Source organism: Heterodontus francisci, chromosome 38 (assembly GCF_036365525.1).
Source record: "Heterodontus francisci isolate sHetFra1 chromosome 38, sHetFra1.hap1, whole genome shotgun sequence".
Classification (NCBI taxonomy): Eukaryota; Metazoa; Chordata; class Chondrichthyes; order Heterodontiformes; family Heterodontidae; genus Heterodontus; species Heterodontus francisci.
In genome coordinates, this window is record NC_090408.1 from 40,050,200 (window position 1) to 40,194,378 (window position 144,179).

At 43.4% G+C, this 144,179-nt stretch overlaps 1 protein-coding gene across 5 annotated transcripts; it reads left to right on the top strand.

The window, feature by feature from the left end:
- Window positions 1-64,708: 64,708 nt before the first annotated feature.
- On the top strand, window positions 64,709-104,492 carry kif23 (kinesin family member 23). Of its 5 annotated transcripts, XM_068018173.1 has the most exons (24): window positions 64,709-64,801; window positions 72,136-72,202; window positions 72,621-72,749; window positions 72,843-72,948; window positions 73,412-73,548; window positions 74,577-74,692; window positions 75,980-76,150; window positions 79,368-79,409; window positions 82,414-82,526; window positions 84,142-84,263; window positions 85,264-85,366; window positions 88,184-88,263; window positions 88,487-88,606; window positions 88,971-89,130; window positions 90,505-90,666; window positions 91,451-91,617; window positions 92,704-92,877; window positions 93,678-93,863; window positions 95,938-96,249; window positions 101,088-101,321; window positions 101,633-101,721; window positions 102,903-102,981; window positions 103,119-103,189; window positions 103,681-104,491. In XM_068018173.1, the coding sequence occupies exons 1-24, from the start codon at window positions 64,788-64,790 to the stop codon at window positions 103,694-103,696; spliced, it is 2,970 nt and encodes a 989-aa protein (XP_067874274.1). In that variant the 5' UTR covers window positions 64,709-64,787; the 3' UTR covers window positions 103,697-104,491. The 5 variants fall into 5 exon arrangements, with proteins under 5 accessions (XP_067874274.1, XP_067874277.1, XP_067874275.1 ...); XM_068018176.1 differs by lacking the exon at window positions 95,938-96,249 and having other exon boundaries at window positions 103,681-104,492; XM_068018174.1 differs by lacking the exon at window positions 79,368-79,409.
- The last annotated feature ends 39,687 nt before the right edge of the window (window positions 104,493-144,179 follow it).

The following is a 144,179-nucleotide window of genomic DNA, read 5'->3' on the forward strand; positions in this document are numbered from 1 at the left end:
TTTGTTTCCACTACTCTTTCAGGCAGAGTATTCCAGATCATTATATTCATCTAAGGGCCTTGGAATCATTAAACCCCAGCTGATTAAGGGGAAGTAGCAAGACTGGTACCCTAATGAGCCTGAACCCACCCACTGCAACTGAAAATAAAAATGGCAACACTAGCAAATGTTTTGATAAGTAGGGGCCTGTTATCTTAATTGAGATTTCCAGCCTGAGATTGATAGTTTTTTGTTGGCCAAGGGTATCAAAGGATATGGAGCAAAGGCAGCTAAATGGAGTTGAGGTTCAGATCAGACATGATCTAACTGAATGGTGGAACAACCTCAATGGGCTTCTCTTGTTCCTATGCACGGTGTTAGGCTGAGCTGTACAATCCAGGAAGGTTCCAGCTTCACTACTTCGACTGTGCTGAGTTTGCTGATCTCAACAGGAATAGTTTTGGGCCATTACTGCCCATCCCTGCATGCCCAAGGCAATAGCTTTTACAACTGAGTGGCATGACATGCCAATGTGTGGGAGATTGCAAGTCAACCACATAGTGTGAGATTGGAGACATGTATTGACCAGACCAGGAAGAGCACTAGTGAACCAGTTATGTTTTTATAACAATCTGGCAGCTTTTGTGGTGAATGCTTTTAGCTTAAGTAGGGTGGAAAGTCTTCCCGCCCTCAATCACTCTCCAATGGCCTCCATTGGAAAATATGTGTGCATTGGGTGAGAATGGAACTCGGGTGGGCCGGACTGTGATGTCACTCACAGAGCCTGCCAACACTCCCTGTCTATGCTCACACTTATAGGATGGTCACTCGGGCGGGACATCTGAGGATGGCCAGTGTCTGCGGAACCATAGCAGTGAAAACAGGGGAGAAAATTAGAGGGAGGGAGAATAAAAGCACAGAACCAAACATTGTGGATCAGCACATCAGAGTCCTCGACATAAACCCCTGTGGCATGCGTTCCAATCCCACCATGGCAGGTTTTTAAATCCAACACATCTGGTAAATTTGTGGCTGGCACCAGAATAAAATAAACATCAAGAGAACTGCCAGGTTATTATAAAGATCCGACTGGTTCACTAATCCGCTTCCTGGCATGGCCTACACGTGACTCCAATCTTGCACTACAAGGTTGACTATTAGTGTCCCTCGCAGTGGCCGAGCATTCCAATTAGTTGTAAATACAGTTGCTCAGGGCAACCAAGGATGGGCAGTAATAAACTGGGTTTTACCAGAGTCACCTGCATTCTGAGAGTGAATAAATTAAAAAAGCACCTGAAGGTCAGTTTTGGAAACAAACGTTTTCAACTTTCTCTGTATTCTAGGAGTTCATTCTTCAACAGGACTTTACCCCATTGTTGACCAGATATATTTGGACATTAACTACGTGGATAAAATAGTGTTAAACTATTGAAATACGGTTTTTATTGAGCCAAAGAATTTCTCAGTGCCACCAGCACCAAAATGCTTTGACTCCACTTAGTGTCGAGTTTGAGAAATCACAGCTGTTTTCTATTTTCCTGTCCTGTGGCTCTGGATCAAATGTATGCCATACATTGTGCTCCAGCCTGTTTGTTTACTGGTAACAGAAACCCTTCTAAATCCTCGGTGTACTGCACTTACTTTATCGCTTATATCATATGAAGAGATTTTCCATTACAGATTTTCTACTTAATTCATATCCTGTGAAAATTCAGCATCACAAAAAAGGAATTAACCCCCGAGGTCCTGACTTTTCCACAGAGGTGTTGTCACAGGTTGTATTGTTGGGTTAGAAGGTAAGTAATAGGAGCAGGAATAGACCATACCAACCTTCCCGCCTGCTCTAACATGCAATAAAATCATGGCTGATCTTCTACTTCAACTCCACACTCCCACCCTATCTCCATATCCCTGATTCCCCTAGTGTCCAAAAACCTTGAATATACTCAACAGCTGAGTATGCACAACACTCTTGAGTGAAGAAATTTCTCCTCGACTCAGTCCTCAATGGCAACCCCTTACCCTGAGACTATGACCTCTAGGTCTATAAACTCCAGCCAGGGGTAAACAGCCTCTCAGCATCTACATGTCAAACCCTCTAGGGATTCTATCCGTTTGAATAAGATCACTCTAGAAGAATGAGCGTCACGTCAAATCTTGCCTAGACTGATGGGATTAAAGACTTTTCTCTCTAATGGGTAACAGGTGATATAGTGATGGACACACTGTCCAATGAGTGATGGATAATGTAAACTGTTTCTCCCTATCTGCTGTATTAAACCCTTCATAACTTTGAACAGTTCTATCAAATCCCCCCTTAATCTTCTCTGCTCTAATGAGAACAATTTCAGTTTATCTAGTCTCTCACATAATTGAAGTCCTTCATCACTGCAACCATTCGAGTAAACCTCTTCTGTACCATCTCTAAGGCTGTGACACAAGATCATAAAAAAAGGAGCAGGAGTAGGTCATTCAGCCCCTCGAGCCTGCTCCGCCATTCAATAACAACATGGCTGATTTGATTGTGGCCTTAACTCCACTTTCCTGTTTGCCCCCATAATGCTTGATTCCTTTGTAGATCAAAAATCTGCCTAATTTAACCTTGAATATATTCAATGACCCAGCCTCCACTGCTCTCTGGGGAAGAGAATTCCAAAGATTAATGACCATCTGAGAGAAGAAATTCCTCCTCATCTCCATCTTAAATGGGAGAGTCCTTTTTTGAAACTGTGTCCCCTAGTTATAGATTTCCCCATGAGGTGAAACAGCCTCTCAAAACCTACCCTCTCAAGATCCCCCAGAATCTTATATGTTTCAATAAGATTACCTCTCATTTATCTAAACTCCAAAGAGTACAGGCCCAACCTGCTCAACATTTCCTCATAAGACAACCCCTTCATCCCAGGAATCAGCCTAGTGAACCTTCTCTGAACTGTTTCCAATGCAAGAATATCCCTCCTTAAGTAAGGAGACCAAAAATGTACACAGTACTCTAGGTGCAATCTCAGCAATGCCCTGTACAGTTGTTGCAAAACTCCCCTACTTTTTATATTCCATTCCCTTTGCAATTAATGGCAACATTCCTTTTGCCTTCCTAGTCTATATCTATATCTAGGATCTATATCCCTTTGCAGACACTTTGTGTCCTCCTCACAACTTGCTTTCCTATCTTTGTAATATCCACAAATTTGGCTACAATACACTTGGTCCCTTCATCCAAGCCGTTAATATAGATGGTGAACAGTTGAGGCCCCAGAACTGATCCTTGTGGCACTCCACTAGTTACAGTTTGCCAACCTGGAAATGCCCCATTTATCCAGACTCTCCATTTCCTGTTAGTTAACCAATCCTCTATGCATGTGAATATATTACCCCCAACACCATGAGCTCTTATCTTGACGTCCATCCTAAAGTGTGGTGTCTAGAATTGAAAGCAATCCTCCAGTTGAGGCCTAACCAGTGATTTATAAACATTCAGCAAAGCTTCCTTGCTTTTAACACCTTTATCAACTAGTCCTGCTACCTTCAAAGATTAGTTTTTGTGAATCCCCAGGTCCTTGTTCCTACACTCCCTTTAAAATTCCGACTATTTTGTTTATATTGCCTCTCCTCACTCTTCCTATCAAAATATATAAATGCACCTTTCTCTGCATTAAATTTCAGCTGTGTGTCTGCCCGTTTCACCATTCTGTCAATGTCCTCCTGATGTCTGCTGTTATCCTCCTTACTGTGAACTTTTTGTTATCTGCTAACTTGGAAACTTGCTCCCTATACCCACGACAGGTCGTCAATATATATCAAAAAGAGGAACGGTCTTAATTCCGATTCCTGGGGTACACCACTGCACACTTCCCTCAAGTCTGAAAAGCAACCAGTCACCACTACTCCCTGCTTTCTGTCTCATTTTTGTGTCCATGTTCCATTACCCCCTTAATCTTAAGGGTTGACAAGTCTATGATGTGGCACTATTCCATTCGGTTCTAAAGGCCTTATTCTGTTTGTAAAAATCCTCTTGCTCTTCTATTTGAATATTTTTCCACAATTGTGATTAAAAAACACTCCCAGCACCACATGCAGAGGATAAAAGTGATAACATGTTAACTTAAGGATGGGTAATAATTGCCAGCCTTGCCAGTGATGCCCAGATCATGAGAATCAATACTTTGTTTAAAACTGATCTCTAAGTGACTTGATGTCAATAACTATAACTGGCATTTGTATAATATCTTTAAAGTAATAAAACATACCAACGTGCTTCACAGAGGACAGAGGTGGATCAAACAGTAGGGCCTGCTGCAGTTTCCTGGATTGATGCAAAGAGGCATTTAAGCAGTGTCCTTAAAGTGACAGGCAAGGTTAGCAACTTCAGACTACTTATGAGCAATGCTGGGGATAGCTATCTGTTGTTCGAATAATTAATGCCTTTGGTAAAATATTGGGCAGAAGAATTTTGCATGAACAAGTTAATATGCACATTCACATTTTACCCCATGGAGTGCTAAACATCTCTGCTTACCGAAACATTAGCCAAACAACTACCTGATTAGGTGATATTGAAACAAGAGGCATAATAGATCTTTACTAAACTGTGCCAGTCTACAAATATTTTGGGTAGATATGGAATACTGTGGAACACCATGTTCCAAAGTTGTTTCCAGTACTGAAATTACATCTCTGCTCACCATATGTGGAAGGGCAATGGAATGATATCATTGGTGGCTGTTTATTTTCATATTGGGAAACTCAGGATGAAAGAAGTGGACTGAAAGAAGCTTCTGGATCTGGATCTTTGTGACGTCTGTGGAGTAGGTGAGAGTCCATTATTATCATTGATAATAAAATTAAACTGATAATTAGAGAACGGGAGAGTTCCCCCTGGTGACCTGGTTAACGTTTATCCCTCAACCAACTCTTAAAAAAACAGCTTGTCTGGTCATTATCACATTGCTGTTTGTGGGAGCTTGCTGTGCACAAATTGGCTGCCACGTTTCCCACATTACAACAATTTAATAAAAAATGTAATTGGATGTAAAGCACTTTGTGACATCCTGATGTCACAAAAGGCACTATATAAATGCATGTTCCTTCTTTATTGGGTCAACAATTCAATGGGGCAGTGCCTTGTTTTCTGGTCCCTCTCAATTAATTTGCTAATAGAAGCAAAGATTGCCTTCAATTCGCCTTAAGAATATGGCATTCAAACAGGTGATGGTAAAATATATTATCTTATCATTTAAATATTTCATTTTTAATTAAGAACATTTGTGAAATGAACTAGGGTCTTAGGATGAATTGCCAGGACAAATTAATTTAATATAAGGAGCACTTTTCTTTCTTTGTATAAGATCTTGTCGGGCCAAATCTAGAACATTCTATCCAGTGCTGGTTCCCTCATATGAGGGGGGACATAGCAGCCCTTGGAAAAGTTCGGAGGAGAGCTACGAGTTTTTGGAGCCTTCAGGAACTCAGCCTTAGGAAACAGAGCCTTTGAGGAGATAGGATTGTGATCTTCAAAATAATGAAAGGATTAGACTCAGTTCAAGTGGGTGATTTGAGCTGAATATGTTAGGGAAAACCAGGAGAAAACCAGGGAAATTGTAAATTATGAAAACATAGAACTCGCATAGATGCCAGAAGTTTCTTCTTTTGGAAGAAAATTATTGGCCACTGGAGTAAGTTGCTACCATTACAGTGAGTGCAGAATTGTGAAAAGTATTTAAAAAGGAGCTGGGTGAGTTCCTGAAAGTGACAAACATATACAATGTGATTGGGGATTCCCAGAGTTCTCCCGATTGCCTTTTGGGATCAGACAGGAATTGCAGAAAGTTTTTTCCTAAATTGTCTTTTCTCTGGTTTTTGCCTCTTTGGGCAGATTGTGTGACTGCATGGAGGAAACAGTGGTGATTGTCCATGGAATGGTCCAATTCATCAGGACGGAGCAGACTCAATTGAACAGCTATTCGTTTCCACACATTCACGTGTTTTGATGTTGCAGCGTGTTGTAACACTGGCATACGATAGATGAGTGAACTTATTAAAAAAGGAAAATGAATAGGTTATTTGGCCACAATTGGAAATTGAAGAACAGGTGTAGATATATGCGATAACTGAAGTCTATGAAAAAACAACTTGTATTTTTATAGCACTTTTCACAATCTCAGGACATCCCAAAATGCTTTCCATCCAATGAAGTACTCTTGAAGTGTAGCCACTGTTGTAATGTAGGAATCGCATCAGCCAATTTGCATAGCAAGATCCCACAAACACCAATGTGACAATGACCAGATCATCTGCTTTAGCGATGTTGACTGAAGGATAAGTATTGGCCAGGACTCTGAGGAAAACACCCTTGTTCTTCAAAATAGTGCCATGGGATCTTTTACATCCAGTTTTGATGGCAGGTGGGATCTCAGTTCAGCATCTCATCCAAAAGTCAGACCTCACATGGTGCAGCCTGGGGTTTGTGCTTAAGTCAAGTATAGAACTTGAACCCACAACATCTGACTCAGAGGCTAATGTACTATCCAGTCAGCAAGTACCAATGTGAAAAACAGTAGAGAAATCATGAATAAACAAGTCACAAAATCGTGGGTAGGTGACCTTAAATATGATTTTTAAAAGCATGTGGTGGCTGGAATGGTAGATCATAGGAGTGGTCCACAGCTTTAAGGAGCTGAGGAAAGAATACGTGACTTGGATCAGTCCTGAACACGTCTATTGCAGCCAACTTAGTGCAGTGTTAACAGGGGTCTGGGAGGAGGCCATGGGGCTTGTTAGCAGCAGGCAGTTAGTTCATAGCCTGGGACAATTAGGCAGTAAATCAAAGGGTTTTACATTCTCAAAGCAAAAATAAATTTAAAAGAAAGAATTGAAGACCGCACCGCAAAGATCACAATGATAAATGAGGGAAGCCATTCAGCCCATCTAGCTCATCCTTCCACCAGAATCTGTGAACCTCCCCCAGCAGCATCCTACTGCCTTATGAGTGATCCCTGAGATTTTGCCTCCACCATTCTACCCAAAGAACGTTCCAGGTTTGGATCTGCCTTTGTGTCGAGCATTCTTCCTGACATCAATCCTGAACATGGCTTTTACCAGTGTTCACCTCAGTCCCCAGACCTAGCGTTATAGTTTAATTTGGAAATAATAATACCTCTTTGTAAATCTACAATGAAGGGCTCAGTTAAATACATTTTCTGCAGCTTCTAGCCTGTAGAATATAAACTGAGGATTTATCATTTTTAGGTTTTCCAATGCTTGTCCTGGTGACAAACCTCACATCTTATAAGATGCATTTATATGACACTTTATCACGTGGAATACCTCAAAGCGTTTCACACAATTGATTGCTTTGAAGTTCAATGACAACAACAACAACTTGCATTTATATGACGCCTTTAACATAGTAAAACGACCCAAGGTGCTTCACAAGAGTGTTATCAAACACAATTTGACACTGAGTTACATAAGATAACATTAGGGACAGGTGACCAAAAGCTTGGTAGGTTTTAAGGAGCATCTTAAAGGAGGAAAGTGAGGTGGAGAGGTGGAGAAGCTTACCGAGGGAATTCCTTGGCAGCCTAATGCACATCTGCCTGTAGTAAAAAAAAAAGACTTGCATTTAAATAGCGCTTTTCATGACCACTGGATGTCTCAAAGTGCTTTACATCCAATGAAGTATTTTGGAAGTGTGGTCACTGCTGTAATATAGTAAACACGGCAGCCAATTTGCACACAGCAAGCTCCCACAAACGGCAATGTGATAATGACCAGATAGTTTGTTTTTGTGATGTTGTTTGAGGGATAAACATCGGCCAGGACACCAGGGATACTCCCCCACTCTCTGAAATAGTGCTATTGGATCTTTTACATACACTTGAGAGGGTAGAGGGGCCTCATTTTAATGACAACACCTCCAAGAGTCCAGCACTTCCTTACCACTGCAGTGGAGTGTCAAGCTAGATTTTTGCACTCAAGTCCTGGAGTTGAACCCAGAAACTTGCAAGTCAGTGGGGAGACTGCTATCACTGAGCCACAGCTGACACCAATAAATGGAGCAATTAAAATTGGGGGTGTGAAAGAGACCAGAATTGGAGAAGCACAGAGATCTCAGTGGATTGTAGGGCTGGAGGCGGTTACAGAGATAAAGAGGGGTGAGGCCATGGAGGGAATTTTAAAACTGAGGTTATATCAGACTGGAAGCCAATGTAGGTCAGCAAACAGAGGGGCAATGGGACTCGTGTGAGACAGGATACGGACGGCACAGTTTATGTAGGGTGGAAGCTGGGAGTCTGACCAGGAGAGCATCGGAATAGTCAAGTTCAGAGGTAACAAAGGCATGGATGAAAATTTCAGCGGCAGATGAGCAGAGGCAGAGGCAGAGGCAGAGATGGGGGGTATGTTACAGAGGTATGTGGAAATTAGGCAGTCGTGGTGATGGAGCCGATATGTGGTCGGAAGCTCATCAGGCCTTTGCGTGTAGTGATCACTTGAAAAACCAAATGCAGCTCAATTCTATTAAATTGCCACTGTTATGTAGGAAATTATAGCAATGATTGTGTGCTTGCTTATATCCCACAAACAGCACTGCGGTGATGACTAATCTGTGTTTTTTTTAAAATGCTATTTGCCAGGACAAGAGAAATCCATTCCCCACTTCCAATAATGTCAACAGATTTTTAAAAATCTCTCAAATAGGCAGATAGAAGCTTGTTTAATGGGGTACAGTGCTCCCTCAGAACTCAATGCAACACTGGTTTTAAGGTACTTGCAGGACCAGGATTCTGCATGTGCTGATCAATAGCTTAAAATGCCAACTGCAGCCTGAATCTATTAAACGCAGCTGCAGTGAGACACTTTTCCTAACTACCAGCTTCCATGCCTTGCTCATTAAAAACAACAACTGTTGTCAAGTGGTGTTTGTTTTTATAAAGAGGTTCCATTTAAGCAATCGGCTCCAGAAAGCACAAATTAAAGAGTTTATTGCAATTCAATCCAGGTGATGACATTCCTTGCTCCCTGAACAGTTAATAAAGTACACTTCTAGCTTTTAAAGATTGCAATGGGATAGCAGTCTACTTTTCAAGTGTGGTTAACCCTTGTCCCTATCCCACCCAGAAGCTTTTGTATTATTTGTTTTCTCTGACAGGAATTAATGTCAGTCATTAATTAATAAGTATAATATTAAGTTGAAGAATTGGTTTCCAACTGTTCATTAAAATTAATGACAGCCGGGGAACAGAATCTGATTTACAGCAGAATGGAAAAACCAGAAGATACAGAAAGCCCTTCAGTAGTTTGGCAAAGGGTGGAGCCAGCAGTGATCAACTTCTCAGTTTTATCCTTATGCTTCCTAAGCTCAGATGTGTTTCATAAAAAGTTTCAAATATTAAACGGCCGTGTCTAGATCTCTATGTTGGTGGTCTTCATAATCTGTCTCAAAAGTATTCTGATTCAGATTTAAATATGGCACTGATTCCTTGAAATGTCTTCCTCTCCAATCCCCCACTCCCCGTTGCTGGAGCTTACTTGATGTGCACAAGTATCTCGCTGGACACAGAGGTCAAACCTTGCCCACTTCATCCTAAATCTTTCCATCAGCTGTTTTTCTACCTCTGTGCTATGTTTTTTTTTTACACTCATTCATTCTCCCAATATAAGCTTGCTGCTTTGTGAAGATGTGCTCAGGAGAACTTTGGCCTGCTCCAATATAGAGAAAGGAGACTGACAGAGCCGTGTGATTCATGGACTGAAGGGACTAGCTGGAGTGGAAGCTCGTGGGATCCCTGTACTGATATCACGTTGTCAAACACAGGAGCATGAAACTTCAAGTTAGGAAAACACTTTCCTTGGAAATCAGAGTTAGACAGAAAGGGTCTTTTTTTCTCTCAGGCGATGGTTCTTTTATATGGAAAAAAACAATGGCTGAAAGTTGGGAGAGTGAACAAGGAACTGGACAAGTTACAAGTTCAAGAGGAAATTTAGGAATGTAGTAAAAGCCGGGATCTCAGTCAGTAATGAAGAATTGGAGATTTTAATTTCTAATTGCAAACATGGGACATGTTAGCAGAGTGCGCTCAATCCATCACCACCCAGATGGGCTAATGATTGGCAGCAAGGCACATATGGTGCCAAAGATAGGAAAAGAAGTGTTGTCAATTGGTGGTATGGTATTCCCATATCCCTATCCTGAGGGTATTGCTGTATCATTTGTGAATGCCCAAAATTTGGGAACTCACAGTCATCAATGATTCACCATAAACTCCATTAGAGCAGTTCCATTGTAGGTGCGGCACTGATCTAGGGATTGTACCAAGGCTGGGTGGTTGGGTACGTTTTATTTATTCGCATGCTAATTTCCTCATGACTAGACACGTTAGGGATGACTGCACCATCCAGAGATTCCACAGTGTTGATCGCACATGCAGGAAGCACATTTCAAGTAAGCCCAGGTATGGACGGAAGATTATGCAGCGAGATTACCTTGGTGTCACTCCACACTGGGATTGTACAGTCTCCACTATCATTCCTTCACCAGTTACAGGTTGGGCCAGCAACCGCTACCTCTTCTGATGTCTGCAAGATGACATGCTCATCTCTTTTTCAGCCAACGTGTGATGCAACTATAACCAGTCAGTTTTTCTGAAGGGAAGTTGTTGCACTGCAGATGTTGGGTTCTTGTTGGGGTATATTTTCATGGGTGCCAGCAGCTCTCCTGAAGCTCTGGAATTGGCCATTCTTCACATCATTGAGTGGCGATAGGCTATTTGACAACAAGTGGCTTCACAACAAAGCCCGATCTCCACACGGCAGGATGATGCTTAGCAGGAGGTATCAGATGTTATCCACTCTTCCATTGTCCAGGAAAATGCAGCTATTTGTACTTCTCCAAATGCAGCTGTAGATGGGATCAGTTCACCCAACATGGACCTGGGAGTGAACTTTTTCTGCTCTATGTGGCTTTTATAAAGGGCATCTGATAGTGGGACTTCTGCTTTAAGGGAGTCAAAGGTTGTGAGACTCTCACCTTGAAAGAAGTCCCTCTTTAAATGAAGTTCTATAACTGGATAAGCCAAGTGTTATTAAGGGTAACTGATAGGCTGATAGAGAGAAAGTATTTTGCTGGTTGGGGATTCTAGGAGTAGGAGACAAGTTAGAGTCAGGCCTTTCAGGAGTGAAAGCTAGGAAACACTTCTACATGGAATGGGTGCTGGAATTTTGGAATTCTTCACAGGTGGCAGTTGATGCTGGATCAATTGTTAATTTTAAATCTGAGATTGATAGTTTTTTGTTAACCAAAGTTATTAAGTGATATAGGGCAAAGTATGCAATTAGGTCATAGATCAGCCGTGATCTCACTGAATGGTGGAACAGGCTCAAGGGGCTGAATGGCCTCCTCCTGTTCCTGTGTTCCTGTGTTAGATACTGGCCACTCACAACTGGGATCCTCATTCAAATCCAACCCAGTCAGATGGGGTGAAAATATTCTCGGGGTACTCAGAACATATGAACGGGAGTTGGTGCTGTCTTTCGGATTGAGATGTTAAACTGAGATGTTAAACTCAGGTGGACATAAAAGATCCCATGGCACTATTTTGAAAAGGGAAGGAGATTTCTCCCCAGTGTCCTGGGTCAATATTTATCTCTCAATCAAGATCATTAAAAAAAGATCATTATCATATTGCTGTTTGTGGGAGCTTGCTGTGTGCAAATTGGCTGCTGCGTTTCCTACATTACAACAGTGACTGCACTTCAAAAGTACTTCATTGGCTGTAAAGCACTTAGGGACATCCTGAGGTTGTGAAAGGCGCTATATAAATGCAAGTATTTGTTTTCAGTAATACTGCAATTGGTGCAAAGAGAATGTTGCAATCTTTAAAACCAAGGTTAAAAGACACTCAGGGCTTGGTTTAGCCATTGTTTTTTTTTGGCAAATCTGTCTAGTAGTCAATCTGAGGGCTTGTGCACTGGCCAAATGGCAGAGAGAGTTACTGAGAGCTTTGAAATTGAAAATTAAAGTGGGCCCCAACTAGCAAGTAATGACCGTTTTCTGTTTTCTGTTCTGTCTATTCATTCACAATACGTGGGTGTCACTGGCAAGATGAGCATTTATCACCCATCCCTAATTGCTCTTGAGAAGGTAGTTGGGAGCCACCTTCTTGAATATATCTGAATGGCTTGGTAGGCCATTTCAGAGGGCAGTTAAGAGTCAGCCACATTGCTGTGGGTCTGGAGTTACATTGTAGGCCAGACCAGGTAAGGACGGCAGATTTCCTTCTCTAAAGGGCAGGAGTGAACCAGATGGGTTTCACTACAGTGTGTTTCACGCAGTGTGGACCTGAATCTTCCACTCTCGGCTGCGCACATTAGTTTATTAGTTTAGTTTAGTGATACAGCACTGAAACAGGCCCTTCGGCCCACCGAGTCTGTGCCGACCATCAATCACCCATTTATACTCATCCTACACTAATCCCATATTTCTACCACATCCCCACCTGTCCCTATATTTCCCTACCACCTACCTATACTAGGGGCAATTTATCATGGCCAATTTACCTACCAACCTGCAAGTCTTTTGGCTTGTGGGAGGAAATCAGAGTACCCGGAGAAAACCCACGCAGACACAGGGAGAACTTGCAAACTCCACACAGACAGTACCCAGAATTGAACCCGGGTCGCTGGAGCTGTGAGGCTGCGGTGCTAACCACTGCGCCGCGGTGCTAACCACTGCGCCACTGTGCCGCCCATTAGGGTCACAGTGATGTAATAATACAACAAAATGACAGCATTATTGATGGCTTGGTTGGTGCAGAACCACACACACCAGAAGGTCCCAGGTTTGCCTCCTGGCTATGCTGAGTTAGTTGAATCCAGTCAGAGTGGCAGTAGGGTATTTAGAGCCCCTCAGCTAAGGAAGGGGGGGAGGGGGTGGAGAAAAATCCAAGATGCTGAATCACAATCATTCTATGGTGACCTCTGTAAACCTGAGGTCATCTAAAACTCTGTTGCCCAAATCTTAACTTGCAGCAAGTCCCATTCACCCATCACCCCTGTGCTCATTGACCTACATTGGCTCCTAGTCAAGCAACACGTGAATTTTAAGATTTTCATCTCTGTGTTCAGATCCCTGAACCCAATTAGAGAAAAACAAACTCTTCGTTTCTTGACTATCAGTTAAGTGGTAAATTTCTCCCATCTCTAATTTTTATTTTGATGGCCCAATGATTTTACTCGTAGCAGTCTGATCAAACTAATTCCTGTCAACTCCAACACAATCTGGGAGGGTTTCCAAACCCTCATGTGCAGTACATAGGGCAGGCTGCAACATGAGGAGCTAGTCCCTCAGCACACAAGCTTCACACACACACACACACGCCAGTGTAACCGCAACCGATGTGAAGCAAAGATTAAAGAATTTGCAGATGATCAACCATCCACTTTTTAAACTTCACTTTTAATCTTTATCAGAAAGACAATTGTCCTGCAGGCATGTATCAACATTGATACTTAATTTTTTTCATGGTTCTGTAAGCTCCACTTTCTCTGGCTGGATTTGAACTTCAGGGCCGGATGTATAACTATGCATGCACATTTTATTTTGACTGTTTATGTGCAGCTTATGGTCACATTTCCCATGTGTCTGCTCCCTTTAAGCAACAGTCTCCACAGGGAGTATTGTGAGGTTCTTGGGAAGAAACAGTAAGATTCAGCCAGTGTCAGTAAGAAACAGAACTATGGCTGTTGAAACATGGATTCCTTTATTCTCTTCCAGACTCCCTCTGCTGGTATATGTGTGTATGGTAGCCTTAAGTGGACAAATTGCACAATGTAATTCTCAATACACTACATCCTTCCCCTTCTTAGTAAAGGAGAGACATAGCATGGTTCAGTGGTTTGTTTCCAAAAGTGTAAACAATAAATTTAAGCATAACTTGAACATTCAACTTCAGCAGGAACACTATTACACATTCTAACTTTTGTATTAATTTGACAATGCACTCAGTTACAAACACCGAGATGAAAGATTTCTTCACCAACTGACAATAGTTCACTTTGAAACGTAATCATTTAAGTGGACAAAATGCACAATGCAATTCTCAATACACTACCAGAAAATACACTCCCTTCTATCTATCTTGAGATCATAAACAGGATCCTTGGATTAAATTGATGGAATAAGTTCAGGGAACTATGCTGATGTTTATGCCTCCTCCCACCCTTATTCATCTCACCCTATCAGCATACCCTTCTATTCCTTTCTCCCTCATGTGTTTATCTAGCTTCCCATTAACTGTATATGTACTATTCGCCTCAACTATTCCATGTGGTAGCAAGTTCTACATTCTCACCACTCTCTGGGTGAAGAAATTTCTCTTGAGTTTCTTATATTTATGACCCCTAGTTTTGGACTTCCCCACAAGTGGAAGCATCTTCTCTGAATTTATCCTATCAAACCCTTTAATTATTTTGAAGACCTCTATTAGATCACCCCTCTGTCTTCTCTTTTCGAGAGAAAAGAGCTCCAGTCTTTATAAATGCAGATTCTTTCAGTTCCTTTCAATTAAAAAAAATGACCAAAGACATATTGGATCCTGGTTCCAAATGGATTCAGTTTCTCAGAAAACCCTGCCTTGAGGGATGACAGAACCTTCTCAAACAAGCTGAGCACATTCTTCAGCTTAACACATGGCATAAGTTGGGCACTCGCCAGCAAGATGTTGTCAACAAATCCATCAACATTTTCCCATTGAAAACACGGAGATTGGGAAAGGTCAGCCCATTTCCAAACTGCCTCGCGTTTATAGCTCTCTTGCATCCCCAATGTTTTCGGTTGCAGACAACCTCCAAGTGGAATGGTAGTGCTGCCAGCTCTTGTCATGGAGAAAAACAGGCTTTACCCTCAAGTAGTCCAAACCAAACTTTAACAATATGCCCCTGGCCAATTCCTGAACATCAAAGTGAATTTTAAAAAATGTCAATGGTGCTTGTTATAAGCAAATGCTGGAATCTCAGTTTGATAATAGAGAAGCTCAAGGAGGCCATGAAGGACCTTGTATACAGACGCCGATAAGATAATGAATGGTATGAGAAGGCAGTTTTAGAATTACTTGAAACTGCGCTGAGAGCAGGAAAGAGGGCACAGATTTAAACTAGTCAATGGCAGATTTAGGAATAATCTTAGAAAGAACAAACTGTTAATCTGTGCATCAGGCACATATATATTATATATATTTATATTTATATGCATGGGTAGCTATATATGTAATTGTTTAAGATTCAATCACTTTTTCTTTCCCATGAATATTTCTGCTTATTAAACCCCACAAACCGTTTTACTCCAAAACTGTGGGAATTCCATGAGTACAGTAATATTATCAGCAACCGGCCTTGAAGAGAATAAACCTCACCGATAGTCATGTCCCAGAAAGTTTAATTTTGAGGAAAATTACAAATAGAGAAGAAGCTAGAATGCAGCTTCTATTTGTTCTGTGCACGTTCTGGAGAGGCACACCCATAACTGGGACTCTCAAAAACCAGTGACTCATTTCAGAATGTTCTGCCTGACATTAGCGCACAACATTCACTGGGAGAAAGTGACATCTGATTGGTTCCAGGCTCACCCTTTCTGCTTCTGACAGGCTCCAGGCCCACCCTTTTAAGTGATCTGATTGGTTGATACTGGCAAGCCCCGAGGCCAGTGGAAAAATCTGTTAAAATGCTGACATGTGGATTGAAAGTTGCCTGTCCATTTCAAAAGCAGACAGCAGCTGGCAAGATATATGAATGTTCACTCACCACATTTCTAAAATTTGAACTCTGTTCTCGTCCATGCATAAGGTGAAAACCAAAGTGAACCATTGTTGATTGAATTAAGAACATGCATTGTACCAGGGCCTTACTGTTGGTATTACATTTGTGAGATGTGAGCGTTGCTGGCAAGGCCAGCATTTATTACCCATCCCTAATTGTCCTTGAGAAGGTGGTGGTGAGCCGCCTTATTGAACCGCGGAAATCTTTGTGGTATAGGTATACCCACAGTGCAGTTCGGGAGGGAGTTCCAGGATTTTGACAAAGTGACAGTGAACACAAGAAACAGGAGCAGAAGTAGACCATATGGCCCATCGAGCCTGCTCCACCATTCAATATGATCATGGCTGATCTTGGGCTTCAATTCAACTTTCTTGCCCATTCCCCATATCCCTTGATTCCTTTTCGAGACCAAACATCTATCTAACCCTGCCTTAAATGTATTCAATGATGGAGCATCCACAACCCTCTGGGGTAGGGAATTCCAAAGATTCACAACCCTTTGAGTGTAGTAATTTCTCCTCATTTCAGCCCTGAATGATCGGCCCCTTACCCTGAGACTGTGCCCCTACATTCTAGATTTCCTGACCAGCGGAAACATTCTCTCAGCTTTTACCCTATCAAGCCCTTTCAAGAATCTTGTATGTCTCAATCAGATCGCCTCTCATTCTTCTAAATTCCAGAGAATATTGGCCCAATTTACTCAGCCTCTCATCATAGGACAACCCTCTCATCCCAGGGACCAATTTAGTAAATTTTCGCTAAATCAGTGCAAGTATATCCTTTCTTAAATGTGGAGATCAAAACTGCACACAGTATTCCATGTGCGGTCTCACCAAAGCCCTGTACAATTTTATTAAGACTTCTTTATTCCTGTACTCCAATCCCCTTGCAATAAAGGCCAACATGCCATTAGCCTTCCTAGTAGCCTGCTGCACCTGCATGTTAACTTTGTGCGTTCCTTGTACGAGTACCCCCAAGTCTCTCTGAACATCGACACTTATCAGTTTCACACCTTTTAAAAAATATTTTGTTTTTTTATTTTTATGACCAAAGTGAACAACTTCACACTTCCCTACATTATACTCCATTTGCCATCTTGTTGCCCACTCACTTAACCTGTCTATATCTCTCTCTGTGTCCTCCCCACAGCTTACCTTTCCACTGAACTTTGTATCATCATCAAACTTAGATACATTACTCTCTGTCTCTTCATCCATGTCATTAATATAGATTGTAAAAAGCTAAGGCCCCAGCACTGATCCTTGCGGCACCGCACTACTGACTGCCTGCCAATTTGAAAATGCCCCATTTCTGCCCACTCTCTGCTTCCTGCCTGTTAACCAATCCTCTATCAATGCAAATATATTACCCCCAACACCATGAGCCCTTATCTTGCCTATTAATCTTTTGTGTGGCACCTTATCAAATGCATTTTGGAAATCCAGGTATACTACATCTACTGGTTCCCCTTTATATACACTACTAGTTACATCCTCAAAAACTCTAATAAATTTGTCAAACATGATTTCCCTTTAATAAAACCATGCTGACTTGTTCTAATCATACTATGCTTTCCCAAGTGCAATGTTAAGACTTCTTTAATAATAGTTTCCAGCATCTTCCCAAAAACTGATGTTAAGCTAAATGGCCTGTAGTTCCTTGTTTTCTCTCTATCTCTACCCTGGCATATAATTTTTACCTTGATGGTTGTTGGAAGCAGAGGAGAATTGTTTGAACTTTGACGTCTATAGAATAGTCATTAGCTCCAGCACACCTCTCCCAGTGTGCTGGCTCCTCAGCTGATATACCCCCTGGGTGAAAAATCCCTCTTCATTCTACTGTTAATAACCCTCAGTCTATTACAAAAATAAAAGCAAAATACTGCAGATGCTGGAAATCTGAAATAAAAGCAGAAAGTGCTGGAAATACTCAGCAAGTCTGGCAGCATCTGTGGAGAGAGAAGCAAAGTTGTATGGCGTACCGACCTCTACCTTGCAGAAGCTCAACGCCAACTCACAGACACCTCTTCCTACCTCCCTCTGGACCATGACCCCACCACCGAACATCAAGCCACCGCCCAAAGGACTGTCACTGACCTCATCTCCTCTGGAGATCTTCCCTCTACAGCTTCCAACCTCATAGTCCCGCAACCCCGGACAGCCCGCTTCTATCTCCTTCCCAAAATCCACAAACGGGACTGTCCCGGCAGACCCATTGTGTCAGCCTGCTCCTGCCCAACTGAACTTATTTCTTCCTATCTAGACTCTATCTTTTCTCCGCTGGTGCAGTCTCTTCCCACCTACATCCGTGACTCTTCTGACGCCCTACGTCATTTTGACAATTTCCAGTTTCCTGGTCCCAACCGCCTCCTCTTCACTATGGATGTCCAATCGCTCTACACCTCCATCCCCCACCAGGATGGTTTGAGGGCTCTCCGCTTCTTCCTGGAACAGAGGCCCAACCAGTCCCCATCCACCACCACCCTCCTCCGCCTGGCTGAACTTGTTCTCACATTGAACAACTTCTCCTTCAACTCCACGCACTTCCTTCAAGTAAAAGGTGTCGCTATGGGTACCCGCATGGGTCCTAGTTATGCCTGTCTTTTTGTGGGATATGTCGAGCATTCTTTGTTCCAGTCCTACTCAGGCCCCCTCCCCCAACTCTTTTTCCGGTACATTGATGACTGTATCGGTGCCGTTTCCTGCTCCCGCCCCGAACTGGAAAACTTTATCAACTTTGCTTCCAATTTCCACCCTTCTCTCACCTTTACATGGTCCATCTCTGACACTTCCCTTCCCTTCCTCGACTTCTCTGTCTCCATCTCTGGGGATAGGTTGTCTACCAATATCCATTATAAGCCCACTGACTCCCACAGCTACCTCGACTACACTTCTTCACACCCTACCTCCTGTAAGGACTCCATTCCATTCTCCCAGTTTCTCCGTCTCCGACGCATCTACTCTGATGATGCTACCTTCCATGACGGTGCTTCTGATATGACCTCCTTTTTCCTCAACCGAGGATTTCCCCCCACTGTGGTTGACAGGGCCCTCAACCGTGTCCTACCCATTCCCCGCACCTCTACCCTCACCCCTTCCCCTCCCTCCCAGAACCGTGACAGGGTTCCCCTTGTCCTCACTTTTCATCCCACCAGCCTCCATATCCAAAGGATCATCCTCCGCCATTTTCGCCACCTCCAGCGTGATGCCACTACCAGTCGCATCTTCCCCTCCCTTCCCCTGTCAACATTCCGAAGGGATCGTTCCCTCCGCGACACCCTGGTCCACTCCTCCATTACCCCCACCACCTCGTCCCCGTCCCAGGGCACCTTCCCTTGCAATCGCAGGAGGTGTAATACCAGCCCATTTACCTCCTCTCTCCTCACTATCCCAGGCCCCAAACACTCCTTTCAGGTGAAGCAGCGATTTACTTGTACTTCTTTCAATGTAGTATACTGTATTCGCTGCTCACAGTGTGGTCTCCTCTACATTGGGGAGACCAAGCGCAGACTGGGTGACCGCTTTGCGGAACATCTCCGCTCAGTCCGCAAGCAGGACCCTGAGCTTCCGGTTGCTTGCCATTTCAACACTCCCCCCTGCTCTCATGCTCACATCTCTGTCCTGGGATTGCTGCAGTGTTCCAGTGAACATCAACGCAAGCTCGAGGAACAGCATCTCATCTACCGATTAGGCACACTACAGCCTGCCGGACTGAACATTGAGTTCAATAATTTCAGAGCATGACAGCCCCCCACTTTACTTTCATTTTTAGTCATTTTTAGTTATTTTTTCTTCCTTTTTTTTTGCATTCCTTTTTACATTTTTTGCATTTATTTCATTTCATCTTAGTTTGTTCAGTTTGCTTACCCACTGTTTTTTTCAGGTTGTTTTTCTTCAGGTTTGCACTTGCTGATGTTCTATATTCAGTATATTCACACCTAATCTGTACTAATGCTTTGTCTTTCAAAACACCATTAACATATTGTTTGCCTTTGCTCTGTGACCTTTTGGTCAGCTATGTGGCCTGGTCCAATCTGCACCTTCTCCTTTGTTATCTCTTGCCCAACCCCCACCTCACTTGTTTATAATCTGTGACTTTTCTAATATTTGTCAGTTCCGAAGAAGGGTCACTGACCCGAAACGTTAACTCTGCTTCTCTTTCCACAGATGCTGCCAGACCTGCTGAGTGAATCCAGCATTTCTTGTTTTTGTAGCAAAGTTAACGTTTCAGGTCTGTGACCTTTCAGTTTCAGACAGCAGCCCACCACTGCATCAAGGAGGTGACCAATGCCCTGTTCAAGAGGGATGGCGACTATGTGCGGTACCAGAACGACCCTGACAGTCAGGCCGAAAGGGCTATCGGATTCGGGGTCATTGCTGAATTCCCCTGGGTGCAAGGTGTAATAGACTGCGTGCATGTGGCCATCAAGGCACCAGTCAACCACCTTCATCCACAGGAAGGGCTTCCTTTCAATCAACGTGCAAATGGTCTACAACCACTGAAAGCATTTCCTGCAGGTGTGTGCCCGCATCCTGGGAAGCGGCCACGAGGCCTGCACACTTCGACAGTACCAAGTGCCACAGCTTTTCAGGCCCCCCGGCCCCGCTTGCCTTCAGAGATGGATTCTCGGGGACAAAGGCTACCCATTGAAGACTTGGCTACTCACGCCTGTGAGGAACCTCTGCAATGCAGCGGAGGAGAGATACAACACTTGACACGGATCGACCCGAGTGTCCATCAAGCAGGTCATTGGGCTGCTGAAGATGAGATTCTGTTGCCTATAACAATGTGGCGGAGCCCTGCCATATGCCCCAGCGAGGGTCTCGTGCATCATTGTGGTCTGCTGTGTCTGCCTTGCATGACGATGACCTGACTGAATGACAGTCCTCCACCATCAAGGAGGACGCAGAGGAGGGAGATGATCAAACAGTACTGGATGTTGAAGCCCTCGCACTGGAGGCCAGGCAAATTGAGTGATGGGCCAAGGAGGTAAAAGACAATCTCATACTTACCTGCTTCCAGCCATCCTGATGGCCACTCAGAGTAAAAACAATAAAGACTCACCTGATTGCATGCGGTCTTTTCTATTTGTGTTCCATGCCTAGCGCCCAGCTGAACCACGCACTATGGTCCATAGGAGATCCTATTCAAATGAGGGCCGTGCCTACACTGGCATTCCACTAAAGAGGAAGGGTGATGTCAGGAGCTCACAATTAATTCATAGAGAATAATCACTTTTACACAATGAAGGTTAATTGTTACAACAAAAGAACTTTGTATGATGCAGCACGTCAAATTTCAAACACCCGTGATCTCCCAAGTGCCTCTATGTTGTTTTCTTTATACGTTTATGACTGCTTCTGCAAGGTGTGAATCTATGGCTAGCAGCTGGGCTGGAGGCAGGCTGCTGATCAAGCTACTCCTTGCCCTGTGATGACTTCAGCAGCCGTCCTCTGGCTGCTTGAGGTCTGGAGGGCCCCGGCTGTCTGAGGGTTTCTTGCACTGGTGCAGGACTCTCCTCAGGCATCATGGCGACTGGAGCTGGGCTCACTGGCAGAGGGGCTGAGCAGCCAGAGTCCACACTCAGAACACCCTGAGGGGAGCCCCCAACTGTGGAGGTCAGCCTCTCCTCTTCCCTTTCAAGGCTCACTTGAACCCCCCCCCCCCACCACCACTGCTGGCCAGAGAAGGGCGAGGAGTTGGAGAAGGCTCCAGGCACCTCGTCCTTCTCTCATCTTGCCACTGCTGCATTGAGCTCATGGCCAACGCGATGGTGTGCAGCTCTGCGCTTACCTCTGGGATCGGGCTTGCCAGGAAGGTCGCTAACCTCTCGATGGAGGAAGCCATGCGCTCACACACCCGAGACATGGCAGCACTCATTGCATGGATGGACTCCTTCATCATCCACTCATGGCTGCGCATTGCCTCTGGCAGCTCTGCCATTTGTTGCCTTATGTCTATCTACAACTCCAGTATGCCCTATGCTGTCGACACCAGAGGCTCATCATCAGCCTGGGGATCAGCATGGGCCTGGCCACGCACAGTCCTCCGACTGTCAGTGGCCTCGGCTATCTCAGCCTCAGCCAGCTGCTCGGGTGAGTGGGCGGTGCTGTCACCAGTTTATGACCCTGATTCTATAGCCGAGCGGAAACCCACCAAGGTGAAAGTGTCATGGGAGTGTTTTTTTTTCTGTTGTTTAAAAATCTAAGCGGGTTTGTGTGCCTTTAAGACTGAAAGAAGTTTTAATATTCTCTGGGACCAGTGTGTGCTACAAGCTTGTTCCTAAGCAACAGCAAGAGAAATACAGTCACATGTCATATTGTATCAGTTTGACTGTGTGTAAAGACTGGCTAGAACAGGTTTGATCTGGCAGACCAGCGAAGCGTACTCTCCTTGAAGGAAGGATTTTTCTCCCACTCAGCAGAAAATCTACATTGCCTACAGGCTGTATTTTGCCTGAAGGGGAAATAACTCCTAGAAAGAAATCTTTGCATTATTGGAGGTAGCAAATTCCTTTTTACTCCCGTGACTAAGTTTCTGCCTCAGGAGTGACTTCTGTTGTCTTTGTGTTTCTGGGAGTTCTGGAAACTAGTAAAGTTTCTACTGATAAATTGCTAATTCAAAATTGAAATAGACCTGTTGTTACACACCTTGCTGAAAAATCTGTGTGATGCCTACTGCAGCCGAAGTACCTTGAATGCCTATACATTACAGACTGTTCATCAACTCGCCTGAAGGCTTCGAGTGGCATCTGACTATTTGACTCTGGGACGCCTCACTGATCCAGGAAAGTAACCAACCAGGACTTACAACTCAGCTATTTTATTATTTCTAAGAAACAGTTCTAATTTAAAAACATCAGCCGGAATTTTACCTGAGGCAGACGGAAGCCGGCCATTGACTGAAAAGTCAGTGGCGAACCCACTTCCGCTTCGACTGAGGATCCAACCCGTATTTTGCCGGTCCCCAGGCTTCAATTGGTGTGAGGCAGGACTTCCACCCGCTTGAGGTAGGAAGACCCGTCTAATAGAGCTGCCAGCCAATCAGCTGGCCAGCAGCTCTTAGTCCCAGTATTGCCACCGGGAGCAGTGGCCACTGCAGCCCAGCATGAAGACAAGATGCCTGGGAGCCGGGAAGGGAGCCGATCATGAGGGTCACCCTGGGACACTGAGAAGCTGCCTGGTTTCATTAGGTGGCTTCTCCCGGCTCCAGGACACCTGTTTGCCATGTGTAAAATCCGTATGGAGGCGGGCGAAGGCCCTTAAGTGGCCGTTAAGTGGCCACTTAAGGGCATTGATTGGCCTGGGGTGGGTGGGCCGTTTTTCACCGCCCTGCGTAAAGTGGTGGCGGAGGCAGGAGCAGGTGGGAAAGGTCTCCCGGTGCCTCCCGCTCCATTTTATGCCATACCCCCCCCCCCCCCCCACCCCCACCACCATCCCGCTCGTCGGGGTGGCATAAAATTCTGGCCATTATTTTAGAACTGGTTAACCATTGGTTTTTGAATGTATGTGTGTGTGCATGAGCGTTAGGAGGATTTAAGAAGTTATAAAGTCTTTTCAGACATAGATTTATCTCAATATTGTTTAAGATTTAGTTTATTAATAAATAGTTGATTTGCTGTTGTTTAAAGATACCTGGTTGTTTAAAGATACCTATTCTGGGGGTTAATAAAGTGTTTAATTTGGCTAATTTCCGGTAGTTGGGAAACTTTACTAATATGTTGTGACCTGTGGAGTAATGGGACTGAATTGACAGTGCATTACTCCCACTTCGGTCATAACCAAAGTATCTGCACTGGTGGAAGTTGCAGGAAAGTCATGGGTCAGTGCATCCTCCGAGTGCTTCTCCTCCTCAGAGGTTGACGCCGTCCACTCTTTGGTTGAGTCTCCTGCAAACACCGACTTGTATGAGAAAACACAAACATATGTGGGTTAGGCTGTGCAGATCTCATCGTGCCAACCATACATGATGTGGGTCTGCAGAAGTGAACTGTCTGTTGATGGAAAACAATCCTCACACTCTTGCATGGAGACTCCAGTCTCTCCATCTGACGTGCAGTGGCCGCCCTGGGTCCCGGCCGATTCTAACCCCTCTTCCTCTGCTGTGAAGAGAGGCTGAAGATCTGGGATGCCTCCTCCAGTCTGGGCTGTCTGCCCCCAGTTATGGGCCCTCTTCTCCTGCAAGTGGAAAAAGGGAGATAGTCATACTTTGCAGAGGGAGCTACATGACGGTTCTGCTGGTGTCAGCCCTTTGTCCCCTACTGGGGTATCGTATATAGCTTATTCTCCCATCCACTCTCGGGAGTTATTACGGGTGAGTTGTGAAAGAAGGTGGCCTGTGACCGAGATGCAACCATGCATCAGACAGGATGAGGTGATACCTAACTCCTTCTGCCATCGCCATTGTAGTGCCTCCCTCGCCATGTCCCGCTTCCTCCTGTGTAGCTACTTGCAACCACTAGAAAGGATAGAGGTGTGGAGCAGTCACCTGCGCAGAATGAAGGAGGTCATTGAACTTCTTGCAGCACTGTACCCATGTCCAGGGGGTGACCCCGCAGCTGCTGACCTCCTCAGCGATCTCCATCCAGGCTTGCTTGGTCGGGCGGGAGGACCTCTTCTTGCCATCGCTGGGGAAGAGAACCTCCCGCCTTTCCCTTGCAGCCTGGAGGAGTATCTGGAGGGAGGCATCGCTAAACTGTGGGACCACCCTGTGTCTTGCCTGTGCCATCCTGAATGGTCTGCCTCAGAGAGGTTGGTGGTGGGGGCGGGGGGGATCCAGATTCACTGCCACATCAGTTTCAGTTTGAAGTGCTAGCAGCAAATGAGTGCAAGGAAGCAATGACAGCAAGGCTGGCAGGCCTTAAATATGGCGCCAGCACCTGCTCCGGAATTTTCCGGCATCTGGTATCTCACCCTCGCTGCGTGATTGGCCGGGCCCCACGCCTCCATTATGCAAAATAGCTGCCTGCCATGTGATCGCAGTGGGCCGGATGCCCATGTGACTAGCGGGAATGGTGCCTATTTCTCGTTCCCCTGCCGGGACCCACGGTAGTCTCACTAAATCCAGCCCCAATACTTGATATGGGTGCTCACTCTCCCTTGGACTAACCAGTGATACAGATGCTGAGCATGAATATCACTGGAGTGATATGCAATGGTGCCATAATTGGCATTATTACAGGGAATTTGCATAGAATTTACAGCACAAAAACAAGCCATTCAGCCCAACTGGTCCCTGCTGGTATTTATGCTCCACAAGAGCCACCTCCCACCTGATTTTGCCTCACCCTCTCAGCATATCTTTCTATTCCTTTCTCCCTCATCTATTCATCTAACTTCCCCTTAAATGCAGCTATATCTTAACAGTAATATTTATAAAGCAACAATGCAAACATGAAGCCCCAAAGGCAAATGGAGTACACAAGGTTTTCTATTGTGTATGTGTCCACCATTACTTCAATGCTCAGCTCTCCCAGTAGTTCACTTTGGTAAAGGCACTGCCCAATGTCGAACTGAGCCGACCAAACCGAGTAAATCAGAGGTTTTCAATCCCCGATCTGTGCTGAGTTAATAACTGAGCTGAGACTTCAGTTGGGAAGCTACAATTCACCTCAGCACCCCTGTGCAAGGGAACAGAAAATCAGCCAGGGCTCCTGTTTTGGATCATTGTCCAGGGGCTGCCACTGGGTAACGGGTGAGATTGGCTTGGTTTTGATGCACACTGTAGTCAAACAGCCCACTTGGACTCACTGTCCAGGTTTATAAATGAATACTGGGCAGTTGGGTACAATATAGGAAGGCAGCCAGCACCAGTGAAGAAATACCCCAACAAGAGCCAGTTACTACCTTGTCAGCCTTGGCTTGGTGGGGAGCACTTTGACCTATCAGAAAATTGTAGGTGCATTTCCATACTCCATAGACATGTGCCCATAATCCAGGCCAACACACCTGGTACCAGTACAGAGGCAGGTCTGCACTGTCAGAGATGCCATCTTTCCAATGAGATATTAAACTGAGGCCCCATCTGCCTTCTCAGGTGAATGTAAATCCTGTGACATAATTTCAAAGAGCAGGGGAGTTCTCTCTATGTTCCTGCCAATATTCATCCTTCAACCAATACGTAAAAAACAGACGACCTAATCATTTATTTCATTGCTGTTTGTGGGAGCTTGCTCTACGCAATTTGGCTGCCGCATTAGCTACATTAGAACAGTGACTACACTGTGAAAGTATCTCATTGGCTGTAAGGATGACCTAAGGTTGTGAAAGGCACTATATAAGTGAGGGGGAAGGGTGAAAATTGGATATTCCTGGAGCCCACCTTAACTTTGGAACGAACTAAAAACAAACATTAAAGGCTGGAGGTTACCATTGAAATTCTACAAATGCTCATATCAAATTCCTCTCTATGCTGTTTTAACAGAGGAATTAACCTGTTTGTTTTAAGTGGGTTAATACCTTCATAAAACACCAGTGAGGAATTTAATAGGAATGTGTTACGCTTTTGTAAGATATCATCACTGATCGTGATTTCATGTCTTAAACTACAACACGTATTAAAACAGAATAATTATGTAGGGCAGATTGTGCTTCTGTTAACAGTCTCTAACAAAAGGTGACTCAAAGTTACAAAGAAGGAAGTTCAAGAAAAATCAATGCACCTTCTATACAATCAGACCAGAGTTTCAAGACAAGTTAAAAAATCATTTTCAACCACACACACGCACACCTACACGGGCTAGAAATGTGCTTTTTTTTCAAAGTGAGTGAGGCAACTGGTATGAGAACAATAATCCAATGATCTCAGCCTCAAAGGTATTTGCTACTGTGCAAGTGCCAGATTGGAAAGCCCGAATGGAAAGGAAGCTTTGTGCCTTGTCCAAAAGTCAGTCATCACTTAACAGATACGTCCAAATACAACCATTCATCTTTTTTATGCAAGTTAGAGGAGTAGGGATCAGTTGCTGCAACTAGGTTGGATTTTTTTTTTTTGCAAACGTTGTGTGGTGAAGAATGTCAGTGCTGGGGAATGGGGGTATCAAGCACTCCCAGCCTGGTAATCATAGAATGATACAGCACAGATGGAGGCCATTCGGCCCACTGTAGCTGTGCTGGCTCTTTGAAAGAGCTATCCAATTAGTCCCTTTCCCACCAGCTCTTTCCCCATAGCCCCTGCAATTTTTTTTCAAGTATTTATCCAATTCCCTTTTGAAAGTTACGATTGAATCTGCTTCCACCGCCCTTTCAGGCAGCACATGCCAGATCATAACAACTCATTGTGTAAATGTTTTTATCTTCCCGTCACCTCTGGTTCTTTTTGCTAATCACCTTAAATCTTTGTCCTTTGGTTACCGACCCTTCTGCCATCGGAGACAGTTTCTCCTTATTTACTCTATCAAGACCCTTCGTGATTTTGAACACCTCTATCAAATCTTCCCGTGACCTTCTCTGCTCTAAGGAGGACAATCAAACAACGCACCCCAAGTTTGGATGCAGAATGAAGCTCACTCCACTGTTCAACGAAAAGCCTGCCTCAGCGAAGACATCTAAAAGGGCAGCGCCATGCCAGGGTAGCATTTTCTACATCAACCCATCTTGTGGCCACTCTGACTGAGAGATTGCTAATTTGTGCCGTCTGCCAAGGATTTAGGCTGCATTAAACTTGTTTGAAATGGAACAGTCACCAAATAGAATGTGTTAAGAATGCAGGAACCATTTGCGCTCCATTATTCCACGGTTGTAATTTCTAAACCTTTGGGACCTACTATAAGGTTTTCACAGGCACAAATATAGAAGCAGGCGACTTGACTGCAGAACTAAAGGACACATACTAATACACGAAAAGCCAAAACTGAGACTAGGGATTAGAAGAATGTTTTCTCCCCCCAAAAGGTAGTAGATCAGTGGAATAGAATCCCAACAACAGAGACAATATTGTGTCGATTACCTCCTTCGAAAAGGCACTGGGTAAATACTTGGAATGAAACTGAAGACTGCAGGACATTTAAGACACGAGGATATGATCTTTTTCCCATGCTTTCGGGATGGCAAAGGGCAGTATCAATTGTGGAGGAATGCATCATGGAGATGAGTAATTGAGACGTGGTGATGGATTGATATTTTGGAATTCTGGTGTATTATTTCTGGGGATCAAAGAATATATTTGTACAGACATTTCCTCAGGAGATTAGAGGAGAGGGGTAGGTTTGGTGAGAAAGTGAATTGCTTATGGACTAGGAAGGGAATGAGATTGATGTGGAAAATAATATTTTCTCATTGTGTGCTTCATGTACTTATTTGAATCATGGTTATAAGACAATTTGACATTGCAGTCTGGGCTGGATTTTGAACCCATGTCCCAAAGGTTGAAAGGTCAGTGTCTAACCCACTGCAAAGCCGAGCAGGTCTTTCTCAAACTGGGGTCCGTGGAGCTCTGGGGGTCCATAGAGAATTTTCAGGAGATCCGTGAGATAGTTGAGCACTACGCAAATGCACTGTGGCTGGAGGAGGTCTTGGTGCAAGCTGGGAGGGGGGAGCAGAGCGTGAGCACCACATTTGCAGCACAGAGTGTGATGACCATCTCACCTCAGAGAGAAATGCACTGAGAGCAGCAGGCAAACCATCAGGTACACCCACGGTTTACCAAGGCTGGTGGTGGATGCCAGCGGAGTTCAACCTCGTTCAAGAGAGGGCAATTAAAAAAAAATATTTAAGTAAACTCAAAGAAAGGGCACCAAACATAAGCTTGCCCAGGTAATATGAGTATTACATAATATGATAATCTCGATTTCTGATCCATTTGAAAAGGGGCCCTTCAACCATAAAAGTTTGAGAACCACTGGCCTAGTTGCATTATGAAATACACACCTCAGTTATTTCACATCCATATTTTTTGTGTTCTGCAATGAATATGGGAATTCTAATTAATATTTGCAATAAAGTATGTGTGTAATGGTGCACTGGACAAATTGGAGGAAATATGATATGCAGTTCTGGGCCTCCCAATCTCAGTTGGTTCAGCAGTGAATCAGGGGCAATGAGTCTTCGGTTCAACTGCTGCAAGAGTCCACCTAGCTTTTCATCCTTGGATAACAAGTCCAGCGCCCTAGGATGTAGAAAGTGCTTGGTTTAGTAGGTGTCCTCATATACTGCTGGCCGTTTGACAATAGAAATGGGGAATAGAAGCACCAGATCCAGAAGTTGTATCTAACCAAGGCTGGTATCTTCACTCTATCTGCACTGTGGTAGTTTCACATTAACATTATGGGTCCTTTGTGAAAAGAAAAACCTTCAGATGCCAACAAAAGTTCCACCGTAATAAATATTATTGGGCTTAAAAAGATTACCAGCAACTTCAAATTCCTTGATTTATCTCAATCTTTCTGTGAATTATTTGGAATATTTTTGTTTCTAGACTGAGGAGGGCCTTCCTAACCCAATTACCAGCTCTTGCAATGTGAGGGGACTCAATTACCATAGACAGGTAGAATCGTTCACCCAAAATACTTTGAGAAATACAGCCAACTGCACAGCTGACCCCACATGTGGGACATGTCCCAAATGGAATAAGTGATGTCTGAAACAAACAGACCAGGAGGATGCCAGGTTTGATCCCAGTCTGTGTGCATGTTGGCTGGATAGTAATAGAAACAGAGCAGTTTGCTTCAGTGTACCACAGGAAGAAAAATCATCCTGGGTTCCTGCTTCTGATTCCTAACCAATAAGATAAGATAGTCACTAATAAATCCAATAGGCAATTGAAGAGGAATGTCTTTATTCAGAGAGTGGTGAGAATGTGAAACTCGCTATCACAGGGAGTGGTTGAGGCAAACAGCATAGATGCATTTAAGAGGAAGCTGGATAAACATATGAGGGAGAAAGGAATAGAGAGATATGCTGATAGGGTGAGATGGAGAGGGGTGGGAGGAGGCTCATGTGGAGCACAAACACTGGCATAGACCAGTTGAGTTGAATGACCTGCTTCTGTACTATACATTCTATGAAATTCTATGTACCTGTTGGTAGATATTGGAAGGTCCACCTATGCAGTCATAAGGTTCAGCAGTGATTCCCAAACCTTTATGGTCAAGAGTCCTGCTAACACTCACTGTCCGATCTCTTAGAGTTAAAAGTGAGCTGCTGGCAGCTGTGGAAATGCTAGTAGGGTTGAGAAAAAAAGACCGTTTTATTTGTAGTGCTCAAGTAGCATTACTGGGAAATGTGAGTTGCGCTTGTTAAATCTTGCCTTTCAGACTTGCTGAGTTATCCCAATTTTGACAAGCGCCTGGGAGATGCTGAAAAATGTCCAGAGGAGAAAATCTAACGTTTCATTCAGGAAATGAAGGTCTTGGCAGTGTACGTTTGTGTACCGGAGCTGCAAAACAGCAAATACCAAAGAGAAACCCTGGAGGCAACACACACACTGGTTACTGGAACATTGTAGCTTCAAAGGGATTAATTGGCGCCTATGGCTAGTGTAGTGGAAATGTCTGAGTGCTTCTTCAAAAATGACCTTTCAAAACAAAAATCCATAACTTTATTTTTCCAACTTTTGCTAAACAGCCAACCCATTAATGGCAAAAGCAGAAGGAACTCCAATTTTGCATGACTGTGATCTCTGACAGGTTATTCCGAAGGATGTATCTCATGCATTTAGCTTTCATGTCCAATAAAACCCAACTGTTTCTTCAGACGTAGTCAGAATATATAAAGCAATGCCAACATGGCTACTGCACCATGGTCATACAATCACAGGATCCAGCAAGCAGTGGCCATGAAGGCCCTGAGCTCAGCTGTGGTCTGGTTCATCATGGCACATGTTATCATAGGAACAGAGCAGCAAGAGTAGGCCATTTGGCCCTTTAAGCCTGTTCTGTCATTCACTTATATCACAGCTGATCTGTACCTCACCTCTGCCTTAGCTCCATGATCCCTTGATACCCTCACCTGATAATCGATCTCTGTCTTGAAAGCTCCACGGTTGTCCCCCAGTATCCCCAGCCTTTGGAGTGTGAAGAGTTCCAGAATTTGCATTTCAGATAGCCTTTGTACCTCACCCTAGTGGCCAGATTTAATGTCTGACTGACGTGTATGGACTGCCTGTGACAGACTACAACTCATCCTATCCTGCTTGACAGACACATACCTGCAGTGTAGACACTGTACACAAGCAAAAGTTTACGACAAGGGTTATTTGTTAGCAAACAAGTGGGGAGCCCTGACAGAATTTGTCATTCTAAGCCAGAGGCTAATTTTAGCGCCCTGACCCTGCTCTGGCCGAGATCAACCAACTCAGCACAGACCAGAGATTGAAGCTGGAACCCAATGTTTAAATTACACACTATTAAAACACAGCAGGGACTGGATCTGAGTTATCTAAATATTAATGAGAAAGCAGCTCTCCTTATCAGCAGTGCCAGAGTGCCTTTACGATCAGAACTTTCCTGAACAAGAATCACACAGACTGATAGGATGCAGAAAAAGTATTGATTCTTCTCGTAGGCTCAGGAGATGGAGCAGGTACCTGGGAGGTTGGGGGGTGGGGGCGGGGAGTGTGGGGGGGTGGAAGCATGGGATGATATAAGCAGGCTTGATATCTGAGCCAAGGCCCAAAACTCAATGTCTAATGATGAGACCCAGCCCACTAGAGTGCCACAGAAGCTGCAGTCATGGTTTGAATTCAGTCAGGGATTCTGGGTGGGGTGGGGGGCAGGGGGGGGGTGGTGGTGGCGGGAAGTGGGGGGAGGTATTCCCAGTTCAAAACTAGATAGGGAACAGAACAGGGACAGAGAGTTGGATGGATCTGGCCTCAATTTCTGATTTGTCCTTTGATGCTAATGAAGATTCTTTGACAATCTTAAGAAGGAAAATATTTTAAATTTACATAGCGCCCTTTCACATCCTCAGACCTTCCCAAAGTGTTTCACAGTCAATAGGTTATGACTGAGGTGCAGTCAGTGTTGTTGTTTGGGAAAACAAGGCTCTTCATTTTACATATGGCAAGGTCCCACACACTGAGAATGAGGTGAATGGCCAATTTGTTGGTGTGGGTTGAGTGACGAATATTGGCCCAGACTCCTGGTAAACTCCCTGGTTTTCTTTGAAAAAGTGCCTTGGGATCTTTTACATCCAACTGGATAGGGAGTAACTTTAATATCTCACGATAAAGATGATATCTGTGAGAAAGCAACACTCTGTACTGGGCTGAAGTGTTAGCCTCCTAGATTATGGGCTCAAATCTTTGGAATGAGGCTGCAATCTACTCCCTTTTGACTTGGGGCTGCTATGCGCTGAACCAAACATTAGAACAGCTAATAGCATTTCCATATCACAAGACACAGGCCTAAATGAAGGAAACTTATTCCTGTTCATCTTTTTAAATTGTTTTCTGATTTGCACTACATAGAAATCTCTGGATAATCTGAAAATCAGACTCTCCAATCTAACATCAACTTGGTGATAATGTTAGGGGTATTGGCCTAGGTTTCTGCAGTGTTCTCATGTGTTGGAGGCATTAATTTTCCTCCTCGTCTAGATGGACATCTCAGATGTCCAATCACTGGCTCGTCTGGAAAGTCTGATCCTTCCTTTGTTAACCCAAATAATATTTACCAAAGCAGAGGTGTTATGAAAATGATGTTAGTTGGTATATTTTTCCCTCCGGCTTCCTCTCTTCTCTGCAATGTTAGAACACCTCTTTACCAGATGTGTTAAAAACAGGTGGAACTAAGAACTCCTGCTCCTAAATCTTATATTCCTTTTTATCAACTGCACCTTCTTTCCCCATTGAAAACCTCACACATCTTCTCACCATACCAACCTAACCTATCTTCCAGCCATAAACATCAACCCCACCCACCCACTTTCCAGAAGAAGTCACCCGAAGGTGGTTAGAAGCGGGAAACCTGCTCGATTTCCTTCTCCCTCGACCAGGAGTTCCAGAACCAATAGCAGCACCTATACTTTGGGTTGCTCAATCTGGTTGGCCATATTCCCGGAGGTTTCATAATATAACTCCTGTCTCCAAATGCTCTGCTCCCCCGCAAACCCCCACTCCAGGCTCCCACCATTGGTCACTTGAGACGCCCATCCTCATGCGCCCCACCTTCCCATGTCAATTGGAAAGCAAACAGACTCTTCATTACCTGATTGGACGATTCTTGACTGCCCGTCAAAACAGCCCTTTTTATCCACCCCCAATATTTATATGACTAATAAACAAAAGCGTTGAAAGAAAATGAAAAGATAAACATTTCTTAAAGCCCCTTTGATTTACCACCAGGGTTTGTCTGTAGCAGTATCTTGGAGATTATTCTTTAATTCCTGGAGACTCCAGGACAATCCTTGAGGGTTGGAAACCCCTACCTATACTGCCCCTACCCACCCCAGCTGGCAGCACCCAGCTGAGCAGAGATGCAACAATTGAACCTGAGAGGATATCGAGTTTGATGTTTGCTGGGAGTTGGGGGAAGGGAGACGGAATCTCGGTCCAAATAAAATCAGATTCACTAGGTAGCCACCCTCTGAAATAATGCGATCACCCTTCAAATATGGTGATTTCCAAAGTATTCAGTGCCACCTGCTGTTTGAAATGATTTAAAACATCTATCCCTTTTATTTCGGAAAAGAAAATGCAGAATGCTTCCCAGCTATTTGTTGCACTCCTGAATACTCCCAAGGACACATGGCAAAAAGAGCAAAGCTTGGAATCCCTGCAAGTACAGAGATCCTCTTAACTGTAACTTAAACCACAGCCGCAGCATTTAAATCGTTTATACAGCAGGGGGAAAAAACTGGAGCGGTTTTGTTTCCCAATTTGGTGCTCAGCAATGTGGGTAATGTCAGTGCTGAGGAAGGGGACATTTTTCGATTCAAGACATCAAAATTTCCCTTCTTTACAAAGTGACCACACTTCAAAAATACGTCATTGGCTCTAAAACACTTTGGGACATGCCTGAGGATGTGAAAGGCACTATACAAATTCAAGGTCTTTCTTTCTTCAGAAGGCTGATTTGCACCCTGCCTGTCCGCCTATTTGTGCCAGATGCTATTTTAACCACGGACTGCTCCGTGACGTCATTCAGAATCCGGCGAGATTTTAACTGCCGGTTACAGCAGCGACGCCCGTAGAAACATCAGAACAGGAAGAGGCCATTTAGCCCCTCGAGCCTGTTCCGCCATTTGATGATATCATGGATGATCTGTGACCTAACTCCAAATACCAGCCTTTGCCACATTCCCCTCAATATGTTTGGCTGACAAAAATCTATCAATCTCAGTTTTAAAATTAACAATTAATCTAGCATCAATTGTTGTTTGCAGAAGAGAGTTCCTTACTTTGACTACCCTTTGCAAGCAAAAGTGTTTACTAATTTCCCTCTTGAAATGTCTGGCTCTAAGGCTTAGTCTATGCCCCCTAGTCCTGATTCCCCAACCAGCCAGAATAGTTTCTCTCTATCTACCCTATCTGTTCCCCTTAATATCTTGAAAACTTTGATCAAATCACCCCTTAACTTGTTAAATTCCAGGGAATACAACCCTAGTTTGTGTAATCTCTCCTCATAATTTAAATCTTGGATTCCAGATATCATTCTGGTAAATCTACACTGCACTCCCTCCAAGGCCAGTACAGTAAAAGCTTTGTTGTCCAGCACTTTACCAACCGGAAAGCTATTATCCAGAATTTCCAAAATCTTCTGAGGCTTGTCTCCCAATTCCTCGTTTTCCCAAGTGTAGCCGATTGTTCTGGGTATTACTGTACTGTAGGTAGTGATGCCACTGATAGTCATCTTAGTGGCGTTTTCGGCAGTTCATCTTGTTGCGTTGCTGTGCTTATGCAATATTGTGATTTATCTCCCCATCACCTTCTACATCTAGTGCTTTAGTGTAATTAATACATTAAGTTTACTCTTCCTCAAGAACTCTATACATCTTTACTGCCTCAAGATTTCTGTATTGTACATAGAAACATAGAAAACATAGAAAATTGGAGCAGAAGTAGGCCATTCGGCCCTTCAGGCCTGCTCCGCCATTCAAAAAAGATCATGGCAGATCGGTCTAATTGAGTATCCTGTTCCCGTTTTCTCCCCATATCCCTTGATCCCTTTGGCGTTAAGAAATATATCTATCTCCTTCTTGAATATATTTAATCACTTGGCCTCCACTGCCTTCTGCGGTAGAGAATTCCACACGTTCACCACCTGTGAAGAAATTTCCCCTCCCCTGGTTCTGGACTCCCCAGCCATCGGGAACAACCTTCCTGCATCTAGCCTGTCTAGTCTTGTTAGAATTTTATAGGTTTCTATGAGATTCCCTCTCATTCTTCTAAACTCTAGTGAATAGAGATTGACCCAATCTCTCCTCATACGTCAATCCTGCCATCCCAGGAATCAGCCTAGTAAATCTTCTTTGCACTCCATGGCAAGAACATCCTTCCTCAGATAAGGAGACCAAAACTGCATATAATACTCCAGATGTGGTCCTACCAAGGCCCTGTAAAACTGCATTAAGACATCCTTGCTCCTGTACTCAAATCCACTTGCAATGAAGGCCAACATACCATTCACCTTCCTAATTGCTTGCTGCACCTGAATGCTTTCAGCTACTGATGTACAAGGACCCAGGTCTCGTTGCACCTCCCCCTTTCCCAATCTATCACCATCCAGATAATAATCTGCCTTTCTGTTTTTACAATCAAAGTGGATAACCTCACATTTATCCATGTTATACTGCATCTGCCATGTATTTGCCCTTTCAGCCAACTTGTCCAGATCACATTGGAGCCTCTTTGCATCCTCCTCACTGCTCACATTGCCCCCCAGCTTTGTGTCGTCTGCAAACTTGGAAATGTTACATTTAGTTCCCTCACCCAAGTCATTAATATATATTGTAAATAGCTGGGGCCCAAGCTCTGATCCCTGTGGTACCCCACTAGTCACTGCCTGCCACCCGGAAAAAGACCCGTTTATTCCTACTCTCTGTTTCCTGTCTGTCAACCAATTCTCAATCCATGCCAGTATATTACCCCCAATCTCATGTGCTTTAATTTTGCACACTAACCTCTTATGTGCGACCTTATCAAAAGCCTTCTGAAAATCCAAATACACCACATCCACTGGTTCTCCCTTATCTATTCTACTAGTTACATCCTTAAAAAACTCCAGTAGATTTATTAAGCATGACTTCCCTTTCGTAAACCCATGCTGACTTTGCCCAATCCCATTTATGCTTTAGAGTCATAGAGTTATACAGCACAGAAACAGGCCCTTCGGCCCATCGTGTCTGCCGGCCATCAAGCACCTAACTATTCTAATCCCATTTTCCAGCACTTGGCCCATAGCTATCACATCCTTTATAATAGACTCTAGCATTTTCCTCACTACTGATGTAAGGCTAACTGGTCTGTAGTTCCCTGTTTTTTCCCTCCCTCCTTTTTTAAATAGTGGGGTTACATCTGCCACCCTCCAATCTGTAGGAACTGCTCCAGAGTCTACAGAATTTTGGAAAATGACCAACAATGCACCCACTATTTCCAGGACATCTTCTTGTTGTTTACATGTAATCATTTCTCTTAAAATTAAAACTATTGCCTTGGAAGTATGACTCTCGGTTAACTGGAATTTTCAATTACCCTTTACTCTCAGGACTGGCACATGCCAGATAACAAAGCTTTTACTGTATCTCCTTCATAAGTTATAGTGCCCAGTGCAGACCCATCAGTGAAAGCTGGCAACAAACAGGATCGGGAGCAGATAGGGAGGAAGTTTAAATTTAAGTTGGAATTAAATTTAATTTTTATTAAGAGTTCATTATTGTTGCAGAGATGCCTCAAGGTGTGTCCACACTGTTCAGCAGGAAAGACGGGAAGATTGGGAGATTTTTAAAAAAAGAGAGCGTATACAACCTAAATCTGTATCATTAGCAGAGTGATCAAAACTGAAATAGGAGCCTTTAATCAGCTACACGACCTGGGAGGGGAAGTTGATCAGTGAGAGATAGGGTAGATTATAAAACATATATATAGCCAAGACCTGGCAGTGAATTTAAGGCATTAAATCAATTTAGAAACAATGGACACTTATAAAGAACTTGAGATTTGACCTTGCAATTTAAGACATTGTTCAGTCTATTCAATTGATTTTTTGATTCTTTACTTATTTCTGGGAACATATTCAATCGAGTATTTATTGTCCATCCCTTGTTACCCTGAAAGCATTAGGGAGTTGGCCACATTCTGTGGAACTGGAGTCACAAGTAAATCAGACTGGGTAGATGTAGCTAGCGCACTAGGGCAATAAATGCTGGCTTTGCCAGTGATGTCCATATACAAGAATAAGCTAAAGAAAAATCTATATAGCACGGGGTTGGGTTTTTATAGCAGCTTTCAAGGTCATTTTCTGTTCTTTCAAATTTATTAAATGTAATTCCCAATTAAAGATCAGCAAAAGAACCAGAGGAAAAATTAGATTTTTTTTTAACGTTGCAAGTTGTTACATCTGGAAGTTACTGCCTAAAAGGGCAGGAGAAGCAGATTCAATAGTAACTTTCAAAACAGGAATTGGATGAATTCCTGAAAAGGAAAAGTTTGCAGCACTATAGGGACGGAGCAGGGAAGTGGGACTTATTAGATAGCTCTGCCAAAAGAGCCAGCACAGGCATGATGGGCTGAATAGCCTCCTTCTGTGCTGTATCATTCAATAATTCTATGAATTTGCTATGCTGGGATTATGAACTCACAACCCCTGGGCAACTAGTGCTGTAGAAAGCAGAAAGAACTTGCATTTATATAGCATCATTCACGACCTCAGGATATCTCAAAGCTCTCTACAGCCAAGGAAGTACTTTTCTGAAGTGTAATCACTATTGTAATGTAGGAAATGTGGCAACTAATTCACGCACAGCAAGCTCCCACAAACAACAATATGATAATGACAAGATCATCTTTTTTTAGGTAATATTGGTTGAGAGATAAATATTGGCCAGGACACCGGGGAGAATTCTCCTGTTCTTCTTCAAAGCCGTGCCATGGGATCTTTTACATCCACCTGAATGGGCAGATGGGCCTCAGTTTAACGTCTCATCCAAAAGACAACATCTCAGCCAGTGCAGCACTCCCTCAGTACTGCACTGGAGTGTCAGCCTAGATTTTATGCTCAAGTCTCCAACACTGTTTTTATCTCCCTGTAGGATCTGGGTTCAAACCCAGACTCACAAGATTAATCTCTTTACTGTCGGTTGTCTATATGGTCCTGGGTGAGATTTGGACCATGACCATCTAGTTTCTTGTTCTTACAGCACAAAAACTGCTACTTGTTTGGCAATCTCAGTCAGGAAGGTAACAAATGATTGGTTTGGCAGGGAAGTGGAACATTAACTCTACCAGGGCTGAGGCTTACTGTGGGAGCAGAATAGAGGGAGCTTTACTCTGTATCTATCTGGGCACACATGAGTGCAGGATTGGACTTTGTTACGATCCCTTGGACAGTCAAATTGCCTGCTGACACTCACTGTCCAGGCTTACGACTAAAGAATAGTCACTTGTTGAAGTATTGGAGGATGACTGCCCCTGTCTACAGACACAAGAGGTTATCACAAAGGTGACATCGGGTATCAGGAATTCAGGCTATGAGGAAATGTTAAGGTAAGTTGGGTTTGCCTTCTTTGGGGAAGAGGAGACTTTGAGGCAAAATGTTCAAATACATTAAGAAGTTAACAGCTACAAGAGAAGTCAGGTGGAACTTTTCAATACCAGGGGTTACAGAGTTCTGGAATAAGTTACCAGAGAAAGACCTTGAGGCAGACGGTGTAGATGGGTTCAAGAAGATAATGAAACTAATGGATACCATCAGTTCAATAGGTTATTTGAAATGAATAAGGGTGGTAGGACCAGAGACCAGACCTATAAAGTCCAGGCAAAGAGTCAGTGTTAGATGGCAGGATGTAATTCTTTTCACAAAGACACATCACCTTCTGCTACAAATTGACATATGGCAAGTATGGGAGTCACTTCAATCGTCATAAGCTCCTGAGAGAAAAGGAGATTTCCATTTATAGAAAATGAGTTGCTCGTCAGCTGTGCTTGAGTTCAGTCCTGGTTAACTGTGATCTCACGGAGAAGTGCTTGACTGCTTTCAGGAGCTGGAGGGGACTTCTCCAAAGATTTTCCTGAGTTGAATATGGGTAGTATAATTTTCTTACTGTGTTTTCCTCTCTGGGGAGATGGTGTGATTAGGAGCTGGGGAATGAGGCACGAGGCTGTATCGTCAGATCATGAAATTGAAGACAAATTATTGACCTGGTTAGGAGGTTGGGCAGGTGCTAGTAGATATAAAGTAGGGATAATGGATAAGCACTCTAATTGGAAGGAAGTGACTAGTGGTGACCCACAAGCATTTGTGTTGGAGCCTCAACTTGTAACTATATTTATTAATGACTTAGATAATACAATAGAGATCCATTTTTCAAAGTTTGTCGATGGCTCAAAGATAGGTGGCATAGTAAGTAATATAGACAGGAACATAAAATTACAAAGAGACATTGATAGATTAAATGAGTGGGCAAAACTGTTTCAAACACTTGGAACCCATTTTGGGCCAGGAAAGGATAGATCCAAGTATTTTTTAAATGGTAAGAAGCTAGGAATAGTCGAGGTACAATGAGATTTAGGGGTCCATGTCCACAGGTCACTAAAATATATTGATCAGGTAGAAGAAATAAACAAAATAACTAATAGAATGTTAACTTTTATATCTAAAGGGCTAGAATAGAAAGGGGAGGAAGGTATTGCTGCCACATCTGGAGTAATGTGTACAGTTCTGGACACCACACTTCAGATAGGATATATTGGCCTTGGAAGGAGTGTAGCACAGATTCACCAGAATGTTCCCAGATCTCCAAGGGTTAAATTACGAGGAGAGATTGTATTCTCTGGAATATAGAAGGTTAAGGGGTGATTTAATTGAGGTTTTTGGAGTTTGAAAGGAATTGATAGGGCAGATAGAGAGAAACTTTTTCCACTTGTGGGGGTGGATGGGGGTGTCTAAGGCAAGGGGGCATAACCTTAAAATCAGAGCCAGGCCATTCAGGAGAGAAGTTAGGAAACACCTCTTCATGCTAAAGGTGGTGCAAGTGCGAAACTCTCTCCCACTAAAAGTAGTAGATGTTAGTTTAATAAATCATTTAAAATTGGGATTGCTAGATTATTAAGAGATATGGAGACAAGTTGGGTAAATGGAGTTAGGATACAGATTGACCATGATCTAAATAAGTGGTAGAGCAGGCTCGAGAAGCTGAATGGAGCTGACTTTATGGGCCTAATGTATTTGCACACCTTTCTTTTCGTATATTCATCGATGTGTTCCTACAGACTGAAGGGATTGGGGATATAGTGAGCGGGTGAGCAGACCTCACACAAAAGGACACGTCTGCTAGGCCAGAATAGCTTCTTAATAGCAAGAGACCAGGAACTGTGGAGGACCAAAGGGATTTGAATGTCCAGGTACACAAAACACTAACAGTTAGTTGACAGGTGCAAAAAGTAATCAAAAAGGTGAATGGAATATTGGCCTTTATCTTGAGAGGGCTTGAATACAGAGGGGAAGATGTTATGCTTTAGTTGTACAAAGCCTCAAAGTCAGAACCCATCGAGTTTGGGCACCATACCTTGGGAAGCACATATAGACCTTGGACAGGATAAAGCACAGCTTCACCAAAATGATACCAGAGCTTAAAGGATTAAATTATGAGGACAGGTTGGATAAATATACCACCATATTAATTAGGAGCAGGAGTAGGCCATTCAGCCCGTCGAGCCTGCTCCACCATTTAACAAGATCATGGCTGATCTGTTTCTATCTCAAATTCCACACTCCCATCTACCCCCGATAACCTTTGATTCCCATGCCTAACAAGAATCTATCTGCCTCCGCCTTAAAAATATTCGAAGAACCCACCTCCACCAGCTTCTGAGGCAGAGAGATCCAAAGTCAAACAACCCTCAGAGGGAAATAATTTCTCCTCGGCTCTATGCTAAAAGGGCGACCCCTAATTTTCAAACAGTGCCCCCCTGTTCTGGACTCACCCACAAGAGGAAACATCCTCTTGTATTCCTTGGATTTTAGGACACTGAGGGGAGATCTAGAGAAACCATTTCCTCTGATGGGGAAATCAAGAAGAAGGGGACAGAACCTTAACATTACAGCTAGGCTATTCAGGAGTGAAATCTGGAAAAACATTTTCACACAAATGATAGTGGAAATTTGAAATTCTCTCCTGCAAAAAACTATGGACGCTGGGTGGTCTAATTTAATGAAAGACTGAAATCAACAGATCTTTGTTAGTTAAAGGTATGGAGTGATATGGAGCAATAACAGGTAAATGGAGTTGGGGTACTGTTCAGCAATGATCTAATTAAATGATGGAACAGTCTTATGGGGCTGAATGGCCTCCTTCTGTGTCTAAAAATTCTTCTGCTGCTGTTTAAGTTACTTACAGGCCGTTACGTGGTCAAACAATGCCGGTAGCTTTGGCAGATGATTCTACTGTGGAAATATAATTATTTTTTCATTCTTGCATCTGCCAGACCACACAGGCCTTGTAATAAAGTAAAACAAAGGAATCTCTAATGCACACACACATCAAAGTCTTATTAATTTTTCTAGCCTAGTTTGCTTTGGTCCAAAAGGACTAACTGAAGAACACTTCCTGTTAATGACTAAGAAAAGTCTCCCTGTGAATTATTACAGCTTTCATTAATGTGCCAGGTCGGCAAAGTAAAATAAAATGCTAGGCAATTTCATAACAAGCGAATGTGGGAGGTAGAAGAAAATTTGCCAACACATCGGAAATGGATAAAGCACGCACACTCTTAATAAAGACACCAAGAGGGGTTTGCGTGTAATGACGGTTTAATAATTAGCAGGTTTAAAGGGACTAAGTATCCCAGCTATATCATAGAATCATACAGAACAGAATGAGACCATTCGGACTATCGAACCTGTTCCACCTCTATTAAACCCACTGCCCTGCTCATTTTTTTTTCCGAGTATATATCCAAGAGCAGGAAGTTATCGAGTTTGACCCCTGGTTCATGTTGAGTCAGCTGATCTCTGCTAAAAGCCCCTATAGCTCTTTTCTGCTTTGCCTCTAGTAGTGATGTGTCTTTATTGTGTCTAAGGACCAGAACCACTCTTGCGCACTGCAACCAATTCTAGTCACCAAGACACAAGGGAGACATTTAATCACTGAAGGCAGTGCCGAGAAGAGCCATGAGGCTGATCCCTACTGAGTTATGAGGAAGGACTGGAGAATCTTGGGTTTGTCAACATTAGCAAGGTGTCGCCGGAGAGGTGATCTTATAGAGGTATTGCAAATAGTTAAGGGCTTGAATATGGTAGATTTGGAATAATACATAAAAATAATTGTCCTGGCCAATATTTATCCCACAATCAACATTACAAAAACAGATTATCTTCATTTTCACATTGCTGTGTGTGGGATCTTGCTGTGCGCAAATTGGCTGTTGAGTTTGCTACATTACAACAGTGACTACACTTCAAAAAGTACCTCATTGGCTGTAAAGTGCTTTGAGACATCCAGTCATCATGAAAGGCGCAATATAAATGCAAGTCTTCATTTCTTTTTTAATTTTGAGAGTAATACAAGGGGTACATGTTCAACTAATAAAAGGCAAATTTAAGACTGTTAGAAAAGTTTTCCTCACACAAAGAGTGATCAGCCCATGGAAAGGACAGTCAGGATGAGTAGTGGAGGCAAACAATAAATTTTTTTGAGACTCAATTGGATGCTGACATGGGGGGTGTTGGGAGCGGGTTGGGAATGAGTATTCTTCTGGACGGATAAGCTAAGATGAGCATTCCTTGTGATTTTTATGATAGGGCCACAACTATTGACTCAGTGGCCCTGGGTTATAAAGGGGAAAACAGCTACGTTTTACAACCCCTGACATTTGACAGGCCAGCACAAACATGGTGGCTTCCTTCTGTGTTGTATCATTGTATGATTCCATGCATTGGCCACTTCTAGATAGTGCACATATGTGAGAAAGTCAGCTAGGCACATATTCATACACGCTTGTAATGAATCCTTCTTTCATGAAGCTAACAGGAAGGTTGAGGAACATAACCTCCTTTCGATTTGGCCCTTTACAGCCTTCCGCACTCAACTTTGAGTTCAACAGTTTCAGATCATAACCACTCCTCCCATTTCTTTTAGACAGAAGGTGTTGGTAATGTTTCTGCTGTTTTCCATTTACACCTTCCCTAGCCCCATCTTTTGTTTCTTTACTTGTCCCATTACCGTCCCCTTTTGCCTTGCAGCATCATCCCTTTTGCCATTTAATCTCTCCTGCCTTCCACCCTGTTGCAGACCCTGTTTGTTCATTCCTCCACTCCCCCCTTTCCCTGCCTCTGTATTTGCTCAAAAGCTGTCACATCTCTAACTTATTCCAGTCTGACGAAAGGCCACTCTGTTTCTCTCTCCACAGACGTTGCCAAATCTGCTGGAAAACATTTGACAGATCCTGAGGATGTGAAAGGTGCTGTATTTCTTTTAACAAGTCTTTCTTTTGGTGCCTGTTCCTCACTCCTCTGAAGTCACACTTCAACAGAATGAGACACAAAGTTTAATTCTGGTTTCATCTGACCTCAGGTCAAGAATTTCCAAGCATTCAAGGGACACACCAGTTTAGCAGCAGAATAATACATTGTGTGTTACACGGTATATGGCTGCTGAGGTTTTTAGGGAGGATGTCACCTGACCTACTCTGTGATCACTGCCATGGTAGATCCACTTGTGATATATAAGAAAAAGGTTCCCCACTCTCACATCTTCCTTAGCTCCGACCAATCTATTCAGGTCAATGGTCTTCTGAAGCAGATCATTTCATTCGAAAGCAAGCTCTGGAACGTTCTATAGAGATCTACTGAGATTTAACAGAATGAGACTGTTACCGCCTCGGAGAAGTTATGCCCCCGAAGAATCTTCCCACCATCCTGACTTGGAATTATATCACCGTTCCTTCACTGTCGCTGGGTCAAAATCCCGGAACTCATGTCCTAACAGCACTCACCACGCGGACTGCAGCGGTTCAAGACAGCAACTCACCACCAACTTCTCAAGGGCAATTAGGGATGGGTAATAAATGCTGGCCTTGCCAGCGACGCTCAAAACCCAAGCATGAATATAAAACAATGTAAATTACTACCACATGCTGTAAATAAGAGGAAGGATTACAGTCCAACAGCCCACTCACAAGGAGAACTATTAAAATCACTGATTTGAGCGGAATTAGCCATCTTCAGAGACAATAAGAGTATGGTGTGCGGGTATCTGCCTTTCTTTCGCACCTTTCTTTGGTAACCACACAGGAAACTAGATAATGCACAGTACACGCAAAAGGGCAACATGGAACTCAGAAATAAAATGCTGGAGATGTCTGGTTGGCCCATTAAAATCAGCACAGTGCCAGTCATGGCTCAGCGAGTGTCAGCCTCACCTCTCGAGTCAGAAGAAGGGTTCAAAGACCACTCGAGAGACTTGAGCACAAAATTGAGGTGGAGACTCCCAATGCAGCACAGAGGGAGGGCTGCACTGCCGCAGGTGCTGCCTTTTGGATGAGATGTTAAGCTGAGGCCTCTTAGGTGAACATGAAAGATCCAATGACACTATGAAAAGAAGAGCAGGGGAGTTCTCCCTTGTGCCCTGGCCAATATTAGATGCCGTGTTCCCTACGTTATGACAGTGACTATTCTTCAAAAAATATTTCATTGGCTGTAAAGTGCTTTTTGATATTCTGAGGTCATGAAAGGTGCTTTAAGAAGTGCAAACCTTTCTTCCTGAAGACAGGTTAGTGCTTTAGTTGTGATCAGACACTACTAAAGCGTTAACCAAAACATTTCTTGTGAATGTTTTTTGTTATTATTTTTGCCAGCTGGTGTTTCCTGATGTGGGTCTGGGAAGAACATTTGTAAAGCCTGTTTTTTTAATGTTAATTCTGAAGATGTGGGCGTCACTGGCTAGGCCAGCATTTATTACCTGTCCGTTAAATGCTTGAGAGCAGGGTGGTGGACTGCCGCCTTCAACCACAGCAATCCGTGTGGTTGTTAGAGGAGAGGTAAATATGTATGATCTTGCTTATAATTTACTCCTCAAATCAATAGTGTTTGCAACATTGAATGTCAGATGTCACAGACTGAGTAATTGTACGATAAAAGAAAGACCTGCATTTATATAGCATCCTTCACATCCTCAGGATGTCCCAAAGCGTCTTGCAGCCAATGAAGCACTTTTGAAATGTAGTCACTGTTGTAAAGTAGGAAATGTTGATCATTAGACATACACTTAACAGCAACACTTATGAGTTTTAGCCGGACAATTCAAAAGTATTGCCATTTCAAACTCTGCCTACTGGTTGATCAGACCTGAATCGCATTCCAAAGTTTGTGTTCCAATGCCTACTTTTTCTAACCCCTTCTACGTGACAATGGATCAAGAAGAAAAAAAATAACTTGCATTTCTATAGCACCTTTCACAATCTCAGACTATCCCAAAGCGCTTTACAGCCAAAGAAGTACTTTTTGAAGTGTAGTCCCTGTTGTAATGTAGCAAATGCAACAGCCAATTTGTGCACAGAAAGCAATGAGGTAAATGATCAGATAATCTGTGTTTGTGATGTTGATTGAGGGATAAATATTGCCCAGGACACCGGGGAGAACTCCCTTGCTCTTCTTCAAAATAGTGCCATGGAATCTTTTACATTTGCCTGAGAGGACAGACAGGGCCTTGGCTTAGCATCTCATCTGTAAGACAGCACCTCTGACAGTGTAGCACTCCCTCAGTCTTGCAGTGGGAATGTCAGCCTGGAGTTTTGTCCTCAATTCTCTTTAAAATATGCTTTTAACCAAGTCGGACCTATACTGTAGCTGGTGCACACTCAAGGTGGGTGGTGGGTCTCACAGTGTTTATTGTTTTGGGGAATTGTATTGGGACCCAAGCTTCAAGTTTTATTCCCAGTTTCATATTGATGGAGGCCCAAAACCCACTTGACATTGACCCTAGATTATGAAAGAGTTGGATAGGGTAGATGTGGAGAAGTTGTTTCCATTTGCAGGCAAGTCAAGACTAGAAGCTTTAAATGTAAGATATTCACTAATCAATCCAATAGGGAATTCAGGAGAAACTTCTTTACCCAGAGAGTGAGAATGTGGAACTTGCTACCACATGGACTAGTTGAGGTCCCCTTAACACATGAAGGAGGAAGGAATTAAAGGTTATGCTGGTAGGGTGAGACGAAGAAGGGTAGGAAGTGGCTCGTGGGAGCATAAGTACTGGCATGGACCTGTTAGGCTGAATGGCCTGTTTCTGAGTTGTAAATATTATTTAAGACTAAGGTGGCAGCTATACTACGGCCTTGGCACTTGTCCTCTTTCAGCTTTGTGAATGGATTTAAGCCTCACCCTGTTGCTGTGTTGCTTTGCTAACCTGCTGCTATCTTCATTAATAAACTGACCACACCTGACTCAACAAGGTCAGGTGAACGTGTAACAATGGCAAGGCCATCATATTGGGAACAATGGTAGACCTATCGCAACAAGACAAAGTGTTAGCAGTTAATAAGCTCAAAGATAGAGAGTAGCTAAGATAACAGTCATATGTTCTGTTTCTTTTCTCATTTCTTTCTTTGGTGAATAATGTAAGGAGCAGCTTGACCCTTCGAAATCTGTCCAAATGAATCAGTCGGGTTATAAAAGTTTATGCAAGCATTGCCTCATCCACAAAACAGCCAAACTCAACAGTGAGCCTCAGTGATCCGCAGCACCTCCTAGATGGAGTACAAGATAATTTGGTTTGTCAGGCTAAAATAGTGATGCTTCATACTCCGTGAATGCTGTTTGTGTAATAATTACCCGGCATTTTGGAAATCAGTGCATTTTGGAACATGCTTTTGATTTGTTTGGAGATATCAGCAGAATTAATTTCCACCAACGTACAAATGCAATTGCTCACAAAAGGACCAAGGAGGATTCCCCGTTACACATCCCAAAAATTGGACTGGCACGCCAAAGGGTTTTGGTTTGAAGGGAACCAGTTTCAACTTTCAAAAGCACATTCATCTTTTCTTTAAGTAAACAGAAAGTACTGGAAGCACACAGCAGGGCTTAAAAAGAAAAAAAAAGAGAGAAAAGTTAATATTCTTGGGTGCAAACCCTTCATCAGAACTGGAGACTGTCATTTAAAGGAGCCTTTTTATGGACTTTGACAAAATGAAAAGGGAGGCAACAACAGGTTATAAAAAAACACATTTTCCCAAGTCCGTGATGCCCAACTTGCTGACCATCAGGGATTAATCAGGGTGCTGCTCATTATATTCTATTAAAATTAATTTCCGCCCCCTTCACTTTAATGGATGGAATGTCAAGGAATGAGTACATGTGATTTCCTGATGTGTTAGGACCGTGTGCCATGTGACTGACCCGCAGCCTGGACCTGTAAAAGGTATCGATCGAGAGTCAACTTAAAAAACCCTCCAACTCAGTGTCCAGAGAGTGATCAACCAGGCCAAGTTTACAGTGCCAGTAGCTTAATCTCAGAAAATGGCTCCAAGAAATGATTGATATACATTTCTGAAAATTACTTTGCAATCTTCATCCCCCTAAAGCTAAAATCATTTTCCTCTGAAAGCCTTCTGTCAATGATTAAACAGTCTAATGAACAGAATGCTGTTGGTTTGCAACCAGAAAGTTAAAGAATAGTTTTCATAATAAGCTCACAGTAAAAATGATCATTGGGAATGACTGGAAAAATTAATAAGAGGGATTAGTGCTGGCTCATAGGGAGGCTTGAAATAAAAACAGAAAGTGCTGGAAGTGCTCAGCAGGTCTGGCAGCATCTGTGGAGAGAGAAGCAAAGTTAACGTTTCAGGTCTGGGAGGCTTGCTTATTTTCTCTCTCACACACAAAATATTGCCCTAATTTCTTTTGCTCTCTGTTTCTTTCTTTTGTTTCTCTATCTGTCTCTCTGCCTCTGTGATTTTTTTTCTACGTGTGTTTCAGTTTGCCTGTTTTCTTGTCTCTTTCCATCTCTGAGCATCTATCGCTTGTGCAGTGCTCTCTCTCTCTCTCACCTTCTCAGTCTTCCATTCTCGACAGGCAACTGTTGTAGGAATGAGTCTTTCTTTCTAAGTGTGAATTGTGTGCAGCGGAGGAGGGACGTTAACACTCGGGAATGGAACCCTTTCCATCTCAGACATGCATCAAGTGCGACGCGGTCAGGCCTGGCTCGGATAGATATGGAGTAGAACTTTCTTATTTTCTGCCCAACAATGTACCTCAGTCCCGATCTCAGAAGAGCGCCCTTTACTGTAGTACCCTTATTTCTCATGTTCTTATCGGGGGCACAGTCTCAGGTTAAGGGATCAGCCGTATGGGACTGAGATGAGGAGGAATTTCTTCATTCAGAGGGTTGTGAATCTTTGGAATTCTCTACCCCAGAGGGCTGCAGCCACTCGTTGAGTATATTTAAGATAGAGGTCGATCGATTTTTGGACACTAAGGGAATAAAGGGATATGAGGATCAGACAGGAAAGTGGAGTTAAAGTAGGAGATTAGCCATGATCGTATTGAATGGCAGAGCAGGATTGAGGGGCTGACTGGCTAACTGCTGCTCCTATTTCCTGTGTTCTTCTGTGGTCACCTTCTCTGGATGAGACAATAGCTAGAGGCCAAAATCTGGGAGGTGGCAGCCCCTCCAACTCCTCTCTCCCCTTCACTCAGTGGTTCAACACAGTGAGAAGGTTGAGATTGGGAACTCACACTTTGGTGAACAATCTGCATCCTACCCTTTCCCTGCATCTTTCACCACCAGAGCACTGCTTCGTTATACCAGTATAAACACTGCAGCATTACATTGTGCATTAGGCATAGCGGGCAGGATTTGTGTTTCCTCATGAAGTGTCATCATCAGCAAACTAACTACTCCCTCCAAACCCTGACTTTCTCCATTTCTATCCTGTGTTGGCCCCCATGCTGCTGTGTGGTTCGATTCCCTTCCACAAGCATTGACCATTCTTAGTATCTGGGCAATGAAGGTCTGCAGGCTAGTCAACCATGAAGGGTAATTAACCCCCGCACACTTTCCAGCAGGGGTCATGAGGACAAGAATTGAGAGCAAGACCCTTGTCTGCTTTTGCCCTTCCAGAGTATGGGATCTAGATCAGGGGCTAGCAACCTAAATAACAAGAAGAGCCTTTTTTTTACATTTAGTCAAAAATGCCATATCTTAATAGCTGCAATACTGCTACTCAAATGCCAATAGTAATGAAAATCAGGACAGAGAAACATTTCAACATTTAAAAGGTTTCTTCAAAAAGAGTTGTGAATTAAATTATACTTTCTCACAAGTACAATGGGCTGACACTTATGCTTTGGTGGTGGGCGAAAACAATTGGAGGGCAGCATGTCGCGGAGCCACCGTGATATTAAGCACAGCGGCTCATTTAAATAGCCGCGGCATACGGCCACGCGCCCCCCCCCCCCAGGAATGACGTGGAGGGGGCGGACTGTCCAATCCCGGCAATGGCGTCAGCTGCCTTTGCACAGGTGCTGACGCCATTTTTAAAGGGCTTCAAACCCTACCATTCAATTTAAATATTTAAAGAAACATGTAATAAAAAAAAATTAAATACATTTGTTCCACCCCTCTCCCAACCCCCATAACAATTAAATTAATTACTTGCCCTCTCCCCTCCACCAAATCACTTACCTTGTCCACCTGACCTTCCCCCCCCCCCCACCCCCACAAAGAATATAAACTTTAAACTATAACCCTGCCCACCATCCCCTACACCAATGATTTAACTTTGACTCTGCTTCCTCACCCCCTCATGCCCCAGCACTGAGAATCTTACCTCCTCCTCCTCCCAACCAGTGTTCCCCAGACGGGGATTTGAAGACGTGGGAGTGCCGGCCAGTGCACAAAGATCGCCCCGGTTCAGACGGCGGGAGCGTAACGGTAACTAATGCATTAATTTTAATTAATTTAAATATTTAAATCGAACTCCCGTCGCAAGTAGCAGGGGTGGGGGGGTTGGGGGGGGGGTGGTGGTTGCTGCCATGAGGTTTTGCAACCGCCGGCAATATCGGACTGGGCCCTCTCCCAGAGGCATTTTCAGGCCCCACCTACCACGACCCCTGATTGGGGGGTGGGGGGGGGGGGGTGGGTGGGGGTAGTGGGTCAGTAAAATTCAGCCCAATGTTAATAAAAATTTAAAGAAACGAAACAAGCCATTTAATTATCATCAAAATGGGTTCAATCAAACATGGGTGGCAGCTGCATGAGTCCTTAGTGAAACACATGTGGTTCCGGAGCTGCAAGTTGCAGACCCCTGATCTAGACCAGTTGCAGCAGTTCAACGGACATCCGTGAACTCAGGGTGGACCGTGGATTGGATTTGGGATCTTCCTGGCCTGTATGGCACTGCAACACCAACTGGTGCTTATGCCAGCTGAGTCATTGAAAGCTGCTGACTACATTAGAGTCGTTTGAAGCCAATGCAATGGGGCCATCTTAAGGAGCATTATTAACTGCGCAGAGTTCTGCTCTCCATGTTTTGCAAATGATATAGAGACATCGGAGAGGGTGCAAAGAAGATTCACAAGGATGACACCAGAACTGAGAGTTTATCAGGAAAGTCCAAACAGGCTGGGCCTTTTTCCTCCATGGAAAGAGAAGACCTGCTAGAGGTCTTTAAAATTATGAAGGGATTCGACAGGGTAGATGTAGAGAAAATATTTCCACTTGTGGGGGAGACCAAAACTAGTGGGAATAAATATAAGATATTTATAAATAAATAATAATAAATTACTAATAAATTGGGAATTCCGGAGAAAGTTCTTTACCTGGAGAGTGGTTAGAATGTGGAACTCAATACCTCATGGAGTAGCTGAGATGAATAGCAAAAATGCATTTAAGGAGAAACCAGATAAACACACGAGGGAGAAAGGAATAGAACAGGGTGATTGGATGAGATGAAGTCAGGTGGAAGGAGGCTTCTTTGGAGGATAAACACTGGTGAATGGCTGTTTCTGTGCTATAAATTCCATGTAGCTCAGCAGCTGCTGTTTCCAACTCAGCTTGAATTTCTACGAGAACCTTTCCTTTTTGTTGAGAAAAGTGACACAGGAAAAGGATCTTTAGGAGATCTGGATTCCTTTAAATTGAGACTGCCGATTGCAATTAGTGAATAATCAAGAGTGTGGCAGCCAAAAAAAAACAACACCTAAAGTGGCGTTGGACACTTGACAGACGAACTAATTAACATCAGCCAGATAAAACTGCATTTCCATTCATTCCAAGTCATTCTCAGTGCCCCCCTCCCACCCACCACCTCGAGGTGCTGATGTTCCACTTGACTCACTGAGGCTTCACTGAGACACTAACCTCCTCAGCAGATTTGGCCCCGGCCGATCTCAGGCCGCATGCTTGGTTATTATCAAGCAAGACATCTTTCTTCAGATAGCAAGTGGGAATTTCGCTCTCCGTGTTATACAAATGATATAGAGACATAGGAGAGGGTGCAAAGAAGATTCACAAGTATGACACCAGAACTGAGAGTTTATCAGGAAAGTCCAAACAGACTGAACTCTCATCAGAATGTGATACCAGTTACTCAATGCAATTCTCAACAGCTGCATGTGGAGAAATGTACAGAAAGACTCCAACTTTTCTAAAGAAAATATATATTTTTAAAGGGATATTGCCATTGTACAATGCTCCTTTGTGTTGTTTTTTTGGTTAATGAGAAAGCTAGTTGAAGGCTAAGGCCCATAGTGCAGGCCCCGCCAGAATAACCCAACCATCAGTGTTTGAAGCCGACAGTCAAATTTTTAATCCATTTTTCTGCATGTTGGTATTCCACAAGAGGAATCAGATTTTCCTCCACACCAAGATGAGTCGCTGTCAGTATAGATTTGTGGCAAGGTGGTACTATAGCCTGTCAAAAAGTGTTTTAAGGCTGTCAGGACCAATTGAGCTGGTTGGTGAAGTGGGACTGAAGAGCAACAAATCAATTAGATGTTACTTTCTCACACCATTAACTGTGCAGGCAGGTGAGGCAGGAAAGAGGCGGTGGCTTCTGAGAGCTATAGTTACAGACGTAAGTACTTTTGAAGTGTAGCTACTGTTGAAAGAAATGCAGTAGCCAATTTGTGCACAGCAAGCTCCCACAAACATCAATGTGATAATGACCAGATAATCTGTTTTTTTTGTGATGTTTATCGAGGGCTAAATATGGGCCAGGACACTGGAATCAAAGATTGGCAGGCAAAACTGTAAAGGAACAAGGGGCTGCCTTTAAAGAGGAGAGAGCTTGGGTACAGTTGAGGTACATTCCCATGAGGGAGAAAAGTAGAACAATCAAAGCCAGAGATCCCTGGATAATGAAAAAGATAGAGAGTAAGATGAAACAGCAGAAGGGTGCAAATTACCGATGTCAGGATGACAATACAAGTGAGAGCCAGGCTGATTATAGAAAGTACAGAGGGAAAATTAAACAAGAAATAGAGCAGCAAAGAGAGAGTTTGAGAAGAGACTGGGAGCTAACGAAAAGGGAATCCAAAAGTATTCTGTAGGCATATAAATAGTAAATGGTGGTAAAAGGAGGGGGGCCATTTAGGAACCAAAAAGGGGATTTACGCAAAGAGGCAGAGGGCATGGCTGAGATACTAAATGAGTACTTTGCATCTGTCTTTACCAAGGAAGAAGATGCTCCCAATGTTGTAGTGAAAGATGAAGCAGTTGAGGGATTGGATGGGCTAAAAATTGATAAGGAGGTATTATTGGACAGGCTGTCCTTACTTAATGTTGATAAGTCACCAGGACCAGATCAGATGCATCAAAGGATACTGGGGGAAGTAAGGGTGGAAATTGCAGAGGCACTGGCCATAATCCTCAAATCCTCCTTAGATACAGGGTGGTGCCAAAGGACTAGAGAATTGCAAATGTTACACCTTTGTTCAAAAAAGGTGTAAGGATAAACCCAGCAACTACAGGCCAGTCAGTTTAACCTCAGTGGTGAGAAAGCTTTTAGAAACGACAATCTGGGACAAAATTAACAGTCACTTAGACAAAGGTGGATTAATTAAGGCAAGTCAGCAGTTGTTAGTCAGATTTGTTAAGGGCAAATCGTGTTTAACTGACTTGATTGAGTTTTTTGATGAGGTAACAGAGAGGCTTGATGACGGTAATGTAGCTGATTTGGTGTGCATGGACTTTCAAAAGGCATTTGATAAAGTGCCACATAACTGGGTTGTCAGCAAAGTTGAAGCCCATGGAATAACAGGGACAGTGATAGCATGGATATGAAGTTGGCTGAGTGACAAGAAACAGAGTAATGATGAACGGTTGTTTTTCAGACTGGAGGAACATATACAGTGGGTTCCCCAGGGGTTGGTGTTAGGACCACTGATTTTCTTGATCTATATTAATGACCTAGACTTGGGTGTGCAGGGCACAATTTCAAAATTTGTGGATGACACAAAGCTTGGAAGTATTGTGATCTGTGAGGAGGATAGTGATTGACTTCAAGAGAACATAGATAGGCTGGTGGAATGGGCAGAAACGTGGCAGATGAAATTTAATGCAGAGAAGTGTAAAGTGATACATGTTGATAGGAAGAACAAGGAGAGGCAATATAAAATAAAGGATACAATTCTAAAGGGGGTGCAGGAGCAGAGGGACCTGGAAATATATGTGCACAAATTGTTGAAGGTAGCAGGGCAGGTTGAGAAAGGATCCTGGGCTTTATAAATAGGGGCATGTAGCACAAAAACAAGGAAATTATGATAAACCTTTATAAAACACTGGTTCAGCCTCAACTGGAGTATTGTGTCCAATTCTGGGCACCATAGTTTAGGAAGGATGTGAAGGCAGTAGAGAGGGTGCAGAAAAGATTGGCAAGAATAGTTCCAGGGATATAGGACTTCAGTTACGTGGATAGATTGGAGAAGCTGGGGCTGTTCTCCTTGGAGAAGAAAAGATTGAGAGAAGATTTGATAGAAGTGTTCAAAATCATGAGGGGCCAAGACAGAGTAGATAGAGAGAAACTGTTCCCGTTCGTGGAAGGATCAAGAACCAGAGGACACTGATGTAATATGATTGGCAAAAGAACCAGAGGAAAATATTTTTACTCAGTGTATGGTTAGGATCTGGAATGCACTGCCTGATTGTGTGGTGGAGACAGAGTCAATTGTGGCTTTCAAAAGGGAATTGGGTTCAGGGAAAAGGCAGGGGAGTGGGACTAACTGAGTTGCTCTTGCAGAGAGGTGGTATGGATATGATGGGCCAAGTGGTCTCCTTCTGTGCTGTAACCATTCTATGATTCAATTTTAATGGGAACATTAACCCTTTAATAAATCGAAGTGTCAACTGTGACTCAGTGAGCAGCAATCTGTCCACCAACTCAGAGAGTATTGAAGCCCCACTCTAGGACTTGAGTGCAAAATGTCAAGGCTGACACTCCAATGGAGTGCTGCAGTGCTGCAGGTGCTGTCTTTTGGATGAGACGATAAACCGAGGCCTATCTGCACTGTCAGGTAGACATAAAATATCCCATGGAATTATTTTGAGGAAGAGCAGGGAGGTTGTCCCCGGTGTCCTGGCCAATATTTATCTCTCAATCAACATCATTAAAACAGATTATCTGGTCATTATCACATTGCTGTTTGCGGGATCTTGCTGTGCACAAATTGACTGCTGCATTTCCTACCTTACAACAGTGACTACACTTCAGGAGCACTCCATTGTCTGCAAAGTGCTTTGGGACGTCCTGTGGTCATGAAAGGCGCTATATAAATGCAAGTCTTCCTTTTAAAACCGGCAATAGCTGGTAATACGCAGCAGGTCAGGCAGCATCTGTGGAGAGAGAAACAGAGTTAACGTTTCAGGTTGATGACCCTCTGTCACTTTAGTGTTGTAAAATTCAGCACAAGTCCAATATTTTCATGTTTAAAATATCGTTGGCTCTTCCAGAATTAAGAATTTTTGGGCTTGAAAGGCAGGTTTGCTAATAAGCTGAAATAAAATGTTGGAAAATGCATTAAATGAAGTTGTAGGGTTGTGTTCGGCGTGATGACCCCCATGAGAAATCGCCTGCTGACATTCTAGGCTCATAAAGGAACCTGGTCAGTAGGCCAAGACAATGGAACTATAACCAACAAGACTCAGCCATTTTAGAAGAGGAGGAAGAAAATTAGGAGAGAAACTACTACAAGGGGAGGGAGACACTTTAACCCTCCTCACCCCAGCTCAGTACCTACATTAAATCCTGTAACATTACTTCCAGTTCAGTAGAGATTCCGTTTCGCACTCCACTCAGCATCTGGAGAGACACTCAGATCTGCAAGAAAGAAAAACTGGCACAGTCCAGTGTTCAGTGGCCAATTTTTCTTTTAAGTTCCTTGCAGGACAGGATGTTGGCCTTGTTCAGATTTGTAATGGGACTTGGACCACCCTTACACTTTCCCTCTCACAGAGTACCTTGGGCATTCTGGCAATTTGTTTAGCTGTTTACTTTTCTGATTTGTATTTCTGCTAAATTGCTTTTCCGAAACCCCATGAGGAAAAAAGAAACTCATGTTCTTCACATGAAAATGTTTTACATCTGTGAAGCTCCAATGAGCGCAGATTTTATTTTGGGTTGGTATTACAGTTTAACCTTTCAAAGAAAAATTGAGCCGGACATGAGAGCGAAGTGATCCCAGGAGATTGTAAATCTTTTGCAGCAAAGGCACAATTTTACTCCCTCCGTTCAACACCCAATGTTCCCAAAGAGCACTCTGCATTCCTTTCTTCATTGAGGTTGAAGGGCCAAGAGTGGGACACTCCCAAAATTGGAAAGAACAGAGGAGAAAATTAGGTTTGTCAAGAAGTAGTGTTGAATGATATCAAGTTTGGATTTTTAAAACTTGTAGATGAGGAGCTCCAGAGTTTGGAGGTTCTGGAACAACAATTATTTTTTATTCCATTTATTCATTCACGGGATGTGGGTGTCGCTGGCTAGGCCAGCATTTATTGCTCAACCCTAATTGCCCTTGAGAAAGTGGTGGTGAGCTGCCTTTTTGAACCGCTGCAGTCCTTGAGGTGTAGGTACACCCACAGTGCTGTTAAGAACTGAGTTCCAAGATTTTGACCCAGTGACAGTGAAGGAACGGTGATATAGTTCCAAGTCAGGATGGTGAGTGGCTTGGAAGGGAACTTGCAGGTGGTGGTGTTCCCATGTATCTGCTGCCCTTGGCTGTCTAGGTGGTAGAGGTCACAGATTTAGAAGGTGCTGTCGAAGGAGCCTTGGTGAGCGGCTACAGTGCATCTTGTAGATGATACACACTACTGCCACTGTGCGTCAGTGGTGGAGGGAGTGAATGTTGAAGGTGGTGGATGAGATTAGAATAAATGATGTGATGAATCTTCATTTCAAAGCAGTCAAGAAACCATAGTGTAAAAGATGTTATAATTGGAGCACAGGAAATGTGAGAGAGAAAACTCAAAGGGAGGCTGGTCTATGGCATTAAGATATAGAGACAAGAAAGAGTATGATAGATACAGAGCGGTTGAATGTTAGAGGTAAGTTAGAGATTGTCTATCAGATGTCAAGCTTCTTCTCACATTCTGCCCAGGAATGTTCCTCAGGGCAATGTCCTAGGCCCAAACATCTTCAGCTGCTTCATCAATGACCTTCCCTTCAACATAAGGTCAGTAGTGGGGATGTTCACTGATGATCGCACAGTGTTCAGTATCATTCGCAATCCCTCAGGTAATGAAGCAATCTGTGCCCATGTGCAGCAAGATCGGGACAACGTTCAGGCTTGGGCTGATAAGTGGCAAGTAATGTTCATGCCACTTTCTCAAGGGTAATTGGGGATGGGCAATAAATGCTAGCCTTGCCAGAGATGTCCACATCCCGTGAATGAATGTTTAAAAAATGACAGCCTCTCTCTTTCTCCCTCTCTCTGCCACAGTTCAGCGCTACTCCTGATCGAATACTTTTATTGCTGTAAGCTTAGTATTTGGCACAGAGATGTCTGAGCACAATTTAAGAGTCCCACCACCCCAGGAAGACTTGAAATTCCCTGCAGAAAGGCTAAGGGTTAACATTACGTTACACAAGCAGTTCCAAACTTGATCCTACATTTGGGTCCATTACCTGTTGTCTGGTTTAAAAACAACACGCGTTCTCTTCCTCATCCAGTATTTTTTAAATTTTGTTGCTTGCAAGAGTGTTCTCTTACCAGTGGGTAACCATCCTACGCATGAATAAGTCTGGCAGCTGGAAAAGTAGCCTCTACCCAAGTGATTAATTATATAGAATAGACAGAACAAATCAACTCTCTCTGTGCCCACACAGTGACGTCTCCGTGGATTGTTCTGTCAGTGTTCAGAAAACAGGCGGAAAATGGTTTGTTTTGTTTTCCTGACCTTGCACAGCTGTTTTGTGGACTTTTATAGGATGTTGAGATGATCCCCAAAATTCATCCATGGGCTGGTGGTCATAGTGTCTGATATTAAACTGTTAGCAGAAGGATTGCTTACTTTACTGGTGAAGATCATCGGAGACAGTGTGCTCAGAGATGACTCAGGCCTCACTGGTCCATTGAAGCTGCCAAAGGGTGGGGTTGTTGAAAGTACAAAAATAAAATCCCATTAACTCACCCCAGTATCTCCATGGGATAAATGCACCATATGGCATGACACGAAAGCCAACTTGGGCCAGGAGAAGCTTTCCAGCTGCTGCATCACCTGGTCGGATTACCAGGGCAGTGTCAGTAACAAATGAGCAGGCTTCCGCAGCCCTGGGCTGTGGTTAGATGTATCTCCTCTAACTGCCCTCCACCAAGCTCTCACCATTGGTCAATGGGTTGCCTGACATGTCCATCTCTGGGGGGGCCCGCCTTCTCACAGCCACTTGGAAAACGAACAGAACTGCCTGGATCGTTCTTCAACTCTCAATTAAACAGCCTTTTCTCCACATCTCCAATATTTTAACAAGTAATAACCAAAAGTGTTCAAAAAAATAAGAAAAAACATGATGCCCCTGTGATATTTCGCCTTGGTTATTTTCAGCAGTGTCCGAGAGGTTAATCTTTAATTTCTGGAGATTCCAGGGCAATTCAACCTTCTGGAAGGTTGAACGACTGTGTTAGGGAGGGGAAGACATGCAGGGTTTCAATTACACTGCTGCAGGTATATTGGATTCCCAGGTGTGTACTGCTCACACCTAATGCCACAACCTATCTCCACTGGATCCCTGGATCAACCTCTGTTGGCTCATGGCTGACTCCTGTCCTCCTTGGCTCTGTGATTCCACTCGACAGACTCTAGCAGGGCAACCACTGGTAGTCTGTCTCTGAAACCAGCCAAATAAAACTCTGGCTACAAGAGAATGTCAGAGTTTGGGAATTCTGCCACAAGTAACTCATCTACTGACTCCCCAAAGCCTGTCCACCATCTGCAAAGCACAAGTCAATAGTATGATGGAATACTCTCCACTTGTCTAGATGAGTGTGGCTCCAGCAACACTCAAGAAGCTCAACACCATCCAGGACAAAGCAGCCTGCTTGATCAGCATAAACATTCACTCCCTCCACCACCGACGCACAGTGGCAGCAGTGTGCACCATCTACAAGATGCCCTGCAGCAACTCACCAACATTCCTTCAACAGCACCGTCCAAACCTACGACCTCTACCACCTAGAAGGAGAAGGGCAGCAGATGCATGGGAACACCACCTGCAAGTTCCCCTCCAAGCCACACACCATCCTGACTTGGAAGTATATTGCCGGTTCCTTCACTGTCACTGGTCAAAATCCTGGAATGCCCTTCCCAATAGCACTGTGGGTGTATTATAACAGGACTAGTAATCCAGAGGCCCAGGCTAATATCCTGTGGGCATGGGTCCAAATCGCACACAGTAGCTGGTGGAAATTAAATTTAATTAATTAATCAATTTCATTAATAAATCTGGAATTGAAAGCTAGGTTCAGTAACTGTGCCATGAAACTGTCATCGATTGTCATAAAAACCCATCTGGTTTATTAATGTCCTTTAGGGAAGGAAATCTACCATCCTTACCTGGTCTGGCCTACATGTGACTCCAGACCCACAGCAATGTGGTTGACTCTTAGTGGCCTAACAAGCCACTCAGTTGTCAAGGGCAATTAGGGATGAACAACTAATGCCGGCCTTACCAGCAATACTGACATCTCATGAATAAAACAAAAAGGTAGCTCCTGAACCCATTCTCTCTTTTCAAATGGTCTCCAAATCTGGATGTGTCAAGTTGCCTCCATGCTGCCTACAGTGGATCGCACTCAAGAGTCAGAATGGCATGGGTTTAAGTGTCAATCCACAGATTTGAGCAAATAATCCAGGTTGACACTTACAGTGCAATACTGAGGGAGTGCTGCACTGTCAGAGGTGCAGTCTTTTGGATGAGAAGGTAAACTGAGGGCCTGTCTTCCCTCTCATGTGAATACTAAAGATCCCATGGCACTATTTCGAAGAAGAGCAGGGGAGTTATCCCTGGTGTCCTGGCCAATATTTTTCCCTCAACTAACATCACCAAGAAAAAAAACATTATCTGCTCATTATCACATTGCTGTTTGTGGAATCTTGCCGTATGGAAAATGGTTGCTGCGTCTCCTACATTACAACAGTAACTGCACTTTAAAAGTACTTAATTGGCTGCAAAGCGCTTTGGGATGTCATGAAATTGTGAAAGGCGCTAGATAAAGACAATTCTTTCTAACTCAAAATTCGGTGAGTCAAACTGCTGTACCATCATTGCCCACATGAGGGCAGTCGTGAGCACAGACCACAAGCAGCTGACAGCAAGGTGAAGATGAATGGAGTGGTCCTTATTTAAATCTAGTTAGGTTAGATTGGAAACTTCATTGCATTGGATTTAGAAGCCACACAAACACTGTGAAAATCTGAGTAATTATGCAAATATAGAAATAAATACAAACATATGTGCCTCAACTCTTACAGACAGTAGGGATGATTAAATCATCAAAGAGGAATACCTAATTGCCCCTTTCCAGACGGGGACAAAACTAATTTCAAATTGTGACAAAACTAGCTTAAATAAAAACATCAAATTATAATGTTGTTCCCTTTATCCACAGTGCATTACAGTCCCTGCAGTGCCCACCAGTTACAGAAGCAAGGGAGTTCTCCCAGTGTCCTGACCAATATTTACCCTTTAACCAACATCATGACAAAACACATTATTACATTGCTGTTTGTGGGATCTTGCAGTGCAAAGCACTTCATTGGCTGTAAAGCACTTTGAGGTGAACTGAGGTCATGAAAGGTGCTATGTAAATGCAGGTCTTTCTTTATTAAACCTCTGGGATCTCCATGCCCCTCAAATTCTGGCCTCTTGTGCATTCCCAATTTTGATTAAAAGCAAAGTACTGCAGATGCTGGAAATACACAGCAGGTCCGGCAGCATCCGTGGAGAGAGAAACAGAGTTAATATTTCAGGTCTTTCAAGGACCTTTCATCAGAACTGGCAAAAGTTAGAAAAGAATTAGGTTTTAAGCAAGTGAGGGGGTTGGGGAACGAGAACAAAGGGGAAGGTGTTTGATAGGGCAGAGGGAGATTAAATAACAAAGCTGTCCTGTGATAAAGGCAAAGCGTGTGTTAATGCTTGTGGTGAAAGACAAAGCAATAGTCCAGAGAGAGTGTTAATAGCAGAATAATCAGCAGCTCTGATTTTAATTGCTCCATTGGCAGCCGGGCCTGCAACTGTCTATGCCACAAGCTCTTGAATTCCCTCCTTAAACTGCTCCACCTTTAAGTCACTCCTTAAAACAACTACTTATTTCTTTTACAAGTTAGAGTGGATAGGAAGTTTCCTCTGGCTGGTGAGTCTAGAACACAGTCTCAGAATAAAGGGCAGGCCATTTAAGACCGAAATGAGGAGGAATTTCTTTACTCATAGGGTGGTGATTCTAGAATTCTCTACCTGACAGGGCTGTGGAAGCTAAATCATTGAGCATATTCAAGACAGAAATCAATAGATTTCTGGATATTAATAACATCAAGGGATATGGGGTTAGTGGGGGAAAATGGCGTAGAGGTAGATGATCAACCATAATCTGTGTGAATGGCAGAACAGGCTCGATGGGCTAAATGGCCTAATTTTTGCTCTTATTTCCTATGTTCTGATAGCAGCTTCATAGGAGTGTTATAAAACAAAATAGGATACCGAGCCACACAAGGAGATATTAGGACAGGTGACCAAAAGCTTGGTCAAAGAGGTTGGTTTTGAGGAACAACTTAGAGGAGGAAACAGATATAGTGTAGAGAGGTGGAGAGGTTTAGGGAGGGAATTTTAGAGCTTAGGGCCCAGGCAGCTGAAGTCACAGCTGCCAATGGTGGAGAGATTAAAACTGGGGAAGCTCAAGATGCCCCTTCTCAAGGGCAGTTAGGAATGTACAATAATGCTGCCTGTGTCAGGGACACCCACATCCCATGAATGAATAATAAAAAAGGACAAAATAGAAAATGCTTGGAGGGTTGTTGGGCTGGAGGAAGATTATAGAGATAGGGAGAGGTGAAGCCATGGAGGGATTTGAAAACAAGAACTTTAAAATGAAGGTGTTGCTCAACCAGGAGCCAATGTAGGTCAGTGAGAACATGGGCGCTAGGGGACTGGGATGGTGTGAGCTGGGGGGGGGGTGGGATGGGATGGTGTGAGCTGGGGGGGGAGGTGGGATGGGATGGTGTGAGCTGGGGGGTGGGATGGGATGGTGTGAGCTGGGGGGGGGGGTGGGGTGGGATGGGATGGTGTGAGCTGGGGGGGGGGTGGGGTGGGATGGGATGGTGTGAGCTGGGGGGGGGGTGGGGTGGGATGGGATGGTGTGAGCTGGGGGGGGGGTGGGATGGTGTGAGTTGGGGGGGGGTGGGATGGTGTGAGTGGGGGGGGTGGGATGGTGTGAGTGGGTGGGAGGGATGGTGTGAGCTGGGGGGGGGGTGGGATGGTGTGAGCTGGGGGGGGGGGTGGGATGGTGTGAGTTGGGGGGGGTGGGATGGTGTGAGTGGGGGGGTGGGATGGTGTGAGTGGGTGGGGGGGATGGTGTGAGTGGGTGGGGGGGGGATGGTGTGAGTGGGTGGGGGGGGGTGGGAGGGATGGTGTGAGCTGGGGGGGGGGTGGGATGGTGTGAGCTGGGAGGGGGGGTTGGGATGGTGTGAGCTGGGGGGGGTTGGGATGGTGTGAGCTGGGGGGGGTGGGATGGTATGGTGTGAGCTGGGGGGGTGGGTGGGATGGGATGGTGTGAGCTGGGGGGGGTGGTGGGATGGTGTGAGCTGGGGGGGGGGGATGGGATGGTGTGAGCTGGGGGGGGGGGGGGTGGGATGGTGTGAGCTGGGGGGGGGGGTGGGATGGTGTGAGCTGGGGGGGGGTGGGGGTGGGATGGTGTGAGCTGGGGGGGGTGGGGTGGGGGTGGGATGGTGTGAGCTGGGGGGGGTGGGGTGGGGGTGGGATGGTGTGAGCTGGGGGGGGTGGGGTGGGGGTGGGATGGTGTGAGCTGGGGGGGGGTGGGGTGGGGGTGGGATGGTGTGAGCTGGGGGGGGTGGGGGTGGGATGGTGTGAGCTGGGGGGGTGGGGGTGGGATGGTGTGAGCTGGGGGGGGTGGTGGGGGTGGGATGGTGTGAGCTGGGGGGGGGGGGTGGGGTTGGATGGTGTGAGCTGGGGGGGGGGTGGGGTTGGATGGTGTGAGCGGGGGGGTGGGATGGTGTGAGCTGGGGGGCGGGGACTGGGATGGTGTGAGCTGGGGGGGGGGTGGGATGGTGTGAGCGGGGGGGGTGGGAAGGTGTGAGCTGGGGGGCGGGGACTGGGATGGTGTGAGCTGGGGGGGGTGGGGATGGTGTGAGCTGGGGGGGGGTGGGGGATGGTGTGAGCTGGGGGGGGGTGGGGGATGGTGTGAGCTGGGGGGGGTGGGGGGATGGTGTGAGCTGGGGGGGGTGGGGGATGGTGTGAGCTGGTTGGGGGGGGGATGGTGTGAGCTGGGGGGGGGGTGGGGGATGGTGTGAGCTGGGGGGGGGTGGGGGATGGTGTGAGCTGGGTGGGGGTGGCGAAATGGGATGGTGTGAGCTGGCGGGGGGGGAATGGGATGGTGTGAGCTGGGGTGGGGATGGTGTGAGCTGGGGGGGAGCGTTGGGGGATGGTGTGAGCTGGGGGTGGGCGTTGGGGGATGGTGTGAGCTGGGGGTGGGGGTTGGGGGATGGTGTGAGCTGGGGGGGGGTTGGGGGATGGTGTGAGCTGGGGGGGGGGGAATGGGATGGTGTAAGCTGGGGGGGGGGAATGGGATGGTGTGAGCTGGGGTGGGGATGGTGTGAGCTGGGGGGGAGGGTTGGGGGATGGTGTGAGCTGGGGGGGGGGAATGGGATGGTGTAAGCTGGGGGGGGGGAATGGGATGGTGTGAGCTGGGGTGGGGATGGTGTGAGCTGGGGGGGAGGGTTGGGGGATGGTGTGAGCTGGGGGGGGGTTGGGGGATGGTGTGAGCTGGGGGGGTGGGGGATGGTGTGAGCTGGGGGGGGGTGGGGGATGGTGTGAGCTGGGGGGGGGATGGTGTGAGCTGGGGGGGGGGGAATGGGATGGTGTGAGCTGGGGGGGGGAATGGGATGGTGTGAGCTGTGGGGGGGGGGATGGGATGGTGTGAGCTGGGGGGGGGGAATGGGATGGTGTGAGCTGTGGGGGGGGAATGGGATGGTGTGAGCTGTGGGGGGGGGGATGGGATGGTGTGAGCTGGGGGGGGGAATGGGATGGTGTGAGCTGGGGGGAGTGGAAATGGGATGGTGTGAGCTGGGGGGGGGGAATGGGATGGTGTGAGCTGTGGGGGGGGAATGGGATGGTGTGAGCTGTGGGGGAGTGGAAATGGGATGGTGTGAGCTGGGGGGGGGGGAATGGGATGGTGTGAGCGGGTGGGGGGGAATGGGATGGTGTGAGTTGGGGGGGGGGAATGGGACGGTATGAGTTGGGGGAAATGGGATGGTGTGAGTTGTGGGGGGGGGGGAATGGGATGGTGTGAGTTGGGGGAAATGGGATGCAGAGTTTTGGATGAGCTCAAGTTTAAATAGAGTAGAATCTGAGAAACCAGCCAGGAATGCATTGAAATAGTGAAGTCTGGAGGTAACGAGGGCGTGAATGAGCTACCTCCTTGACCAAGCTCTTGGTTACATATCCTATTCCCTTAACGTGGCAAATTTTGTTCCCTAAGCGTCCTAGTGAAACACCTTAGGCTTCCCCTCCCCCACCATTATAGGTGCTATATAAATGCAAATTTTTGCTGCGGCCCCCCAAAGAGGCGCACTAACGTCATCTCCGCCGGAAGTTGAATCCAATGTCAGTTATTCCAAAGCTTCAATGTGTAAAAGCCTCCAGGAGCAGCGAGTGGGAGAGAGATTATTCAGTATCACATCCTGAAAGAATAAAAATTAAAAAAATTAATTGTGCGCCGAACACGTTGTGGGCGACCGTGATGGACAGGCATTCCACCCAATCAAACAGCAAGGGGCGGGGGGAAATTGGTCTCGAGACCATGGACTGAGAGGGAGAATTGTCCAATCAACGATATGGGCGGGGGGAGGAATTACGCGGCGCCCGCTATGATTGGCGCAGTGATTGTCCACTAATCGGAGAGCGAGGGCGGGGGCAAGCTATGATTGACAGCGAGTTCTCCAGTCAAACGATGCTGCCTCTCGGGAGAGGCAGCACCAGTTATGATTGACGAGGGGTGTGTTCAATCCAGTGATGGGGGCGGGGATATGGTTTGGACCAATCAGGAGGCGGTTCTGGGCGCCAATCAGAGGCGCGGGATTTGAACTGGCGGCGGTTGGTGGGCGGGCGGCGTGGCGCGGGCTTCGGCAGACGGACAGTGGCCGGCATTGGAGGAAGATCCAACTGTCCATTATCATCAAAATATAATGATGAAAGCTGTGTGAGTACACAACAACTCCTCTCTTATTATTGATTTTATATCGTTTTTTTGTTGGTTCAACCCTCTGCTTTATTTCATTTTTTTTGATAGTTGGGGAGGTGCAGTAAAAAACTTGCTTTGAAGTTAGAAATCACCTTATTTTTCTCATCCTGTCTCTTCAAAAATATGACCATTTATAAAATTATTTCAATAAAATGTTGAATTATGATTTTTAATAGATTTTTTAAAAAAAATCCACCTTTTAAAAATATCAATTTTTTAAAGTAACTTATTTGTTTTCATTGATTACATTTATAAAATTAACGTTTTGTCTTTTTTTTTTACATAGTTTTGTTCTTGTCTGCACAGGTTGATGTTTTAAAAACAGTTGTCCAATATTTTGGCAAGGGTTATCATTCTTTCCCCCCCCCCCCCTTTATGGTGCTTTGATTAACTTTTTATGATTTTTTTTTATATAAATGACTGAGTTCGTTTCTTAATTGTGCGAAGGGAAGTTATTGAAACCGAAACAATAGCAGCATCAACAGGGGGGAAATGGGTGGTCTATGTTCTAGTCTTGGACAACAGTTACTCTTGTAACTGGAAGGGGGTGACAACAACAACAACCTGCATTTGTTAACATGGCGACATGTCCCAAGGAGCTTCCCAGGATTGTGTCATTCTAGTGTCCTGTGGTGTGAATTATAGCTGAGTATTTAACTTTCTTCCCTCTCAAACTTACTTGCTAGTTCCTTTTTTGTTAAAAAAAAAATGTAGACCGGTTTCTGGTTTCACAACTTGCATTTATATAGTACCTTTATAGCTGTAGGCTGTCAAGTCCCTGGGCCCTGATGGACTTCATTCTAAGGTCTTAAAAGGAGTGGCTGGTGAGAGAATTGATGTGTTGGTTTTAATTTTCCAAAAGTCTCAAGATTCTGGGAAGGTTCCATTCGACTGGAAAATTACGAATGTAACTCCTTTATTCAATAAGGGAGGGAGACAGAAAGCAGGAAACTGCAGGCCAGTTAGCTTAACATCTGTCTGGGAAGTGTTAGAAGCCATTAAAGAAATTATCGCAGGGCACTTAGAAAAATTCAAGGAATCAGGCAGAGTCAACATGGTTTTGTGAAAGGTGGAGGTACTGTACTTAGATTTCCAGAAAGTATTTGATAAGGTGCCACATCAAAGGTTATTGCAGAAAATAAAAGCTCATGTTGCATGGAAAGAAGATTGGCTAGCTAACAGGAAATGGAGAGTAGGCATAAATGGGTTATTTTCTGGTTGGCAAGCTGTAACGAGTGTGAGCCACAGGGTTCAGTGCTGGGGCCTCAACTTTTTACAATTTGTATAAATGACTTGGATGAAGGGACTGAAGTGTGGTTGCTAAATTTGCTGATGACACACCAATAAGTAGGAAAGAAATAAGTTGTGAAGAGGACTTAAGGAAGCTACAAAGGGATATAGATAGGTTAAGTGAGTGGGCAAAGACCTGGCAAATGGAGTACAATGTGGGAAAATGTGAAATTATCCATTTTGGCAGGAAGAATAAAAAAGCATATTATCTAAATGGTGAGAGATTGCAGAGGGATCTGGGTGTGCTAGTACATGAATCATAAAGGGTTAGTATGCAGGTACAACAAGTAATTAGGAAAGCTAATAGAATGTTATTGTTTATCGTGAGGGGAATTGAATACAAAAGTAGGGAGGTTATGCTTCAGCTATACAGGCATTGGTGAGACCACATCTGGAGTACTGTGTACAGTATTGGTCTCCTTATTTAAGGAAGGATGTAAATGCATTGGAAACAGTTCAGAGAAGGTTTACGAGACTAATAACTGGAATGGATGGGTTGTCTTATGAGGAAAGGTTGGACAGGCTAGGCTTGTATCCGCTGGAGTTTAGAAGAGTAAGAGGTGACTTGATTGAAACATATAAGATCCTGAGGGGTCTTGACAGGGTGAATGTGGAAAGGATGTTTTCTCTAGTGAGAGAATCTAGAACTAGGGGTCACTGTTTAAAAATAAGGGGTAGCACATTTAAGACAGATGAGAAATTATTTCTCAGAGGGTCGTGAGTCTTTGGAACTCTCTTCCTCAAACACGGTGGAAGCAGAGTCTTTGAATATTTTTAAGGCAAAGGTAGATAGATTCTTGATTAACAAGGGCGTGAAAGGTTATCGGGGGTAGATGGGAATGTGGAGTTGAGGTTACAGTCAGATCAGCCAGGATCTTGTGAAATGGTGGAGCAGGCTCAAGGGGCCGAATGGCCTACTCCTAATTTGTATGTTAATGTAGTAAAACATCCTGAGATGCTTCATAGAAATGTTATTAAATAAAAATGACACTGAGTCACACATGTAGATATTAGGACAAGTGACCAAAAGTTTGGTCAAAGAGATAGGTTTAAAGGTAGAAAGAGAGGCAGAAAGATTTAGGGAGGGAATCTCTGAGCTTGGAGCATAAGATGGAAAGAGGGGAATGATTTATGGTATAAAAATTGTTTAATTCTGGACACCATGTTTTAGGATTTCTGAGAGGGTGCAGAAGGAGGTTTATGTGAATGGTACTGTAGGTGAGGACATCCGTTACGTGGAGTATTTGGAGGTTGTTCTCCTTTAGAGCAGAGAAGGTTAAGAGGTAATTTGATAGACATGTCCAAAGTTATGAGGGGTTTTAAAAGATTAAATAAGGATAAACTGTTTCCAGAGGACTTAGATTTAAATTAATTGGCAAAAGAGCCAGAGGTAGATGAGGCAATGTCTCTAAGATCATCAGATTTCAGACATTTTCTGCATTTGTTGATTTATTGGCATGTTATTTCATTAATATGAATAACTTTCTGTAAAGGCACTCAGCCTCTGGGTGGCTGATCCTGCCTTTTGGAAGTTGGGACAGAGGGTTTGTACTCTTAATTGGAAGTGATCTGTCGAAAGAAAGACTTGCATTTATATAGAGCTTTTCATGACTGCTGGATGTCACAAAGCACTTTACAGCCAATGAGGTACTTGAGAAGTGTTGTCACCGTGTAATGTAGGAAATATGGCAGCCAATGTACACACAACAAGTTCTCTCAAACAGCAATGTGATAGTGACCTGATATCTATTTTGTATGATGTTGATTTAAAGTTGAATGTGGCCAGGACGCCAGGGATAACTCCTCTGCTCTTCTTCGAAATAGTGCCATGGGTCTTTTACATACACCGGAAAGGGCAGACTGGGCCTCAGTTTAAAGTCTCATCCAAAAGTCAGCACTTCCTTGGTATTGCCCTGGAGTATCAGCCTTAATTTTTGTGGAGTGGGGCCTGAAGCCAGAACCTCGTGACTCAGGCGAGAGCGCTCCCAACTGAGCCACTGCTGACGAGATAAAAGTTTGAGAACTGATCTTCTGGAGTGTATCTCTGGACAGTTTAGTCATCCTGTGTTCTTTAAGTCTTTACTATATAATGCTGTTACAGGTGACATCTCTAGCAGCACTAAAAATAAAGGTGATACTAGGATTCATTAAATGGTAGTTCTTGTCAGAGAAGCCCTGGGTAGTAAATATCAATTCCCTCTCTGGAGGAAGAAGCCATAGGTGGGCTGAGGTGCTTCCAACCTCTTCACACTGGCCTGCAATGGAATTTCCTGATTGCTGGAACTGTACAAGCCTTCCCCAGACATAGTCAGAAGTGAATGTGTGAATGTGACTTGTATGCAGTAGCATGTGAATACAGTTTGTTGCTGTGGAATTCATGCTGTTGTAAAAGTGGCAGGTTGTTGGTGTTGCTGTTTGGCAACATAGAATGGACATTACTAAAGGACTGAGATTTCTCATTACAGAAATCAAATCCTGGGAAACCTAATGAGCTTTTCCTTTAGAGTCACAACACTTTCATTTTACCCATTCTTTGCCTCCTCCTCCCTCCAATGTATTCTGTAAATTGATTGGAACTATGTGATGGAAAGCTGTTTAATTAGAAAAAATAATTGAATATAGAAATATATTTTTAGAATGCTCATGAACATTACTTCTATCCTGGTAGAATTGTCACTTGCAGTGTATGCAAAGTGAGAATTAGTGCTTTAACTCCCATTTCCCACAGGACGGTGATGAGCACTGAGGCCTTGCCTTTGAGTTATGCAAGAGGTTTAGTAGAATATGGAAGTAGGTGCTTTATTAATATCCTGAAAACCAAGGTTGAGAAACAAGTAGTTGTCTGAAAGCAATTAATATGAATGGAATGGATGGGCTTGTTTGATGTCTAAGTGTCAGTTACAAACTCATTCTAGTATCCTATAATGTGCTGAGGGACATGAAAGTCATTTCTATATCCATATGGTGTCTTCTGCAAGCAAACACCTAGATGAAAATAATACATCATTGAGACCACCCTCTGTGTGTATGTGTATTCTATAAAAATAGTTAAATTGCATTTTGAAGCATAATGTGCCATAGGATTTTCAGTGATGTTGGTAGATTGCTAAAGGTTTTAGTCTGGTAATTCAATATATCATCGAATCTAGTTATGCTACTGTCTTACAACAAGCTCTAGCTTATAGAAATATGTAAATCTGCTGATTGCAGTGACAAATTGAATCTCAATTCTTGAACGTGGATGAATTTTCTTTGTGGCTACAAGCTAAATAAACATTTTACTTGGGTAGCTTCCTGTCAAATAATGGAATCTTTATTTCAAATCCTTATTGATAACTCAAACACTTATTGACTTTCAATACAGGAAAAAAGTCAGTTTATCCATTGAAGCTCATCTCTATCATAAGTTTCTCTCATTTTAACATTCGACTTTAGCTTGAACATCCCCAGTGTTTTATTTTATACTCGGCTGCTTGTTAGATGTATTTGACATTATTTTCCCTTTTCGTCCTTTGATCTTTGAAGTAATACCCTGGCTTTATCTTTATTAATGCTATTTAATGTATCCTTGATGAGACCCAGAACCACTGCCTCGCTCAACTAAAGTTCAGGTTACTCTAATCTTCCTCATATTGCATCCCTTTTCCAGTTTAATCCTCTTTGTACTTCTCTTAGTTACTTTTTGCATGTTTTCCTATTCCTATACCTGTCTTGTGGAGTAGGGACCAAAACTGATTGCATGTTGTTGAATAAACTTAGGAACAGGAGTCCATTTAGTTCGACCATGACTGATCTGCACCTCAACTCCATTTACTCAACTTTGTTCCACATCCCTTGATGCTGACACCCAACAAAAATCTATTTCAGTTGACCCAGCATCTACAGTCTTTTGGAGGAACGAGTTCCAGATTTTCACTACCCTTTGTATGGAAAAAGTGCTTCTTGGTTTGTCTCCTAAATGGGCTAGCTCTAATTTTAACAAAATGCCTCTTTGTTCTGGATGCCATAGTTTCCATGTATCCCCCCTATCAAATCACTTAATCATTTTAAATACCTGAATTAGATCATTTCTCAACTCCAGGAAATACAAATAAAGTTTCTCATGAGTTAACCCTTTAAAAACCTAGTATCATTCCAGTGAATCTGTACCATATGCCTTCCAAGGCCACTAAATCTTTCCTGAGATGTGGGCCGGAATTTTACGCTGCCCCAGCGAGTCAGATGGTGGCGTAGGGGCAGCGTAAAATTGAGTGGCAGGCTCCAGGAGCCCTACCCGCCCCGATTCTGCCTCCGGACAAGTTTACGGAGGTTAGGTGGGCGGGGGGTGGGAAACTGCCCACAGGGTGCCCGATTGAGGGCCGCCCCCGCCTCCCAACCCACCCCCGGACTCCAAGATGCCCACCACCCCCCAAATGACCACCCTACCCTCACCAGGGCACGACCGATCCCCCACACTCTCGGATCCATGGTGTCAGCTGGGCTGCAGTCCCAGCAGTGGCCACTGCTCCCGGTGGTGCTGCTGAGACTGAGCTGCTGGCCCGCTGATTGGCCGGCAGCTCACTGAGGCGGGACCTCCTCCCTCAAGTGGGTGGAAGTCCCACCTTGGGCCAATTAAAGCCTGGGGGTCTGTAAAATATGGGACGGATCCCCAGGCTGGGCGGAAGCAGGTTCGTCACCGACATTTGCGTCAGAGTCCGGCTCCCTTCCGCCCACTGTAAAATTCCGGCCATGGTGCCCAAATCTGAACACATTGCTGCAGATGGGGTCTGAGCTAGGTGCTACACCTGAAGATTTGCTTCCTCAATTTTGAATTTTGATCCCCTTGAGATGTAGGCCAATATTCCATTAGCCTTTTTGAGTACTTTTTGTACCTGTGCACTAGCTTTTCGTGATTTGTTGCTGGTACCACTCTGCTTTTGCCTCGCTACTGACCTGAACCCTCTGAAGGCAGTTTCCTCCATAGTCTGCATGTAGGTGCGTCAGTCAGATTGTTGGTGGAATCTGGCTGAGTATAGTCTGTTGGGATACATCATCTGCAGATTACTCTGGCTGCTGTTCTTTTTGCAGGGCAACTGGAAGCATGGTTGACTGTGGCTAGAATGTTTTTGACAAAGCATTCAACATTATGGTTAGTGAGGCATTCCTGTACCTTGATGCCATTGTGTCTTGTGTGCCAGCTTACTTTGGATATGGGACCCGTCTGCATGCACTAGTTGTGTTCACCTCAGTGCAGATGTGGGTGGGCAAAATTCTTCTTGTACAACCTGACCTGTCTCTTATTTATCATCCTCTCCCAAATGCCGCCCAGATAACGGGAATTTCATAAAATCAATTGATAATGAATAATAGTGCTGTAAGTTGAAATACATGGTTGTAGAATGATTACAGCAAAGAAGGAGGCCATTTGGCCTGTCACATTTTTGCCAGCTCTCTACAAGAGCAACTCAGCTAGTACCGCTCTACTGCCTTTTTCCCCCATAGCCCTGCAATTTTTTTGCCACAAAGTCCATGAGAAACCAGTGTCAACAGGAGAAAAGTGAAGACAAAAGAAGCATGTGATGTACACTTTAGTGTGTTTATTCTATGGGCTATATAAATGCATTTGCGTGGCAATCCTTGACCATCCATTTATTGGAGAATTATACATTGTGCAAGCTTGAATGTTGTCAAATAGCACCTTGTCACCAAATTAATTAAATTATGTTCCCTTCATCGATTTGAGGCGAGAGTATCTGTTAGCAGTCCTAATCTATTGGAAAAAGTGCATATGTAAAGTGTGCTGACATTACTGATCTCCACCCACTATTCCTGATTGACAAAAGCTGTTTTGTGTTCACTCATAAATCCATCCTGATGGAAAATCCAGGCTGGTGTCCCTCCAAAGTTGGGGAGACAAATGTAATTCACATTTAACTAAGTCAGTTCTTGATGTGAAATAATTTGTAGCCACCTGCTTAATGAAGTCCTAATTTTAATTCAGAAAATTGTCTTACTATATACAGGCGGATCCAGACTCCTAGAAGACCAATAAAGAAACCATCAAATAACAACCTCAAAGACCCAGTTGGTGTAAGTATCAGCAAAGCTTTTTGCTGCAAGATTTGATGAGTCTACCCAGAGAATATTTATGCGATGATTGTTTGGAAATGAATGCTACCTGCAGTGATATAAATTTTTAAGGGATGGCTTTTCAGTTAATATGCTGCAATACATTTTTCAATTTCACACAAATCTCCAATTTAAATCAACACATGTTTCATTCATTGTGATATTTCCAGGCCCGCAAGTTTGCTGTGATTGAATGACAATTGCTATTATTACATGCAATTCTGAATTGCTGCAAATGCTTTGGGGATTGCATTTCACTATTCTGTCTTTTTTTTTACTCTTGATCTTGTTGGATGAGACTTCAGTTTTACAATATGCTCAATTTAAAGCTTTTTTTTGTGTAAAAAGATTTATTCTTGGCATTCATGTTGGTTGTCAGGTTTATTGTCGGGTCAGACCACTGACCATAGAAGATACGGAATGTTGTGTTGAACTTATCAGTAACACCACAATACAGCTGCATCCTCCTGATGGGATTAAAGTCAACAGGAATGGAGAATTCAAAGAGGTAACCTGAAATATGAATCTAAACGCAGCAATCTATTTATTTTTATTTGTAAAATTGATGTATGATACTGAATTCACTGTCTTGGATTTTTAGATGCAGTATTCTTTTAAAGAAGTGTTTGGTGCCTTTACAACCCAGAAGGAACTATTTAATGTTGTTTCACGGCCTCTTGTGGAAGATCTGATTCATGGCAAAAATGGTATGTTAAACCTTATTAAGTGCACGATGCAAAACAGGTGGGAGTACTTTTTGACTCCAGGGGAAAAAAACAATATTGTTGTAGAAAACATTTACACAGTTTATGTCTTTATAATTATATCAGAAATCATTCCAGCATTAACACTGATTCAAAGTTCTTGAACGCTTGCAATTCTCATCCTCTTGTAAGTGCTTTATCTCAACATCTAAAATGAACTGTCCTGTGCTAGGAACAAGATTTCAAGCCTTCAAGATCAAATGGAATGGGTATTTGAGGGTATGACTGATGTGACTTTATCTGATTTCATAAGTTTATAGCTTTATTGTACCATATCAACAAATAGCCAGAGCAGTGAGTTTTATTACTGGTACCAGAATGTGGGGAAATTACAGTCTAGTTTGCTCATACTTGGAAGGAAGCAAGAGTATTGCTGTACCTGAAGTTGATGTCTGCTGTCTGTCAGGTTTGCTGTTTACTTACGGTGTTACTGGAAGTGGGAAAACACACACAATGACTGGATCTCCTGGAGATGGAGGCCTTCTGCCCCGTTGCTTGGACATGATTTTTTGTAGCATTGGACCATTCCAAGCAAAGCGATATGTAAGTATTAGTGTTGAGATGATTTGCGACATCGTATCAAAGATGAATGCAGTTTAATTAAGGAGTTAATCCTTGCAAGGCAATCTTTTCTTGAAAGAGAATACTTACTTTGATCATCTATTTTACTTAACTGTTTGGCTTTGTTCCTTGATGGGTGGCTGCCTTCAAATTGAAATGCTCTGACTCTTGGGATTGAAGTACTGACCATTTGGTATCGGCACTAAGTCTGCTTTGTTTGAGTAGAGAACAGCCAGATGTAGCATGCAGTTTCTACTGTCGTATACCAATAGTTTTCCTGAATTGTGAGCAATTAACTGCAACATCAGTGTAAATTTTTGCCATTCCAACCTTGCTTATGGCTTCCATGAGACATCTGGACTCTTTGGCTTGCACCCACTAGGAATTGGAAAGACTCTGCAAAAACTCATTCCGTTCAGACTTGCAACAAAAAAGTGCATAAAAAGGGAGGTTAGAAGAATGTTTTCTTGCAAAGTGAAGTAGGATATGAAGTGCATAAGTGGCCATTGACTTGTAGCTGAGTTAATTACTGTATTTAAGAGAGCATTAGATGAACATGCTGTGTGGGGGATGGGCAGGAACAAATGTGGAAATAGGATTAGAACAATGTATCTGATGTGGAGCTAGACATGGGCTGTCTGTTCTCTAAGTAACAAACGGATATGCATATCCTTTTTAGCTTTTCACTGTCATACTTAGTCTTGTGGATCATCTGGCATTTCTTCTGTGTTGGGCAGTGAGAATAGATGTCTTTCTAGTTTTTTTTCCTCCTGGGACCTGTGTTGCTGCACATGCTGTGTTTGATGGATGTGCCAAGTACATATACAACTTGCCCTGTGATGGTAGCAGAGCTTTTAGGTAATTCAGGTACTATTCAAACATGCAACACATGGTTTGGTGGTAGAACAGCCTGTTTGATGCTTGTACTTCAGATATGACCCCATGAAAAATGTGAAAAAAATAAAAATCCATGTAACTTTAAAATATTTTGAATTGTTTGCCTTCTGCAGGTATTCAAGCCAGATGATAAGAATACTATGGAAGTGCAGGGTGACGTTGATGCTCTGTTGGAGCGTCAGAAAAGAGATGCCCAGCCTTCTGTAATTCCAAAGATCCTGTCCTCCAGGTTGGTAACCTAGAAAGGAAGAATGGATGAAAGAGATATGATGAGCTACTGGATGTGATTTTCCAACTTGCGATTTTTCATTTTTATTGCCTGGAGTGCAACCTTGAAAATTTTAAATTCTGCTGAGCACAATTTTCTGCACACATGTAAAGCTTGTGTAAAGCTCCCAATGTGCATGACTGAAATCTGTTTGTAATGTACATTGTATAAGGCAGGGCTTCGAATGAAAACTGACTTTTATTAGATTTTGTTTTATTATTTCACCAAATGCCCCTTCCCAACACCCACCCCTGGCACAGAAAGAAATATTTGGCCTGTCCTTCCTTGACTTCCCTCTTCCTTCCTAAACCGTAATCACCTCCAGACACCCTGAACCAACCCCCCCAATTGTTTTATGCTGGGGAATGTTCCCTCAGATTCCCAGTGGTGACCACTCACAGCCCAAAATCCTACTCCTATCTACTGGCATGTACTGATTCCCACTGGGTTCAAGCAGGAGTCTGCTTTGAAACATGGAAATGAGGCCCGGGAGTTAAAATCTCCTGGGTTGCACAGTGAGTGGGCAGTTTCCTGCCTGTCTTCAGTCCCTGCACACCACACTCTTACCTTGCTTAAAGTTCAAATTGTCATTTTTAGTGAATCAGAAGTTAACTTTGCTGCCATTGGGGATAGGGGGGCAGGAGTGGGAAGGAATCAATCTGTGTAATTTAACCTTTCGGGTATTCTCACAATTTAATTTGCATGCTTTTAAATAGAACTCTCCCCTTCCATTCCAATATTTAACCATAGGCCTTTGTTGCTTTGCCTGGACTATTTTCATGTGTTTTTTAAAATTGAAAATCCAAATGCCCCAGCTCCCTGATATAGCGGAAATATCCCAGATTTGATACCTTATCTGTGCTGAGTTAGCTGATCTCAGTTGGGACAGTATTGGGGTTGTCATAGTGTCACTGCCATTCAAACTTTTGCTGTAATGTAGATGCCTGACAAAAGTTAGGTCAGCATTAGCTGCAAATGCCTGTGCAACTTGGTCAAATAGCACATTTTCTGGGTTCATGTGACAAATGTTCACTTTGGGTCAGGTGGTACTTTTAGAAGATATGGGAATAAGAGTTGGAGAGAATCTACGCTAGTAATGTTGCTGAATTTCATATATGCAAATTTATTAAGGGTACTCTAATCTTTGAAAGAGCGTGTAAATCTTATGTGGATATTTAATAAGACCCAGGGATGTCCCGTTACCCCTCAAGTATGTAGTAAATTTGTTGAAACAATTTATTTCCACAGGCACAGAATGGATCCAGAGTTTGCAGATATGATCACTGTGCCCGAGCACTGCAAAGCTGAGAGAGTCGATGAGGACAGTGTTTATAGTCTATTTGTTTCTTATATTGAAATCTACAACAATTATCTTTATGATCTTCTGGAAGAAATACCACCAGACCCAATTAAACCAAAGTAAGTTGCATTAAGATTTTTATAAATGCTGTTGTGTTAAGGGGCAAAATTTAGCTGAAATGGTGGCGGTCCAGTCGGTGTGGTTTTCAGGTGACTGGCATGCTGTTGGGGGAGGCAGGACTTCCCCCACAATATTGCCAAGAGGAGGCAATTAAGAGCCAGCAGGCAGGGAAGATGGCCAATTAAGGAAGGTTGGTGAGCCTTCCATGCTACCAGTCCAATCAGAGCCAGCAGCTCTGGAGCCTTAGCAATGCCACCAAGAGAGGTGGCCACTGCTGAGGCAGCAAGAGGAAGAGGGTGCCTTCATTTTGAGGCACCCTTGGAGGGCTGAGCATTAAATATATTTTAGCGATCCAAGCAGGCAGGGCCTGGAGAACAGAGGGGGAAACCCTTCAGTGGCAGCATTGGGGCTGCAAAGTTGTTATTTACTGCTGGCGGTCCCCTGCCTGCGCCATGGTAAAATTGCCTTAATTGGGGCATTAGTCTTTCAAATTGGCTGCCCACCTCCATTCGACAGGCAGCTGAGCCGTTGCCACTCCGCTGCTGGGAAATCTCCCCCGGTGGTAGGACTGAGGTGAACCACTGTGACATGGCTCCCCGGCATTTTACCGACCCTGCCTCTATTCCTGCCACCAGGGGGCTGATAAAATTTCGCCTGGTGTTTCACTTCTGTATCTGCCTGCATGCTTGCCAAATCTGATTTATTTCAATAAAATCGAATGATATGCTACCAGCTTAATATTTTAATGGAGGGGCTGACTGGAAACTAGCTACTTCGCCAAAGAAATGGAGTGCTTCATCTTGGGTTGTTAAATGTGTCCTAGTGTCAGATTACAAAGAACTGCCAACAGGAGAAGAGAAGCAATCTGTTTGCCCTGCAGGGTGCGAACATTACAGAGGAATCCAAGAAATGATGGAAGACGTGTAATTTCTTTTCTAATCCAATATTGAAATGTAAGAGTGTGAATCAGTAACCCAAAGCTGTTGTCATAAATCTGGAATGGCCTATGAATTAAGACTGGAATTGCATTTCAGAATGTGCACAATTGCACTGATTGGGACTGGGCATGTTCTGTGTAGAAGCAGAAAGGATTGGTTTCTTCAAACTTTTCTCTCATTTGCTAGCCACGCTGCACTCAGCTGTTTTTTTTGGAGAGGTGGGTGGTGTTTTATCTCTGTCACAATGGACTGGATTTTTTGTTCTGGGGTTGGGACCCCAACATCGGGCACATTGCCAGGTTCTGACTCTTCATCGTATCAGCAGGCTGTGTGATTTTTGACCAGCTGCCCTATTAGTGGCCAGGGTGTGGGCTGACGTCCAAGTAAGGACAGCAAGTGGGCAGCTGATGCTGAAAGGCCAATAGGAGGCCCTCCAGCCATGAAAGATCGGCAGCCCCAACCTCAGAGGTGGGGGAGCTGTCAGTCTAGATTCTGAGAGAGAGGGTGCCTCAAGATGGAGGTACCCTCTGAAGACTTTTTGAACCACTAAAAATAAAACTGGCCACAGCTGCCAGACTGGTATTGTGGAGGGGGTGTGGCTATCTGACAGCTGTGGCCACAGTGCGGGGGTATGTTAAAAATGAAGTGCTTGGCCCCCCCTCCCCCTGTCTGCCTCTGGGAGGCCCTCCATTCATCGCTGGGATTTGGCCTTGGGGTGGTGGGGGCCGACTGCTAACTGGGAAATTCCAGTTGACGTCTGCACTGTGCCCTCAGTCACCCTTTTGGGGCCTTAATTGACTATCTCACTTGAGGACAAGCAGCCGTCACCAACTACCGCCCGCCACCACCTAACATCCATAACCCGAAGGTGCGAACGTGTCTGCTGGTGCAGGAAATTGTGGGCTTGTCCGCTTCCAGTTCTGCCTCCGTGGCTGTTTAAAAAATTTGGCCCAATGTATTGTCTTCTACCAATTTGAAGATCATAGTGTGATTTTGGTTTGATAAAATGTAACTATAACATTGGTCCTTTGAAAGGATGCAGTATTTTGTGGCACTGTCAGGGTTTTGCTTTACATTCCAGACTACTTTACGATTAAAGCTTTCTGTAAAAGAAAATTTAACACTAATTGAATTTTAGGTATTCTTTAAATCAAACGTGATATCCTTGCACTATTTCTTCTGCCTCTTCACAAGGATGACAAATGTAAACACACATCATTTGCTCTGCAAGTCACTTAAGGCCTTAAATTAACTTTCTGTTTGTGCTGTTAGCTGATGTGAGGGGCAACATTTAGGCTAATACAATTAGCTGCAACAACCTGCACTAAGAAATTGGGAAAATTCATGCATGGTTCCTGCTCCTGGTTGCTATCAGTGGTGGTGCCCAAGATGTATATGTGAATGTCAGGGAATAACAGGTTCGATCTGAGCTGCAGTGCCCATCACTTGCACCCCAGCAGGAGGGAGAGAGTGAGGGGTAACTTTTATATATATTTTTTTAAACTGAATCCTTTTCTTACTGGCTATACTAGTAACTTCTGGCACAAAGCCTTATGTCTGCTTCAAAAAATATAATGCTAGTCCTACTGAACCTTGTCGAAGTAATGAATAAACCTGTCACTTTGAAGCCTAATTGTGTTTGAAATAATTGAATTCCTTTGAATCAACTTGTAGTGTGTGTGTGTATACTGTGATTTTCCAGAATCATTTTGGCAATTGCTGAATATTTCTCACTCTTTAAACTGCAACCCCCCCAACAAAATCTTTTTACATAATTGTGCTTACGTGAGAGAGAAATGATGGGGTCATTGTCTGGACACATTTGAGGGCAGTTACAATGTTCCTGCTCATTTCACCCTCAGCCCTGCCCCCATTCCTCACCACCACCAAACTGGCACCATGCGAAATTTGTATGCATTAGGTTTGATGGGATCCATGTGTACTTGATTGACATTGGGACATGCCTTATAAGAAGTTGCAGTTATTGGTTAGGCTATGCAAATTTCAGAATACTGCAAAGATAGTTTTGAACATCCCACATATCATCTATATAACATCTATTAAATACAATATTCAACTTTTCCTGGTGTATATTGCAACTTCCCAAAGCCACTTCTTCCTCCCAACATACAAACTTCAATTTTAAGGCATGGGCAGATTATTGTATATATTTATTTACCTCCCCTTTCATACACCACATAACTTAACAGTTTTTTTAACATAACCAAATGAGCTTGAACTGGGATTTTTTTTAACTGTTGCCATGTTTCTTTATTAGGTGGAACAGTAACAGCACTCCTGTGCGGAACACTGAGTTCATGTACGTCTCTATATAATGTACAAGCTACTGGGGTAATCAGTGTCACTAGTGGAATAGTTGTATAAAATTTAGCTGGTTGATGTTCTGTTCTAGCTAATATTGTCCTTTTGGCTAACCGACCAGTCCTGTCAAGCTATCTCATGGCTTCCTAGTTTTTGTTACCAGTAGTGGTACCAAGCATGTTATAGAGGCTTTCACTGCTTGCACTTGTGCTTAGCCTGTAGTAAGAAATATCATAATGCTGGCACAACAAATGCTTGATTCTTAACTTGCTTTTTTGTAAAAATATGCATTCCAGTGATAAACAATTTGTTTTGCCTTAGATCTGTTGAGCAAATATATCTTGATTATGACAATACAGATGTAGGGCTGGATTTTAAAGCCTCTCCGCTGGGAACGGTGGCTGGGGGCAATGAAAATTTGTACGGAGGAGGCCCGACCCCGATGGCGGCAGGCCCCGTAACAATCTCAGCAGCGAGACCTCGTGGCTGCTGCCCCACCACTCGGCGACAGGACCCGCGTTAAAATATGTTAATGCCTACTTACCATGCAGGCCGCAGCGATTCTGCCTGCAGGTTTCAATCTTTATTAGGGTGACCGGCAATGTCACTCCTTCGAATCCCCGTTCGGGGAAATGAGGCGTGACATTTGTGGGGAGGGGAGAGGGTGGTGATTTTCTCTGTGCGGGGGGTGCGGGATTACAACGCTTCGGATTGGCTGGGGGATGGGAAGGGGTAAATGACAAAGTGAGGGTGGGGGAGGTCAAAGTTTAATGTTAGGTATTCGGTGGGCAGGAATGATGTGCAATGCCATTGTGTGGGGGGGATGGAAAATATATTTTATTCATTTTTATAAAATTAACATCAAATGAACCTTTTAAATGCACATTGAGGGCTGTAAGCCCTTTAAAAATGGCGTTGGACGCCGTTGCTGGTAACAGCTTGCCCGCCCCCTCCATGTCATCGTTGGGGGGGGGGGGGGGTGGTTGGTGCTGCAGCCATGCTAATGAGCCGCCGCGTTGGAAATGGCGGCAGTTCCGCAACATGGTCCCTGTCCATGCGGGCCACCTTTTTATGCCCACCGCCTATTTTCGTGGCGGAGTCTTAAAATGCAGCCTGTGTTCTCTTTTTCCTTTCCTCCCCAATTATGCTTTGTTTATACTAAGTAGATTTTTTTTGTATGATTTTGGATGGAACTTTGTAGTTGCCAAGTACTCGCCTTTATATCCGTTGAGGGGGTAGAAGGACTAATTTCACTCATCTGTACATCAGTGGTATTCCTGTGAATCTTTATAGCTGTTTGGACAGCTCTGAGTAAGATTTGCCAACAAAGAAAACTGAGGAATAAGTAAAGGCCAGAATTTAGTAGGCAGTTTAACCCACTAAATATATAACAAGAAAGAACTTGTGTTTATAGTTTACCTTCCATGGCCTCAGGGTGTCCCAAAAGCACTTTACAGTCAATGCACTAAGTGTAGTCTTTTTTTTTTCCTTTTTTTTAATTTCCAAAATATACTTTATTCATAAAAAAACTGTAAAAAATACATTACAAAACAGTCCCAAAAAGCACAAAGTCAAATTCACTTTTAAAGCAGGGAAGTGTGACAGCCAATTCGCATACTGAGAGATTCCATGAACAACAATGAGATACATGACCAGATAATCTGTTTTAGTGATGCTGGCTAAGGGATAAATATTGGCCAGGACACTAGGAAAGAAAATTTGAAAGTGCCTTTGGTCAAAGTTTAGGATCACACATTGTGATTTTTAGAAAATCCAGCAGACTGGTTTGCATCTTGTTTAGAAATTTTTGCTGCTTCATATTAGTATTTCATAATAGTCCTCATTTTCATTATGTCAACATTTTTTCAGAACAATTTAACTGCTTGTGGTTTCTCTGTTTGTCAAAGTGCTTCCTTCTAAAATTTATTTTTTACAAAGAACTACTTTCAAGATCAGTTATTAGAGGAAAGTTACTTGCTGGGTGGACAGAGGGCACCCTATATAATTCTCCTTGCCTCCAAACTGTTGTGGTTTAAATCCCAGGTGAGGAGGCTGAAGTCTCCTTTTCAATGATTATACAGCAAATTCAAATTCTGTGTTTTGTAAATGTAGTGAATGATGGACAATTTCTGCTTGTATACTCCAGTTCCTGGTTGGGCAGCACTGCCCTTACTTGGAAAAATGGGATACGGTATTTGATGTACAGCTTAAAATTGTAGCAACTCCTGGGTAAATTGCATGCGTAATTTCTAGAGATTTGCAATTTGCTTTGCTGCTTACGATAACTCCTAGTATTCTCATAAACTAGGATCACTTCTCCAGATTTAACACACAGAATGGTGCCGTGTTGAATTCTCTTTAAATTCTACGTGCTGCATGCATTTGCAATAATCTGAAACTTGGTATGGCAATCCCACTTAATGCTGACCTTTCCTGGAACAACCCTCCTTAGTGTGAAATAAATGTCAAGCAATTTATTGTTAATAAAATATTAGTTGCCTATTACTTGGACAAATCGTATTTTGATGTTCAGCAAAATTAAACTGAGATTTTATTAAAGTTTACTTAAGTTTTGCTGAAAATCTCCAGATGGGTAGAATAAAACAAATGATTACATTCTAAAGGAAAACACTAATTTTAAAAGGCTGTTAAGTAAGACATACTCCATAGGTAAACCTGAAATGGTCTAGGTATTCACATGTGTTTTTCACAATTTGCTGTATGTTTGTCATATTTATCAGTGAAGCTAATAGCTTCTAATAAAGTTTTGGACTGCAGCCCAAATATAAAATGAAGTCTGAAATTTTTTTGAGACCTATAAATTGGCCAAGATTATATCAATATCCTAACTGTTAAATGTATGAGCTACTTAGATGTTTCTATTCAGTACTGTCTGAATAATAAATACTTTTCTGGTATGTGTGGTATAATGGCACAATTTGGACTTTTTTTTTCCTTTTTTAATATCAGTTTGAGACTAAACAGTAAATGTTTGCTTATAGACCTCCACAGTCTAAAATTCTTAGAGAAGATTCGAACCATAACATGTATGTGGCTGGTTGTACTGAGGTGGAAGTGAAGTCAACTGAAGAAGCTTTTGAAGTATTTTGGAAAGGTGAGAAAGTTGTACTTGATTTATACTCATTTTCCATCTGGAAGTTTAGTTAGGTCTTCGCATCCTTCATCAGGTTAGAGTGGAGCGGCACAACATCCACATGTAATCCAGTGTAGGATGATTTTGATTCGAACCATGAAGTCTGTGGTATTTCAAGTACTACTTAATATATGGATGCAGCTGTTTTTAAGAGACTGGGTAAAGATAGTTCATCTGAAATTCACAAACATTAAATTAAATAATCTTAAAACATTTGACATTCTTGTGGATACCTTCAGAAGCTCCACTATATTTACAGAACATTGGCGTGTTGCCTTCAATTACCAGTGTAAGGGACCTGGGAATGCAGAAAGCAGGGTTGTTGATGCCAATGTATAGATAACAACTAGGTATGTGACTCCAGTCATTAAAATGAAAGCAAAATACTGCGGATGCTGGAAATCTGACCTAAAAACAGAAAGTGCTGGAAATACTCAGCAGGACTGGCAGCTTTTGTGGAGAGAGAGAATTGATGTTTCAGGTCGATCTTTCATCAGAACAGTTCTGATGAAAGGTCACAGACCTGAAATGCCAACTCCTGTTTCTCTCTCCACAGATGCTGCCAGACCTGAGTGTTTCCAGCACTTACTGTTTTTATGACCCCAGTTGTTGTATGGAAGTCCAGTTCTCTGCCTAGTCCCTAGCAAATGGAATTCAATCCAGAAAAGTGTGAGGTAATGCATTTGGGGAGAGCAAATACAGCGAGGGAATACACAATAGCGGTAGGATATTGAGAAGAGTAAAAGAAGTGAGAGACCTTGGAGTGCATGTCCACAGGTCTTTGAAGGTGGTAGGACAGGTAGATAGAGTGGTGAAGAAGGCATATGGGATGCTTTCCTTTATTGGCCGAGGTATAGAATTAAAATAAAATAGGGATGTAATGCTGGAACTGTATAAAACGCTGGTTAGGCCACAGTTGGAGTATTGTGTGCAGTTCCGGCCACCACATTACAGAAAGGACATAATTGCTCTGGAGAGAGTACAGAGGAGATTTACAAGAATGTTGCCAGGGCTCAAAAGTTGCAGCTATGAGGAAAGATTAGATCAGCTGGCGTTGTTTTCCTTAAAACAGAGGAGGCTGAGAGGTGACTTAATAGAGGTGTATGAAATTATGAGGGGCCTAGATAGAGTAGACAGGAAGGACCTGTTTCCCCTGGCGGAGAGGTCAATTACCAGGGGGCACGGATTTAAGGTGATTGGTAGAAGGATTAGAGGGAACATGAGGGAAAAACTTCTTTAGACAGAGGGTGGTGGGTGTCTGGAATTCACTGCCAGGAATGGTGGTGGAGGCAGAAGCTCTCAATTCTTTTAAAAGGTACCTGGGCATGCACCTGAAGTGCTGTTACCGGCAAGGCTAAGGACCAGGTGTTGGAAGGTGGGATTAGATTGGGCGGCTAGTTTTCTTTTGCGGCCAGCACGGATACGACATGCTGAATGGCCTCCTTCTGTGCCGCAATTTTTCTATGGTTCCCTTACCCACCTTACTGCTTATAAACCACGGTCCATGCATTCATTTGAGCATATTGAGCAATGCTAAAATTAGAGAACTGCTCAACTGATTTAACTTTCCTTGCAGGCCAGAAGAAACGACGTATTGCTAACACTACATTAAATCGAGAATCTAGCCGTTCACATAGTGTTTTTATTATCAAATTGGCTCAGGCTCCATTAGATGCTGATGGGGACAATGTCCTTCAGGTAAATGAGTGTGTGAAAAATATTTAATTAATTCCTTTATTTGCCGGTTAAGTTTTTGGGAATCAGTGGTATCAGTAAATGACCTGAACATTGGGAAGCATTGAATTATAGGTAAACACCATTTACTACTGACTGAAGGTTATGCTGAATGTTTTGTTCAATGTCATGTATGTCTTCTAAGAATGGGAATGTTTTGATTTTCTCTGGTCCTCTGACATGTGACTATTTCTAACTATGCCTCCCCTACCCTAGTTGCAGAGCCTTTAACTTTGCTGTATGGAACTATCCCTCTAAATTTCTGCACCTCTGCTTCTCCCTCCACTTTAAAAGAAAATATTAAAACCTATCATTTTGGACAGAGCTTTGGGCCAGTTTCATACCTCTCCCACTCCTATTCTGTGTCTCCCGCCCCCCCACCCCCTGCTCCCCTTCCCAATTACCTCAAGTGTTTTGAGGTGTTTTACTCTGCATAAATTTCTTCCTTCCTTTGAAACCTGGAAAAGTACTGTTTGGTGTGTTCATTGTACACCAGTCACTAATAGTGTGTGTCAGTAGTATCCTTGCCTGTTGATTCCAGTGTGGAGATATCAGCAATTCAGTATTGTTGTATTCAACTGTACTAACGTTGTTTTGAGTGAGCAAATATTCCACAACCACTAACTATGACTGCAGAAAGGTGCAGTGAAAGTCCACCAGCCTTTTCACTACTAAGGGCACGTTTGTGCTGCTGTCAATTTTTAAATTGCATTGTCATGTAGTGAGAATTTTTACAAGTAGTTTGGTGATTTTTTTTTTCTTCCTCCAATCCATCACCTGTTTTTAAAATAGGGAACCAGAGTGCCTGCTGGAAAATCTAACTGCTAAGGAGAGATTTAACATGGTGTCAAGTCCCTCAATTTTATTGTGAAGGACAAATAATAAAATGTAGTTTAAGTGAATATTTCTATATATTTTTACAATTTTGTGTGTGTAAGTCAATCATGTATTCATTTTGTCTCAGGCCAAGGATCAGACAATAGTGAGCCAACTGTCCCTGGTGGACTTGGCAGGAAGTGAGAGAACTAACAGGACAAAAGCTGAAGGCAGCAGGTTGCGAGAGGCAGGTAAGGATTTTCACAAAGCAAAATTGTGTGTACGTGCGTGTGCATGTTTTAATGTACACATTAATTACGAGCAGGAGTAGGCCAACTTTTCTTTCGAGCTTAAAATGTAGGCACTTTTACTGAAAAATGTCATTACCTGAAGTTGATGCTGAAGGGGGTTCTGAATTTGCTCTGGAGTGGAAAATAGTCTCTTTTCCCAAGTGGTTTAAATGTCCATGCTGTTAGCAAAGGTATTCATGCAGCAGCATAGCATGAGATCTAAGATGCATTGAGGCAAAGACTTCAGAGGCTTTGCCAAGGACTTTGCATTCCTTTTGAAGACAGACCACAGCATTTTCTGCTGGATTCCCTTGGACCACAAAGGGCTGAACCCTTCACTAGACATCTATTCAAAGCTGTGCTTCTCTTGGGCATTATTTAGGTTTTGAGCTAATTTGCAGGAGTTACAAAAGCAGACCCAAAATAAATGACCTTTTAAAGATAGGCATAAAAGTATAACTGCTTAATGATCTATAGTATAAAGTTTTACATCGTGCTGCAAACCCAATTTGTCCACAGCTTTAAGCACAGAAATTAACTTCAAGTAGAATTTTTTTATGGTTTTCATTTTTTTTAAAAAAAGTCAAGGTTGCTGTGCAAGAATAAAGATGGCCATTTTCCTGAGATGTGAAGGATCATTTTTTTTTTGAACTTTCTCTTTATTTCTTTATTTTAAAAGTTTGTCCAGCTGTGCCACAGGTCTGTTTCACTTCTAACCTATTATGAACTTGGGTAAATATGTTTTATTTCTCCCTCAAAACTAAATACTGGTCTGTATTGGCTCCTCATGCATTTGCGCACTTATTATAATATGCACTTGGATCAGTCGAATATTTTGCTTGTGTGTCTGCAGCTGCAGCATACAATACTTGGGTCAAGAATATTTCTGCAATTGTTGCCTGCTAGATTGAGCTCTGAGATTAATGGTTCAAAATTCTATTAATGTCAGTATGAAACTTGAGTCTTGTGATATTGTACAAAAGCAAAAAAACTGTAGGTGCTGGAAATCTGAAATGCAAACACATCTTCCCCGTATTCTGAAAGGACCATTCCCTCTGTGACACCCTGGTCTGCTACTTGGCCACCCCCAACACCACATCCCTTTCCAATGGCACCTTTCATGTAAGCACAGGACATGCGACACATGCCAAAGACTCCTTCAAGTGAACCTGTGGTTTACTTGTCCTTTTAATTTAGTATACTGTATTTGCTGCTCACTATTGGGTGCTCACCAAATGCAAACTGGGTGACCACTTTGCAGAACACCTCTGTTCAGTCCGGAAGAGTGACCTTGAGCTTCCAGTTGGCTGCCAGTTTAATTCTCTACCTTGCTCCCACTCTGACCTTTTTATGTCCTTGACCTGCTACAGTGTTTGAATGAAGCTAAATGCAAGCTTGAGGAACAGCTCCTCATCTTTAGACTGGGCGCTTTACAGCCTTCTGGGTGTGCCATTGAGTTCGATATTTTTAGATCATAACCTCTGCCTCCCATTTTGTTTTGTGGGGGTTTTTTTTGCATTCGGACAGCAGCTATTTGCATCTTCTCGAGACACATCTTTCTGTTTACTTGTCGCATTATAGTTCCCTTTGGCCTTGGACAATGAAACCTTTATTGTCATTTAATCTGTCTTCCACCCTATCATGGACCTTCCTGGCGTACAGGTCCACAGGTCACTGAAAGTGGCAACGCAGGTGGATAAGGTAGTCAAGAAGGCATACGGCATGCTTGCCTTCATCGGTCGGGGCATAGAGTATAAAAATTGGCAAGTCATGTTGCAGCTGAACAGAACCTTAGTTAGGCCACACTTAGAATATTGCGTGCAATTCTGGTCGCCACACTACCAGAAGGACGTGGAGGCTTTGGCGAGGGTACAGAGGAGGTTTACCAGGATGTTGCCTGGTCTGGAGGGCATTAGCTATGAGGAGAGGTTGGAAAAACTCGGATTGTTTTCACTGCAACGACGGAGGTGGAGGGGCGACATGATAGAGGTTTACAAAGTTATGAGCGGCATGGACAGAGTGGATAGTCAGAAGCTTTTTCCCAGGGTGGAAGAGTCAGTTACTAGGGACATAGGTTTAAGGTGCGAGGGGCAAAGTTTAGAGGGGATGTGCGAGGCAAGTTTTTTACACAGAGGGTGGTGAGTGCCTGGAACTTGCTGCCAGGGGAGGTGGTGGAAGCAGATACGATAGCGACGTTTAAGAGACATCTTGACAAATATATGAATAGGAAGGGAATAGAGGGATATGGGCCCCGGAAGTGCAGAAGGTTTTAGTTTAGGCAGGCATCAAGATCGGCGCAGGCTTGGAGCGCCGAATGGCCTGTTCCTGTGCTGTACTGTTCTTTGTTCCCTTTTGCTCTTTTCCCACCCTCTTTCTCACCACCGCCCCCGCAATGTTTAAAACTTATTACATTTTTAACTTTTCTCAGTTCTGATGAAAGGTTACTGACTGAAACGTGAACGCTCTGCATGTGCGCTCACTCTCTTTTTTTCCCCCACCCCCCCTCCCCATACTCTGCCAGACCTGCTGAGTATTTCCAGCATTTCTGTTTTCACTTGTGCAAGACAAACTGCAAGCGGAAGGATGTGATTTTGTTGAAGTGGTTTCTTTTTTCAGCAGAAATGGACATATTTGAAAATGGCTCATGATAATGAGTTCAATAAAAATAAAATAGCTTCTCAACTCTCTCTTCTTTCCCCCCCCCTCTCTCTCTCTCTCTCTCTCTCTCTCTCTCTCTCTCTCTCTCTCTCTCTCTCTCTCTCTCTCTCTCATATGCAGGTAACATTAATCAATCATTGATGACGCTGAGAACGTGTATTGAAGTGCTAAGGGAAAACCAAATATATGGAACAAATAAGGTAATCTTTCTCTATTTGAACTTCAAAAGTGACTGGGCTGTAAGCAAGCAAAAATCAGCTTTTAGTAGTACAGATTAAAAGATCTAGGATACTTTGAGACTAAAGCTTCAAGGCATCGTTATTGGTCCTTGTTTAGGATTTTGTACAGATTTTAAAAAATATCCTTTACAATCAATTTCAGCATAGGGTGCGATGACCAGCTTACATGATTTATTTTTTTCAGATGGTTCCATACAGAGATTCAAAGCTCACTCATCTCTTTAAAAACTACTTTGATGGGGAGGGAAAGGTTCGGATGATTGTATGTGTCAATCCCAGAGCAGATGACTACGAGGAAACCCTGGTGAGTGTTGTAGAAAGAATGGAGTAGATGGTTTTAACATTTAAGAAAGTCTGCACATCTTTGAAAAAGGCTTTTGGCAATACTGAAAGTGAGCTGTTAATACTTTAGAGTGAATGTCTGTCTCATGGGTTTGGATGTAGTGCTTCTGTGCTACATCCAACTTCTTTACACTTTTCTCTCTGCCTATATAATGAGTAGGCTGTAATGTCTTTCGAACTTTGAGAAGCTGCGAGGAACTTTTTCATTTAAAAAAAAAAAATACTTTGGATGCTATTTTCAAACATTTTCTGTAGATCAATATCTTAATGACATTTTGAATTCACACTTAAATATTCTAATTCGCATTGTTTTACATGCACTACAGCTGGTTATGAGGTTTGCTGAAATGACTCAAGAAGTGGAAGTAGCCAGACCTGTAGATAAACCAATCTGTGGTCTCACTCCAGGACGTAGATATAGGAATCAGGCTTTCAAAGAAGAATTGACGAGAAAACTAGAACTGCGAGGAGGCCCCATTGATGGAGGTATTGTACTGTGCAAGGAGAAAAAAGGTTGCTACTTTGTATTTGGGGATTTTTTTTTTTATAGGCCATGCAAAGCATCTTCAACCTTTTTTAAACAACTTACAGTGTACATCAAACTTAGCATTATAAAGAAGAAATTGGATGTGATCCTGTTTAAAATTTCAATTCACAGTGCCTAAATTTAAAACCCCACTCTGCTCTCTCCATCGTACCAATTCCAAGCAGTTTGTCATCTATATAAATTTGATACTTCAGATAATAGTGGATGTCTGTTTGTATTGATGCTTCCTTTTTTTTTGTTACTGGAATTTGCACATTTCAGGAGAGAGGCAGCAAAATATTAAAGAAAAAAAGGCTTTCATTTTTACAGAACCTTTCACAACCTCAGGACATCTCAAAGCACTTTACAGCCAATGAGCTACTTTATAAAGTGTAGTCACTATAATGTAGGAAATCAGGCAGCCAATTTGCGCAAAGCAAGTTCACACAAATAGCAATGTGATAATGACCAGGTAACTTTTTTTTTTGTGATATTGATTTTAGGATAAATATTAGTCCGGGACATCGAGGAATCCCCTGCCCCTCTTGGAAAAAGTGCCATGGATCTTTTATGTCTATTTGAAAGGGAAGAAGGGGCCTCAGTTTACCGTCACATCTAAAAGATGGCACTTCCAACAGTGCAGCACATCCCTCAGTAATGTAGTAGAGTGTCAGCCTGAATTTTTGTCCTCGTGTCTTTGGAGTGGGACTTGGATTCATGATCTTCTGACTCAGAGGGGAGAGTGATACCAACTGAACCATGGCTGACACCCATTGAAATGCGGGTTTTGCACATTGCTTGATCAGATTTTGTACAATGTATTTAAATTTAGAATTAATAAAATATCATTGAGTTTTTCCCAAATGAGCAATAGATAATTTTGTTTAAATGGAACTTTTTCCTTTGGCGTTTCCGTTGGCTTTTGCTTTTTAAGATTAGAAACTGACCTGGTTGAGATTATTCTTTGTCGCATATTAACAAAGTATACTAGCTTATTGAGTTCCAGAGTGCAAATATAATTTTGTGACAAACTGAGGGAAAATTAGTTAGCCTTTTATATAAATTTTCTTTAGGTAAAGATCAATTTTTAATTCATTGTCTACTGTACTGCTAAAGGTTTTTGCATAGAGGAAGGAAAAGTACTTTTTTTTTCAGAGCAGGCTCGAGGGGCTGAGTGGCCTCCTCCTGCTCCTAATTCATATGTTAAATATTAAAACAGTGCTTCAGGAAGGACAGGCCAATGAGAAAGAACAGAAGACGTTTTTAAGAACAGAGCAAGGTCAGAATAGTGTTTGCTTTGCAATCTCAATTGAGCTCTTTCCTTGCCATTTCAGAAGACCCATCCATTGCAGAAGCTCTTTTGCAAAGTTTTGTATCATTGCCTTCAGTTGAACTAATGGATGCCAGTGATGAACAAACTTTGCCACGGCTTATAGAGTGTTTGGAACAACGGCATAAAATACGTCACCTGGCAGCTCAGGAGATGAAGAAAACTGGTACGTAATGAGCAAAGTGCAACAAGTTATTTTTTTATTTAATAGTATCATGTCCTTAACTTCATTCCAAGGAAGGTTTCACAGCCACTAATTTGACTTGGCAGGTAACTTTGTTTTAAATCTGACTTCTTGCCATTGTTGTTTGATACCAACAAAAACATAGGCCCTGGTTTTAAGGTAGGGGGTGGGGGGATGGATACAGTGTGCTCTAGTCCCAAGGTAGTTGGGAACGAGAATTCGGCAGTAGAAGGTAGCAGCCAGGGACTGCTGGGCACAATTTCCATCTGTTAGTTGAAGGTAGTGTTGGGGGAGGGTGGTTTTGGAGAATCTTGGCAAGGGAGGCCCAAGGCTTCCCTGTGAGATCCAGAGGAGCTTGAAATTAAATTTGTAAAACATTCACACTGGGTCTTTTGGCCCACAATCTCCTCCTAACTGAGAAGCAGGTACTACTCATCCCACTGAGGCCTCCAACTAAATTTGTAGATATGTTGTCATTGGGACCTGGCTACATATTTAAAGAAGGACTTTGTTTCCTTCTTGCGGATGTCTTCTGATCACGAAATGGCTGAAAGAGAGCTGGATCAGAGAGGGTAATTGACTCGCATCATTTTGACTGCTCCGTCAGGATCCCACCAGGGACAGGGAGTTGAAATTTGAAGTTGAACTGTTTGATGAGAACAAGAGAAATTGGAGCTTGAGATGGTGCTGCTTTTGTTCTCGCTCTCTCACTTTCTTGTGTTTAGGAGCAAACTGTATGTAATTATTTTGCTCTAATGTTGATCAGTACACGCCATCAGGGGGATGCTTCACAATTGGGACAGTAAGTTAACAGAAAAAGAGAACTGCATACATGATCAGCAAGAAAAACTTCTGGAAAAGGACCGGTTTATAAATGGACAGAAAGCTGAGTCTGAGCGGCTGGAGAAGAAAATCAAAACCTTGGAATACAAGGTAATTCTTTTGTGCCTGGAGTGTGAGCCGGTGTGTGTGATGCTGTCTTTTATAGCTGCATCACTACAGCCAGCTTCTATTATACTTTGATCTCGAAGAAATATATGTCTATTTTTTCAATTGGTGCTCAGATACTCCACAGTTGACACCCACTGCTAACATGAGTAAAGATCCAGTTTTTCAATGCAGGCAATGTGCCTTAAATGACTTCTGATCACCCTCTATTGTACCAGTGCAGCTTTTCGGTTTCTCTCAGTAGCCATTTCTAAGTGAGGTGAATAGCTTCTTCCATTTACAATCAGAATTAAAATAGTCGCAATGCTGTACAATTAGCACTCTTGAAGTTCATTTTCTCCTGACCCTGTTGGTTCTCTGAAGTGGTGGATGTGAACATATAGCAGGGAAAAGAGAAAAGTCGTGGCACCTATTCTAGTAACCGCTTTTTGGGCTAGGATAGTTTTGCTTTCTCACATTGGGTAGTGAGGGAACAGAGCTAAATCTTAGTGCTATTATTTTACAGTCAGGGAAATTAACTGAAAGTTTGTGAATCTGGGCCATCTGCTCAGTCAAATGGCACAGGTTGTGATTGATTGGAATGCAGCAGCCTCTGCGTTGTATTATGAACACTGGTGATCTAATGGATCTGCAGCAAAATCAACTGGTGGGCCAATCTTAGCGCAAACAGCAAGCTGATGAATTGGGATATTTTAGAACTAATTGGGGCGGCACAGTGGCGCAGTGGTTAGCACCGCAGCCTCACAGCTCCAGCGACCCGGGTTTAATTCTGGGTACTGCTTGTGTGGAGTTTGCAAGTTCTCCCTGTGTCTGCGTGGGTTTTCGCCGGGTGCTCCGGTTTCCTCCCACAGCCAAAAGACTTGCAGTTGATAGGTAAATTGGCCATTATAAATTGCCCCTAGTAGAGGTAGATGGTAGGGGAATATAGGGACAGGTGGGGATGTTGTAGGAATATGGGATTAGGGTAGGATTAGTATAAATGGGTGGTTGATGGTACTCGGTGGGCCGAAGGGCCTGTTTCAGTGCTGTATCTCCAAATAAAAAAAAATAATTTTATTTTTCTGCTCCTAGATTGAGATATTGCAAAAAACAGCAAATATCTATGAAGAGGACAAACGGACTTTGCAACAAGAGTTGGATGAGAGAGACCAAAAGCTACACCGAGAACTGTCGGACAAAAGACGGTTAGAGCAGAGAATGCAAGGAGTGATGACCGACACAAAGATGAAATGGGAGAAGGAATGTGTGAGTAATTCTGGGTTCTGAATGCTGTGAACGGCACAGGGTTACAACTTAATTTTTATGCTGATTGACATTTTCCCCAGTCTTGGGTTCAACAAAGCACCCTAAAATAATTGTGAAAAAATGTTCACAAATATTGATGGTTAAAGGAATAACTTCCAAAATAATGTCCCATTTATACAAAACATCCCTCCCCTCCATTCCAACAGTATGTAAGATGTTGGTGCAGTTTTGGGATTCTTGGCACTGAATTGCTATTTTTCAAACACAGCAGCTCCGACTAACTACATGGTAAGTTTTTCTTTTTAGTCTGAGTTTCCATATTTTCCTTTTACGATGCTTGAAGGGGTGATTTTCTTTACTAGAATTTTTGAGGATATGTGTCTGGTAATGCAGGCATGGCATCCGAAAGGTCACGTTTATAAAACAATGTTCTTACTAATTTGCATATAAAACTCTTGTTGCTAGCCTGTCTTAGTATTCCAATGAAACAAAAGCCTGCTTCAAACCTACAGGCCTACAAAATTGAAACAGCAATCCATTGAAGAAGTATAAATGCAAGCAGAACAGAGTTTAATACGCTGCATGGCCAGGGCTCATGGGCTGATGTACCTTTATTCTGGAGTATTCTTGTAACAACAAAAGAAATACAATCACGCTAAATTTCCTAAAATTAGTCACCAAGTGGATTAATTTTTTTCTCTTTTTGTTTTTCCTCCCCCCCCCCCCCCCCCCCATCTCTTTCTCTTTCTCCAACCTGCCCACCATGGGGGGGATATATCTGGGCCAAAATCAACCTGCAGGAACGTCGTATTCAAGCTAAGCAGCTTGAGATGCAAAACAAGCTTTGGGTAAAAGATGAAAAACTTAAACAGCTAAAAGCAATTGTTGCTGAGACAAGGACAGAAAGGCCTGAGAAACCAGAGAGGACACCAAGGGAAAAGGACAAGAAAGTACATGTGCGATCAGCATCTCCACCTTCAGTTCCTGTATGTACAGTGAGATACTGCTTAATTTGTTTTACACAACACTAATCTTTGTGCTTTTGGGAAATGAGTGCTGATATAGGTTGGATATATTTCATATATTTAGGATGATATTGGTGTTTGTCAAATTAAAGAATTTAATAGGATTGCAGAATTTTTTTTTTTAGTGAAACGTATTTTTAACATACCCTGTCAAAATACCACTTTGTCCTGCCCTTTAAGTTCCTGTATGCAATCGGTTTGGATTGTTTTATCCTTCCTCCTGCTGTGGAGTTTATTTTAAAATAGTACTCTGTGTCCTTGTATTGCAGTTACAATATGATGTAGTAGAGTGATAATTGTGGTATAATTTTTTTTGTTGCATGGAGTAGATGGGGATTGTGATTACATTCTACTAATGGACTCTTCTGTATGCTGTGCTACTCTACTCCATTATTACAAATTATTTGTTACTTAACAGTGGCCTAGTGACTAATAGTGAAATGCCTGTCCAATTTAAATATACGTGGGACATGAGGTATTTGGTACCTAGAGAGCCAATTTCTGCAATTCTGTACATTTTTTTCTCAAACTAATTATATTTTGATTTTGTGCAGTGTTTAGTGTTACCCCATTGTGATCCAAGGGTTCATTTTTATTTTCCATGGACAGATAAACTTCTCCCCACCCCCCCCCCCCCCCCTTGCACCCTCCCACAAAATGTAGAAGCATTTTAAATGCCATACTTTCACAAAGACTGGCTCCAAGTATTTTTTTTTAATTTTGTTAGATCGGAAGAGTGGAAATACAACTAACCAAATATGTCTTTCATCTGTTTTCAATGTTGCATTAAGTGTACACCTGAGAGGATGTTTAGAGCTACCTGAGTGATATGTTCTATAGTAAGCACTTCCATTTAGGTGCTGGTGTAGAGGTTGCTCTAGATTCTTTGTGGATGGGTGAGATGGGGATGGACCAAATAGCTGCCTTTATCTGTCCTGTGAATCTGCACCCTGTTCTTTTGGTTTTTAGGGCGAGATAATGAGGTGGGGGAAGATGATCAGGAATGCACCCTTTTGTTGGATTGGTTTGAAGTTGTTGCATACCATAGATGTGAAGTGGTTATTTGCTTCTGTAAATTTCACTTAATGTCCCTTGTCGTGATGGTGATTATTTAGGATAAATGCACAGGCTCGGTTTGCTGCCATGTACCCTGTATTAAGGGCATTCACTACTGTTGTTTTGTTGCCTCTAATAGTTTTTAGTTATGTTGCATACTTTACAGTCAAGTGAGATTTTTTCACTCGAAGGGGAAAAACGTAAGTTTAAAAAAAAAACTGTTTTCAAATATTGCAATAACTACCAGCCTGTGTCTATTCAACAGCTCCTTGTTAGTAATCCTTGCAGCTATGTTTGTACATGTCTCTGCAGCACGCAACCGTGTACCTAACAATGGAAATAAGATACTGCCTGAGGTCTCTAGGGGATCATGAATTCATTAGGACGCTTGTACTCTTTTTACACTGCAAAAATCATTCCAAGAAAAACTGTGCAATAAAATCTAGGAAGGTGACCTGATAAGGTAAATTGTGTAGTTTTAGAAAAGTCATCCGTCGTACCTGTAGATATCAGCACAAGAGGAAAAATGCAAGTGGATTATTTCCATGTTCATTTGCAGATTTTCTAAACTGGAATTGTATCTGCAAAATCAGTATGTTTTAACAAACAATATCTGATTTCTAAGTGGTGAAGAGGAACTCCAGTGGCTGCTGGAAAGTGCACATGTGGTTGTCTCCATTTAAGATCAAGGTTTGGCAGTGATGCTTTCCACACTCAAATAACCTAACACCTTTTGCCACACATGAAAAATGGCACTCGGATGAGGTACCAGAGGGTGGCTGATACTATTGAAGTCTTACCCCAGCATGAATTGGTACGTTTTAGCAGAAGATCAGAACTGGGCGAAAAAACAGAACAGGGATTACTGTTGTTAATAATTATTACATTGCACAGTGGGAGAAAACAGATTGTTGTATGTATAAAAAAAATGCTTTAGATATTGCATGCTCTTTTCTAATTTTTCATCCTATTTCCATAGTTTCCTGGTAACACTGTAGCACCCCTACCCATTACCCAGCACTGCCCAGTATCTGGGCCACAGCTGCATAGGCGCTCTAATTCCTGCAGCACCATCTCTGTGGCCTCTTACATCTCTGAATGGGAGCAGAAAACTCCAGAATGGAACAAACCTGGTAGTGCAATGCCCAAGAATAAGCATAGACTGCTGGAGACTCCACAGGTTAGGGACTTCAATTTCCGAGAGAGAAGGCAGGGAGTGAACAAGTTGGGCGGCTGCAAAATCAACGGCTATAGAAGAGAAGCTGGAGTAGACCAGGATGGATCCCACCGGGTTAGTGAAGCACTTTGCAATGGGAGAGAAAGATTAAGTTTGACAAAAAAAGCACTTGCACATAGCGCACGCTTCCTCTAAGTGTCACATTTATTTTGCATTATGCATTGATAACTCTATTATTGTTATAAAACTGTATATCCTCAGACTCCGAACAATGCCATGGGAGACCTACTAAATTGTGTTTATTTTGTATTAAAAATCTTGCATGTATACATTTCCTGTCAAATTCTCCGTTATAAATTTTGATGTCAATGAAATGGAAACTGCCTAAATAATTATGCCTTCCCATAGTGAAGATGTGTAGTACCCCGACTGGTAGGAGGATGTCTTTATAATAAGTTTATGTAGGCAGTTTCCATTCTAAATATGGGCATAGGAATTTGTAATAGGAAAAAAAGTTGACAAGAAATGTGTGAAGTTGTACAATTTTTAATATATTAAATAGATGCAGTTGTGTGTATTTCCCATGTTGTAGGGAATGAGAATTACTGTAGTTAGTAACTTGTATCAATAGTGGGTAGAGCTTGGGGTGAAAGCTGATCAAACCAGTTTAACAAACCATGAACATTGCATTTTTTCTTAACTCTATGGAAATCGAATAGTTTAATAACTGTACCATCGCTGCACTTTTGTTAGAATTGGTGCATTAATGTGTGACATTTACAGCAAGTGTGTACTATACGTGGGACTTTTGAATTCAGCTATTTTCTGGTCATTTACCCAGATACACACACAGTCATGGCTTAACTTTGCAGCTATCTAAAATTCTTTGTGGTAATGGAAAAGAATGTGTTATCATTGGCAGAAGGAAGTCAGCTTCATTACTGGCCAGTATCATCTGTAGAATATTTATTACATTCTTTCTTTTGCATGCTATCCTGTGCTGCTCCTTTCTGGAAGGAGCTGTATCTGACTGGTTGCTTGTTATGCTCACCAATCAAGACTGTCCATTATTGAAATGGTTCACAGGGCACAGCTATACTTATCTAATAAGCACTTACCCAAATATTGCAGTTTTTAACTGATTGCCCTTGATTCCGAGCCTTTGTATAGTTAACTGACATTTTTGCATCGGGTCCACTTCCTTCTTTTTGTGAATTGTACAAGTTTGAGTGGTCAAGTCCAGCTCAATATGTCTAATCAAAGGACAGTCTCTTGAATATATCTGGGGTGTTTTGCATTCACAGTAAGTAAGTTATACCTATTGTGTGTTATTAATGCAAAGGTTGACTTGGATGTAAGGGAACATTTGGTATGGCTGTTCTGGTGCTTGGTGATATTCTGGAAACTGAAGGCCTGGTTTTAAGAGATATTAAAAACTAAACTTTGAGCTGAATGGGTTTTAGAAGTTGAAAATGTTAAACTCCATGTCTTGTCATCCTGCAGCTGAGGACAAATCAGTTATTAAGAAAACCCCAATTTCATACTTGAGTTGGAGGAGTGTGTCTGTATTTTGTCCCTTTTCTCTCACCATCTTTTGTTCTGCTGGCTACCCATCAACTGTAGTCAACACTGGGTAACGGGCATGCACACTTTAATGTTGCTCTGAGCTGGCTTTTAGAAAATACATGGAAGCCATCAAAAAGCCCCCCTCGCCTCCCCGCATGAAACTTGAGGAAGTACCTGGGAAAGGAATCTTTTTCTGCCTTTTCATAGTGTACATGATACTCTCAACAAGCTGGCATCATTATCATTGTCTTCCCTCTTGCGTTTTAAGTTTCTAGCTTTCAACAGCTATCTTGTGTAATCCAACTTTAGAATTATTGGATATAATATAAGCAGTGCTGCAGCATTTCAAAGCAAACATTGTATTTTAATACTTTAATATTTAGGGGAGAAGGAAGAGTCCTTCTTTTACAGAAAGAGACCTGTCAACTTACTGTTACAGTATTTTCCTTGTGCAAATGTAACAGATCTCTTAAGAGGGGTGGGTGCAGTTTATAAGATTAGTGCCCACTTATTAAAGTACAGCCTGGAAGGGCAAGTTAGAAAGTTGTGGACATACTGAATGTGGGACAAGTGCTAAATGTTTTATGGAGGATGTCTACACATTATTGGTGCAGATAACGAGCAACCTGTGGTGCTGCTTATGTAATTCTGCTTATGTTTTATGTTTGTAGCTTTAATCGCCCAAGATTGTCAAATTCGCAGTGAACAGCTTCACCTGTGCAGTTGGATGAAAGCTCCAAGGCACAAATAACTGTTAAAAGGCCACAGCAGTCTCTATTTAATTCTAAGTTTGCTTTGTTTGGATTGAAAATGCCTTTTGCAGTTTTTAGTTTTTACACCTGCAATAAACTTACTGAAGTAATAGGAATATGTCAATGCAACTATCAACATCTGTATATCTATATAGATGTGTACCTAATGAAGCTTGTTCACATCAGTGCTGAGTAGATTCTAACTTCTTTAGCTATTGTGTTTAAAACATTGTTTCATCATTTTTTAATTCTTGTATACCCACACATTTTACTAACATTTCAGTTTTAAAAGGGCTGGTTAAATTCTGGTATCCAGCTGGTAGTTTAATTGTACCTTGTGCAAACTAGCAAACATTTCTTGATTTAGGTGGACTGCAAGGGCAATGACCAAAGCTTCAGGTCAACTAGTGCCATTTGCCCTGAGCTCTGGTGGTTAATCTGTTCTTTTGTGGGAAAGTGGAGTTGTGGATTTTCCTGCCCCTGGGGAGGGGGAGTATGGGTGTATAAAATGAGACATCAAAGATTCTCTGGAGGAAGAAGAGATGCAAAAAAACAAAAGTATTAGGTAATCTGGCTTGTATCACAGGTACTGTTTAATAACACACTGTTCCACATACAATTTTATACCTGGAGCTGCTTCTGAAGAAGCTAAAGACCTTGTTATCTGTGTGAAAATGCATACATACAGCAGCGATCCAATTGTAAATAAGTTTCCACTAATTTTCAAACCGCCTATTTTGTGGTGTGATTATTAAATGTTATTTAGCAATTTAATTTCATCTGAATGATGGCATGCTTCCTTCCCTCAGGCTGTATTGACCTTAGTTGGCAAATGCTAGGTGCAGTTCTCAGTCATGCAGAGCAGAAGGTGTTGGGTTGGATTCTTTTGTCTGTGCTAATTAACTACAGTCAGCAGCATTAAAATTGTCCTTTAATGCCTCTTTAACTTGAAAGAGGAAAATCATCATCAGGGGGTTCCTACTCCTGATTACTATCCAGTGACCCTAGTTGGAAAGTGAGTGCAAGGCTTGGACTCTGCTGTGATTCCATTATGGTAGAATTGGCTGATGAGAGTGACTGCACATGGAGCAATATTGCAGCAAGGAGCCACACTTTGTGGCGAAAAAGAATTGGATGGAAGAGTTGATCTATAAAGAAATTATGGTGAGGCTGTACTTCTAATCCTTGGCACAGTAAAGCTGTGGTTAGTGTACTTAAGTGGAGCAGAAAGCCAGTGATTTAGATACGCACCATACTTGAAGATGTGTGGGTATATAGTTTTCTTTCTTCAGGTTTAAAAAGTTTCAACTTTTAAATATTGCTGATTAGAAATCAGTTAGTTACATGTTTACTTTCAAAAATAGCTCTCACTGGCCAGCCTGCAAGTGCTATCAATGACATGTTTAACTTGCTGTGTAACTTTTCAATTTTACATCACATTTTAAAATCTGGCCAATGGGCTACATGAAATACATTAGTGATCAGACTCTGTTCAATTACTACAATGTTTAGTGCTGAGACATCCCAGTGAATTTAATATTTAGTACCCTGAATAAACTTCCATGCTGATGGCTTATCTATGAAATTTTTTGCTAATTTGAATAAATGCATGTTACAATTATCTGGACTGTTATAAATTAAAACAAAGGGCAATGGAATTCCCCCCCCCCCCCCCCCCCCTTTTGGGTGATTGCTCATCCCTTGTGACTTAACCTAATTCATGTGATCCTATTTCCTTGCCCTCCACTGCATGTTTATACACTTTTGTTATGTGATGGCTGATGCCAAAAGGAGAAAAAAATTATTTTCATTGCCTGCTGTTCCTCCTTCATCTTCCGTCATGCAAAAGAAAATGCACATAGCCCAGCTATAACAAAAATGGGTTTGGGAAGTTTGATAGTGCATTGAGCATGATTCTTGGCATACACAGTTAACCTAACCTGCTTTCATCTTGCTTGCTGTTTAAGTATAATTTCAGTTCTAACCATTAGAGATGTGCATGTTCTGGTTTTTCTTACTTTGTTTTTTTGGCACAAATACAATTGGAGATATAAAGCTGCGTGATGGATACTGTCTGTGTATATAGAGCTACTAAATGTCTTAAGGTCTTGTAGCATGGTTCCTTTGCCTATATTCTGAGAAATGCTCTTTCATGTGGTAGCATTACTGTGCTTGAGAGCCTTATTCTGCTTTTTGGTGCATGGTGGCTTGCTTTGCATAACAGTGAAGGATCATTTTCCTAACTTGCAGTTGGCTATTAACATAACCTAGCTGAAGTCTTTTCAAGCTGGTTAGCCAAACAATTAATTTGGGGTAAAGGTGTGTTCTAAATCCAGTAACTGTTGATGTTAATTTTACTGGTATTTGTAAATTAATTCTGAAAATGGTGCTTAAACATTCTGCCACACCAGTTCTGGTTCTTGCCAGCTTATTTTCTAATAAAGCATAGGCTTTAAATTAAAATATAAGTTGAATTTGCTCCTCCTATTAACAAGACCAATGTGATTTGGCAGAAAACAAATACTGTTTTCCTTTTTGAATTATTTTTGCTCAATCAAATTTGTTCTTGAAGGGATCCTCTAATTAGGAATCTCTGATCACAATTTCTGTTGATTACTGTTTCAATCTGCTTAGAATGCACCACCTGTTCGCCTACGCCACAGACGGTCACGCTCAGCGGGTGGGGAACGATGGGTAGACCATAAGCCAGTTGGTAGCGTGGAAACAGACACTGTCCTACAGCCACACATTCCCAATGCCATCACTGTGGCAGTGCCAAATGAAAAAGCTCTGGCTAAGTGTGACAAGTACATTTTGACACACCAGGAGCTTGCATCGGATGGGGAGATTGAGACCAAGCTTATCAAGGTAATGAACAGCATTGCAGAAAAATCCAAATAAACCAATAAAGCTTAATATACCATAATTCTTGATGTAGAATGCTTACTTTATCAACCTCATGTTAATATCTTTCTAGTTTTAACTTCAAATAATGTGTTCAAATATGTTTGTAGGTAGAAGTGATAATTTGATTGAGATTGGATCCAAAACAATTGTCAATTTGTTTAAATACATAACATAAAAACATCTTTTTTAAAACTTTTTTTGTAGTAAATAGTAATTGAAACTCCAGTGTATTGTCTTGATGGTGAATAGTGCATTTCTTTTTCGTTTTAAAGGGCGAAGTGTTCAAGACTAGGGGTGGTGGGCAGTCTGTCCAATTCACAGATATTGAGAAACTAAAACAAGAGCCCCCCACTAGTACAAGGTATGTATTGTGGGGTAGTGGTTAATTTTCAATTAATGGTGATTCTTATTTTCAATAAATTTTGGGAGGTTAGCTTGAATTTGCAAGCACAGATTTAACGGTGGGAAGAATGGTAGAAGCTCATCTAATGCTCAGTAACACATCTTGTTTATCTCTAGCTAAAATTTTGAATGGTGTATAATGCCTTAACTTGATGTTTGGGAATTTCTAGCAAGCGTGTACCCATTTGTAATTTGAGTGAGAACTGTGCAATGTGCATGTTTGTATTTGTCTGCAGCAAGATATAAAACGAGCAATGTACACTTGTCTGCTGCATTTTTAGATCACTGTGTTTTTTTTAAAAAGAGAGTTAACCTTAAACATTGAAGCCACTTCGGTTACTTAAACATTTTTTATGCTTTTTAAAAAAAAGAAAATAGCAAGTGTTTTATTTTAAGGAACCAGTTAGAAGAGAGGAGATATTTCGTGAAGAATGAATTTAATACGCAGTTATTGGTTAAATTGGCTCTGTTGTACCGTTGGACTCAGTGGCCCTTTTGAAGCCATCAAAAAATTAAACACTCTTTCCAAATCCAGGTGTCTGTCTGCCTCCCTTCCACATGTACTTAGCTGAATTAGTAGATGGGATTTCAGTTGTCTTTTCTGCCCTTCTTTATATAAAAAAAACTGATCATTTGTTCTTTCAAACTTCTAATTAGTTCTTGGCATATCAAGTGTATTAGCCCATTATTTATCACAGTCTTCAGTATCTTCCCTTTCAGTCAGTCAATATGAAGATTTAGATTATCTTGGTGCATGAGATAATGGAGCTAGCCACCTTGGTAGTCAAGTGATCTACACAGGAATAGTTACAGCACATTATATCCTACCCTGATGGTAATATGTAGCACATTTATAATGGGAACTCAAACCCCTTGGTCCAAGAGAGCTATAAACCCAAGGCACTGTCTGTCCCTGCTAATGAAACAATCTTGGAGAATATGTAATTAATGTTAATAAAAAGGAAAATACTGCAGATACTGGAAATCTGAAATAAAAACAAGAAATGCTGGAAATACTCAGCAGGTCTGGCAGCATCTCCATAGATGCTACCAGAACTGCTGAGTATTTCCAGCATTTCTTGTTTTTATATGTAATTAATATTGCTCGCCTTAATATTTTTTTAATCTCCATTTATTTAGAAAACGTAGGTCTTCGCAATCAGCACCCCCTCAACAAGAGGAGACTACAGAATCTGAATGGACAGATGTGGAGACGAGGGTAATGATCTGTATTAACATTTAAAGATTAAGCCAACTGTTCTTCACGTCGGCTCCTCTGCTTATCTTATCAATACTAACATGAATGAGTAAGACCTCTAACAATGCCTTTTCAGCTTGTGATATTCTATTTTTCAGTGTTCTGTTGCTGTAGAAATGAGGGCAGGAAGCACCCTTGGACCTGGATATCAGCATCACGCTCAACCAAAGTACGTCTTCTAATCTGCTTTAGTTTTATTTCCCATGATGGATGTAATTCAGATTGTCTTAGCACTTAAGTATTTTGCAGGTCACCAGTCCTGGACTGTTTGTTGCAATTCCAGTTTGAGGTACTCAGCAAATTATCACAGTAGTTGGTGCTCTAGTTCTGCAGTCACCTGTAGAATGACCCACATTGTGTTTTCAACTCAAGTTCAAACCTCTGGAAGGGATGGTCTATCTGCAGAGGCTTCTGTTTTTTTTGCTAATGGTCAAAGTATGCAAACCTGCTTGTGCAGCAATGTTTATTCAGCCAAATGGCGGTCAGAGGTAGCTTTTTACTACCAGCGGTGCCAGCAGAGTGGTCTGGAAAGAAAGAGTCAAGGCGATAGCTGTCCCCGGTAGTTGTGTGGGATACTTCATACAAAAAAATAAAGATCCTTGCTCTTTACTGATTTACATCATGTGGCATCTTATTGTCTTTTTTTCTTTTTATTTCCAGGCGCAGAAAACCATAAACGCCAAATACCATGTTCAAATTTCCTTCAACAGAATAATCTCGAACAATGTTGGACTGTTAAAACACTGCAGGGTAGATGCTATGCAAAATTAGGGCGAATGTGATATCAATGCTGTAAACATTTTTGAATTGGAACAATAGTAACTTTTCTGGCTCGTTATGTATATATTTGATCAGGTGCCTTTTCATTGCACCCTATAGATTATGTATTTTACTATATGAGCATTGTGCTCTCATTACATGTGGATACAAATTTTATACTTGTCCCATGTAGATTAATCATGATCTTTTGTCTTGCTTTGCGATTTTTGTTGAACAGATGGTCAATATCACTGAAAGAGGTTGCATTTCTAAATTGGCTGTGGTTTCCATAAGAGCGTTTAGGAAATCCTACTTTTAAACTGCAGTATCCTATTATGACACTTTTGTTAGTCGTCTTTTTAGAGAAAATAGGATAATGCCTGCCCCATGTAATAAAAAAAAACAATCAACATTGATCACCAAACCCTGGCATCACGCGTGTTTTGAGCTGCTGCTATTGTTCAATTGACACGATGCACTTTAGAATGAACCTGTTTTTTATATGTATGTAAATGCATGTCAGCATCACGGCAACATCTTCTGTACTTTGTACCATAAGCTTCTCATAAGACATAATTTTGTTATAATTGGACTACATCATAACCAGTCAACCTAATAGATTTTTACTTTAACATGTTTTCATCTGAAATAGTCCATTTGTAAGTGAATATTTTATTTACATGTACTTTCCATTATCCAAAATATGAATTCATTTTGATTAAAATTGTTCATACAGTAACAAGCAGAATTTTGTGTTGTGTCTTAGATTCCTTCCACATCAAGTTGGACAGAAATGTCTGCTGTTGCATTCAGTGTTTTTGAAGTTTTATTTTAAAGGAGAGTGCAACTTTTTGGACTTGTGGTTTGCACTCTGGGTGAAAAGTACATGTGTTGCCTTGTGCTGCACCACATTCGTCCTGGTGTGGTAAAAGCAAAACCTTATATTTAAGGAACATTTTTTTTAATTTAGATTGGTGGTGTAATGCCTAACTGCATCAGTGCTGACTGAATGCATCTAACTTCTGGTTATATGGAACCCTAAGTTCATAATTTGCCATCCATGTTTAAAATCGGCATTGGATATTGAAATACTTGATTTTTTAAAAATCTTTTGTGAACTTGAAATGAGTTGGGCTACTTTTCTAGCAATTGCAGACTCCATTGTGTTTAATAATACAAATCCCCTTTTCCCTCCTCCCATCCTGTTCACAATGTTTGTCACTCCTGCTGAGTTCCTCTTATCCCTATTTTCAACTGATTGAAGACCACTGAGGGAGGCGCACTGGGTGGCTGCAGTTAGCAAAAGGGAGCTGCTCACAGGCATTTGGCTATTGATATCTGGATCAAGGTTGGTCCAGAAGAGCCTGGTGTCATTCAGTCTAGGGTCTGATGCTAAGACAGGGCGGCCAACACTTGTGGAACTACACTCCAGGTCCCTTTTAGGAAGGAGGAGGGGAGGGAAAAAGAGCAGCAGCATAATTCGAGCAGCTCATCAGGAATGTGTCATGACATGGGGAGAGCTTGAAGTGTGACGAGAATAATTTTTAAAAACTGAAATTTTTACCTCTATAGCAAATACAGGTTCACCAAACCACTGCTGTCGGTCGGATCATTTGAACCAACTCCCAAACACTTTTGCACCTGAGGCCCCTGTTCTAACTTCTGAGACTGCGTTAATTTATTAACTGGAGAATAATTAAGAGTAATAAAGAATACTGTCATTTCAGAAAACGTACATAGAATATGTGTGTACTCCAACAAATGTGACGTAAAAACATTTTAAAATATTAAAACAATACTGTGGAGCACCTTATCATGCAAGGATCTATTTTGAAGACTTAAAGTGACCCTTCTCTTTCCCGCCTTTCACTGCCCCATATGGGAGTCTAAAACAGTGTACAAAGTCTTTCTGCTTATCTTCCTCTTCCTGTTCCCAGGATCAGACAGATTCATGAATGGTCTGTCAGTTCCCAGAGTGAAAAAAACTCTGGTTTCTTGCTTTTGGTTTGATTTGCTGCCAGCAAGGCAAGTAAAATTTTCTATTTTGGGGCACTTTAACCTCGCTGCAGTCAATTCTTCCGCTATTCCTTCACTCTGCTCTGTTTATTTTACCACACTGAATCATTGCTGTTTGCACAGAAAGGATCATTTAAGACTTTTGAGTACACAGTTTGTTCAGCCAATATCTCTTGGCACTTTTGCAGGTAGAATTGCCATTTACTGTATTTTTTATTTAAATACCTTTTGCCAGTTGACAGGAAATGTCAACACAAATGGGTATGACAAACAGAAGCACGCATTCACATGTACTTTTTACTTTCACTGAACTCTGCCAAGCTCCATGCTTCAGATCCTCTCAATGCCTTTGCTTTTGACTGGATTTTATTGGATTGCAAAGCTGATTACAAATGTCTTTGGTGGAAAAGTGAGCATGATTTGTGATGGTTACTTGAGATAATGGGAGTAATGGTGATGAGAAAATGAGGCTGATTTCCACTAGCTGGCTTGTGTAATGAAGACAGACTGGAGGAAAAAAGACTTACATTTGCACAGCGAATTTCAGGATGTCCTAAAGTGCTATACAGCCAATGACCATTTTTATTTTTGAAGTGTTGCTATTGTAATGAAGGAAATGCGACAAGCAATTTGTGCACAGTGAGCTCCCACATACAGCAATGTGATGATAGGTTCTTAGTGATGTTGATTGAGGGATAAATATTGGCCGGGGCAGTGGAGAAAGTTCCCCTGCTCTTCAAATTTAGGCTACAGGATCTCTTGCGTCCACCTGAGAGAGTAGATGGGAATACCGTTTAATATCTCACCCGAAGATAGAACCTCCAACTTCTGAATGTCTAGTACAGATATGCAAGATTGTTAAAGACATAGAAAAAGTTAACCTGGAATATTCAAATTAGACCTAGAGGACACAAGTTCAATCTAGGAACTTTAATGCAAAGAATAATAAATGCTGCTCGGTAGTACAGAACTTGAATATTGCTGAAAAAACTACATGCTGTCAAAGCTTTTCGTCTTGGACTCATCAGGACCGATGCAAGAATGACATTTCATAGGGAGCAACAATTTATATTGCATGAGAAAAGAGTGCTGATTGGTTGACAAGTCAACGCTGGTTGAGGAGTTGCTCAGGAGAATGTATCAGGGAATTGTTATCCCCCACGCTTTTGTTAAATTCAAAAAAGGCGCAAAACCTGGACATGTTCCTTTTGTCTGCAGAGGTCGGATCCCTGCGTATGAGTATACGTACTTAGTAGCAAGTGTAAATGAGACATATTGTGAGCCCAACTGATCATCTTAAAGTGGGTGTTAGTGTAATTTTTAGCACACTCGGGATTGTTCAGTAAGTGCTGTCCAAGCACAGAATCACATCTAACATTCGACATTGTGTTCTGAGTTTTGCAAGCACTGGCTGGTTGAGTATGGTCAGTACTCTGCCTATTGCGAACAGCTGAAGGGATGTGCTGTTTTATACAATCTGCCAGTCGTTGGATGTACAGCCTACGCACCTGGCATCACGCTGGCACTGAAATTCATATGCCACATTACTCATTTGTTTATTAGGTAGAATGTTCTTTTAGCTTGATATCAGCATCCTGTTAGTGCACAAATATCTCTTGTGTTGCTACTCCATAGTAGCAGTGTGAAATGGCTCAAACCTTTGAGATACCTTACCCTTCCAGGCTAATTTGAGGTGGACTGGACATTTTTCAGGTCTGAAAGTATCGGCCTTAAACCATTAAAATAAAAGCAAAATACTGCGGATGCTGGAAATCTGAAACAAAAACAAGAAATGCTGGATTCACTCAGTAGGTCTGGCAGCATCTGTGGAAAGAGAAGCAGAGTTAACGTTTCGGGTCACTGACCCGAAACGTTAACTCTGCTTCTCTTTCCACAGATGCTGCCAGACCTGCTGAGTGAATCCAGCATTTCTTGTTTTTGTGGCCTCAAACCATTTGTGAGTATGTGTGATGCTCAACGAGCAATGATCTGACCAGCTTGTGGTAGACAGTATTAGAGAACCCATTAGTGGATTTCACAACTAGTACGTCAAGGAACGGGAGCTCATTAGACTGCTCCATTTCAATGGTGAATTTGAGTGGGATGGAGCTCAATGAATGTAGAAATATTTCCAGAGTTCTGGGGGAGTGGGGGGCAAAAGCTCTGGTTTCATTTGAGAAAGAAAGACGACTTTCATTTTTATAGTGCCTTTCATGACCTCAGGACATCCTAAAGCACTTTGAAGCAAATAAAGCACTTTTAAAGTGTTGACACCGTTGTGATGGAGGAACCAATTGATCGCTACAATGGAGGTTAGAATCTTTGGAAGAATGGGGATAAATCAGGGGAATGGGACTGACTGAATTAAGATTGGCCGAATTCTTTTGTCAGACTTTTCTCTTTAAAATTAAAAAACTCCTTCCTCATATGAACATTGGACTTTGGAGCAGGAGTAGGCCACTCGGCCCCTTGAGCCTGCTCCGCCATTCAATAAGATCATGGCTGATCTGATTGTAACCTCAACTCCACATTCCCACCTACCCCAATAACCTTTCACCTCCAGGCATTAGTCTAGTAAACCTTCTCTGAACTGCTTCCAATGCATTTACATCCTTCCTTAAATAAGGAGACCAATACTGTACACAGTACTCCAGACGTGGTGTCACCAATGTCCTGTATAACTGAAGCATAGCCTCCCTACTTTTGTATTCAATTCCCCTTGCAATAAATGATAATATTCTAGTAGCTTTCCTAATTACTTGCTGTACCTGCATACTAACCTTTTGCGATTCATGCACTAGGACACCCAGAGCCCTCTGCATCTCAGAGCTCTGCAATCTCTCACCATTCAGATAATATGCTTTTTTATTCTTCCTGCCAAAATGGATAATTTCACATTTTCCCACATTATGCTCTGTTTGCCAGATCTTTCTTTTCTTTTACTTCAAGCTACTGATTCTTACAGAAGTTGCCTCCTAATATTTTGGCTCATGGCTATTGTCATCCAAAGCTCTGCTGCCCGTATCTTAATTTCATCAGGTCCCATTCACCCATTCAGATGTAGAGTCAATCTCTGTGATGGGACAAAGGGCCTTTTTTTTTGCCCATGTTCATCACTGCTGCCTTGTACAAAGTACAAATGTGCAGCAGGTGGCACTGTTGCGCTGTTGAGAATGGATATTTTTTGCTGAGCCTTTCCAACCTGATCAGCAACACATCAAACTTCAGATGCTCCTCAGGTTACTGAGCCACTTGTTCGAATGCATCTTCCATTTCCCAAAAGACGTGGCATAAAATCTACATGCTGATGAAACACGTTTAAAATGCTCGTTTGTAGCAGCTCCCTTGATGCAGCTGCAATACTCTGTGTAAAAGAAAAAGAATTGCATTTATATAGCCCATTTCACGACCACTGTGCTTTATAGTCAATGAAATACTTTTGAAGTATAGTCACTGTTGTAATATAGAAAAATAACCACACTTTCACTGCCTGAGAAACCTGATTTGTGGGAGCAATATCTGTTTCTACATATTAGCACAAAATGTGAGCGGTTTCACTGAACTATTTTCAGCTTTAGAACCTGGTTTCAAATTCAGTCCAGATTGAAGACTCCTTCATGCTGATATGAAAGCAAAATACTGCAGATGCTGGGAATCTGTTTTTCTCTCCATGTTTCTCCTGATGTTTCCAGCATTTTCTGTTTTTAACTCCTCTATGTTGACTGTAGCAGTTCTACATGTCTCCATCCAGTTCCCACTTACATACACGCTCACAACACAAACCTACTGCTAATTCGCTAATCTAGCAGTCTCACTCAGAGAAAGAAGTGTCAGGCAAACGCCCCCCCCCCCCCCACCCCCCCACCTACCAAGACTGAGGCACTCATTATTTCGCCACATGAACATTAAAACTTAAAATTGCAAGCCCCTGACTGGAAAGACATCTTTGTATAGTAACTAGCAGTGTTGGAACAAAAGGGACCCAGTCGTTGCTTCCCCAATACATAGAAGAAGTGGTCAAACCAGTTTTAGTCACGTGACTTGCTGGCTGGAATTTTTTTTTTGAATTTGAACTTCCAACAAAGGATTTGAACTGAGACAAAGCCGTGGACTCATGGAATAAAGATCTTTCCTGGAACTGAAGCAAGAATTACCTCCTCTCTCCTGCCTGCTTCTATCTCCTTCCCACGGAACTGAAACTTGTGAAAACACGTGAAACTCAAAGAGAGAAAAGTTTCCTACGTGAACAAGGTTTTAAGAAGACTACTGGGCCCCACTGAAAAGCAAGACTACTTACAAAAGGACTTCTTTTGGGCCTCCTTATCTCGAGAGACAATGGATACGCGCCTGGAGGTGGTCAGTGGTTTGTGAAGCAGCGCCTGGAGTGGCTATAAAGGCCAATTCTGGAGTGACAGGCTCTTCCACAGGTGCTGCAGAGAAATTTGTTTGTTGGGGCTGTTGCACAGTTGGCTCTCCCCTTGCGCCTCTGTCTTTTTTCCTGCCAACTACTAAGTCTCTTCGACTCGCCACAATTTAGCCCTGTCTTTATGGCTGCCCGCCAGCCTGCCCGCAAGCAAGACTACTTACAAAAGGACTACAGTGAGCTCAAAGCACCATAACAAGATATTGCCTCAAACTCCCTCTCTACTATATTTTCCTCTTCTCTTTTCTGTTCCTAACTGCATGTGTATATCGCGTGTGCATGCTAGCGTGGGCGCCTTGTATATCCGTAGGCGTTAACCGTATTAGAGTTCAAGTTTGAGGTTTAATAAATTTCATCTTTCTTCTTTAAACCAAAGAAAGTCTGTTTGTGTTCATTTCTTTGCCTTATAATTGGAAAGTTGTGAACAAGGATTCACAAAAGGGGAGCTCAAACCACAGTATGTTTAAAATTAAACCCTGTTACAATAAGACCAGGTGAAGATAATAACAGACTCCTAGTCACTTTTCTCACCTGGTCGTAACAGAAGGAACTTGCATTTATATAGTGCCTTTTACCACCTCAGGACGTCTCAAAGCACATTACAGCCATTGAAGTGCAGTAATGCAGGAAAAGCAGCAGCCAATTTGCACACAGCAAGCTCCCACAAATAGCAATGTGAAATGACCAAATTTTTTTTTTGTGATATTGGATGGAGTACCAATCACAAATATTTCAAACTGGTCAAAACATAGTAGTTTAAAATCCGTGAGGTATCACTCACCTCTGCATAGTTTGTTTTTAGACTTCTTCTGGCATGTCAGCTGTAATTCTATTCTGCGGGTGTATATACAGGGTGTTTACAAAGTCCTTGTACAATTTTTAACTTTAATAACTTTGGATGCCCGCATGATAGAAGCAAACTGTAAATGGCAAATGAAAGCATAACTCATTAAGTTTTTAATGGTATTAATGCTGAAACTGATTGAAAATGGAAGAAAAGGTGAACCGTTGGAAAATTGGATTGAGCGACGCTTCACAAAAGATGGCAGTTACGTTGAGGCCTAAAAATCTGAGCTGTATTGTGTTAAAACTTTAAGAACGCAGCTTTTATTAGCTGTTTACAGTTTTCTTTCATCATATAGACATCCAAAGTCATTTAAGTTTGAAGTTGCAGAAATATTTTATAAATATCTTGTACGGAACGCATATGCTGTGCAAACATTGGATGGTTCTGTTGTTCACTGCCTCACGAATACCAGTTCTCCCTCTCATTCTCGCCTGCCATGGTTCACATGCTGCCCATGTTGACAAGATCTCCCAGAGGTTCTGAGTTATTCTGCTTTTATACACAAGAGGCTACACGTTATCAATCAGAGCAGAACAAGAAACCGTCTCTGGCTTGTGCAACTGAAGAGGGCTCCGGCTGGTTCCAATAGAATTAATTGAACACAGCAAAGGGGGCTTCCCCAATGGTGTGGTACTGAGGCAAAAAGCAGCAAAGTTTGATCCCGGGTCTGCACAGAGTTGGCCGATCTTGGGATGTGCAACAGTAGAGCTGCTGCATGAGCCTTGGTGTCCCTGGGCTAGAGGATGAGCTATTCAACTTTAGGGGGCAATTCAGACTTATTCTGTACTCACTTGACAGTCGCCTATTTGCACAACAACACCTTGCATTTATATAGCACCATTAACATAGTGAAACGTCCCGAGGTGCTTCACAGGAGTGATTATGAAACAGAATTTGAGACTGAGCCATAGAAGGAGATACTAGGACAGTTGACCAAAGGTTTTAGTCAGAGGTAAGTTAAAGAAGCGTCTTAAAGGAGGAGAGGGAGGTGGAGAGGTTTAGGGAGGGAATTCCAGAGCTTTGGGCCCAGGCAGCTGAAGGCACGGCCGCCAATGGTGGAGTGATTAAAATCAAGGATGCACAAAGAGGCCAGAATTAGAGGAGTACAGACATCGTGGAGGGTTGTCGGGCTGGAGGAGATTACAGAGGTAGGGAGGGGTGAGGACATGGAGGGCTTTGAAAACAAGGATGAGAATATTGCATGTTAACATTAAGTAATTAAAAAAATATATCCTGAGAGCAAATATAGTAAGAGAGTTGTTTCTGAAATATTTCCAATAATTTATTGGAGGTAAATATTCTGCCAGCTGAGCTTTCCTGTGCACTGCTCCCCAAAGTTATTTTATAAAATCCATACCAAGAATGCTCTGGCATTGCTGATGTTGCAATCTATCATCTCCTTTCCCTGTGTCGTCTAAAAAGAATGTGATAAATAAATCTCATCTTGACATAGCTCATTCTTGCTTTAGTCAAACAAGGCTTTTCTTTTGTAGAATTTGAAGCTAAAAGTATCTATCATAAAAAACAAGAAATTCTTTGGTTTTTACGTGTTGTGTAGCCTTGGGGGCGACATGTAATGTTAAAATCCTATTCATGTATCTCAGGTTAGTGATACCAGCAAGTCTGCATGTTCCAATCTAGGGTCAAGAATCTTCCATCACAGAAGGAGGCCATTCATCCTGTCATGCCTGTGCTAGCTCTTTGAAAGAGCTGTTCAATTTAGTCCCACGGCCTAACTTTTCTGCAATAGCACTGCAAATTAATCTTCATCAAGTACATGTCCAATTGTCTTTTGAAAGTTCCTGTGGAATATCTGCTTCCACCTCCCTTTGAGGTAGCATTTTCCAGATCTTAACAACCCACCGAGTAGTTCTTTTGCCAATTATTTTAAATCTATGATCTCTGGTTACTGACCCACTTGCCAGGGGAAACGGTTTCTCTCTATTTGCTCTATCAAAACCCTTCATGATTTTGAACACCTCTATTAAATCTCCTCCATAACCTTCTCTGCTCTAAGGAGGGCAATCCAAGTTTCTTCAGTCAATTCTGAATAACTGAAGTCCCCCATCCCTGGTATCATCCTGATAAATCTCCTCCGCACCCTCTCCAAGGCCTTGACATCCTTCCTAAACTCAGGTCTGTGCACTAATCAGGCAAGAATGGTGACAAGAATCCTTTCCAAACCTGCAGGTCCACAGGTTCAAACAGACCGAAGCAGTAAAGTGTATTGGACATCTGCTGCCAGGGGAGGCGGTGGCGTAGTGGTATTATCACTGGACTAGTAAGAGACCCGGGGTATTGATCTGGAGACATGGGTTCCAATCCCACCACAGCAGAAGGTGGAATTTGAATTTAATTAATAAATCTGGAATTAAAAGCTAGTCTAATGATGGCCATGAAACCATTGTCGATTGTTGTAAAAACCCATCTGGTTCACTAATGCCCTTTAGGGAAGGAAATCTGCCGTCCTTACCTGGTCTGGCCTACGTGTGACTCCAGACCCACAGCAATGTGGTTAACTCTTACATGCCCTCTGAAATGGCCTAGCAAGCCACTCAGTTGTACCTAACTGCTACAAAGATAATAAAAAGGAATGAAACCGGATGGACCACCCAACATGGACCTAGGCACCAGAAATAAAAACGGCAAACCCAGCCCTGTCGACGCTGCAAAATCCTCCTTACTAACATCTGGGGGCTTGTGCCAAAGTTGGGAGAGCTGTCCTACAGACTAGTCAAGCAACAGCCTGACATAATCATACTCACGGAATCATACCTTACAGATGATGTCCCAGACACTGCAATCACCATCCCTGGGTAGAGGTGGCGGGACAGAGGTCTACAGTAGGAAGGGAGTTGCCCTGGGAGTCCTCAACATCGACTCTGGACCCCATGAAGTGTCATGGCATCAGGTCAAACATGGGCAAGGTAACCTCCTACTGATTACCACCTACCACCCTCCCTCAGCTGATGAGTCAGTACTCCTGCATGTTGAACACCACTTGGAGGAAGCACTGCGGGTGGCAAGGGCACAAAATGTACTCTGTGTGGGGGACTTCAATGTCCATCACCAAGAGTGACTCGGTAGCTCCACTACTGGCCGTCCTAAAGGACAGAGCTGCTAGACTGGGTCTGCGGCAGGTTGTGAGAGAACCAACAAGAGGGATAAACATACTTGACCTTGTTCTCACCAATCTGCCTGCTGCAGATGCTTCTGTCCATGACTGTATTGGTAAGAGTGACCACTGCACAGTCCTTGTGGAGACGAAGCCCCGCCTTCACATTGAGGATACCGTCCATCCTATTGTGTGGCACTATCACCGTGCTGAATGGGAAAGATTTCGAACAGATCTAGCAATGCAAAACTGGGCATCCATGAGGCGCTGTGGGCCATCAACAGCAGCAGAATTGTACTCAACCAGAATCTGTAACCTCATGGCCCAGCATATCCCCCACTCTACCATTACCATCAAGCCAGGAGACCAACCCTGTTCAATGAAGAGTGCAGCAGGGCTTGCCAGGAGCAGCACCAGGCATACCTCAAAATGAGGTGTCAACCTGGTGAAGCTACAACTCAGGACTACTTGCATGCCAAACTGCATAAGCAGCATGCAACAGACAGAGCTAAGCGATCCCATAACCAACAGATCAGATCTAAGCTCTGCAGTCCTGCCATATCCAGCCATGAATGGCGGTGGACAATTAAACAACTAACTGGAGGAGGTGGCTCCACAAATATTCCCATCCTCAATGATGGGGGAGCCCAGCACATCAGTGCGAAAGATAAGGCTGAAGCATTTGCAACAATCTTCAGCCAGAAGTGCCGAGTTGATGATCCATCTCGGCCCCCTCCTGAAGTCCCCAGCATTACAGATGCCAGACTTCAGTCAATTCGATTCACTCCACGTGATATCAAGAAACGACAGAAGGCACTGGATACTGCAAAGACTATGGGTCCTGACAATATTCCAGCAATAGTACTGAAGACCTGTGCTCCAGAACTAGCCACGCCCCTAGCCAAGCTGTTCCAGTATGGCTACAACACTGGCATCTACCCGGCAATGTGGAAAATTGCCCAGGTATGTCCTGTGCACAAAAAGCAGGACAAGTCCAACCTGGCCAGTTACTGCCCCATCAGTTTACTCTCAATCATCAGCAAAGTGGAAGGTGTCATCAACAGTTCCATCAAGTGGCACTTGCTTAGCAATAAACTGCTCAGTGATACCCAGTTTGGGTTCCGATAGGGCCACAGCACCTGACCTCATTACAGCCTCGGTTCAAACATGGACAAAAGAACTGAACTCAAGAGGTGAGGTAAGAGTGACTGCCTTGACATCAAAGCAGCATTTGACCGAGTAAGGCATCAAAGAGCCCTAGCAAAACTGGAGTCAATGGGAATCAGGGGGGAAACTCTCTGCTGGTTAGAGTCATACCTAGCGCAAAGGAAGATGGCTGTGGTTGTTGGAGGTCAATCATCTGAGCTCAAGGACATCACTGCAGGAGTTCCTCAGGGTAGTGTCCGAGGCCCAACCATCTTCACCTGCTTCATCAATGACCTTCCTTCAATCATAAGGTCAGAAGTGGGGATGTTCGCTGATGATTGCACAATATTCAGCACCATTCGTGACTCCTCAAATACTGAAGCGGTCTGTGTAGAAATGCAACAAGACCTGGACAATATCCAGGCTTGGGCTGATAAGTGGCAAGTAACATTCGCACCACACAAGTGCCAGGCAATGACCATCTCCAACAAGAGAGAATCTCTCCATCTCCCCTTGACATTCAATGGCATTACCATCACTGAATCCCCCACTATCAACATCCTAGGGGTTACCATTGACCAGAAACTCAACTGGAGTAGCCATATAAATACTGTGGCTACAAGAGCAGGTCAGAGGCTGGGAATCCTGTGGCGAGTAACTCACCTCCTGACTCCCCAAAGCCTGTCCACCATCTACAAGGCAGAAGTCAGGAGTGTGATGGAATACACTCCACTTGCCTGGATGGGTGCAGCTCCAACAACACTCAAGAAGCTTGAGACCATCCAGGACAAAACAGCCCGCTTGATTGGCACACCATCCACAAATATTCACTCCCTCCACCACTGACGCACAGTGGCAGCAGTGTGTACCATCTACAAGATGCACTGCAGCAACACACCAAGGCTCCTTAGTCAGCACCTTCCACACCCGCGACCACTACCACCTCGAAGGACAAGAGCAGCAGATTCATGGGACCATCACCACCTGCAAGTTCCCGTCCAAGTCACACACCATCCTGACTTGGAACTATATTGCCGTTCCTTCACTGTCGCTGGGTCAAAATCCTAGAACTCTCTTCCTAACAGCACTGTGGGTGTACCTACCCCACATGGACTGCAGCGGTTCAAGAAGGTAGCTCACCACCACCTTTTCAAGGGCAATTAGGGATGAGCAATAAATGCTGGCATAGCCTGTGACGCCCACATCCCATGAATGAATAAAAAAAAATTTACAGGGAGATTGGTTGCACATTACAAAGAATAAATATATGGAGCAGGATTGAGTTTAGCTCATTCTCTCGAGTCCCAGACCCTACCAGGTAAACAGCAGTTAAATCTTCAGAATCCAAACATGTTGGATTAGTAACAGCCTCTGTGAACCCGCGTTCTGAATGCACACCATATTATAAAATAAACAAGAGATGTGAGAAGTTTGCAGTCAGGTATAATGTTGAGAATCACAAGACACAAAGAAGAAAGATAGCTTTGTGTTTCTTGCACTACCATGGTTTTGATTGTATGTCAGATGACCTTTGTAAAACATACAATGGTCTTATCTTTTTTCCTTGGAGAATATCAGTATACCTGAGAATTTAAAGACGCTTTTTGTTCTTAGCAAATACTGTAGGTAGCTTGACTCCTGATTTGTAAATACAACTGCACTAGTAACTCCGTTAATATAAATCCCCAAAGGGAGAATGCAGTGATCCAACAAAAGGTAGTAAGAGGAGGAAACCGAGGGAAACCGATCATCCAAAATATGCACAATACACCCACTTGAATTAGGGTTGCTTTGTTTGGAAGTATTCCTGGAGATTTAATTACCACCTCCCATTGTCCCACCCTCACAGTTCTGCATTGGTTGCCCAACGTGTCCATTCTTACCATGTCACATCTCCCTGCACCAATTGGAAAGCAAAAAGACTCTTCATTGTCCAATTAGATGATTCTTGACTGTCAGTCGACCAGCCCCGCCTCCAATATTTTTATAACTAATGAACAAAATTGTTCAAAGGAAACTAAATTAAAAACACACACAAACCTAAACTCTGGAATTCCCTCCCTAATCCTCTCTGCCTCATTGCCTCCTCCTTTAAGATGCTCCTACATTGACCCATTTCTGCATCAACTCTATCCTCACTCACACACCCTGTCCAATCCCAGTCCATTGAACTTAAAATCCTTGTCCTCATCTACAATTCCCTTCATAGCCTTTCTGGTCCCACCCTACCTCTACAACCCTCTACAGTGTTACAATACTCTTCTGTGACCTCTGACTCTGGTCTCCTCTGCTTTGAGCCATCATCCAACTAAGTCCCACCCTTAGAAAGTTCCTCCCCAAAGCACTTCTACCTGTTTTGTTCCCTCCCTCCCTTTCAATGAGGAAAGGTTGAGCAGGCCGGATCTCTTTTCTCTGGAGAAGGGAAGACTGAGGGGAACCTGACAGAGATCTTTAAAATTATGGAAGGGTTTGATTGGGTAGATGTAGAGAAGATGTTTCTACTTATGGGGGAGTCCAAACTGGGGGCCATAAATATAAGATAGTCACTAATAAATCTAATAGGGAATTTTAAAGAAGCTCCATCATCCAGAGAGTGGTTGGAATATGGAACTCGATACCACATTGAGGCATATAGCATAGATGCATTTAAGGGGAAGTTAGATAAGCATGAAGGAGAAGGGAATAGGAGAATCTGCTGATGGGTGACATGTAGTAGGGTGGGAGGAGACTCATGTGGAGCATAAATGTCGATGTGATGTCCTCGGGACTTGTCTGGGGTTTAGCCAAGTTTGGGAGAGGATATGAGGCAAAGGCATAGAGACAAAGACTGCAGCAGCTGAACACAAAGGCTTCTCCTTTTATTCTGTCTGTTTTAGTTTCACTGTCTGTTTGCTAGCCTGTGTGTACTACAGCAGCCTCTAGAGTATATAATGCACGGTGCAACCTCAATTTCAAAATACTACAATACTACAGTTGGCATTGACCTGTTGGACTAAATGGTCTGTTTCTGTGTTGTAAATACTCTGTAACATAGTAACTACTTCCTCCAATCTTCTTCCCTCTTTTCTTGAAAATATTAACTTCTTATCATTAAAAACTTCCTCAAAACTCCTTTTTAATTAAGCTAACTCTTACCTCCCCTTCTTCTTTGGCCTCCTTGTCTCGAGAGACAATGGGTAAGCGCCTGGAGGTGGTCAGTGGTTTGTGAAGCAGCGCCTGGAGTGGCTATAAAGGCCAATTCTAGAGTGGCAGACTCTTCCACAGATAAAATTGGTTGTTGAGGCTGTTACACAGTTGGTTCTCCCCTTGCGCTTCTGCCTTTTTTTCCTGTCAACTGCTAAGTCTCTTCAACTCGCCACACTTTAGCCCCACCTTTATGGCTGTCCGCCAGCTCTGGCGATCACTGACAACTGACTCCCACGACTTGTGGTCAATGTCACAGGACTTCATGTCACGTTTGCAGACTTCTTTAAAGCGGAGACATGGACGGCCGATGGATCTGATACCAGTGACGAGCTCGCTGTACAATGCGTCCTTGGGGATCCTGCCATCTTCCATGCGGCTCACATGGCCAAGCCATCTCAAGCGCCGCTGGCTCAGTAGTGTGTCTAGGCTGGGGATGTTGGCCGCCTCGAGGACTTCTGTGTTGGAGATACGGTCCTGCCACCTGATGCCAAGGATTCTACGGAGGCAGCGAAGATGGAATGTATTGAGACGTTGCTCTTGACTGACATACATTGTCCAGGCCTCGCTGCTGTAGAGCAAGGTACTGAGGACACAGGCTTGATACACTCGGACTTTTGTGTTCCGTGTCAGTGCGCCATTTTCCCACACTCTCTTGGCCAGTCTGGACATAGCAGTGGAAGCCTTTCCCATGCGCTTGTTGATTTCTGCATCGAGAGACAGGTTACTGGTGATAGTTGAGCCTAGGTAGGTGAACTCTTGAACCACTTCCAGAGCGTGGTCGCCGATATTGATGGATGGAGCATTTCTGATGTCCTGTCCCATGATGTTCATTTTCCGGAGGCTGATGGTTAGGCCAAATTCATTGCAGGCAGCCGCAATCCTGTCAATGAGTCTCTGCAGACACTCTTCAGTGTGGGCTGTTAATGCAGCATCGTCAGCAAAGAGGAGTTCCCTGATGAGGTCTTTCCGTACTTTGGTCTTCGCTCTTAGACGGGCAAGGTTGAACAATCTGCCACCTGATCTTGTGTGGAGGAAAATTCCTTCTTCTGAAGACTTGAACGCATGTGAGAGCAGCAGGGAGAAGAAGATCCCAAACAGTGTAGGTGCGAGAACACAGCCCTGTTTCACGCCACTCAGGATAGGAAACGGGTCTGAGGAGGCACCGCTATGCTGAATTGTGCCTTTCATATTGTCATGGGATGAGGTGATGATACTTAGTAGCTTTGGTGGACATCTGATCTTTGCTAATAATCTGAAGAGACCACGTCTGCTGACGAGGTCAAAGGCTTTGGTGAGATCAATGAAAGCAAAATAAAGGGGCATCTGTTGTTTGCGGCATTTCTCCTGTAGCTGGCGAAGGGAGAACAGCATGTCAATGGTGGATCGCTCTGCTCGAAAGCCACGCTATGCCTCAGGGTAGACACGCTCAGCCAACTTCTGGAGCCTGTTTAAAGCGACTCGAGCGAAGACTTTCCCCACTATGTTGAGCAGGGCGACTCCACGGTAGTTGTTGCAGTCACCGCGGTCACCTTTGTTTTTATAGAGGGTAATGATATTGGCATCGCGCATGTCCTGTGGTACTGCTCTCTCGTCCCAGCACAGGCAAAGCAGTTCGTAGAGTGCTGGAAGTATAGCAGGCTTGGCACTCTTGATTATTTCAGGGGTAATGCCATCCTTCCCAGGGGATTTTCCACTGGCTAGAGAATCAATGGCATCACTGAGTTCCGATTTTGTTGGCTGTTCGTCCAGCTCATCCATGACTGGCAGAGACTGGGCTGCATTGAGGGCGGTCTCAGTGACAACATTCTCCCTGGAGTACAGTTCTAATTACTGCTCCACCTAGCGGGCCATTTCCTTGTGTTGGTCAGTGATTGAACTCTTACCTCCCCAACTCTCCCTTAAATGCTCAATGCTTATCCTGCTCCACCTTTGCAAAATACCCTAGGAGGTTTTCATATGTTACAGGCGCTATATCAATGTGTTGGCGGGCTGGAGGCACTGATGGAACTGAATCCCAATGAGGGTCAACGCTATCAGGACAGGAGATAAAGTGAAATAATTAGAAGGAGGGGACAGTGCAAAATTGAATCTGGGTAAAAATGTGAATGAGGTTTCGTTTTGAGTTCTGAAATTTCCAGAGTGCCTCAGAAATGTACTAATGCAAACAGCGAGGAGCTTTAACAGGTGCTTTGAGTTGTTCAGTGGGCTGTGAAAATGAGCCGAGAATTTAATCAGCGATTAATTTTATCATATTGACTTTGCAGTTTGCGACAAAATGTCAACATTAGCTCTGTCAACAATGAAAGAGTTGCTATTTGCACAACCAACACTGAGATGTCAATGACACAAAGAATATTGGAGGTCACAGGGAAAGGGAAGGGGGGAGTTTATTACAGTACCGTGGGGTGGCACAGTGGCGCAGTGGTTAGCACCGCAGCCTCACAGCTCCAGCGACCTGGGTTCAATTCTGGGTACTGCCTGTGTGGAGTTTGCAAGTTCTCCCTGTGTCTGCGTGGGTTTTCTCCGGGTGCTCCGGTTTCCTCCCACAAGCCAAAAGACTTGCAGGTTGGTAGGTAAATTGGCCGTTATAAATTGCCCCTAGTATAGGTAGGTGGTAGGGAAATGTAGGGATAGGTGGGGATGTGGTAGGAATGTGGGATTAGTGTAGGATTAGTATAAATGGGTGGTTGATGGTCGGCACAGACTCGGTGGGCCGAAGGACCTGTTTCAGTGCTGTATCTCTAAACTAAACTAAACTAAACTAAGTATTTCTGGGGAAAAGTAAAGGGGTAAAGTATGAGGAGTGGGTATCATCATCTTTCTCGTTGTCCAATTTTTAAAATATAAACTAACGGGTGCAGCATAGGTAATGGTGACATATAACTAGCACTGAGTAACTCTGCTCTCACTCTGTTTGTTTAATGGGTGGGTGGACCTTTAGTGCCTGTGAAAATATTGACCCTGAGCACCTACACTTTGTTCTTTAGCTAGCATAACAACTGTCAAGTGTTTGTTGGGACAAACATCACATGGTTTCGCAGCCTTGCCAATAGAACACTCACTAATGAGAGATTAACCGCTTCCTTATCAGCTTGTCCTCTGTGCTTGCTGAAGGAGACTGTTTTCCCAGCTCCCTGCCTTTTTTTTATTGAGTCCCAATGATGGAGGTGTGCTGAAGTTCACTGCTTCTCAGGCAATGTGTTTACTGCTCCCCAACTGGTTTGGTAACGCAAATATAGAGTTGACTTGTTCTCGTTATGCCACGGAGTCAGAAGATTGTAGATTCAAGTTGCCACTCCAGGCGACCTGGGCACATAATCTGGGATGACACTGTCAGTGCAGCACTGAGGGAGTTCTGTACTGTCGGAGCTACCGCCATTCAGATGAGACGTTAAACTAAGGCCCAATCTGTCCTCTCAGGTGGATGTAAAAGATCCCATGGCACTATTTCAAAGAAGAGCAGGGGAGTTCTCCCCAGTGTCCTGGTCAATATTTATCCCTCAACCAACACCACTAAAAAAAAGATTGTCTGGCCATTTATCGCAATGCTGTTTGTGGGATCTTCCTGAGTGCAAATTGGCTGCTGTGTTGCCTACATTACAACAGTGACTACACTTCAAAAGTTAGTGGTTGTAAAGTGCTTTGGGATATCTTGAGGTTGTGAAAAGCACTATAGAAATGCAAGTTCTTTCTTTTCCTGAAGATGTTGACTCGTTGACAGTTTCAACGAGCACTGGACGTCTTCCAGTACCATGTCCAAGTTCCTATTCTTCCTGTGAGTGCTTGGGCACCAACTGTTAGCAGGAACATGTACAATGGGCTAGGTGCCCGATGCTATTCCCCACCCAAGAGCCAAGCACTTTCTAAATTAAATTGGCTCAACAGAAATCAGAAGTTGAAGCCTTGGAGACAACCGAGTGCAATCCTTTGCTCACGTCATGACTACAAGCAAATACATTCTCCAGCAGCTGCCACTGAAAAGTGATCAGGAGTAGGATCCATGGCTCATTTTTACTTCTTCCAACCAATGGGCATGTGCATAACTGGATGGAAGACGCCTGGGGAGAGTTCCAACGTCCACCTCGTAGTCCTGTATGCATCACCATCGTGCTAAGCGCTAGTGCTAGTTCATCAAATCTTCCTTCTTCTCCATTTACGCTTGGTCCTGCCCAGCTCTTTGGGGCTTGACAACACTTGCATTTATATAGCACCTTTAATGGAGTAAAATGTTGCAAGGCACTTCACAGGAGGGCTTTCAAACAAAATTTGACACTGAGCCACATAAGGAGATAGTAGTGCAGGTGGCCAAAAGCTTGGACAAAGAGATAGGTTTTAAGGAGCATCTTAAACGAGGAGAGAAAAGTTAAGAGGCAGTGAGGTTTAGGGAGGAAATTCCAGAGTTTAGGGCATAGTTGCCAATGGTGGAGTGATCAAAATGGGGTATGTGTAAGAGGCCAGAATTGGGGAAGTGCAGAGATCGCGGAGGTTTGTAGGGGTTGGAGGAGATTACAGACATAGCAAGGGGCAAGACCATTGAAGGTTTTGAAAACAAGGATGAGAATTTTAGAATTGAGGCATTGCTGGACCGGGAGCGAATGTAGGTCAGTGAGCACCGGGGGTGATAGGTGAACCGGAGACCAGAGTTTTGGATGAGTTAAGGTTATGCTGGGTGTAAGATGAAATAGTCAGCGAGCACAGGCCTTTATCTTACTTTCACAAAGCAAAACAGCTGGGAACATGCAGGAAAACTGTCAAGAAAATACTGAACAGGAATATGCAATCTACAAACAGAAAGCTCCTGATTGTACTTGTGAAAAGCTGAGTATCTATTACAGTAATTGTTATCAGAGATAGATTATTAACAGGTTGTTTTTGAGAAAGGTTTTATTGGTGATGCATCAGAGCAAAGTTTAGTTGGATTTGAGTGACTGTAAATTTCCCCAAGCCAAATAAGTTCAAAGTTGCAGTAAAGCTTTACTGGCTTAGTAGCTTTTCCTGTGTTGGCCAGACTGTTAATTAAATCCCTTGAGGAATGAACAATTTCTCTAGTTTCTCATATTCCTGCCCCTAACCCAATACTAGAGAAAACAAACTTACTTTTGTTTTTTTCTTTCCCGACTGCTTTCTCCCCTCCCTTCATCTTCTCCCTGCTGAGGCAGGCTACTTCCAGCCTACCTCACTCGTATGCCTTTATAGGAGAGTTTAGGCACAAAGGGTTGGCAAACTATCTGATTGTGGATGGAGGGGCACATCACAGTTGAGCTTGGTCACCTCCTCACTGAACATTGACTGGGTGTGCTTTCCAGCATGGATCCCTCTGGGTAGTAACCAGGAGTATTAGCTGATTATCCGCTTCCGTAACCCAAAGGCACTGAAACTATCCTCACTGCTGACCTCACTCACATCAGCTAATGGCACAGCCCAAGAATTGAACCCAAGACCCCTATCTCTGGAGCTCAGTTACAAGAAACAACAATTTGCATTTGCCAGTAATGTAGTAAAACATCCCGAGATGCTTCACAGGAGTGTAATCCAACAAAATTTGTCGCATAAGCAGATATTGGGACAGGTGATCAAAAGGTTGGTGTAAGAGGTAGGTTTTAAGGAACATCTTGAAGGAGGAGAGAGAGGTGGTGAGGCAGAGGGTTTTAGGAGGGAATTCCAGAACCTATGGCCTTGACAGCTGAAGGCATGGCCGCCAATGGTGGAACGATGAAAAACAGTCTTTACCAAGTGAGCTAGGACACTTCAGGCTGAAGATCTATTACAGTGTGATACCAATTACAGTAAGATTACTAGCAGAATTATAACCAAGTATGGTTTAGATTCCCAGAGCCAAATAGTTTGAGGTTACAGTAGAGTTTTGCTTGGCCCAGTTGCTGTTACTTTGTTGGCCAGATTGTTAACTCAATCCATCAACAATGGTGCCAGATTCTCCTCTGAACAACAAGAAATGTTAAACTGACTTGCTTTCCATGTAAATTAACATTCTTTGATGTGTAATCACTGAATAATTACCATGCCCTCCAGTTGTTGTGGGATTACAGCCACTATCCTTAGATATCATTGACCTTTATAACATGATATTATGCAACTATTTTAACAATCGGTAACGTGTAGAAAGGAGCCAAAAATATATAAATAAACCTGCAATCCTGCTTTATAATTTACTCACGTTTTCCAAAGTTTGTCTATCTCCTGTTGCCAAGACATAAGAACATTAGAAATAGGAACAGGACTAGGCCATTCAGCCCCTTGAGCGTGCTCCAACGTTCAATAAGGTCATGGCTGATCTGATCGTGGCCTAAACTCTACTTTCCTGCCTGCCCCCCATAACCCTTGATTCCCTTGTAGCTCAAAATTCTGTCTAACTCAGCCTTGATTATATTCAATGACCCAGCCTCCCCTGCTCTCAGGAGAAGACAATTCCAAAGATTAATAACCCTCTGAGAGAATAAATTCCTCCTCATCTCCATCTTAAAAGGGAGATCCCTTAATTTAAAACTGCTCCCAAGTTATAGGTTCCCCCACAAGGGGAAACATCCTCTCGATACCTACACTCTCAAGACCCCACAGAATCTTATATGTTTCAATAAGATTACCTCTCATTCATCTAAACTCCGAAGAGTATAGGCCCAACCTGCTCTACCTTTCCTCATAAGGCAGCCCCTTCATTCCAGGAATCAAACTAGTGAGCCTTCTCTGAACTGCTTCTAATGCAAGTTTATCCCTGCTTAAGTAAGAAGACCAAAATTGTACACCGTACTCTGGGTGCAGTCTCACCAATGCCCTGTAAGTTGTAGCAAGACTTCCCTACTTTTATACTCCATCCCCTTTGCAATAAATGCCAACTTTCCATTTGTCTTCCTAATTATTTGCTGTACCTGCATGCTAACTTTTTTGTGCTTCATGAACAAGGATACGCAGATTCCTCTGTACTGCAGCATTCTGCAGTCTCTCTCCATTTAAATAATATTTTACTTTTCTATTCTTCCTATCAAAGTGGATAACCTCACATTTTGCCACATTATACTTCATCTGCCAAATTTTTACCTACTCACGTAACCTATTTATATCCCTTTGGAGACTCTCTGTGTCCTCCTCACAACTTGCTCTCCTACCTATCTTTGTATCATCTGCAAATTTGGCTACAATACAGTTGGTTGCTTCATCCAAGTCATTGATATAGATCATAAATAGTTGAGGCCCCAGCACTGATCCTTGTGGCACTCCACTTGTTACAGTTTGCCAACCTGAAAATGCCCCATTTATCCAGACTCTCTATTTCCTGTTAGTTAGCCAATCCTCTATCCAGGCTAATATATTATCCCCAAGACCACGAGCTCTTATTTTGTGTAGTAACCTTTTATGTGGTACCTTATCGAATGCCTTTTGGAAATCTAAATGTACTACATCCATTGGTTCCCCTTTATCCACCCTGCTTGTCACATCCTCAAAGAACTCTAATAAATTTGACAAACACGATTTCCCTTTCATAAAACCATGTTGACTCTGCTTGTCAAACACAATTTCCCTTTTGTAAAACCATGTTGACTCTGCTTGATTGCATTATGATTTTCTAAATGTCCTGCTACTACTTCCTTAATGATGGATTCCAGCATTTTCCCAATGACAGACGTTAGGCTAACTGGCCTAGAGTTTCCTGCTTTCTGCCTCCCTCCGGACCAAACCCAGACAAGGGTCTGATAAGAAGTGGGCAGGGTTAAGGTAATAGCTTTGAGTTTGCTAATTTGATCTTGCTGATACAACTTTAATAAATACCATTTTCACATCATGAGGAAACAAGAGTAAATGAATGGGGGGCTGTCTGTGTTTGTCCCAAATATATTCACTGTGGAGAAAAACAAATAAGCTGTAAATGAGCTGGGCAGTACCCAGAACCAAACCCAGATTGCTGGAGCTGCGAGGCTGCGGTGCTAACCACTGCGCCACTGTGCCACCCATGACACCTCTGGAGTGGGACTTGAACCCACAACCTTCTGAGTCAGAGGCAAGAGGTTGAGCACTCTGGAAATTAGAGAGGTATAAAACAAGCAAATTGGGGATGGGGGAAAGAGACTGTTAGGACAACAGTGAAGAATGATCCAATGAGGTAATGAGGTGACAAAAGGGACTGTTCAGTTCCCAATTGGCTGTGGGAAGGTGATACATCACAAGAATGGACAGGGCAGGTGGACCAATGGCAGGACTGTGTGAGGGGCGCGGGGGGAGGGGGGTGGTGGTGTTTGTGGGGAAGGTGCTGGAGTCACATGACGAAACCAAAGTCGACAACCCTACTTCTGTGCAGAGGTTCAACAGGTGACCCTGACAAAGAAGTTTGAATTTCAGCTAGTTTCAGGACTCAAACCTGCAATCTTGCGTGGTTAATACAGCCGCGTCTAATCTGCCCTTTCCTCCTTTGAAATAGGACTAAGTTCTGAGGTTTTAACTTGACTATGTGAGAATACACCATGAGCTTTCCACCAGTGCTGTTTACCAAACATAATTACCTCAGACTCAACAATCAAAAGCCATTTATAGCCAATTGTTTGCTTTGTACTGAATTACTCGCCTGTCTGCCAAGCAGTTCTATACCAGTGGTTAATTACTGTTTTGCTTTTATTACTAAGAGCCCGTGTAGTGATATGGATGCTATTAGGGCCATAAGTTACAAACCGTGTACACAACGCCAGATTTGTGCTCCACAGTAACTCTATTAAACCATGCTGATAGGGAGCAATGGACAATAAATGACAGCTTTGTTGGCTCAATTGTGCTGTGTGTATTTGCCCAGCCATCAGTGTTTGTGAATACACTGTAGTCTTTCAATGTGCTGTTAAAACAGTGCGTTTCCTAAAACACCCACCCTTGTCTGAAAGGGCCAATTTGCTTGCTCCGAGAGCCACTGAACCCTTTTTACAACTTCCTCCAAGTTCCAGTACCCTATGTGGCTGAAGTCTGTGTCATGAATTAGCCCAGAAACAACTGTGCTCTGACTACCTGCCCCGAACTATTAGCAATGTTCTCCTGCAAATTGTAACAAGCAATGTCCAGTGGCTGGAGGGTCAATAACCAGGGAACACAGACTTAAGACAATCAGCAAAAGAACGGGAGGGGGAGATGAGGAGAATTTTTTTTTAATGCAGTGAATTGTTGCGATCTGCCTGAAAGGACATTGGAAGCAGATTCAGTAATAACTTTCAAAATGAAATTGGATAAATACTTTAAGAGAAAAGGTCTACAGGGCTGTGGAGAAAGAGCAAGAGGGGCCCATTGGCCAAATGGCCTCCCTCTATTCTGTATCATTTCATGAAACTTGTCGCTGTTTCCAGCACATTTACTCTCCCTACCCCGGAGCAAGGGAAGTGCAAAATGATTTTAATGAAGTCAAATGCTGCAGTCACTGGAAATCGGAATCAAAAAGAGAAACTCGTCTATCTCTGAGCAAAGGTTATTGACCTGAAATGTTAACTTTCCCTTCCACTCTCCACAGATACTACCTGATCAACAACAACTTGCACTTATATAGCACCTTTAACAGGGCGAAGTGATTGATAGGGGCAATTTGTAACAAAATTTGACACTGAGCCATATAAGGAGATATTAGGACAGGTGGCCAAAATATTGGTCAAAGATGTAGGTTATTAAGGAGTGTCTTAAAGAAGGAGGGAGAGGTGGAGAGGTTTCAGGAAGGAATTCTAGAGTTTAGGGCTCAGGTAGCTGAAGGCACAGCCGACAGTGGTGCAGCAATTAAAATAAATGATGTGCAAGAATTAGAGGAACACAGGGATTTCGCAGGGTTGTAAAACTGGGAGAGGTTACAAAGATAGGGAGGGGTGAGGCCAAGAGGAATTTGAAATCAAGGAATTTGAAATCAAGAATCTTAAAATTGTGGCACTGCCAAACCGGGAGCCAGTGTAGGTCAGCGAGCACAGGGAGTGATGGGTGAATGGGACTTGGTGCGAGTTCGGATATAGGCAGCAGAGTTACAATGTGTTAGTTTGGCAATGGACAACTGCATGAAAATTCCTCTTCTCTTCCCCTTGCCACTTCCTTCCTGAAGAGAGCAGCTCGCTCTCGATCCAGTTCTATGGTGTCCAAGGAAGCTGGATAGTGGGTCAGTTTTTACAGAGCAAATAGCTAAGGAGTTGGAGGCGGGGCTCGACTTGTGAATTTCCGAACCAACTACAGCAAACAGAGTCTCTGAACTCCTGACCAAAACTATAACAAAGTTACCTGATAAAAGCAGGATTATTATTCCAGCAAAATGCAGCGAGCCGAGGACAGTTACATCATATAAATTATTTGCAAAAAATCAATCTCAGTCACTTACAGCAGTGTGGGCTTCAGGCATGACTGATGGGGGAATTATCTAATCATCTCCATTCTGTTTGGAACATGTAGTGTCTTTATGTCTAGTTTGGGGATGCGATTGGAGCCATCTTATGCTGCTTCTCCAGCAACAAGAGAGCCATCACCCCCACATCCCTCCCACATCACCCCCACATCCCTCCTACATCACCCCCACATCCCTCCACACCCCCCCACATCAGCCCCACATCACCCCCACATCCCCCCTCACCCCAGCCCTACCCTTTGAAACTCTGTCCTTAATCTCTTCACTTTGCTAATTCTCTCTATCCTTTAAAAGCCTCTTCCAAAGGTAATTTTTTTATGGACCATGCTTTTGGTCACCTCTTCGAACTTATGCGACCTCTCTCTCCATCTGTTCTCTTCCCTGTGAGGCACTTTGGTAGGCTTATTATGTTAAGGCTACTATATAAATATACAAACTGGAGTCCTAATCTCACAGTCCACAGGATTCGAAAAGATCAACACATTAAACGTCTGGAAGCCAAGTTACAAATGTCACCAAATGAAGCGTGTGGGAATATATCTGCCTATTAGTTAGTATGCAGGACTGGGAGTGAGTAATGAAGATGTAATTTAGTTGAGAGCCTTAGATGAGGTTTCATCCTGGTGTCTTGGATCGAGCAGTTTATGGACACCATGTGAACTCTAAGATTAAATTACAACCTTCCATTACCTTTCTGAATAAAATTGGCAACAATGCTAATGACACTTGAAAGCAAAAGCTGCAAAGGCATTAATTAAAGTCTGAGAGGTTACTGTGAGGTCCTGACAGCAGAGTAATATACCTCACAGGAGGGTGTAAAACAGAATTGTTCATAGTTCGAAAGAAGAACGATAAGGGAGGCTTAAAAAAAAGCCTGTTCAGTAGTTGAATATCTTCTCCCAGAGTTGATGTAGCTAGGAGGAAACCAGTCTTGCCATGAGATGTCTGAATGACATCATTTGGCTCCCGCATATTTGATTTAAATATCCAGGATGTCAATATCCCATAAGTGATGCCAGCAAACCGAAATTCAACAGCTGGAGTAGACCATTCAGCCCTTGAGCCTGCTCCGCCATTCAACAGGATCATGGTTGATCTTCCACATTTCCTGATAACCTTCCCACGTTATCTCTACATCCCTTAATTCTCTTAGTACCCAGAGTTGAATATACTCAACGCTTGAGCATCCTCAGCTCTCTGGGGTAGAGAATTCCAAAGATTTACGACCCTCTGAATGAAGAAGTTTCTCCTCACCTCAGTCCTAAATGGCCGGCCCCTTTAATCTGAGTCTATGACCACTATATCTGGACTCTCCAGCCAAGGGAAACAGGCTCTAGGTTTAAGTGCTCGGCTGTGGCTCAGTGAAAGTTCCAGCCAGAGACCCGAACACAGAATCCAGTTCAGTGCTGCATTGTTGGTGGTGCCGTCTTTCAGATGAGACATTAAGCTGAGGCCCCATGGTAGCCACTATCTGAAGAGGAGCAGGGGGCCTCTCCCCAATGTCCTGGCCAATATTTAACCTTCAATCATCGTTGCTAAAGCCGATTGTCTGGTCATTACCACGTTGCCGTTTTTGGGAGCTTGCTGTGCGCAAATTGTCTGCTGCAATTCTTGCATTACCATAGTGGCTGCAATTCAAAAAGTACTTCATTGGCTGTAAAACACTTTGGGATGTCCTGAGGTCATGAAAGAGGCTATCTTCTTCTTCTTCTTTGGCCTCCTTATCTCGAGAGACAATGGATACGCGCCTGGAGGTGGTCAGTGGTGTGTGGAGCAGCGCCTGGAGTGGCTATAAAGGCCAATTCTAGAGTGACAGGCTCTTCCACGGGTGCTGCAGAGAAATTTGTTTGTCGGGGCTGTTACACAGTTGGCTCTCCCCTTGCGCCTCTGTCTTTTTTCCTGCCAACTGCTAAGTCTCTTTGACTCGCCACACTTTAGCCCCGCCTTTATGGTTGCCCGCCAGCTCTGGCGAACGCTGGCAACTGACTCCCACGACTTGTGATCAATGTCACAGGATTTCATGTCGCGTTTGCAGACGTCTTTAAAGTGGAGACATAGACGGCTGGTGGGTCTGATACCAGTGGCGAGCTCGCTGTACAATGTGTCTTTGGGGATCCTGCCATCTTCCATGCGGCTCACATGGCCAAGCCATCTCAAGCGCCGCTGACTCAGTAGTGTGTATAAGCTGGGGATGTTGGCCGCCTCAAGGACTTCTGTGTTGGAGATATGGTCCTGCCATCTGAGGCCAAGTATTCTCCGGAGGCAGCGAAGATGGAATGAATTGAGACATCGCTCTTGGCTGACATACGTTGTCCAGGCCTCGCTGCCATAGAGCAAGGTACTGATGACACAGACTTGATACACTCGGATTTTTGTGTTCCGTGTCAGTGCGCCATTTTCCCACACCCTCTTGGCCATTCTGGACACAGCAGTGGAAGCCTTTCCCATGCGCTTGTTGATTTCTGCATCGAGAGACAGGTTACTGGTGATAGTTGAGCCTAGGTAGGTGAACTCTTGAACCACTTCCAGAGCGTGGTCGCCAATATTGATGGATGGAGCATTTCTGATGTCCTGCCCCATGATGTTCATTTTCTTGAGGCTGATAGTTAGGCCAAATTCATTGCAGGCAGCCGCAATCCTGTCGATGAGACTCTGCAGGCACTCTTCAGTGTGAGATGTTAGAGCAGCATCGTCAGCAAAGAGGAGTTCCCTGATGAGGACTTTCCGTACTTTGGACTTCACTCTTAGACGGGCAAGGTTGAACAACCTGCCCCCTGATCTTGTGTGGAGGAAAATTCCTTCTTCAGAGGACTTGAACGCATGTGAAAGCAGCAGGGAGAAGAAAATCCCAAAAAGTGTGGGTGCGAGAACACAGCCCTGTTTCACGCCACTCAGGATAGGAAAGGGGTCTGATGAGGAGCCACCATATTGAATTGTGCCTTTCATATTGTCATGGAATGAGGTGATGATACTTAGTAGTTTTGGTGGACATCCAATCTTTTCTAGTAGTCTGAAGAGACCACGTCTGCTGACGAGGTCAAAGGCTTTGGTGAGATCAATGAAAGCAATGTAGAGGGGCATCTGTTGTTCACGGCATTTCTCCTGTATCTGACGAAGGGAGAACAGCATGTCAACGGTCGATCTCTCTGCACGAAAGCCACGCTATGCCTCAGGGTAGATGCGCTCGTCCAGCTTCTGGAGCCTGTTTAGAGCGACTTGAGCAAAGACTTTCCCCACGATGCTGAGCAGGGAGATTCCACGGTAGTTGTTGCAGTCACTGCGGTCACCTTTGTTTTTGTAGAGGGTGATGATATTGGCATCGCGCATGTCCTGTGGTACTGCTCCCTCGTCCCAGCACAGGCATAGCAGTTCATGTAGTGCTGAGAGTATAGCAGGCTTGGCACTCTTGATTATTTCAGGGGTAATGCTGTCCTTCCCAGGGGCTTTTCCGCTGGCTAGAGAATCAATGCATCACTGAGTTCCGATTTGGTTGGCTGTATGTCCAGCTCATCCATGACTGGTAGAGGCTGGGCTGCATTGAGGGCGGTCTCAGTGACAACATTCTCCCTGGAGTACAGTTCTAGATAGTGCTCAGCCCAGCGGTCCATTTGTTTGCGTTGGTCAGTGATTATGTCCCCTGATTTAGATTTGAGGGGGGCGATCTTCTTGATGGTTGCCCCAAGAGCTCTCTTAATGCCATCATACATTCCTCTGATGTTTCCGGTGTCTGAGGCCAGCTGAATATGACTGCATAGGTGTTGCCAGTAGTCGTTTGCGCAGCGCCTGGCTGTTCTTTGTGCAGTGCTTCTGGCTGCTTTAAGTGCTGCCGATGTTAACTCGCAAATTCTGTTTTATATTTGCTTTTGAGTAATTGTGCAAGGTTTTGCCGTTTGTTGCTAAAATTGTGAGATGATAAAGAGAGCATGCGAGTGTTGTTTGCTTGCTCAGACTGCTTTGCTTACTTGGTCACTGAATGGCGGTGATGTTTATTCAGTAAATATACGTATGTGTGATGTACATTTACCTGTGTTGTATATAAAGCCTTTTCTACCAGAATTAGCGCCTGTGGCAAAAACAGTGTCACCATGGCAACACCTGGGGTTAGTCAGTGAGTTCTATTGGACAACACTGGTGTAGTGTACAACAACAACTTGCCTTTATATAGCACCTTTAATGTAGTAAAATCTGCTTCACAGGAGCATTATCAAATAGAATTTGACACTGAGCCACAAAAGGATTCTTCATAGTCCTGGGACATTATATGCGTGTCAAACTGATCTACAAAACTGGTCTGGTCAGACACAGACCCAGTGAAGCAATTACTGGTGAATTGTATTAACGTAAAGCATCTTCAGGTATCTCCTCTCTGTGTTGTATGCCTGCATCCCTTAACTCCTTGAATACGAATACCACGAGTCACGTTAAAATGTACAAATGCTCTAAAGGGACGGTAGTATTGTGGTTATGTTACTGGACTAGTAATCCAGAAGCCTGGATATGAGATAAAATCTCACCATGGCAGCAATATCAGTAATGGTGACCAAGTAATTACTGGATTGTTGTCAAAACCCAACTCGTTCACTCCTGTCCTTTAGGGAAGGAAATCTGCTGTCCTTACCTAGTCTTGTCTGTGTGTCACTCCAGACCCACAGCAATGTGGTTGCCTCCTAACTCCCTCTGAAATGGTTGAGAAAGGCACACAGTTAAGGGTAGTTGTGAATGGGCCATAGCTGCTGACCTTGCCAGTGTATCCACATTTTGTGAATGAATTAAAAAAACACATGCACAAACTCTCTGCAAATCCGGTGCCAATACCTGCACGCTTTTTTATTTGGGAAATTATGGTAATTGATGGGGGGGGGGGAGCGCGGTGGGGGCAGCCAGTAAGATAGGAAATAATAGATGAGACGACAAACTACAATAAGAAGGAACGCTTAACTAATACTAAGCTTCTCTTTTAAAAGCCTGCAGATTGTAGGAGAAGGATGAGGGGGAAAAAGTGTTCAGCAGTTCGAGGAAAGAATGAGCTGGAGTTGGAGATAAATCTCTAACTAAGTTCAGATTCGCATTGGAAAAGATTCAGTAAGTATTCAGCATGTTCATTTACAGTGTTCACAAAGTAAGAAATAAGGATTTTTATTTGGAGTACACAAATTGCTCTCACTGCCCTGAAAAGTTTGCCATCTGCTAGACCTACACCAGGAAAAGCTACAAATGTAGGTCCTCCAACTGTTCAGTTGAGTCGCAGCGTTTCTCTTGTAGACTGGATGTCTATTATCATTTAGCGCCTGTTGACAGCTGTGACCCAGTGGATAGCACTCTCACCTCTCACCTCTGAGTTAGAAGGTCGTGGCTTCAGAGTTCCACTCCAGAAACGTCAGTATAAAATAAAAGCAGACACTCCTGGCCCAGCACTGAGGGAGACCGACACTCCTAGCCCAGCACTGAGGGAGACCGACACTCCTAGCCCAGCACTGAGGGAGGCAGACACTCCTAGCCCAGCACTGAGGGAGACCGACACTCCTCGCCCAGCACTGAGGGAGACCGACACTCCTAGCCCAGCACTGAGGGAGACCGACACTCCTGGCCCAGCACTGAGAGAGACCGACACTCCTGGCCCAGCACTGAGAGAGACCGACACTCCTGGCTCAGCACTGAGGGAGACCGACACTCCTAGCACAGCACTGAGGGAGACCGACACTCCTGGCCCAGCACTGAGGGAGGCAGACACTCCTGGCTCAGCACTGAGGGAGACCGACACTCCTGGCTCAGCACTGAGGGAGACCGACACTCCTAGCACAGCACTGAGGGAGACCGACACTCCTAGCCCAGCACTGAGGGAGGCAGACACTCCTGGCCCAGCACTGAGGGAGGCAGACACTCCTAGCACAGCACTGAGGGAGGCAGACACTCCTGGCCCAGCACTGAGGGAGGCAGACACTCCTGGCCCAGCACTGAGGGAGGCAGACACTCCTAGCCCAGCACTGAGGGAGGCAGACACTCCTGGCCCAGCACTGAGGGAGGCAGACACTCCTGGCCCAGCACTGAGGGAGGCAGACACTCCTGGCCCAGCACTGAGAGAGACCGACACTCCTGGCCCAGCACTGAGGGAGGCAGACACTCCTAGCACAGCACTGAGGGAGGCAGACACTCCTGGCCCAGCACTGAGGGAGGCAGACACTCCTAGCACAGCACTGAGGGAGGCAGACACTCCTGGCCCAGCACTGAGGGAGGCAGACACTCCTAGCCCAGCACTGAGGGAGGCAGACACTCCTGGCCCAGCACTGAGGGAGACCGACACTCCTAGCCCAGCACTGAGGGAGGCAGACACTCCTGGCCCAGCACTAAGGGAGACCGACACTCCTAGCCCAGCACTGAGGGAGGCAGACACTCCTGGCCCAGCACTGAGGGATACCGACACTCCTGGCCCAGCATTGAAGGAGACCGACACTCCTGGCCCAGCACTGAGGGAGACCGACACTCCTGGCCCAGCACTGAGGGAGGCTGACACTCCTAGCCCAGCACTGAGGGAGGCCGACACTCCTAGCCCAGCACTGAGGGAGACCGACACTCCTAGCCCAGCACTGAGGGAGACCGACACTCCTAGCCCAGCACTGAGGGAGACCGACACTCCTAGCCCAGCACTGAGGGAGGCCTGCATGCTCAGAGGTGCCGTCCTTCTGATGAGATGTTAAACCAAAGCCTTGTCATCCTTCTCAGGAGGATGAGTGGGCTAATGCATGGCAGATGCAGTATAATGTGGAATAATGTGAGGTTATCCACTTTGGTAGCAAAAACAGGAAGGCAGATTATTATCTGAATGGCTATAAACTGAGAGAGGGGAATATGCAACGAGACCTGGGTGTTCTTGTACACCAGTCGCTGAAGGTAAGCATGCAGGTGGAACAGGTGGTAAAAAAGGCAAATGGTATGTTGGCCTTCATAGTGAGAGGATTTGAGTACAGGAGCAGGGATGTCTTGCTGCAATTATACAGGGCCTTGGTGAGGCCGCACCTGGAATATTATGTGCAGTTTTGGTCTCCTTATCTGAGGAAGGATGTTCTTGCTATAGAGGGAGTGCAGTGAAGGTTTACCAGACTGATTCCTGGGATGGCGGGACTGACGTATAAGGAGAGATTGAGTCGGTTAGGATTATATTCGCTGGAGTTCAGAAGAGTGAGGGGGGGGTCTCTATAAAATTCTAACAGGACTTGACAGGATAGATGCAGGAATGATGTTGCCGATGGTGGGGGAGTCCAGAACCAGGGGTGATCGTTTAAGGATACGGGGTAAACCTTTCAGGACTGAGATGAGGAGAAATGTCTTCACCCAGAGAGAGTGGTGAGCCTGTGGAATTCACTACCATAGAGAGCAGTTGAGACCAAAACATTGTATGTTTTCAAGAAGGAGTTAGATATAGCTCTTGGATCTAAAGGGATCAAAGGGTATGGGGAGAAAGCGGGAACAGGTTACTGAGTTGGATGATCAGCCATGATCATAATGAATGGCGGAGCAGGCACGAAGGGCCGAATGGCCTACTCCTGCTCCTATTTTCTATGTTTCTATGTAAAAGATCTCATGGCACTATTTTGACAAAGAGCAGAGGAGTTCTTCCCAGTGTCCCTCAATCAAGATCACTAAAAAACAAATGATCTGGTCATTACCACATTGCTGTTTGTGGGATCTTGCTGTGTGCCATTGGCTGCCTTTTTCTTACATTCCTACAGTGACTGCACTTCAAAAACACTTCATTGTCTCTGGAGCACTTTGGGATGGCATAAGATTGTGAAAGGTACTATATAAATGCACGTGCTTTCTTTTAATGACTGTAGGGCTCAGATGAAATTGTACAGAAGGCAACGTATTTCAGGATGTGTTCATCAGTCCCCAGCACAATCCCAAGTGTTCACAAATACATCACTGTATTAAATTCCTGTATTGTTGCCTTTCCAAGTTACTCCCTCTCCTGATGGGGTTACACTCTTGCTGCCGTATGGTTGCACAGTCAGGTTACTTATCTAAGTGGCAATTTTTTGTGTGTGAACATGGATGGACTATTCCACCATGGAGGGCACCACAGCTGTGCCTCATCCTGTCCTCATCTGTTGTTCTCCATGTATCTACTTTCCCGTTGGGGTAAATGGGTGGCAATCAGGTGCAATCATGTCCCAATCCCAGGGCACCAATGCTAATTGTAGTTCCCCAGCTAGCTCACCACAGACCCCAGACTGGAATTTGAGACTTGGTTGTCTCCATGTCTTGTTACTATACCTGGCATTGCCGTTAGCCATGAGGCTGTCAGGGGTTGCGTTACTGCTTTACCTTCTCCTGCCAGCAGAAAAATATATTTTCCCCCTAATTCTAGCAGTTACCCGTGACACCACCCCATAAGGACTCCTCCCTCTCTCTATAACTCCAAACTTTCACTTCTTTCAACTGATTCTCATTTCCACTTCTGGCCTCGACCTCCCTGAGTTGTTTGTCAGATGTACATGCAGCGTGCTCCTTAGGAACGTGAAAACATTTGACTTCCCTGCTCAAACGATATATTGTTGCTGAATGGTATTGAGATAGTGCCTGAAGCATCTAACCCCCACAGAAAGTAGTTTAGAACAAATCTATTGCCATGCTTTGGCATCTCTCAATGTCAACCGTTTCTCATTACGGGAAGTTGCCTTGAAGTAGAGAGATGAAGTAACATAATTGGCAAATGTCCTCAAACAAGAAATGGCTTCGGCTCTTTATGATGAAAGAAAAACTCTGAGATGCCATTGAAACAAGGTTGTTGATTGCTTTCCTTGCTGGAGGATATCTCAATGGAATTCTCACTGTGGCAGGGCTTGGATTTGTATTCATGACGTGAGCCTGGAGTTTGGGAAACAAGACAGTTCTGCTTTTAGCCTTTTGGATAGTGTTTTGCAATTTTTCTCCCACTAATGATTAGGTTATCATTGAATCAGACTCACAGAATCATAGAATGGCTACAGCACAGAAAGAGGCCATTCGGTCCTTTGCGTCTGTGCTGGCTCTCTGCAAGAGCAACTCAACTAGCCCCACTCCCCCATCCTTTCCAGTAGCCCTGCACATTTTTTCTCTTCAGATAATTATCTAATTTCTTTGTGAAAAACATGATTGAATCTGCCTTCAGCATTCTCTCCAGGCAGTGTATTCCCGATCCTAACCATTCATGGCGTAAAAGAAGATTTTTCTCATGGCGTCTTTGGTTCTTTTGTCAATCACCTTATATTGGTGTCCTCTGGTTCTTGACTATTCCACCAGTGGGAACAGTTTCTCTTTATCTACTCTGTCTAGAACACTCATGCTTTTGAAAACCTCTCTCAAATCTCCTCTCAACCTTCTCTTCTCTAAAGAGAACAGCCCCAGCTTCTCCAATCTATCCGTGTAACTGAAGTCTCTCAGCCCTGGAACCATTCTTGTAAATCTTTTCTGCACCCTCTCTAATGCCTTTACATCCTAAAATGCAGTGCCCAGAATGGACACAATACTCCAGTTGAGGCCAAATCAGTATTTTATACAGGTTCATCATGACTTCCTTGCTTTTGTACTCTATGCCTCTACTTATAAATCACAGGATCCATTATGCCTTATTAACCACTTTCTCAACTTGCCCTTCTACCTTCAATGATTGTGCACATATACCCCTAGGTCTCCCTGCTCCTGCACCCCCTTTAGAATTGTATATTTTATTCGATATTGCTTTTCCTCATTCTTCCTACCAAAATGTATCACTTCACACATCTCTGCATTAAATTTCATCTGCCACTTGTCTGCCCATTCCACCAGCCTATGTCCTCTTGAAGTCCATCACTATCCCCCTCACAGATCATAATACTTCCAAGTTTTGTGTCATCTGCAAATTTTGAAATTGTGTCCTGTACACCCAAGTCTAGGTCATTAATATAGATCAAGAAAAGCAGTGGTCCTAATACCAATTGCTGAGGAATGCCATTGTATACCTTCCTCCAGTCCGAAAAACAATCATTCACCACTGCTCTCGGTTTTCTGTCACACAGCCAATTTCATATACTTGCTGCTACTGTCCCTTTTATTCCATGGAATTTAACTTTGCTGACAAGACTGTTATGTGGCACTTGGTCAAATGCCTTTTGGAAGTCCATGTACACCACATCAACTGCATTACGCTCATCACCCCTCTCTGTTACCTCATCGAAAAACGTTAGTTAAACACAATTTGCCCTTAACAAATCCATGCTGGCTTACACTGTGGTTAACACTGATTGATATATGTATAATTGGAGTATTGAGTATTTTAAGTGAGGACATGAGGACATGGGCATGACACAAGCAGTAATAAAGATGTATTTTGTCTTCATTCAGCGGCGTGCTGTCAACACTGGAGATAAACCTGGTTGAAGTGCCAAGGCTCACAGTGAGGAACAATATCAAAGATGAAAAGTGGAAGAGAGTCACTGGATAGCAATCAGGGGTGGGATCCTACATTACTTCTCTCCCTATCCCAGGGGTGTTGGAACAATCTGCACTGTTCATCTATCATCACCCTGGGCATGGACTCAGGCAGTAACCTGGAGCTTCCTGATCTGCACGGTTGAGCAGTGATCCTCGGCTTGTACCTCACACTTTTTTAAGTGCCCCTCTTCCTCAGTCCCAGGTTTGCATGAACATCCCATGAACACTGCTGAACCTGACATTTATTATTGTGAAAAGAGTCTTTATGTACCATGCTGCTGATAGGAGTTTATGGAGCTGGATATATCAAGATTGGGGAAGAGTTTTGTCAGTAACAACTGAACCTTCAGAAAGCAGTTGTCATCCGTAAGCACAGTTTCAGTTCCACCGGTAATGACTCTGCTATTCTCTCAGCTGCCACAACGTTTTGCAAAAGTCTCCAGATTGAATCTGTTTGGGCACCAGTAGCTCATGTTGATAGAAGAGGAAAGGTGACAGAGCCCGTCCAAACAGCAGTAAATCGCCACTAACTGCCCAGGAAGCTGCGGTACACCATACCCACTCTTTAATCCCAGCAAGTTAGTGGTATTTAAATTTAACACACATCGGCCTGAAATGCGTACATTGTTCAATCACTGTCGGTTTGATTAACAATGCTCAGACAGACATTTAAAACTGTTTGGGAGGAGATGGTGGATCACGTGCACAACAGAAGAGCAAGTCGTAAAGACGCACCTGCTGATTCTGTGTTCCACAGGACGTGGCAAGTTCACAGTTGGTAGGTACAGGGTGTCCCACAGAAAGTGGTGCACATCACCTGATTGCATAAACACTTAAATAAAATTAGCAGAGCTACTTCTCTTGACTGGAGAATAGTCCTTTGCTATTGTTGGAGTCTCTTGCTGACCCCTGACATTCCCCTCTGCTGTCCTACAGGTGCTGCCTCGTGCTGAGAAGAAAGACCTGCATTTATATAGTGCCTGGCATGCCCTCAGGACATCTCAAAGTGCTTTACAGTCAATGAAGTACATTAGAAGTGCAGTCGCTGTTGTAATGAAGAAAACGCGGTAGCTACTTTGTGCACAGCAAGATCCCACGAACAACAGGGCCCTGGGGAGTGTTGTTGAGCAGAGAGACCTTGGGGTGCAAGTACATAGTTCCCTGAAAGTGGCAACACAGGTAGACAGGTTGGTGAAGAAGGCATATGGCATGCTTGCCTTCATCGGCCGAGGCATTGAGTACAAGAGTTGGGACGTCATGTTACAGTTGTACATAACATTGGTTAGGCCGCATTTGGAGTACTGTGTGCAGTTCTGGTCGCCGCACTACAGGAAAGATGTGATTAAACTAGAGAGGGTGCAGAAAAGATTCACAAGGATGTTGCCTGGTTTGGAGGGCTTGAGTTTTAAAGAGAGATTGGATAGGCTGGGTCTGTTTTCCCTGGAGCGAAGGAGGCTGAGAGGGGACATGATAGAGGTACATAAAATTATGAGAGGCATAGATAGGGTAGATAGCCAGAGTCTGTTTTCCATGGTAGGAGTGATTAAAACTAGAGGGCATAGATTTAAGGTGCGAGGGAGGAGGTTTAAAGGGGATCAAAGGGGTAAATTTTTCACACAAAGAATAGTGGGTATCTGGAATGAGCTGCCTGAGGAGGTGGTGGAGGCAGGAACAGTAGCGACATTTAAGAGACATCTGGACAGGTACCTGAATGAGAAAGGCATAGAGGGATATGGAATTAATGCAGGCTGGTGGGATTAGTATAGATAGGCATTGTGGTCGGCATGGACGCGGTGGGCCGAAGGGCCTGTTTCTATGCTGTACGACTCTATGACTCTATAACAATGAGATAAAGAATAGATAGCCTGCTTTTTTTAAATAGATGTTGATTGAGGAATAAATACTGACCAGGTCACCAGGGAGAACTCCCCTACCTTTCTTCAAAATAGTGCCATGGACTCTTTTACATCTGCCTGAGAGAACAGACAGGGTCTCGGCAAGGTCTCCTCTGAAAGACAGCACCTATGACTATTTTAAAGAAGAGCAGGCAATATTTATCTCAGGCAATATTTATCCCTCAACCAACATCAGTAAAAAAAAACAGATTCTTTCTTTTGGGCCTCCTTATCTCGAGAGACAATGGATACGCGCCTGGAGGTGGTCAGTGGTTTGTGGAGCAGCGCCTGGAGTGGCTATAAAGGCCAATTCTAGAGTGACAGACTCTTCCACAGGTGCTGCAGAGAAATTTGTTTGTCGGGGCTGTTACACAGTTGGCTCTCCCCTTGCGCCTCTGTCTTTTTTCCTGCCAACTGCTAAGTCACTTCGACTCACCACACTTTAGCCCCGTCTTTATGGCTGCCCGCCAGCTCTGGCTCTGATTATCTGGTCATTATTGCATGGCTGTTTGTGGGATCTTGCTGTGCACAAATTGGCTGCTGCTTTTCCTACATTACAACAGTGACTACACTGCAAAAGTGCAGTTCCAATGTGCTGTGGGACTTTCTGAGGTCCTTGAAAGGCGCTATATAAATGCAAGTTCTTTCTTTCTTTAAACCATGATGCTTGGACTAGGGGGCACTGGTCAAACTAACAAACAATAAATTTAGGATTGCTATCAGGAAAGTTGCTATCATGGTCAATGCTTGCAATGGATCTGTGGGGAGGGAGAAATCCTGGAGTCAGTGAAAGCCCTGCTTGGGAAGGGGGGCTTTGGAGACTTTCTGAATGAATAACTACAGTAGTTGTTATTTTCTGAAAGCCTCTATTGGGACAATTAATTTCAAGGCGGGTTTATAAATTTATAATTAGTCTCTTCCCCTGCTCTGAATGGCCTCCTTCCGTGCTATAATGACTCTATAAACTTGTGCTCAATTCCATCAGTGCACAGCACATGGATCCGTTCACTTTGTCCTTGCATTTCTCCCAGCTAATTTACTATAACTGTTCACAGAGTAAGACGTGGCAGCAATCTGTCTTTCTGATTCCAAAGAATATACACAGATAAACCAAGATAACATGGACACAAGGTTAAGCTGCATCGTTTGTCGCCCAGCTCTCTGTCTCTCTTTGTCACCACGTCACCTACTTCCTTGTGCTGCATTTATCTTTTTCCTCTGTCACTTTATTCCTGTGTCTCCCCAACCCTGCTCTCTCTCTGTATCTGAATTGCTCTTTTCTTGTATCTGCATCTATTTCTGTATTTGTTTAGCAATTTTCAGGATCTATCATGCTGCATCTGTGTGTCTCTCCCTATCTATTCCTGTACATTTGTCTCTCTGTCTCCCTGTCTCTATCTCTGGATGTACCTCTTTCTTTTTCTGGACATGTCTCTTTGTCTCTCGCGTGCTCTTTCTCTTGGAACAGCGGAACAGGATGAGGCCACTCAGCCCCTTCAGCCTGTTCCTCCACTCAATGAGATCGTGGCTGATCTGTCACCTAACTCCATATACCCACCTTTTCCCAGTGTCCCTTAATGCTTTTGGTTAACAAATATCTATCAACCTCAGAGTTAAAATTAACAATTGATCTTTGCACAGATGCTGCTAGGCCTGCTGAGTATTCTCAGCATTTTCTGTTTTTGTTTCAGATTTCCAACATCTGCCGTATTTTGATTTGGTACCTAGTTTGTGTAATCTCTCCTCGTAATTTTTTTATTTATTTATTCATTCATGGGATGTAGGTGTCACTGGCCAGGCCAGCATTTATTGCCCATCCCTAATTACCCTTGAGAAGGTGGTGGTGAGCTGCCTTCTTGAACTGCTGCAGTCCATGTGGGGTAGGTACACCCACAGTGCTGTTAGGAAGGGAGTTCCAGGATTTTGACCCAGCAACAGTGAAGGAACGGCGATATAGTTCCAAGTCAGGATGGAGTGTGACTTGGAGGGGAACTTGCAGGTGGTGGTGTTCCCATGTATTTGCTGCCCTTGTCCTTCTAGATGTTAGTGGTCGCGGGTTTGGAAGGTGCTGTCTCAGGAGCCTTGGTGCATTGCTGCAGTGCATCTTGTAGATGGTACACACTGCTGCCACTGTGCGTCAGTAGTGGAGGGAGTGAATGTTTGTAGATGGGGTGCCAATCAAGCGGGCTGCTTTGTCCTGGATGGTGTCGAGCTTCTTGAGTGTTTTTGGAGCTGCACCCATCCAGGCAAGTGGGGAGTATTCCATCACACTCCTGACTTCTGCCTTGTAGATGGTGGACAGGCTTTGGGGAGTCAGGAGGTGAGTTACTCACCGCAGGATTCCAAGCCTCTGACCTGCTCTTGTAGCCATGGTACTCCAGTTCAGTTTCTGGTCAATGGTAGCCCCTAGGATGTTGATAGTGGGGGATTCAGTGATGGTAATGCCATTGAATGTCAAGGGGAGATGGTTAGATTCTCTCTTGTTGGAGATGGTCATTGCCTGGCACTTGTGTGGCGCAAATGTTACTTGCACTTATCAGCCCAAGCCTGGATATTGTCCAAGTCTTGCTGCATTTCTACACAGACTGCTTCAGTATCTGAGGAATTGCGAATGGTGCTGAACATTGTGCAATCATCAGCGAAAATCCCCACTTCTGACCTTATGATTGAAGAAAGGTCATTGATGAAACAGCTGAAGATGGTTGGGCCTAGGACACTACCCTGAAGAACTCCTGCAGTGATGTCCTGGAGCTCAGATGATTGACCTCCAACAACCACAACCATCTTCCTTTGCGTTAGGTATGACTCCAGCCAGAGGAGGGTTTTCCCCCTGATTCCCATTGACCTCAGTTTTGCTAGGGCTTCTTGATGCCATACTTGGTCAAATGCTGCCTTGATGTCAAGGGCAGTCACTCTCACCTCACCTCTTGAGTTCAGCTCTTTTGTCCATGTTTGAACCAAGGCTG

Bases quoted from the DNA above. Each gene is read 5' to 3' on its own strand.
- kif23 (XM_068018173.1), top strand. The intron at 74,693-75,979 runs GTTGGTAACCTA...TTATTTCCACAG, and splicing joins CCAAAGATCCTGTCCTCCAG to GCACAGAATGGATCCAGAGT. The intron at 79,410-82,413 runs GTACGTCTCTAT...GTTTGCTTATAG, and splicing joins GTGCGGAACACTGAGTTCAT to ACCTCCACAGTCTAAAATTC.